The following is a 141,291-nucleotide window of genomic DNA, read 5'->3' as shown; positions in this document are numbered from 1 at the left end:
AAAGAAAACACTTGTTGCTCATATCAACTAAACCTAACTTCCAGGTGAGCTCTTAAAGCAATACTGCATTTCTGATATTAGCAATGCAGTATTGCTTTAAGAGCTCACCTGGAAGTTAGGTTTAGTTGATATGAGCAATAAGTGTTTTCTTTGTTAATTTAATAAAGCTTAAGTTAATTAAGTTATTTTCATATTTCTATAGAGGTGCATTTTGGGCTACATATAGTGTTATCGCTATTGCCGCCACAACAGGGTAAGCTGGGTGGTTTTGAGGACCATTGGATGTCAATTAAACAGACCACTATCCTTGCGGCTACAAGGCAGCTCACCTTTTAATGATGCTCTCCGCTGTTCGTCTAGCCTTGTCCACAGCCCTTGGGCCTCCCACAGGGCACACAGCAGTGGCCCTAAAGCCGTCCATGTATGTGGCACAGACCTAGAGGGGGAAAAAAGATAATTCTCTGGCACTGAAGCGCACTGAATTAGGAGGGGCTAGCAGACTGTGGGGGGGGTCACCTTGTAGTCACCAGACGGTGGCGTCCCTCTTGCACCGTTCACCTTCACTGCTCCTCCATCCACACCTTTGTGGACACAAAAATAAATACATTAATTAAAAGTAAACAAATAACCTACAAGTCATAAAAAATGTGTCCAAAATCTCTCAGATAATCCTACTACCAAGCCTGTCACGAGTTAAGGGGGATCACTGGGTCACTGAGGGTGGGTACCAAGCCTTGAAAAACATGAGGGAAATTAGGTCAGGGGGGCATTAGGACGGTGCATTTTTCAAATAAAGGGTTTTATATTTCGTCAATGGCTACCATTCACCAGCTGCCCTGAACATACTTACAGTATGGTGACAAGAATACTAGAGAAACAGAAAGCATTTGCAAGCGATGCCAGTGATATTGATATTGGCCTCTACTTGCCACTAGTTTGCTCATTCTAAGCCTCCACATCACACTGTGAGAGAAATACCACATGGTCAAGCCTCATACAGTGGTTAAGAACATCACTAGCTAGCTGACTGTGATATACACTGAGGAGGCTATTTTAAGTTCAGGGTCAGAGCTCAGTGCAGCAAAAGTTGAAGAAACATGCCTGTTTGAGTGCATCAACAAGGCAGGGTTCAGTTTCCGGTCACGAGAGATCCATCTGTCCCCTGTCATATTTTTGCACGTTTTTCCAGAAGTGAAATAAGGTCACTACTAACAGGCAGTTCAGGCCTTTTCAGTAGCATAGGGTTTACAGCCTCTATAAACCATGATTACATTCACACATTTATAGCAGTGAGCAATAAAGCCAACCATTTTCAGTGAATGTTTCAATGGAAAACCTGAACCTGAACCACTTTTTAAATGGACTTGTTAATAATTTACCATACAAACAATCTGCATAATAATAACAATGATCTCAACTTGAGCTGATAAAAAAAAAAAAATATATATTTTCCTATACCAGATTTTATCATGGTATATAAGTGCTATTTTCAATGAAAGCAATCTGGGAAGAGTGTAGGCTTTAGTGAAAAAGGAGGGAAGAAATGAGGGTAACCTGGGACTTCGGTGATGGTGACCTGAGAGAAATCGCACGTGACATCGGGAAGGAGGTAGCTCTGAGGGTCCCCGATCTCGTACACCAGCTGCTCCGCCACCGTTCCGAAGGACACCAGGCCTCCCGTCTTCGGTGGCTTGGAGAGTACGAACGACCCATCGGCAGAGCATTCCACCACTGGAAAGCCCATGTTGTCCCTGGGCACAGGGAAGGAAACACCAGTTACATTACACTGACCAATGGAAACAAAGCTACATGCGACCAATCACCTGTGAAGGACACGCAACCAATGATACAGCACAGTAGTATGGGAAGCGGGGTGACTTTTACAGAGACTGTGCCAATACAAATCCTTTGCACTATACAGAAAAATGACTGTGGTTCCAATAACCGATAACACAAACCAATCTGGAGCTTATGAAGCCTCGCTCTCTCATCACTAGACAGGGCCACCTACTGCATGACAAAATGGCCACAAGGGGGCAGCCTCAAGGGGGGAATTCCCAGCGAACACATCTGTCTCACCAGTCTGGGACCTTCTGCCAGTCTGTGAATATCCCTCCGGTGCACTGAGCGCCACACTCGATCAGGTGACCTGCAAGGCTGAGAGCCATAGAGGTTGTGAGACCACCCCTGCATCACCACTGTCACTGAGAGCACAGACCTTCATACGATGTTCAGCATATTGACAGCACATTACAAAAAAATTACAAAATGATTACAAATGTATTATTTTCAATACATATTACACCTTTTTTTGAGGGGGGGGGGGTGTTGGGGTGGTCTGGTAAAGCAAGCTGTATTGCTGAGTTATATATACATGAGTGCATTTAACATTTTAGTTTTACAGTAAATTCACAGAAGACATTTGCAGTTCACAAAAGACACAGGAAATTTATTCCTGCAAATCATGAGATATGTTTGCCTATGATAACTAATGGTCTGCTTGCACTGGTGTTATTTAATTTGGTTCCCGAGAATGACCTGGTGTTCAGTGTTAGTATTCTTACACTGAAAGTGGAGATTTGCACAATAGTGAATGAAAACAGCTTACAATTAGATAAATGAGAACTTGCTTCTGTCTAGCAAAGATCAGAAAGCATGTGTTATGGTGTGATCGCCATATTATAGTGGTTCTGAATTGAGTTTTACTTTTATAACCAGTAATGATGCAGCTTAATTCTAATTACTGTTATCACTATTAGGCTAATTCTGAAATGTTACGATACCCATTTCCATTTTGCTTCTCTCTCAACGCTCAAAGCTCTTTCAAAAAATGCATTCTCTTACATATTTTAGTTTCAGTTTGTTCATAGCTTAACTAATTTTGTTATTAGTAGTTGAACCCAGGTTTTCCACATTTAACTTCCAGTCCTGTTGAAGTAAAAACTTCACATGAACCCCACAAATACATATTGTCTACAGATTAGAAGCTATGTTTTTCAAGGCAATAAGAATTATTTGATGAATTAACTGTTTAATATTCTGAATATTTGCATATTTTTCTCCGCTAGTTTTCAAAACCGTTATTATTGGACCGAATGAACTACGCCTACCCCTCCGTGAACTTAAATATACCCCAAAATTGTTTTGGTGCTCCCGCATCTGAGGACACGGATGCAGTGTTTACCTTCCAGCAGCCAGCAAGTCATAGCTGGTCTGTTTCCACCCGAACTGCCAAAAAAATATCACAGGAATTAAAATCCAAAAGTGACTGCTTAATGGGACATTATCTCTTTGGCACGGCTGAGTTGTTAGCTTAAAAAGTAATGATAGCTGGGGGGGGAGGGGGGGGGGAGAGTCAAAAGGTTCAAGACGGACAACAACAGCATCTGCAAAATCTTTAAAATCTGTACAATCAACAATTGAAAAACAAATTCCACTGCTGTCATTTGGATGAATACAGCTAAGGTCTTTTTCAGGTTATCATCCACAGAACTGCTCATATTGTGGTCATGGGTACATCAGCATGATAAAATACTGTACCGAATGCATCAGAGGCCCCAGCACCACTCCACTGTCCACACAGCGGCCGGTCACTACTATATCTGCACCAAGGTCCAGACACCTCTTTATGGGTAAGGCACTGAAAAGGACAAAAAGAGTAACAAACAGAAGCACGTCAATAGAAGCGTGTGTTTAATTAATGCTTGACTTACTTGCTGCTGTTTACAAATCTGCTTTTTCAGGGCACCATAATGTTTGGGACATATTCATATTTATGCAAATTTATATTATGCTTGGTCACATATCCTTTGCATGAAATCACTGCTTGAAGTCTGTGACTCATAGACATCACCAGGTGCTGGATATCTTCCCTGTTCTGCCAGGCCTGTACTGCAGCCATCTTAAGCTTGATTTGGGGCAAGTTGCCTTAAGTTTTCTCTTCAGCTAAACTCCATTGTTGCGTTAGGAATATGATTGGGGTCACTGTCTTGCTGTAGGATGAAGGGCTGTCTAATGAGTTGGAAGGAATTTGCTTGAACGTGTGCAGGTGTTTCTGTACACTTCAGAATTCATTCTGCTGCTGCAGTAATATCAGCAGTAATATCATCAATGAAGACAAGTGAACCAGTACCTGTGGCAGCCATACATGCCCAAACCATAAGAGGTTCGCATCATGCTCTGTAGTTCTGTTGTGAAGTTTTCTGTGGACAGTAGTCACTGACACACCCACACCTGCCTCCTGATAAAGTACTTCAATAAGGTGTTTTAATAAAAGTGGAGAATCTGCACTTTGAAAAGGCCATTAGTATTAGACCAAAGTAGTTTCTCTTTCCACCTTTAGTGTAGCTTCTTTTTAACTTGCTTGTTTTAAACATAGCTTGTTCTGCTATGATAAATAACATTAGTAGAGTAATACAGTAACATATTACACAGAGGCATAATAAACTGACCACTCATCTATAGCTTGCATAACAAAGGGATATGAAACAAGAACTCATGTTTGAAAATGAGTATCAGCATGGCTAGCATGGCATGGCAGCATGGGGAGTTTCATAATTCTGAAGGCACAACTTGACTTGTGGCTTAACTTGGCACAGTGGCTTAAAAAGTCATAACTGCCAAAATTTTCTTTTCTGTTTTTTCCTTTTCTCACCAACTCTTTTTTAAAAGGATATAACAGAGAACAACTTGTCTGGGTGCTGCCCATATTGTAATTGGGAGGACTTCCTTATTACAGGTTTTACTGTTATAAATAATGCTAATCAAACAGGAAAGTCCATAGTTCCAAGCAGCTTAATCATTTTCAATTTGGATACTCATTTTAGGTATTTTACTCTGTGGCACATGCACCCACTTAGAAACACTAGAATCATAATGTGAAGCATGCACGTATTTTGTAAAAAAAAAAAAAAAATGTATGGCTAGCACACACGTGATGTGTCAACATTTTCAGCTTCGGGGGTTCTAGCTATAATGCCCTCAACAGCTCAACAAATTTTGTGCAGTTTTTCATGGCTGTTTCTGTCACGTTTGCACAGGTGACTGAATTTATAACCCAGTTAATTGAGGTTTAAAGTAAACCCAAAAACCGTTGAGCATATATGTCAATATAGACATTGTTGAGATAATCTGTCAGACAAATCTTCACTGTTGAAATGAAATGCGCTGAGCAGCAGCTAACATACAAGCAAAAAAGAGTTTAAGCTAAAGTTCCGTTGCGGCTAATGCAGAGGCATAAAAGTTTTAAGAGCATTATACAGGCTTACCCAAGATATGCATTCATGCTGTGAATGCCTTTGGGAAGGGGTTTTGAACTTTCATCATCAGCCATCCTAAATTCTGACAATGAGTCCTTCTGGAGAGCAAAATAAATCACCACCAACACCAATATCAGTGCATTTAAAACAAACAGAAAACGTATCATCTTTTGGCTCAACAGTCTTTGAAAAAAGCACTGATTGATCCTAACAGTGGCCAGTTTCTTTACCTGTGGCATAAGGTCATCCCCAGTTACCACGGCGACTTTAAGGTTGAGGTCAGCTTTCTGCACCACTTCCCGTAAGGCCGCTGCACACGCCAGGGGATTCACGCCCCCCGCGTTGCTGATCACACGGATCCCTGCAAGGACGCAAGTACAAGCACAGTCAAATACCCCGAGTTCTGCATATATACAACAGAGCACTGAATACATACAGTACAGTCTCAGAGGTCAGAAATACAAGGAATTATGTTCATGAATTATTATTTAGGCCCAAGGATTTGTGTGCAGGCTCATGACCAGCAAATCCAACCATGTTCCCACAATATTACTGGGAAGTACGGTCAACTTGGGTTTGTTATATGAACGCAGTAAATTTTGTTTTAGACCAGATAATTTTCCACCAAGCGGTCCTCGCCAACTTTAAATGGCTATTGAACAACCTCTAGTGGTTTTTTTGGAGAAATGCATTAGATTGAGGGTTGTCCTTGCTCAAGTGTCTGTACTGGACTTAAATTTCTGTTACTTTACCTTTTGAATAGATGTCCTTGATGTACGGAGCCATGGCAGCTTGCACAAAATCAGGGGCGTATCCCATAGTCTTTAAGAGAAAACAGTCACAAAAAATAAATATAATGTAATTTTATACACTCAATTTTGGCAGTTATAGTTACTAGCACTATTCGAAAGAAAAAACACTACTGTTTTTTTTTGGTTTGTTTTTTTGGTCTGTTTGTTTTTATGCATATACTGTACATTAGGTAGCATACTATAATTCAAAATTTTCATTAATCCATTCAGTAGCATTGAAAAAGAAAAGGAAATTGACACTTACAGGAACCTTAGCTTTGACAGCTGTGAGCAAGGACATGGTAATTTCTGAGAGATAATCGAATACCAAGAAATCCAGCTTCCCTCCATATATGAGTTGTGGGACTGTGATGTATACAAAAAAATATTTGCACCTCATAATCACTAACATACAGGTAAGTGATTACACTACAGCTAGCCAGCCCATTTGATATTGTGCACAATCTGAATAAAATGTTAACTTCAGCCAGCTGTGAAATCACTGTTAAATTATAAAACATTGCATAGTTACCTAGACAATTCACCTTGCTACAACAAATTGCATAGAGGTGACATTTGCTGTTTAGATGTCAAGCTTTTGTTAGCCTGCCTACAAGAGCACTGGAAATGCCTGCTATCTACCCAACAATTCCAGGTAAATAACAGGTACAAGTACTCTATATCGGATGGCTAACAAGCAGACGACTAAACTAGTTCGCTAGCCAAGAGTGACAGATTTAGAGAACGAAATATACGATGGTAGCTGGCTAGCAAGTCAATTATGCACATTCCAGCCACTAGATAACGTTAACTAGCTGGGTGTTTATAAACTTTTGCGTCATGACTAGTAAGACAATGTTAGTTACCAGAGGTTGCAGTGTCTCCCCAGAAACCCGATGCACATCCAATTCTAACAGTAGTCTTTGCAGATGAATAACATTTCTTGGCTTCATGACGATATGTCTTCAACTGTATGGAATTTCTGTAGGTCTTCTGAGCGTATGTCGATAGATCATTGATAACATTAGCACTGTCTGAATTCATCAATTTATTACCACAGCTGGACCTCAAGGACGAAACGGAATGACATCCTTTCAGCGTAATCCAACCTGGTCCTTGGACGCTACGACGTAAAACTAAGATCTTAAACATGATCTAACTTATATTTTTTCCTGAGTAAGTTTAATGTAATGTTAATGTTCAAGGTACAGATTTGCTGTGCTTCAAGAAATAAGACCCGTGCTGTCAAAATAGCAGTTCAATGGTTCCTGATTTTTCGCGTATGCTGGACTGAAACGCACACAAGGGGGCACTGCACACACACGCAATAAATAAGTAAACAATCCCAGCTGTAAAAAGGAAACCATGAGTAGGCCTAAGGAAGTTCAATTTAGTGTTGAAGTCATCGAGAAATTATTAGCAAGCCAAGATGGTTGCAGTAATGTTTGCACATAGATGGTGTTCTGTCTTAGGTTGTATAGATTGTTGAGAGCTATTACTGTGATAACGAAGTCACGTCCACATATTAGCAATAAATAAATAAATAAATAAATAAATAAATAAAAACCCATTGAAACAAATTCCTTAAAATACCATTCAGTCCAGTACTACTGGACTCCAAAGTGACTCAGTCAGTTCAGAACCTCACCCACAAGTGTAGGCTGCACCCCTTAGTACCAGGTTCAAGCACTGGCCATGTCATCAGCTGACTGTGACCTGGAGTCTACAGTAGACGCTACCGGAGCATCCGGGCACGGACGACCGGACTCACAAACAGTTTTTTCCCCTAGGCCATCAGGCTTCTCAACCAGCAACATTAATCTCAGGGATCACATTGATCACATGACCTCCTTTGTATGCTATGCACGTTCAATGTACATTATCACAATCTTATGCACATATTCATCAGCACTCCTGCACTTTATATGGTTAATATTTAAATATTTAATAATCCTATTCTCACTGTCCATATCCCCCATCTGTACAGGCTGGAACTGCTGCTAATATTTAATACTATGTTTAATATTGTGTATATTTTAGATATTTTTGATAATTTTGCTCTTGCTCCTACGTAGTTGCTGCCTGCCATGTCATAAGAATTTCTTTGCTCAGAATGACCTTGTGTTATACTGTGCACTTGACAAATAAAAACACTTTGACTTTAGCACTGTGTGGACCAAGGTATATCAAATATGTGCTGGCCTGCCATAAAGTGCACCTGATGGATGTATGTGCTTCACCTGCAGTGCTCCTGTTGTATGGTTGTAGTTGATGGCAAGTCAGTAACTGAAGATGAACAACTGACAATTCCAAATTTTGGGATTAAAGGGGGAAATGATGTCTTTAATTTATACAAAGGGTCACTCACACTTATGTCAACTATAGGCGATGCTTCTATGGCTCACGCTAACAGTCAGTGCTCTTTAACCTCTCAGTTTGAGGGTCAAAATGGGATCACGGGTATGTTCTTACCCCACCTGCCCAAAGAAACCTTTATCTCCCCATTCCACTGACAGCCCTGTGCAGATACATTTGGAGTCTTCAAGTGGAATAACTTCACTTTGTTGAGGACTGCCCAGGCATTATGGCTCCATTATTTTTTTATGCAGCCAGCCTCTTGCTTTTTCTTTCTCCATCATCATGGGCAGTAAGTGTGATTCATTTATTTGCCAGAGTGCATTTGATCAATATCCTCTCTGCTTTGCATTGCTTCATTGTTTGCTCTTTTTTCTCCCTTGACAGCAACCAATGTACCAACCTGAATCATGTATACCAAGTGATGAGTTTGTGAGTATGTTTATGTATAAACATTACCAGTTTGTGTGTGTGCGTGTGTGCGTGTGTGTGCGTGCGCATGCGTGCGCGTTTAATGGAGAATGTCTAAGATACAAACACTTCAGGAATAGGGATTGTTTAGAACTCTGTAATGTTACTTTGAAAGTGAAGTGGAAAACATGCCAATTTTACTTAAAATTATACATTTTTAATTATTTTAGCCCCTGCTTTTATACAAGCTCCCACTCTCAGTAATCTCATTAGAACATTAACTTGCCCATATTTATTGTGATGCTCCAAAGCTGAAAACCCCTGAAAAAAAAGTTGTAGTTGTAGTTGTAATTTTGTTTGTTTGTTTGTTTCTTTCTTTCTTTCTTTCTTTATTTATTTTTTATTTTATTTATTTATTTATTTATGTATGTATGTATGTATGTATGTATTGAGTGGAAAATGTTATTAGTTTCCATTTAATGTTCACCTTTTATGCATAAATCTCTGACTTTAATATCATGATGGTTCTACTGTATATATTTAAGTGTCATGATTGCCAGTATTAGTTGTTTAATTTAAATTTGTTCTCCTATAGGGTTCATATTGCCCCACAACATGTGGAGTTGCTGATTACCTGAACAGGTATAAGCCCAGTGTGGACAAAAACCTCAATGACTTAGAGGATTTACTGGAGAAAATAGGAAATCTAACCAAAGGTGCAGAGGAAAAGGTGGTTTACATGAAAGATTCTGCCTCACATGCCCAAAGGTCCACTCCACCAGGCAAGCTTGACTCTTATTTTGTATGGGTCAGTTTCATTCATTTCCATATATCAATATCATGTCATTTCTTTTTTCCTTGTGAAAATCCTTTGAGCAGATTTTTACATCAGAAGATCATCAGCTATGTTGGATGACATCCTGAGATTTGAAAAAAGCATTGTTGCTCAAGAGGCTCAAATATAGTGAGTGTTTTTCTGTTTCTTTTTTAAACTGGTTTAATCATTTTTGTAATGTAATGTATTCATGAAAACAAAATATTCTGCTAATTAAAAAAATGTAACTTGCATCTGTAAATTAATACTCAGAAGTATAACTGAAAATTTTGCTAGTCACAATTGTCTAACTTGGGGTAGAGCTCAGTTGTGCTAAAGTTGTGCACAACGTGTCTTTTTTAGTGAGCTTCATCACCTTTTGGATTCAAATGACAAGAGAATGCTCCAGGTCAGACACCTGTCTCTTCAGCTGGAGAGGGAATGTAAAGATTCATGCCAGGACACCATCCAAATTCACTCCACCACAGGAAAAGGTTAAATACAGATGCTTCGTTGTAATTGTTTAGGTGCACTTCCCTCAAGAAGAACAGTTTATGATCATATATTTCATGTATTCATAAAGATTTTTTGTGGAACCTTTCATTACCACAGCATAACAACTTTATAAATCACTAATTTGTGCTGGATTTAGATTTAAAGGCTGGCTTTAAGTCAAATACTTACAGGCTTACAATATTTTATGGGGTTTGTCTTCTTTCTTAAACCAATGGATTTGCTTACAATAATTCGTAAAGGCATGTTAACAAAGATCTCTTACCTTCTTCCTAAGGCTGTAGCTGATACAGTTTGTGTAAATTGGGAATCAGTTTATAATTTCAGAACTGCTCCTTGAACTTGAAATGAGGAGGATTGTGTAGTTATTTCTGTTATATCATAGTGTTTTTTTTTTCCTTTCTTGATACTAGACTGTCAGGATGTTGCCAACAAAGGTGCTAGGAGCAGTGGCTTATATTTCATTAAGCCCTTGAAGTCAAAAGAGCAGTTCTTGGTCTATTGTGAGATTGACAGCTTCGGAAGTGGCTGGACTGTGCTTCAAAGGGTAAGCTTTTTTGTCATATTGTGATTTTTTTTCCCCCTCTGTATCTTGAAAATGTCTAAAACTAGACAATCCTCTTTCCAGAGGCGGGATGGTAGCATTAGCTTCTCTAAGGACTGGATTCAGTACAGAGAGGGCTTTGGCTACCTGTCTCCAGACGACACCACTGAGTTCTGGCTGGGCAATGAGAAGATTCACCTGCTGTCCACTCAGTCCTCTATTCCATACGTGCTGCGGATCGAACTGACCGACTGGGAGGGCCAGAAAAAGTACAGTAAAGGAGTCGTCCATGGCAAAATTTACGACACCTTTTGATCTGATCAAAGACAGAACTCCTCATTTATGTTTTGTTTTAAGTAAAGAAGCAGCAACTGCTGTTTTCATGTCGAATTTAATGAAGAATGTCAACCTGTAATGATTCCACAAGTCACACAAACACAGCTCTCATGTTACTCTAGATCAAGGACCCATAACTCCAGGCCAGGAGGGATAGTGCTTTGGTTGGTTTTTGTCCCAACCGATTATTCTGACTTTAATTTACACCAGTGCACCACTGTTGGTCCTTTCCTCTACTGGGCCTAGAAACAAATAACAAATTAATATCAAGCGTATTTGGCCAATGAAATAATTAAAAGCTGTGGTTGGCATGGAATCCTGAAATGGATCAGCTCTTATTGCACATCCCTACAGTGAGTAATTATGATATCCACTATAATCATTTTGTCTCTGTCTTGTCCCCAGGCATGCAGATTACGCCATGTTCAGAGTGGCACCAGAGGCAGACCAGTACCGCCTGACGTACGCCTATTATTTCGGAGGGGACGCTGGCGATGCCTTCGATGGCTTTCACTTTGGGGACGACCCCAGCGACAAGTTCTTCACCTCCCACAACGGAATGCAGTTCAGCACCGGTGACAGGGACAACGACAAGTACCAGGGGAACTGTGCCCGACAGGACGGGTCTGGCTGGTGGATGAACCGCTGTCACGCAGCTCATCTCAATGGCAAATACTACCAAGGTATGTTCTGGCGTCCAGGCAACATTCTGAGTCTGAAACCACTTTTGGGGGTAGCAACACTGATTTGCATTGTACAGGCAAATCAGCGTTGCTACCCCCAATTAATCAAAGGACATACTCAGGACCATTGTTCTGGGCATGTTTAGCAGCTGCATGGTCAGAGGGTTTCATAGAGGGCACTGTGAATCATCCAGTTCATTCAATCCTATTTTAATCATTAAGTTATGTGAATTATTCAAGTTTATTTTGAAACACAGAACCATTTAAAGGCACAGTATCAAAATTATTTTTAATTTAATTATTTATTGCTTCCTTTCATTTAACAACATAATCAATGTATGAATAAAAACATGAAAATGTTAATGTACAAAATTCAAAATATTTTGACATTTAATTAATGAATGTAATTTAACTTGAAAGAGTGTTCTTTGCAGAACACTATTTCAAGGTAACTTTACAGACTGTCACAGTCTCTACTGCATCCTGGGGTTTTTAGAGTAAATCAAATAGTTACTGTTTGCCTTCACCCCCCCCCCCCCCCAGGTGGAAAGTATACTGCAAAGGATGCTGGTCAATATGAGTATGATAATGGCATCATTTGGGCGACATGGCATAGCCGCTGGTATTCCATGAAAGAGACCTCCATGAAGATTATTCCCATTAACAGGATGGCCATGGGTGGGGGGCAACAGACGGTAAAACAGTTTGGAGATCTGGGAGACATCTAAAGGACAAAGCTTTATGCTTCTGAGAACAGGACTTAAGCTATTACATGTATTGTACACCATGTTTGTTCCTGAATACCTCAATATTTGTCTCTCGTTTGTTTGTACTTGTGTATTTGTGAAATAAATGATTCTATGTTCAAAATGTGGTGTTTTAATTAAATTTGCTGTCTTGAAATTAAATACCAGCAATGATCAGTGACTGATTAATACACAAGAGTATTTTGATATTTTGTGAAAGCATTGGGAAAGTGACACAATTTTTGTTGCTTTAGCTCAGGATTCAGGATGGGTCCATCCCACATTTTTACTCATAGAGTATTAAATAATGTTTTCTGATTTAAAATAAACATAAACCAGATTAACTGCATCACTGTCCTGACATATACGGACTGTACATATGGAAGCGCAGGATATGTACGAAAGACAATACATACTGAATACTAAAAAGACACATATTACATAGCCGTTAACGTTTAACAACAAGACATGTTTCTCAACACTCGCAATGTCAGAAAGTTTATTATGCAGGTCATGTAATGTAACACCAATCTTCAGCTCAATGATCAGTTTATAAATACAAAAATGTAACAATACTTAATAGAGGTGAGAAAACATTTCTGATTCAGCTTCTTGTCAGCTTCTTAAACAAATATCAACATTTGATTCAGTGTGGTGAATATCAGATGCATCATAAAACAGTGTATTTCCCCATATTGTTTAGTAATGAAACTACCCTTCAAAAAGGAACTTGGGCATTGCATTTATTTAAGACTTGTGCATTGCATTTATATTTTTAATAAGAGAGCAAATTATTGATGTGTGTGTGTATGTGTGTGTGTGTGTGAGAGAGAGAGAGAGAGAGAGAGAGAGAGTGTGTGTACTAAAATTAATATAATACAACATTAATATTCAACCATGCATAAACAACCTGACATAACACAGTCAATATCAGACCTTCCTGGACCCACTCTGAATGACAGTGCCAGTAACTGTTTGTAATAGGTCTGCATAATGGACCAAGTAAACTTGTGCAGTAATGAAATGTTCTTGTCAGTGTTTTATTTAGTCACTTGCAGGAATGATTCCAATGCTGGCATACAAGCGTGGGTGTGGGCTGATGTACATCTGAAGGGTACATCGGTGTGTTTGATTTTTCGGGTAAAAAAACAAACAAGTTTACCCAATAGTAGCAGGTCATTTTCAAAATCAATATCTTCCCGACTCCCGCGTCAGCAGGTCCAAGGGTTCAGCCTGAGCAACTGAACTAAATGTCCATCCATCAATCATTCACAAACCTGGGGGTGGTGAACTCCCAAAGATAATAGAAGATAAACAATGACTAACCCCAAATTAGTCAGGAGAAAGATTCAAATTGGGCGCACAAGCAGGCAAGACTTGCATTTCCCTCATCTTCCAAGTGAAACAAGAAAAGATGGGACTCCTGTACCTCTCCTGCTGCTTCCTGGCGCTGGTCTTCTCAGTCCACGCGGTGAGTTGCCTCTTCTACCATTCTGCGTGGCTGACCATTTCATAACACAAGTCATTCAATAAAATAGACCTGAAGCGTCCTGAAATTTTTATTCAGAATAGCATTAAAGCGTTGTATCTGTTGTCTTGCATGTTAAACTTCAATGATCATCAAATAAGTGTTGAAATAAAAGGATTGCCTTGAAAAATGTGGCACCTTCATTTACTTGCAAAATGTACGAATGCCAATTTAATCTAGGGATAATTCCCATGTGATTGCAGCAAACAATCATGCCTATAATTGCTCATACAGAATTTCATGAATATGGTATTGTAAGGTGTAAGTTAAAATGATTTATTGAGGAAGAAACTGGATTGCTTGAAGAAGAAACCCTACTGGTATTAGCGAAACATGTTCCCTATGTGTTACCTTGCTGTTGCAGGTACTGCTGGATCCAAGGGGAGCTCGCCCTGTTGAGCATGGCTACAAAGCCTCAGAGTGTGCTACCGAAAAGGAATGGCCAGCTTGCACAGATGATGACTGGGTAAGACAGTGGGCATTTTCCAAAACCATTCAGTCGCTCCCTATAGTACAATTTGGACATTAATATACAATTCACCAAAATGATAGCATTCCCAGCCTTTGGCCATTCGTTTCAATTGTCTATTACATCTTTGTAAAGGAAATGAAAGTTAATGCTGCATAAATCAGAACTGTAATTTAACTCAGACACAACCTCAAGGCAACTTCATACAAAATGTTAGAAGATTTAAGATCAGATTTAAATAAAGAACAAAACAATGCATTTGTTTGTAACAGAAACATGACATCATATTTAACTAATAACACACTGAACATTTTGTAGTGTAGAGACCTATATGCTTTTGGGGGACACTGATGAGAAGACTCACGTTCTCTGGTCTGCTTCTGGGGTATTGGTATAATCCCTTACTTTATTGGTTGATTAATATTTAAAACAGCCTTTTCTGTATTTTTTTTTGTATTGGACACACAGGGTCCCAAATGTCCCTCTGGCTGCAGGATTCAGGGGCTTTTAGACCAGGCCGATCGGCATCTCGTTAACAAGATCGATAAGATCCGCAAGTTTCTGGAGGAGAACCGCAGACATTACCGCTCCACTGACCAAGTCACCAAGCAGACCTACGACTTTCTGCGAGACAGGCTGGTCACAGACTCAGGTGAGGCTGGTCATAGACTCAGGTGTGGCTGGCCACAGATTCAGGGCGTGGCTGGTCATAGACTCAGGCGAAAGTTCTCATAAACTCAGGTGAGACTGGCCATAGACTCAGGTGGGGCTGGTCGCAGGTCAGAGACCTGTGTGAGTCTGATCAAAGACTCAGTTGAGACCTGGGAAGTGTGTTTTCTGCTTTGGTTGCAGAGAAAGCGTGTTGTGTCTGAAAGCCATTGTACCCACAATTGCATTTGTTTCAAAACTGACAGTTGACTGGAAGAAACAATAAGGTCCATAATTGGAAAGGAAAATCAGTTACTGATTATTTAGATTTAATTCAGTAAATTTGAAGGTGAATGGATAGTGATTGTTCTACAGCAATTTCAGTTGCAAAAAATAGCAAGTCATGACAGAATTATGATTAATCAATGTCCTCAACACATCACTTTACTTTTACTTATAGGAATGGAATTCTATGTATTGTTTGTAATCTCCCTTTTCTCTTGTTTAAGTCTTTGTCTTGTGTACTATTTTATCTCAATAGGCAATGACAACAAATACATGGGTCTGGCTGAACAGCTACGGACCAGAATAGCCAGTATTAAAGTCAAGATTGAGGCCCAACTCAGACTTCTTCAGGCACTGAAGGGACGTGTTCTAAATCAAGTAAAGGAGATGAAGAGATTGGAGGTAATTCTGTGCTAGTTCAGTAAAATTGCCGTAACTGCTAGAACTACAATGCACTAGACAGGAACTGCAAAAAAAAAACAGTTTAAAGTTAAAGCAGAACAGCACAGAACAGAAGCTATATCCTTAGACTCAATGTTGATGTATCGCAGAGAATTATCAAACAGAAGGTACCCACAGGTGTAAAGGACAAATCTGTAATACAGTTCAGAAATGGTGAATTAGGCTGTCTTAGGCTATTAGGCTATATAACCTAAATAATTTACTTAGCTTGAATTGGTTGAGCTACTGAATGATTTACTTGGCTTGAATATACTGTCATACCTCATCCAAAGATGTGTTTCAAAAGCAAGATAAACTCAATTTAAGTAAAACTCAACCTTTTCTCCTCCTCAGGTGGATATCGACATCAAATTGCGTTCATGCAAGGGCTCCTGCGCCAGTTACACAGAGTACTCTGTCGACAGAGACAGCTATATCACCCTGGACAAACAGCTTGCCCAGTTGGAGGCCATGGCTATCCAGAGAGTTGAGACCGTGACCACCCTCCGGGTGATGAAGAGCACGATTTTGAAGGAAGTTTCTGTTCCCAGTATCTATAAGTCCGGCGCAGGTGAGGGGCAGGAGCAGAAACAAGACTTCTTCGCTGACGTTGACCAGCGTCAGTTATCCCTGGAGGGCATGGCAACCGGCTCGACATCGACCACAGTCAATAGCAGGGACCCAGGTACGGGGCACCTACCATCCACTGCAACAGGGTCGAGCACAAATGTACACAGCAGCACCCATACCATTTCATGCACTAAAACCATTAAAAAGGAAACACATACGAAAGACGGGTCTGTCGAAAAAGTGGAGGTTGTCGAGGAATCACCAGAATGCAAGGGTCTGGATGGTCACGGAAAAGATGGTACAGGGACCACCCTTTTTTCCCGGGAGTTTGGGTCTTTCTTTGAGGATCCAACTAATGGGAAATCAATCACAACCTTCAGCCAAGGTGGCGGTGATGATTTATTCAAGTTCACCAGCCATAGCTCCACCAGCACCAAATCCGTGAAGGGTGGGTCCCTCAAGGACGTATTCTCTGAATTTGGTGGTTTGACGGGTGGGGCAGTGGAAGAGGACCTTCCAGACATCCATGCCCGTAGTCTGAAGAGCCCCTCTGAAGCACGGCAGAGCGATTATGTTGGAAAAGGTACACCGGCGTAATCCTTCCAGAACCAGTTAGTCTGAATCTCAATTTTCAGACCAGTGAACCATGAACATTAAATAATCTAATGAGACTAAAAGGCAAAGTGTGCACCACAGATAATGTACCAGCGAGCTTCTCTCTCAGTTACCGTAATGCTTATTAGACCGATCAAACACGAACCTTGTTTTTTGGTGCTATTTCCTTTTTTTGCACCTATAATTTCTCTGTATCTTAAGAGTCGAGATATGACTCATTGAGTCCCCATTTACCCAGCAGGGAAAAAAAACTCGTTAAGGAAATGTTGCTATTTGGATCCTCCAAAGCCCATGCAGTTAAGCACTAATTTGCAGGTGTAATCTTGTTTCAGATTGCGTTGATATCCTCCAGAAGCATACATCAGGAGATAAAAGTGGCCTGTTCAAAATTAAGCCAGATGGCTCACAGGATGTAGTAGAGGTTTACTGTGACCATGACACAATGCTCGCTGGCTGGGTCCTGGTGCAGCAGAGAATGGATGGGTCCGTTAACTTCAACCGGACTTGGAAGGACTACAGGGATGGATTTGGCAGTGTAGACCAGCGAGGCCGGGGGGAGTTTTGGCTGGGAAATAAGTACCTGCATCTCCTCACTCAGGCAGAGAGCATGCTCAGGGTAGAACTGGAGGACTGGGAAGGCCAGGAATTTTATGCAGAGTACTTGGTTAGGATAGGAACAGAGGCAGAGGGGTATCCTATACATGTCTCTGGGTACCAGGGCAACGCTGGGGATGCACTTGTGAGTGGGCAACCCGATTTAGGTGCTTTCCTGTCTCACGCCAACATGAAGTTCAGCACATATGACAGAGACAACGATAAGTGGGAGGAGAACTGTGCCGAGATGTATGGGGGTGGCTGGTGGTACAACAACTGCCGGTCAGCTAATCTTAACGGCATATATTTCAAGGGGGGTCAGTACGATCCAGGTAGCAATGTTCCCTACGAGATTGAAAATGGTGTAGTCTGGCTGCCGTTGAAGCCAGCAGACTACTCACTGAAAACTGTTCGGATGAAAGTCAGGCCCATTGCCACTATGTGAGATCACGTCTGGAACTACATTTGTCTAGATCACAAAAAATTATCTGAATTTTAATATATAAAAAACCCACTGTAACTCCGAGAAGCTTTTCCAATAAAAAACATGTGTTCACTGAATATTTTGTATTGTGCTCATTTTTTTCCCCGATACTGCCTGTCTGCTGTTCTTGCACAAGCCAAGCACTTAAAGGGGTTTTATCTTTATTTTTTAGACCGTACATTCCCAGGGTGTCCCCCTTGAAAGAAAGGAAAGAAAAGCCCAGACCAAGAAAGTAAGAGATGCAGTGAATCCAGAGAGTCCATCTCAGTTTTCTAGAGCAGTGTTTCTCACACAGATCCAGGCCCCAAAACTACCTTTTATACTACCTCATTCTGTCATGAAATCAGAACTTACTTCAGTGAAAGCTAAATCACTTTAGCAGCAGTAACAGGAGAGAAGGATGATGAAAATGTCCACTGTGAATCAGATTACAAGAACAAATTCCATTTCAAGTGTAATTTCTGATGGCCAGTTTAGGGCACATCTACTTAGATCCACTCCTCAGAAAATCGAAAAGCCGTTCTGAGATGGACAGCTACAGTGATCTAAGGTACTACTAGGCTACAGCGATGTAGTCCACCTCGCTCAATGTTTAGAAAAAACACAGGTCAAAAAAAGCATTGTTACACCCAGTGTTGTACCTTGAGAGGCATTGATTTTCATGGTCCATTATGAATCCAGGCATAGGCTACATGCAAACATAGATACAAATGCAAATATAATTGCTACACAACTAAGGTTATAAGATAGTTGTAGTTGTAGCCTTTGGTGGCTTATTGTACTCTGTAGGCTTAGGTAACAGACGTTGGTTGTTATTAACTCTTCCATTTTGGAAAACAAAACTTAAAATGAGCACAAATAACCTCATTATATTTATACTGACAGTTATAGGAACACTGCTGAAGTGAACTGGTTATGTTTATTTTCCATAATTTATCCATGCATACATGTGGATAGTGGATCACTGGTGATGGGTCCCTGTCAAGTGTGATATCCCCGCCCCCTACTCACTCTTCATTTCGCTAAATCCTCTTAATATGCATGCCTGTGTAGAGGTATGTAAGTAATCCACACACCATTATATTTTAGAGCACATCTGCAGGAAAAAAGTGAAAAGTAAAGTTTAAAAAATAAACAGACGGGGGGAATTAAAAGCAGAATTATCAATGCTTACTGTGGGGGCATATGTGTGTGGGCGGACACACATGCACGCATACGCATACACATCTTAATACTTTTATTCATGTCCACATACTAAAGTAACATTAAAGGACATAAGCAACAGAGACACACAGTACATAATAACTACATGATAACTTGCAGGTTCGTGCACAAACATACACGCTGTTTTTATTTGTTTTTGTCCTGCAGTGTGTAGAGTCTGGAAACAGAACGTTCAGCCAGACCAAAGAGAAAGACGGGGATACCTCAGGGGACGGGGGTCACGGTGCCCCACCCATCCACAGCCACACCTGTGTACGGACGAGGACTGGGTGGGTCATACAACTCCATCATAATATATCATAATATAATGCATTATAAAAGCACTGACATTAATGACGTCTTGTTAATCTTATTCTTGCATTATTACCACTTTTGTCTTGGTTTGTTACACTCTCTTTTATCAGTTCTACCTGAGGCCAGATTGTTACAATTAGGGGATTATTTTAATAACAGTCTTATAATTAACAGGTATTTAATTTATTTAGGCGTGATAAATACAGCATGTAATTTATCTTTTGAGTCCTTATGGAACTGTTCAAACAATTTTGGACATGCGGGACAAGCCTATTTGTTCTGCACATGAACACTCAGAAAAACTGGCTAATCTTGTGCAATTTGTTGACAGGATGTCAAATGCCCCTCAGGCTGTAGACTGCAGGGTCATATTGATGCAACCGAACAAAGCCTGCTTGAACGTTTTGGCCAAATGTGTGACAGAGCAAAAGAAGACAGACATAAAGCAGAGAAGACAATGCTGTGGACCCAACAAATTCACAGAGCCAACAGGAAAATTATAGTGAAAAATTATGGTAACCAACAGCTATTACAACAATTCAAGTTCATGCGTGTGATGTTTACTTGTTGGCTTCATAATTCGATCCAGTATCTGTTATTGAAAGAACAAAAAATAGCTGTAGCTCAATTTAGCTGCAAAGCGTTTTGTCCGTCCATCTATGTAATGGATCTTAATCAAGTGCTAACATTTTCAAGGCAGTATAGCATTATTGTTTTGGGAGTCACTGAGAGTGGCGTTTGTAAAGCTGTACAAATGATAAATACATGTAATGAAGATAGAGCTTGATGATTAGATTGAATTTCACTGAAACTGCGTTCATGCCAAGCTTTATTATTTTTTAATAGGGGATAAGTGTAAACTTAATGAAGAGATCTTCATACATGGTATGAAGATGAAGGTGCATGCCTCTAACTTGGGTTTCAGCATGCTATTTTTGTTCCACAACAGTTGCTGAGGCTAAATATCTGGAGCTTATGGACAAACTGCAAAAGAACCTTACATCTGTGAAGAGACGTGCAACTGAACTCTCAGCGAAACTGAAGGGTCAATATGACAAAATACAGCAACAGATAGCAGCCATTTACCGAACAGAGGTAAGAGGAATGAAGAATCTGCAGCCAACACTAAGGAATAAGGGATTGTATACACATGCAAAGGTTTACTGTAAAGATATTTACATTTTTGAATTTTAGAGATCTAGGCAAAAAGCATGTTGGTTAATCAGTCGATTTGTATTTGGATCATGCTCTGTACCATTGTCATGGTTACATTGCAGCGCAGGCTCCATTTTGTGAGGGAATAAAAAGAAAAGAAAAAAATATATAAAGAAAACAAGCATGACCTTTGCATCGTATTCATGTTAGGAAATCTTGCCCAGTCAAGGACATTTGTGTTTGTTCAATGTTAAAATGTAATTGCCCGTCTGATAAATGATGTTTATTTTTCTAGGTGGACGTTGACATCAAAATCCGAGCATGTCAAGGGTCATGTAAAAATGCTGAGGTCTATAACATTGACAGAGAGAGCTACAGAACGCTGGAAAAAGAACTGCATGAATTCCGTCAGGTCTCTGAGCAGGTGGAGCAACCTGGCACTGGGGAACTGAAAAAGACACCGCTGAGCGACGATCCCCCAATATTGCGTTCGTTGAAAAAGCTTCCTTTCTCTGAACAAGAACTTCTGACGCATTTTGAAGATATCGAACAATATGAACTTGAAGTGGAAAACATGACAAGTGATTTTGACGATAGATAAAAAGGGAATTTAAATATTTAGATCGACAGCCAATGTAAAAACTGCCTGGTCACCTTGTCTCCCGAATTCTGACATTCAGTCAGTTGCTACTCTCTACCTACCTTCATTTGAGAATTCAGAACTTTGCGGTACCGTTGTTAGTTAAGCCATTGTTTTAGTTTTCTGTTGTGCTGGAGGCTGATTTTCTAGGTTAATATGACCATCACACTCCTGATCATTTAACATTCACGTCATTTCTCCATTTATGAACACTGCATTAAGGAGATGAGAGACTATTTATTTTACATGGCTGAAAAGTTTATGATATTTATGACCAGAGGTTATAAGAATGTTTGCATATAGTATGTGAAAGGCTTCAAACTTTCCTTATGTGATTTGCTGATAACCAAGGGATGTAAATAAATTAAATAAAACTCAATAATCCACCATAAGCAAATTTTCTTTTTACAGTTTAACTGTCTGTCATTGAAATAGGAAATTAAAAGATTATTAATAGATAATAGATAATATTAATAAAATACCAAATAACAATGTTTAGCGGGTTTTTCATAACTTGACCTTTTTTTTAATTACAGACCTCTACTGTATGGTTGAGACATCAGTTTGTGGTAGAAGATGCCATTCACAAACTATTATATTTCTGAACATTTCTCCTGAAATAAAATAGTTTTAACCTCTCATTAGAACCTTAAAACAGTGCATTGCTTTTTAACACTGCATCAACATGCCTTAGGCCTGAAAGAGTCCCATCATTTACTCAGGCTAGGTACACACATCTGTATAAATTGACATGTACTGTACTGCATCATGTCGCATTTCTGCTTCAGGCACTTTTTTGATTTTTTTTTTTATTAATAAAATTGTTTATATTTCACCTCAGACATTAACCTAGAAACACACATCTGTATACATTAAGTGAGCCTCAGAATTTTTGGTGCAAAGACATTTTTTTATTGATTTGGCTCTGTATTCCACTGTTTTAGATTTGTAATCAAATAGTTCTCACGTCGTTGCAGTGCACATTTCAGCTTTTATTTAAGGGTATTTTTTATGATTTGTGGTTTGACCATGTAGAAATTACAGCACTTTTGATACATAGTTCCCCATTTCATGGAACCATAATTTTTGGGTCAAATGGCTTCAAAAATGTTCCTGATAAGTCTGGAGTGTTCAATTGCTTCCTTAGTGCAGGTATAAGAGAGCTTTCAGTGTCTAGTCTTGATTCTAGGCTTTTTGGTTCTGTTATTGGAATTAAGCCACATGAGGACCACAGCTGTGCTAATGAAAGTCAAAGAAGTCATTATGAGTTTGAGAAATAAGAGAAAACAGTCAGAGACACTGGCCAAATCTTAAGTTCACCAAAATTAACTGTTTGGAACATCATTAAGACCAAAGAGATCACTGGTGAGCTCAGTAATCTCAAAGGGCCTGGTAGGCCAAGCAATATCTCTACAGTTGATGACCAAAATAAATAATATCCTCACCATGATAAAGATAAGCCCCTAAACACCTGTCTGGCAGATCAGTCACATTGAGAATGCTGGCATGGATATGTCGGTAACTACTTTCTGCATAGGACTTTATGAAGAGAACTACACCGCAAGATGCAAACTAGTTAGCTAGCACTAGTTAGCTGCAAAAAGGATGGCCAGGTTACAGTTTTCTAATAAGTACCTAAAAGAGCCTGCAGAGTTCTGGAAAAAATGGATGGTGGAGAGATGAGATCATGTATCACAGTGATGGCAAGAGCAAACCATTGAGGCAAAAAGGAGCTGCCCAAGATCCAAAGCACCTTCATCTGTAAAACATGGCAATGGGGGTGTTACGGTTTGCTATGACTGCCACAGGTATTGGTTCACTTGTCTTCATTGTAACTGATGTGACTGCTGATAGCAGCATAAAGAATTCTGAAGTGTACAGAAGCATCTTATCTGCATAAGTTCAAGCAAATGGGCGTTTTATCCTACAGCAAGACAATGGTCCCAAACATGCTGTTAAAGCAACAAAGTAGTTTTTCAAAACCGAAAACTGGAAAATTATTGATCGGCCAAGTCATTCACTTGGTCTGAATCCAAATGCAACAAGGAGCTGAAGATAGCAGTAGTATAGCACCTGGTGATGGCTATGGGTGACAAACTCATAATATACTTCTTCTTTTTTTTTTTTCAAAAACTGAAGAGACCCACAGGAAATGGGTTTAGTTTCTAGAGGTTCCATGGGCACTGCAATATTGCAATAATCCCAAGAGTTAATATACGTTGTGTTTATTTTTGTAAGGAGAACTTCACCAACTATCTACAAAAAAAATATGGCTTTGCTAAAATGCTAACTCTGGTACATGGTGCAGTGCCTTCCCCCTCTTAACCTCCCTCCCATCTGTTGCTGCAAGCCACACTCCCAGGTGTCGCAGAACAGACGTGTGATCGATCAGGAAGTAGGCCTGCCATTACAATAATTAAATAGCTTTCAAGTTTAGATATAGGACATCAAAGTCTTTCTTTATTTGGCTGTAATGTCCGGATTTGAGACTGCTGTCAAGTATAATATTACTTCACAGTAGCTCAGTGTTACAATGTTAGTACAGTATACGATGGTAAAGAATAGCTTATGTTGCTTTCTTTTGTGTTGTCTGGCAGTCTATTGTTAACCCTACATGGGACTGTTCTGGGGTGCTGCCCCCCACCCTGTCCTTGACTGAACAGGTCACAATAACCCAATAGTGTTTATATATATGACACAGAGGTTTACGCAAGGATTGTGCAAATTAAATCACACAAGTCTTGAAGATGCTCATCATCACATTTTATTGATGGACAGAAACCAAGAAACCACATCAACTCAGGCCATCCCATGTCTTTGTCTTTGCACAAACAAATCAAATGACCAGATAGCAGTTTTAGTGCCTGTCTTGTCTTCCTATACGTCCAGTTTGCAAAGTCGTGATCATGTAATATCTCTATGAAAATTCATCCCCAACAGGTATGATTTGAAGCTTTGGACTGTATAATTCTTTTGGTTTTTTTTCTGGTTCAATTTTTTTGATCAAGTTCTTTCATTTTTCAAATAACAAGAACCAACACTAGTTACCTGCATGTTGTACAGTACATACTTAGCTATCCATGTAGCTACAGTTGTTTCTCCTTCTCTAGCACATATAAACTTCTTTTTTATTTTTACATTCAAACGTCTTCCAAGTTAAAACACTGCCAACGGTATTTTAAGGTCTTTGAAATGTAACCAGCATTGCTGAGTGCTGTTGCCATTATTTAACACTTAGATGGAGGCCTGGGATAATGTGGTATGATGTCAGGCTGTCGGGTGATCTTGAGGGAGGTCTCCGGCCATCAGGGACGAGCATTACCGCGCGGCGAAGAACGGTCTGATCTTCATGCTGATGGCCTTCAGGGAATACCAGGACCCCTTCCAGTTCATCCAGACGATGCCGTCGTCTGTGCCGTGCTTGGCCATGTCTTTCGAGTACTGCCCACCCCAGTAGTACCTGCCGTTGGGGTTGGACGAGTGGCAGCGGTTGTACCACCAGCCTCCTCCGTCCTCCCGGGAACACTGCTTGGTCGGGTCTCCCGGAAGCCTAAGGGACACAGGCAAAGAGCGCCGTGAGACACCGCGGCCCAGAACCCCGCTGAGCCAGACCCGGCTAAACGAGGCCACCCAGAGCCCACCGCCGCCACCTTCGCCGCCGCACTCACCATTTGTCGTTGTCTCTGTCGTAGGTGCTGAACATCATGCCGTTGTGGATGGTCATGGTGCGGTTCTCGCCCGTCAGCTCAGTGGCCCCGTCCAGGAAGGAGTTGCCCGCCGTGCCCTGGTACTTGCCCACCGCCAGCACGTAGCCCGACATCTCGCCCTGGACGGTGAACTGCTGATACTGGGCCTTGACCTTGTCTCCTTTCCAGTCCTCCATTTCGATCAGAACCTCAGTCGGGCCCATTTTGGTCAGCTGGCTGATTTTGTCGTTGCCGAGCCAGTACTCCCCTAATACACGGGAAGAGCAGACTTAGCACACTGTGGCACTGCGGTCATGTAACTTCACTATGCAACATTCACAGAGAATAAAAGCGCGACCGCAAACACAGAGCATGTCAACGTGCATGAGCCACATTACCATTACGCAACTCCTGCGCATTTTCTTTTCCCAAATTTCTGAGGTGGAAAATCCAGGTTCATAAAATAAAAGTCCTCCCCAGTATTTTGTTCCAATTGCCAGGATTTGCTAATCAGCACAAATCTTCAGCTAGCAAGTAGAACTAATTAGTGAAATCAGCTGGCTGAGTTCATGGGTGGAAGAAACAGATGGTAGGACTTTTACTTACGGAAGGCATAACATGAGGGTGTGGGCAATGTCAGTGTCTGACGTGAATGGGTTTTTCCCGCTGCCTCACCTGGATTGCTGCAGAAACCCTTTCCGGAGTCGGATGCGATGTTGCCGAAACCGGCCCGGTAATCGTCCCACCTTCTGCCAAAGTCCACACTGCCATCCTGCCTGTTCTGGACCAGAGTCCAGCCTGAAAACAAGAACCCGCATAAACCCAACTGGGTAATGCACAGCAGCCATTTTCTGCCAGAATGTTCACCACACATCAGCTGAGCTGGAGAGGGAGAGAACAGTTTTTTGCCACTCACCTCCCTTCAGAGTGGTCATGTCACAGTAGACTTTGTATGGACTGAAGAAGGAGTCAGGCTGGATCAGGTACATCTCCGAGTTGTCCCCTCCCTTCCGGAAGATGTCCTCGCACTCTTTCCCAGAAACCACCGGGATGGGGCAGGAGGTGGTGCACGGCTTGTCGCACTTGGTCCTCTGGGCCATGATGGCCGTCTCCACCTTCTGGATTTTATCCCGCAGGCTCTCCAGGACCTTCTGGAGGATCCTGATGTTGGACGGGAATGTTGTGTCAATGGTGTCCTTCACGAAGGCGTGCTGTCCCTCCAGGTCATTGGTGTACTGCCCGACCACATTGGTGTTGTCTGTCACACAAGGAAAGGGTGTGAATAGCACAATGGAAGTGAGGCAGAGGGGAAACATGAAGAGAATTTGGCTAAACCCATCACTGTAAATGTTACATTATCAACTGTTGAATTATTGAATTATCAGTAGGTACTGAACTATATTCAGGAATAGTACAGGTCCCCGCTGGCTGGCCCTACTATGTTATATGCTATTCATGGTAACTGGAGTACAGTATGAAGTCTCGCGCAGGCAGCGGAATGAGGTGTTAGCTTACCTTCACTGACGCGCTGCCTCTCTCTGAGAGCATTCGAAAGGCCATCCACGTAACGGTAGATGGTGTTCGAGGATTTGGACAGGTCGTTCACATCTTCCTTCAGCTTAGTGACCGCGGCTTTGACGGACTTCTCTTGTTTCAAAATGACGGATTTCAGTTCACATCCAGTTGGACACATGACACCCTGTTAGGAAAGGGAATCATACAATTATTAGTGCATATAACATTGGGAACCATCATTCCATACAACAAGGTTTCTGCAGAGAACTGAGAGAAAGGGAAACTAATTTTTTAAATGATAAATGGAACATGATCAAAAACAAATTGCCTTGTCCTTTACTGTTAAAAATGGATTCAGACTGTTCCTTACTTTTCTTTATATTGACTTTTATTTTTATATTTTAATTATTATAATCATTGTACCGCATTTTGCCATACCATATCATATACCATAGTATTTGATAATTGATAAATATATTAATTCATTGTATCACTACCACAGCGTATGTCTGCTTTGACACATTCAGGATGGACAGACCAAGTTTTTGTACACTGAGGGCCATATTCACAAAGTGCCTCAGAGAACGAGAGGTGATCTAGGATCAGTTTCCCCTCGAACATAACCAAACCTTATTCATCCTGAGCTAAAAGACTAAACTGATCCCAGATTAGCAGTCATCGTCCAACATATTTCCTGAATACGGGCCTGAGTAACGGAGAGAGAAACAGAACCGATGACTCACCATTTTCTCCGAGAGGTGGGTGCAGCCCCCTGCGTCCGGCTGCTCCTCCTTCTGCTGCTCCTGGGTACTCCCGTCCGTGGTAGTTGTAGAGGGCCGGCCCCGGTACGTACTAGATCCGCTGACAGGTGGAGGAGCGGGATTATAGGTAGAGTAGTGGTCAGTGCCTCTCGACACAGGCCTGTGTCCCCTCGGGTCAAGCGTCTTGGGCTGAAGAGAAGAGAGTGCCTAAGTCAGTGCTCATTCACCACGTCAGTCATGTGACCAGGACAAGGATCTGCTTATAGGCTTCGCCTATCAAACAGTTCCTTGTGTTCTCACACCTCATAGTACTTTTCACAAATGTGTTACATAAATGAACACAATGGTTAAATCTTTATTAGAAATGTAGTCACCAAATTTTTATGTATTATTTTTTAATGGGATTATGCATTCTGGGATAACATGAGAAAAAGAAATCTTACCGTAGGATCTACGGTATCATCCTGCAAAAGATAAGACCATTAATTACTACAGGCAATGTTAAAATATTGAGATATGTTATTTAGTAAGACTGATATATTTACCACGACCAAATCCTTCTTAAAAGGAACTTACCAGGTCAGACTCATCATAGTCTGTGCTAGCACACTGCACAGCATACACAAAGAGACAAAGAAGCAGAAGCCGCTTCATGATGAAGAAAAATGTGTCTTGGTTTCTGTAATGGTGGTTTCTTTCTAATGCATGTTCCTCAGGGCAAAGCACAGTATTTATATATTCACGCAGACTCCTCCCCTCTCCACTTTAAGGTACTGTTTTTCAGTCGGTAGGATTGTATGACACATTGTCTAATATTCAACCCAAAATGTTCTGTCAACACTGACTAACATTGTTGGGAATTGATGTTGGAATGGCGCAATTTGTCAATCAAACCACAGCACAATGTTACTTTTCAGTGAAATGGTAATTCGGCTAGTATGCAGCACTAAATTAATATTGATTCATTTTATTTAATTGTCAATAGAAGACATGTAAAAACGTTTTCCAATGAAGTTGCTAAAGATACAGCTGTCAGTGTATTCAAATATTCATGTTTTATTGTATGTTGGTTCTGTTTTATTGCATGTTGGTTCTTTTTCTCATTTTTTCCATTCAACCCATCTTCAGAATATCTTACTGAAATATCATTGGTCAATTTGTATCATTGGACAAAATAATATCTGTATACAATGCATCATCTGTACATTTACAAATAGGTTTTCAGATTTGGATACATCCCTAACAATCCAATACAGATCCAATCCAACACAGGAAAAAGGATCATTGCAAGATAAACATTTCTACTCCAGTTATTATTATTATTAGTATTATTATTCCTAAGCAACCTATCCTTAGTAAAAGGTAAAAGGACCACAAAAAATAAAAATAAAAAAAATAAAAAAAACGGTATCTAACTGTAGGCCTGTTCTTGAGGGAAAATAAGAGATTATTTTTGCAAGAAAATTTGTTTGAACTACAAAAAGCTGGAATCAATGTACTTTGTTTGACAACCCTGTTTGACTGCCCTCCTTGCCCCAGGTTTGTTTGCTACAATGGCATGATTGGATGTGTGGGATGAACCTCAAACAGACACTTTGTACTGTTTCACTGAACTAAGAAAAACTCACTTAAGAATGCGAATTAAAAGTCATAAAGAGTAGTTAAATTAAAGCATTTAATATAAATCAAACTCTTATTTATTCGTTCATGTCTAAAGGATAATATTAAATTTAAAGAGAAATTGTCCATTGAGAAAAATATTTGTTACATGACTCATACTATTTACGCAATATTATTTCCAGAATCACAGAGCAACACAAAAACTGGATATTTTCCAACCCTCCTACACACTCAGAGCATATCACTTACTTGTTACGTTCTTACTTTTCCTAAATATAGTTTTTATGTCTTGACCATAGGACTTTCAATATGCATATCTATGGTCTTGACTCAGTTAGCCGGAAGTATAACCTATTTACCAAGGAAATATTTCCGCATGGGCGTGCGTGGTTTGATGCAGCCACGGAGGGAGGTGGCAGTTTGTTTATGAATTGCCTTTCCTTGTGTTATTATCGCGTTTTAATAAAAACATTTCACAATGGCAGAGGTATGTCATCGTCACACGTTTCACGTACCGTAGTCTGAAATGCAAATACAGCTTATGTAACGTGTTAGTTAGTATAACGAGTTAGCTATGCTGTATAACTCTTGCTCTTCCTTGGTAACGTCAATTACACTCATTTTGTTTTCGGACCTTTACATTAGGTATCGGGACGATCGTTGTTCATGTTCGTTCGTTTTGCTTGTATGTCCGCCTTTCCAGGACGTTCAGAAACACTCCGTGCACACGCTGGTGTTCAGGTCGCTCAAGAGAACGCATGACATGTTCGTGGCAGATCATGCCAAGCCGATAGCCATTGACGAGGAAAGGTTAGTGTCGACCCGCTGTGCGTTATTGCACTTAAATGCTCACGCTTTCTCTGCTTTCACTCTGTGGAGATTATCATATCAGAAAGAATTAATATTGGACCGGATTGTGGTTGTACTGCCTTAATTGTTCTCTTGACTGAATTGAGTTTTTTTTTTTTTTTTTGTTATGGGTTGTTTTAAAGTCATAAACTGAAGATGACAGTCAAGCTGCGTGAGGAGTATGGTGCTGTTCTGCACATGCCCGTTCTTAAAGAGGGGAAGGAGAAAGCCAAGCAACAGATGACTGACCCCTACAGCCAGCAGGGGTACCCAGCACACTCAGGCAGGTTCTTACAGTCCTGCCCAATGTATTAGGAATGCTTGTATTGAAATAATACCTCAGTCTGAAGTAATGGTATGTTGTGTGTTGGTGAGATCTACTGACTCCGATTGAATGATGATATATGAGGGTTCTGTTGAATCTGTCGTCATCCTGAAACAAGGTTTTGCTTCATTTTCAGATCTGGATCCAGAGTATCTCATCACTGGAACACATCATTATCCATCAGGCCCTGGTGAGATTCCTGCCATTTGCTGTTATTTTTTGTCATTTAAAACATCAGTAGTATCTGTGGCAGTTGTCATCAAAGCATTATGCGTTTTAACTCTCACTTGCAAGAATTGTTGTTTTTCTCTCTCACTAGGGGTAGCTCTGACGGCCGACACACAGATGCAGAAGATGCCCAGTGAAGGTGGAGTTCAGTCACTGGCGCTAGCACTGCCTCCATCACAAGCAAGGTACTACCCTTCCTTTTTGCGACAGTATCTGCATAATGTCATTCTGAACAATGAAAATGCCTTGTTCTGTAAGAGACCTCAAAGTTTTACCAGTGGCGGGCAAATTCTAACACTCCTCATTATCAGAATTAGTTTTAAAAATTGAGAAAATATGAGGTGAAAGGTTAGGACTGGTGTGAGCAAGAAGTAGGAGATATAGGTTATGGTAATTAGTGGTTGTCATCAAAGCAAAGTTTTAAAGTTTGCATCTGTATAAATTTTAGTGGCATAGTGTTTGATAAAGTAAGAAAAATCTGCTCTCTGCTGCCCTCTGCAGGCAGGATGCCACTCGCACTGCAGCCAGTGTAGCGGACATTCACAGACATGCTGGGAGTGCGGACAGGTCACAGCCTCCTCTCCATGCTATGGTGAGCACATCTGCCTCGGGTTCAGGGGCTGCATTATGGCTGCAGCAATAATGGATGTGGAGGCCTGTCATAACCAATTTTGATATCAAACAAAAATGTGTGGTATCGTAAAGTTGTGCCGCACTGGAGGCATTGAATGACGGAACCTCGCAAGTGCATATCATTCGTCCTTGACCGCTGTTCACAGTTTTCGCCTCTGCTTGTTGCCACTTGTTGTCTTTTCACTTTCCGTTTTGCGCTGTTCAGTCCCTCACGGAGGCAGGAGGGACTAAGAACGTGTCGCTGGTGAGGAAAGCTCCGACCATGCCCAAGCCACAGTGGCACCCGCCATGGAAACTGTACCGGGTAAGAGGGGTTCCTCCACAGTTCTCTGTCTCCAAAACCGTTTTGGCCTAACTGCTGCGGGTCGTAAAGCAATGTTGGCCCTAAAGCAGTGGTCTCCAACCCTGGTCCTGGAGAGCTACACGGTCTGCTGGTTTTTGTTTTCACCTTAAAATCAGCACCCAGTTGAGATCAAAGTCACCAGGTGAGTTAAGTTAACTGTGTAATCAACTGCTCTAATTGATTAATGAAGTGCAGAGTCACTATGAAAACCAGCAGACCCTGTAGCTCTCCAGGACCAGGGTTGGAGACCACTGCCCAAAGGCAATAGCACAGTGCCCTCTGGTGTCTCATTTAATAAGAGCATTGTGCAGCGCCTGGTTCAGACTGACTCAGTTTGGGATGGTTTTGAAAGACACAACCCCAGTTTGGGTTCCTGTTCAATCTGTGCCCAGTGCTTCTTCTGCCTTATGTACTTTGTCAGGGTCGTATATGTACCTCTTCCAGGTCATCAGTGGTCATTTAGGGTGGGTGAGATCCATCGCGGTAGAGCCGGGGAACCAGTGGTTTGTCACCGGGTCAGCCGACAGGACCATAAAGGCGAGTACCGTCACCTCCCCCCCCCCCCTCTGCAATGACAATAATGTCTCCTGTCTCTGTACACAAATGGTAAATGGGATGGGTGAGGATGTATGTGTTTTAGCTGTGCGTGTCTCTGTGGACAGATCTGGGACCTGGCGAGCGGGAAGCTCAAGCTCTCTCTCACGGGACACATCAGCACGGTGCGGGGCGTGGCCGTCAGCTCCCGCAGCCCCTACCTCTTCTCCTGCGGGGAGGACAAGCAGGTCAAGTGCTGGGACCTGGAGTACAACAAGGTACCTTCTCCTCCCTGTTCGTTTTATTTTCTCCCCTCCGCGAGACGGGGAGTTGGGGGGGGTCACTGCTCCCGAGGGCCCCCAGCCCGCTGATCGCCTCGCCCCCTCCTTCCAGGTGATCCGCCACTACCACGGCCACCTCAGCGCGGTGTACGACCTGGACCTGCACCCCACCATCGACGTCCTGGTGACCTGCAGCAGAGACTCCACCACCAGGGTGAGTCCCCCCCCGCGGGCTCCTCCCTGCACGGGTTTGGGAAACGGGGGTGGGGGGAGCTTCATGTAACCGTCTGCGTCTAGCAGGTGTCATAGCTTCAGGCGCGGTTTCATTCGGCGGGTTCTCTCGTTAAAAGCCGTGGTGTCGGCAGTTTGAGAAGCCGCAGGTGATCGGCTGTCGTCCATCTTGAGAGATGTTGGCAGAAAGTGCGTTTGTTGAATGAGTCCGTGTGCTGCTGCTGCAGGTTTGGGACATCCGGACCAAGGCTAACGTGCACACGCTGTCCGGACACACCAACACGGTGGCCACGGTCAAGTGCCAGGCCGCGGAACCTCAGGTCATCACAGGTACAGCCCCCTCCCTCTGTACCCACGGTAACCCCTTCCTCCTGCCGCACACATTCCACGGTTCTCGGTCAGAATTTAGATTCCTTTTGAAAACATCAAGGAGCTGCCTCCAGCTTATGGAAGCTGTTAATACAGAGTGCATTTGGACCGCTGGCCATACATCTCCAGGAACCATTTTTTGTATCGTCTGCTTCAATACGCTCAGCCTCATTCGTCCATCTTCCTTTCGCTTGAACAGGCAGCCACGATACCACCATCAGAATGTGGGATCTCGTCGCCGGGAAGACCAGAGCCACGCTGACCAATCACAAGAAGTCTGTCAGAGCCCTTGTTCTGCACCCCCGTCAGTGAGTACCACATTCTGCTAACATCACTTAATACGTATCTTGTAAAATCATGGGAAATATCCATCGTTTAACATGATTGTACTGAACAAGGGGAAGCTTTGGTGTAGTGTCCTTGTACGGGGCTTGTGGCCAAAAGGTTGTAGGTTCAATTCCCAGATTGGACTCTGCTGTTGTGCCCTTTAGCAAGGTGCTTAAGGCCTGCTAAATGCCCATAATGTAATGTAAGCTGACTGTCAACTACTGGGAGCTAAATGACTTAGAAATGCCTTTTCATAGAACGTAGAAACACAGCCCCATCATCACCAAGTTGTACCACTGCACAAGCAGCATGCCGGGGTAAGTACCCATTTACCCATTGGCTTTCCAGCGGCTGGTTGTGCCTCTTCAGATGTTAGCATCACAAGGCTAGCAGCTTGCATTTACTACAGGCGTGAAATACCTGGCGAGTTTGATCTTTCTTCCATCCAGATACACCTTTGCCTCCGGTTCCCCAGACAACATTAAGCAGTGGAAGTTCCCGGATGGAAGCTTCATCCAGAACCTTTCCGGCCACAACGCTATCATCAACACACTGGCAGTCAACTCAGACGGCGTTCTGGTATCGGGAGGTAAACTATGGCCTTGGTGGATATAAGAGAGGAGTCTTTCTCAAGTGCAGTAATTATGCCTATAAAACAAGGTGCAGCTTTTAACCCTCCTGTTCTGTTCATTTTTTAGGTACAGCAGAAATGTTCCCGGGTCAATCCCCATACAGGGGGGGTTTGCAAATACATGAAATGAACCATTTTCATTTAAAATGTTGATTACACTAATTAAGGCCAGTAGAAGAAGTTTCATACTGAAAAAATAATTTTAAGTATTTTTCCTAGATTTTCAAACTTTAAAAAGGGTCAATTTGACCCGCAACATAACAGGAGGGTTAAAATATCATCATTTAAAATTAATTCATTACAGACGTGAGGACTCTGGGAATGTGTAGTTTAGCTATTGTACTTTTGTAAGTTCTACTTTGGATCAATTTCTGACTAGTTTTCAGAGGGCAAATCCACAAAAGCACCTACATATGCAGTTTGTGATATCACCATTTTGTTTTTGAAAATATGTGGAAAAAAAGAGCAAATGGCCATTGGTTCTCTTATCTCTTTGAAGAGTGGGTGTTTTGGAATTTTCATTTTTTTTTCAAAATATTAAGTCAGTGTTCTAGAACTCCATTGCTTTCAATTACCTGTATTGATTGTGACACCAGGAATGGAATGTTCAGGTAAGAACATTCTAATCACATATTTGTGATCTTACACCTTAAAAGGTTAAAAGCAATGGCAATGGTATGCTCACTTAATATTTTGCCTGACTTAACTGCTGATTGGTAATCTGTGGGATGAAATTAGAGGGAATTGCGCAACTGCTGATCTGAGATGTGTCATTTCCGCCTCAGCCGACAACGGCACCATCCACATGTGGGACTGGAGGACCGGCTACAACTTCCAGCGGATCCACGCCGCGGTGCAGCCGGGCTCCCTGGACAGCGAGTCCGGCATCTTCGCCTGCCTTTTTGACCAATCGGAGAGCAGGCTGATCACCGCCGAGGCCGACAAGACCATCAAGGTGTACAGAGAGGACGACACTGCGGTAAAGACCTGCCTCGTTAATGTCCTCGTTATTTTAATCCCAGACATCTGTGGGCTCGGTGGGTGGTCTTGCACGTTTTGAACTGTAGTCAGTTCATTGGTTGTAAAAACCTCTTGAGTGAGAGATAGACGTCACAACCTTTGCCTCGCCACAACCTCATTTAAGATGAGAATGTGTTTCTAGTCCTAAGTGCTCTTTACCAATTAGTGCTGAGTGTCTTTTGGTTCTGTATTTAGCATTGAGTATATCCAAAGCCTTCTGAGGGTACATTTATTGAAGAACAAATGTCTAATTCTTTACAAATTGCCTCTGAACTCCTACCTTGCAAAAAAGGAAGAAACAAGTATTGTTCCATGACCAGCCTGGCAAACTTAAGTCGTTGGCATGCCCCTGTTGCCAGGAGACCCGGCATTCAAAAACCCTAAATGACATGACACTCAACAAGCCACAGAGTCTAGAACTGTTCTGCAATGTATGATGAAATGCGTCAATGAAGACGCTTGAGAGGATTGTACTTACTGACGCTACTAATGTTTTGACTGACTGCTCTGCTTTCAGACTGAAGAAACCCATCCAGTTAATTGGAAACCGGAGATTGTGAAGAGGAAGAGATTCTAAAGCTGAAGAGTCTGTTTTTGTTTTGTTGTCGACGTCATTGTTTTTACCTTTTTGGAAATTGTCCCTGCTTTTGTTTCGCTAAATATTCTGGATGCTTCCGCTGTACAGGTCCCCGAATAAACAATTTCCATTTCCTTCCCATGAAATATTTGAATGCTTATGTTATCTGTACTGGCCAATCTCCAACCCCCCCCCCCAAAAAAAAACCAACAAAAAAACGCATCGTAAATTGGTGAGCTGGTGTCACAGGTGCACAGTGACATTGTTCTGACCAGCTGAGACCCTCCAATCCTTGGCCAATGCTAGAACCATTTGTGCATCGCTCGGCTGGGCAGCCAACCACAGTTGGCACTGGTGCAGTCCAGATTCAGTGCCACACCGTGATGTCCTTCCATGCACTAGATCAGTGCCTTAGCAGATTCAGCCACCCAGCGAACAAATTGTACTTTAAATGAGACCATTCATTTAGGTAATTTATTCACTGTCTTATTAATGTTTAATTTAAAGATAATTTATGCATGCAATAAAAAGAGGTTTTTTTTTATTTATTTTTTTTGCTTCTATCAGTAAGTGGTTATATGTCAAAATGTGAACAATCACAAGCTTTCAAAGTATTGCCAAGAGATTGCAATAAAGACTGCTTTGAATCAAATGTATACAGCAGCAAAGGTAGATTTTTACTTCTGCATACACTGCATGACCAAAAGTATGTGGACACCTGACATCCAACATCTCATCCAAAAGTATGGACATTAATATAGAGTTGGTTCACCCTTTGCTGCTATAACAACCTCCACTCTTCTGGGAAGGCTTTATACTGGATGTTGGAGCATTACTGCTGGCATTTGCTTCCATTCAGCTAGTGAGGTCAGGGCCAGCTCTGTGCAGGCCAGTCAAGTTCTTCCACACGGCTCTCAACAAAACCATGTTTATATGGATCTCGCTGTGTGCCTGGAAAAATTGTCATTCTGAAACAGGAAAAGGCCTTCCCCAAACTGTTGGGGAAGCACTGAGTCATCTATAAGGTGATTGTATGCTGTAGCATTAAGATTTGCCTTCACTGGAACTAAGGGGCCTAGCTTAAACCATGAAAAACAGCCCCAAACCAAGGGGTGTCCAGATACTTTTGGTCACATCGTGTATCAATTGTCATAAGTGCTTTTCAGATGGAATCACTTTTTTCATAGTTTTATGATAGCCTTTCTTCTTGGCAGTGACAAGCATTTTCTGATGTGTAATATATTCCTCAAATGTGTTTAACCTTATGGAAATGGTTAGTGTACAGTACAATGAACGATTTGGTTTTGGAGTGTCTTTGATCCTCACACAATATTGACCTATGGCTTTGATTTCAGTTGCCAACCTTGATCCAATAAGCAAACGGAGATTAGTGTCCATAGCACAGGGTAACGTCCTCTTATCCCGCCTTTTTTTACTATAGACCAAAGCTGTTGGAGGAAGGAGCAGTCAATCACTTTTTGTTGCCCTCCCATTGCATGCTTGGATTCTTAGCACCCCAATTAGAAACACATGCTCCCTAAACCTCTCTAAGTGTGCTATTAGTCACAGCAAGCCTCCTGGGGTGGGATCATTGGCGATGTTGAGTTATGAGGAAATGTACACTTTGAATGTGTATCTTGTGTCCAAAGCAGTGTTCTGAACTATGAAGCACTAATCATATTTTAATGATGTGATGTTGATTTGAAAAGTGGTTTAGTTGGTGGGCTGTGTTGCATTGCTCTTTGTCCGTCCAACCGGAAACATATTTTTTTTATCTATTCAATGGTTTTTGGCAGCACGGTGGTGCAGTGGCTAGCACTGTTGGCAAGAAGGTACCCTGAATCCTGGCTGGGGCCTTTCTGTGAGTTTGCATGTTTCCTCTGGGTGCTCCGGTTTCCTCCCACAATCCAAAGACTTGGGGGTGTTAACAGGGCCTTGCTGTAAAAGAGTTTGTGTGCTCAGTCAACCTACCCCCCTGTATAAATAAAGGTTAATAAATAAGTTTACTGTGTTTAATTTGATTTTTAAAAGACTTGACGTGGCAGCTATTACTAAAATTCAGTTATCTCAAATAATTTTTGGACTTGCATGAACCTGATCTTAGGTTGCATTTAAAGCAATCTTATAACCCTGGTTGTGGGGTTTTTGCATATAAATTGCTTTTCATTTCAAACTTCACATTCGCTTTTAAAAAAAAAAGATAATTGTTGCAAAGACCAGCACAGATCATCGAAACCTGAAAAAGTTACTGATGACAGTTCTGGCACTATGAGAAAGCCGGTGTCGCTACAGATTAAGACTTGGACTTCAAATTCATAAACTTTTTATAATCCTGGGAGTGTTCAGAGAACTATGAGCTGTAAATTGAGCAGTAGCACTACGTGACCTGAAGATGGCGACACTAAGCTGCTGGCCTCATAATAACGTGTTCCGCACAGATCAGTGCTGCTGGGTCATTTTTCAAATGAAATCAATTTTATTTATATAGCACTTGTTACTGAGAACTGTCACAAAGACACTTTACAGAGTAGAAGTAAAAGAGCAAAAACCAGACCTGAACCTGTGAATAGTGAGGACATGCATTAAAAGAAAACTCCCCAGTGGGGAGAAAAACTCAAATGGTGGAAAAAAGAACTCCCCAATGGGAAGGAATCTCGGGGGAACCTGGCTATAGAGGGGGAGTTCATCCTCTGCTGGCTGCCCTGGTGTAAAATAGCAATAGAAGATGTAACCAAAATGTAATAAGGGATCTACCACAGCAAATAAAAAGGGTTGAGCAGGTTACAGTTGATGTTATAAACTAGCTGGAAAAGTAGAAGTCCAAATGAAATATAGTGTGCAGTTTAGAGGGGCAGAATGATCCATCTGGAGCTCCAGGCTCCATCAAGGTGTTGGCACGAACCAGAGGAGGAACAGGGCTACAGCGGTCCATGACCGCAGAGAGGGACGGGGTTGGCATGGTCCAACTTTTTATCTTCATTTTGGAATTCGTAGCCGCAAATTGGAGAAAACGTACTGGCTGACAGAAAAATGCATGCATTTATTGTGCGTATCTGTTTGCAGTCAGACTGAAAATACTATTTTCTTTTTGGGTAAATGCATTTTAACCAGAACTCTGTATTATCATTGATATTTGTTTTGTTCTTTCTCCTTTTTTGAGGGCAGTAGTTTTAGTTGAATTCCTTAGTTTAATAGCAATAACTATGACCCAATATCAATCTTTAAAATCTTCTCAACAGTTTGTTTCCCCCGATGCGTTTTTCTGTTAAATGATTTATGCAACTAAACCATGACGGTGCGTCCTGATATTCTTCAGCGATGATTTCTCCAAAAGTAGCAGTTAAGCTTTGTTATGGAACCTAATGGATGATCTGTAGTCCAGGCCATCCTGGCCCACAATTCCCTGCAGTCATCTGTCATCTTAAATACGCTTTCCCTTCCAGCGGTATGATCACAATCCACAGCACTCCTTTACGCACATGGATGTCTGCTTATCGTCAGGTGGAGAATTCTGTCGCTCTTTATTGAATGCTGACAGCACTATGATTTTGACTGGCAAATATTTGAACATTCACGCAGTGTTATTGGGGGAAGGGAACAGTAATTGGTTCAGCAGCATATACAAACAGCAATAAACATGGAAAACTACAGAAATGATCTACTACCCAGCCTCATTCAGAGTAGTTACATCGTAGACATTATCTGTAATTAATAGCAGTTTATGAAATACATTTTTGGTTTCAGTAAATGGTACAAGTTTTAATATTTACTTTTACTGTCCCCACCGGGATATTTGTGTGGAGCACAATGCTACTGCATAAATACAGCCTGTACAACCAGTGGGAGATACATAAAAGAAACATTTAATGTGCTACAGTACAATGCCGCCATCCTGTGTTTTCAGAGCTTGTTACCCGGGACTGATTCCCATTCCAAATATCAATTCACTGGATTGCTATCTGCCAGCAGAATAGTTTTGACAACCTCTCATTGTATATTCAGCATTTAAGAATACAAATAAATGGCGATTGTAGAATTGATTACACTGAATCTGTCATCTCAATCGGGAGAAGAGAAATAGATTTTCTCTATTTTGCTGAATGGTTCAGCATGTCTCCTGGTTGCCAATGGCTTGCATTGTAACTTTTGTTGGACAGAAAGGCATTTTGGGTGTTCATTTTCTAGTAATGACTCCACAGTGAGACTGGCCTTCAGCCCCGTAGCTGTCACAGTGGAGGGCACGTCCTTGTGTCTCTTGTCCCAGCACCACGACACACCACTTCCATGACACAGCTGCAAGTACTGAGCCGCGAATTAAAACGGGCGAATGCTCTCGGTTGGCGTTTGGATCCGAGCTCTGCTTGTACCTGACAGTGAAAAATGAAAGCCTTCTGTTTTGCGGTGGACCTGAAAGCCTGAAATGATATAAAACACATGGGAAGGCCTTTGGGGGGTGGGGGAAGGGAGGTTATTTTTGCGACGGCCTGGTTTAAAATATGTGTGACCTTGGCGAGGAGGGCTGCAGTATGAAGGAAGGGTCATCAAGCTGAATGTGTGTGTATGTGTGTGTGTGTGCGTGCGTGTGTGTGTGTATGTGTGTGTGTGTGGAGAGGGGAGGGGGGTCTGTGTTTATACACACATACAGTATGTATGCATTAACAGCATACCCAGCGAAGAAATGCCTCCATTAGGAGGACTTTGTGGTCCTGCTGTTGCACCATCTCAAAGGAAAGTCCTCTAAACGCAGGCACTGGTTAACATCAGTTACACTCGCTAGAATTAGTCACTGACAATGATGCGGGCCGCTGTGTGCCAAAGCTGACTAGACCAGCGCTGTAATGATTCTCACATGGTACTGGCAACCGGCCGGACTGAAACAGTGCAGATGGATTTCCATGCAAAAAAATCCCATCTGTCACCACTGCCACTTCAGCGCTGCATTGCACAGCATTCAAACACCCGCTCCAGCTTAGTCTTAGCCTCACACAGTAAACCATTTCAACACTAGCCTTAACCTCATACACTACACTACTGCAGAGCTAGCTAATTTAAGAATTTATTATTATAAAGCACAAATGAATTGAAATGTACCATTTCAGCACTAGCCTTACCTCACACACCGCATTACTGCAGTGCTATTTAATTTAAGAATTCTTCATCGTAAAGTACAAATACATTGAAATGTTCCATCTCAACACTAGCCTTGCCTCCCACATTACACTGCTACAATGCTATCTAATGTAAAAATTCATTGTTTTCAAGCACAAATAAACTGAAGTGTCTTTTTTCTGATACCGGAAAGTAAGACCTCTGTCTGCAGCTAGTGTGGAGGCAGCATTTAACATTTCAGACATTTAGTAGACATTCTTATCCAGAGCAGCATAGCCTGCTGACATTCTTTATACATGCTATTTATACATAGAGCTGGGTGTATTTTTTAGTGAAGAAAGACAGGTTAAGTGCCTTGCTCAAGAGTGCAACAAGCTCTACTTGGGAGTTCCAATAGCCTCAGATTTGCAAGCCCAGTTCCATACTACTACACTGTCACTTACATGCCACATATATTGGGGTTCACAAAGCCTCTTTGAGTCCACTTTGCTAGGTTCAGAGGTACTGTGGCTGACCAGTCCAGGATGAGAACCGAGTCTTTATTGGACTTGCACCTCTATAACACTATGCTGTTTTGATCTGTCTATATGAAATACATTTTAATGCATATTGTACAGTATTCAGTGAAAAGGAGAAGGCTCATTGCTGTTTAAAATAAAGAACGTTGTACTCCTTGTTTCATGGTCATGGCTCATGAACGTGATCGTGTAACACCGAAGAACCTGAAGCTGACCAAGTGAGTAGAGCTCTTTCAGTTAAAACTGGGTGTTCAGCATAAATGCACACTTAATCAAGCCCATTGACATGGACGTCACCTCGCCCAATTTCTAAACAAAAGGCCATTTTGTTCTACTGAACAAAACCTGATCAAATAGGCCCAAAATGGAGTCTGTCAGAAGTGTGTAAACTGGCAATGGCCCAACTACATTGTTTCATTAATAAGCGTTGTTCCCCAGGATCTACGAACACATCGTCTCATTTAGGGTCTTCTCCAGAAGTCCGGAACACAGGCTTGTGCATATCCATCCCAACATTCCAAACAGCTATCAGGAGTAATGCAAATTAACATAATTATTGTATTCCTCAGATCATTTTTCCAGAAAGAGTTTTTTCTTTCACATGTAATTTGTGCAGTCGGGCCTTTCTTGGCCTCCTGTACGGCTTTGTTTTCAGCCTGATTGAAACAGTTTGTTTGCGGCAGTTGGAGACGGTCGCTCTCTGCCAAGGCAGCTCTGGGATTTTTTGGAAGACACGCGGCCTCCGATAGGATCTGTGGGATGGACTAAGGGAGGCCTGCGCAAGTGGGACTGTGTCCTGATGCTATCCCAAGCCCAACAATAAAGATCTGGGCTCAACGTTAGCTTTCAAGTAAACATTTTGCATCAATCTTGGCTTCATCTGACTGTAAACAAGACTAAAAAGCCCGGTATACGATCATGGTAGAAGTCCTGAGAATATTTACACCATACCTTATAATTGCACATTTCAATGCCAGGATGCTTTACAAATATATGCTAATCTTATGTTCTGTCAAGGCAGTGATTCAGTGAAGAACATTAAAAAGTTCCCGTAAGACCCCCTCGATAACATATTTTGAGAAGGCGGGGTAGAAAATTTATGGGAATTATGACAGCTATTTGAATGACTCTGTAATTATTTTATCTGGTGGTTTGAACCAAACTGAGACACATAGACTAAGGCTGAAGCAGATCACTCCTGTACTGGAATAACACCTGCCAATCTGACCTATTCTCAGTTCTTTGTTGCACTCATGCAATAATTCATCACTCTTCTATTGCTCCTGTGAGTAAACACTGTTCTATAATCACCCATTAAAAATGGAAATACTTTTTTATTGATTCTATACTGCAATAAATGAAATTGTGGCATTATCTTAAACACTGAAGTTTGCTTTATCCTGAAATGAAAAACAGAATTAAAATCACAGAAAGTCCAATAATAACAATAATAACTTATACCATACTAAATGTTAGTATTATGCAACCATTGAACTTAAAAGAATGTATAAATTCCTTATGGGACTGTTTAAAAAGTAATTGAATGATGAAGTTGGCATGGGAGGTTGAGAATGCATAGTGATGAAGACTACATTATGCAACATCCAGCAGTGGCTGGTGCATTTGATACATTATTTGCTGTTGAAAGCCACATGTTTTTAAAGGTAATCACTTTGTTATTTTTTTTTTTTTAAATAACTTCTATACATTCATAATGAATTGTGGTGCTGATTAGATTGAGCATACTTTGAATTATCTATCTATATCTATATCATTGCCTATATATGACTAACATGGTAATTATAGAAAATGTGGCTCATAAAATTAAACCTTTTATTACAATGAAATTAACATACAGATGTAAACCAAATCAGAAGGAATATTCTAGTAACACTGAAAGATATGTCCCTGGTCATTTTCTCTTAATGAAGGCCTGATGTCTTTGTAAAATGATCTGATTATTAATGCTCGATATTAATACCAAATGCACTGCAAGCTTCACAGTCAGAAAGCTGGTTGTGAACAGTTTGATAAAGTGTTTTTTTTCCCCTTCAGGGGAATGGACTGAACACAAACGAGAGAGAAGTCATTTAAATTCACCAGTGAATTGTGAAACTATGTCACTCTCAAAATCGTGGTTTTATCAAGCGTTTTTTTCCGTAAACTTATTTCCCACATGACCTACCCGGGCAATTGGATGGTGGTTTCCTCTCATTTGGATGGTGGAAGGATGAACAATGGAAGACAAAGGATTGAATCAATTCAATATGATCCATGCAGCCGGAGGACTAAGAACCACGTTGCCAGATGTCGGACGATAGTGCAATAGAATGGGTCGGCTGTGGGGAGAATTCTCCCAATCATTATCCTTTAACCCTTTAAGATGTAAGATCACAACATGTGATCTTAACGGAACATTCTAATGCTGGTGCGACAATCACTACTGGTAATGGAAAGCAATGGAGTTCTAGAACACTGACCTAAAATTTTACAAGCTTTGGTTGTCACAACAATGATAAAACTGTTACACTTGTTACACTAGCTGAGCACTTGTCTGGTCATTTTAGCCATTACCTGTATTTTAAGTAATGCTTTCTTCTTAAGTGCAAGATTGACAACGAATTGTCAGTCATGCATTCATGGTGCTTTAAAGGATAATGCATTCATGCATTCATGATGCTCCCATTAGTAATAATGACTCAGCTCTCAGCAAGAATCGAGGACCACAATGACCCGTGTTGCTGTCACTCAGTATGCAGAATTTTATGTGCGGACGGTGTTTAAGCCAGAAGGCACATCTGTGGCACAAGCCACTTCCTAGACCCCTGGTGGCGAGCATTCTAGTCCCGCAAGATCACTTAAGTGTTCTCAATTTACATCGAGATTATTAGAACTTGGATCTCAGGCTTGTGCAAAAAGCCAAGGATATCCAGGTGTGGACACAGAGACTGTGAATGAAAGCTTGTGCATGTGTGTGTGTGTTAAGTTGTGTCAGGACTCTGATTTTGAAGGTCCGCTCTAACACCGTGTTTGGAAAATATAAGATTGGTGCTTCTATGGTACATTTTATGCAGTAAATGTGTTTATTTGAGGTAGAGATTACATCAGAATAGCTAAATACAACAATTATTCTATGTATGAAACTACTAGCATTGTGATACTGACCACCATTCAAGCAAACCCGGATTAATTAGGAATCTTATTTCTATCTCACAAAAATGTTGCTTCTCCATTTGGTCTGAAAAAGTCAATTGGGGTTTGATGGTATATACGATAGAATGTCCATTCTTTTGGTTGACATTTAAAGCACAGTAACTTTTAACTTTTAAGTGAGTCTGAACCGATATTCGAGAGGCAATAGCTGTACCGGTCAAGCAGCTGTACAAATGCGCCCAGACACTGAGGTCAGTTTATTTCCTTCAAAATCGCTGAAATGAATTTATAATTCATATCATCTGGTTCTTATTGCCCTTACTTATCTATCATGGCGGTGATTCAAAAATCTAAATGTTTTAGACCCAAAAGTAATAAAATATACAAGCAATTGGATTTGGTTCCAGCTGTTGGGTTTTATAAGATGCATTTTCTAAAAACATTCATGGAATGCATGCAAAATGTTAATCTGCCTTTTGACACACAGTGATTCTTTCTTTGGAACTCAGAAAATAATTTGATGTCTAATGTCTAAAACAAAGAATTAGCTTTACCGCTCCCTCATGATTCCAACAGCTACTTGGCCTGAAAAATAACCAGGCGAGAGCGATCCTTCATGTCACAAGATACTGTAAAGAGAGCACCTGTTTGTCAATGCTTGGGTCAAAGGTCTAAAGAGCATGGAATAGAATCTGTGTGTGTGTGTTAGTTGGTTCTTACCAGGTACCCGAAGAATATAACTGCCAATAATCCCGAACGGAAACAATCTTTCATTAATAGCTATTCAAAATTTGGAAAGATAAAGACAGGATAATATCATAATATAAAAACTGCATATTTTCTGAAATGTTAATGCCTCCATATGTTTATATGGTGACTGAACATATACAGTATGTATTAGTGCAGGCAATTTTGGTGCATGCATTCAAATTTGCATGCACTATCCATTATATGGTCCTCATGTTGACAAATGCCAATAACTCTAAAGGAAATAAAAAAATAAGAATCAAGAGTAGACACTGAAAGCCTGCTTATACCTGCACTAAGGAAGCAACTGTACCTGACTAATCAGTAACACCCATGAAGCCATTTATCCCAAACATTATTATGCCCTGAAATGGGGGGGGGGGGGGGGGTATGTATATAAAGAGCCCTGCAATTTCTACATGGTGAAACCAAAATGTAAAAGAATATCCTTTAAAAAACGGAGAGGCTGTGTAATTATTTGATTGCAAATCCAGAATTGTGGAGTACAGTGGCATATCAACTGCTCACTCATTTAATTTAATTTAAGCAATAGTCACTTCATTAGCCAATTTTTCAATTATTCATTTCACACAAATCTGTGCACTCATTTCTTTATTTTGAACTTCATTTTCTTTACTTGTAGCCTACATCATTATTATCAAGATAATATTTGCAGAAATACCATAGTGCTAGCTGGCTCATTTATATAGGGTAAGGTATTTAGCATCAATGACCTGAGTTCAATGGCACATTTTGATACAGTTCTTAAAATTGAATTTCACTTTCACAAACATTATGAAGGATTATAAATATAAATAGGCATTTGCAAAGTCTAGTTTGTCTTTGTGTGGAATCGTAGGCAGGCTTCGGTCAAATGGAATTTTGTTTCTCATGTCAGTTTCATAAATATAGCCACTCACAGACATGGCTATGCTTGGTAATCTTAAACAAGCACTTGACCATGCAATTGTCTTTGTTCTGTAATAATATAATGTTTTTTTTACAGGATATTTGCTGTTGATTGGGTTGTGTTCAGAATAGAACAGGGGCTCGTTTTCGTACTTCAGAGAGTGATTAACTGTGTACACATGGTAAACAATCCTTTAAAGAGTGTTGTTTCCTTTTCTTTTAGTGGAAATCCTAAACATTAATTGGATGGAAATCCCATATCCTTAACCACTAACTCCCGCTGAGTTCACATATTCTAGTCTTTCTTTTGTTATACATTATATTCTGGAAGCTTTGCATGGGAATCATTTTTGAAAAAAAAAAAAAAAAAACTTTTACATTTGATTTCCTTTGGTCATGAAAACTTTGAACAGATTTTTAGAAAGCACCATTCGCGAGCTTGGAATTTATAACCAAGCGAGCAATCTGCGAGCCGTCTTTCATCACTACTACAGAGCTGAAAATAAACCACATCTTCCCCCGTTATAAATCACAGCTTAACCCTCGCGCAACAGACCCTTAGCATATGGATACACAAGTCAGGCCCATTTCCTGAAGGAGAGAGTTCATAATGGTGTGGTGCTTTATAATTTCCTCCAGAATCTTTCAAATAAACACAAGATGGGTAAGACTGGGGGTTTATCATTTGTCAACCTGTATGGGTAAAATAAATGTCAGAATTTCACTGTGTAGCATATTATTTATGGGATTGTCTTGGACAACGAACTTTAAATTGGACGATTGAAATTGTGGGTATTCTTCTATCCTCAATCCCATTATAAAATTTCATTTAAAGTACTGTACTAATATTCATACTGAAATAAAAACCTAGATCACTTCTTCACTGCCATAAAAATACAAGGGCTCCAACAAAAAACAAATTTCAATTTATTATCTATTCACCATCATATGATTTTATATCTGTGCCGTAAAAACCCATTTCAGCAACAGTTTTACCTTAAACATTACAACAACAAGCATACGAACTGAGACAGAAAGCGTTAGCTAGCAGTGAAGCACAAAAGGAACAACGCCCAGAACCTGGAAATGAATTAACTGTCGCCAGTTTCCAACAGTAATGAATGAGGTAAAAGTACAAAGGCCGAGTGTGTTTGGAAGAACAGCTACTTCTAACATAAAAGCAAAAGGCTTGTCACTCCAGCCATTGCTTCCAAGTAAATCATGACTTATCGAAACCATGTACTGCATCTCCTTTACGTGACTCAGATGTGTGTCTTATGTGAAAACATGTGTGCCTGTCATTGCACTGGAACAAAGTAGCCCTACTGTCCAATAAAGGAGATAGAGTGGACTGCGGCATCTGTTTGGTCTTAGCCTGGCTGGTATATGTTAGTATTCAGTGTGACAAAGCGTTACCCTCTTATTCACTCTGTGCATTTCACTCTGTGAATTTCCTATGCAGGGAAATGAAAATGAACGAGTCGTATACTCAAATGCAACACTGCAAACCTCTGCAAACGTGGATATAATAGCATATATAACACATTGACATTGAATTCCTGGAAGTGTGTTTTTTTAAAAGAGCTCTGTTGGGCTCACGGCGTTTCGCGGTGCGGTCACTGGCCCGGGGGGGAGGGGGGTGTGGGGGGGCGCATTTGAGGGTGTTTGCCGCAGGGGGGCTCGTTCCCACAGGCCGGGGCTGCCCGGTCTCAGAACGCCGCAGCTGCGGTCGAACCACAACCGCGCTGCCAAGAGCCAGACGGCCTGTGTCAGCCTCCTAATTACACCGTGCGTGGCTTGGAACCCCTCGACACGGCTCTCCACAGGCGGGAGGACCAGAAGTGAGGCGTGCTGATGGATGACTGGGGCCGCTGAACACCGCTGGGACGCCTTTAATCCATTAACGTTCTCCCTGAACATTTTCTTTTACGCACACAAATAAACAGCTGTGAATGTTCTAAAGGGTTCTTGCATTGCTGTATTTTAATTGCTATATCTATAAGACTGAAAAAAAGATGTCACCTGTAGCGCAGGTTTCAGCTGAGCCGTGCATGACTTGGCCAGTTGTTTGTGTGGGACTTTGGTCAGGGAGTGGTTAACTGTATATCCATATAAGAAACACACGAATATGTGGCTGTTTTAAGGTTTAAAAGAGATTTATTTTTTTACACACAGGGAGAAGGTATTCATTCCCATCAGGTGCCTATTTTCACAATGTTTTTGAATAATGATGGCAGTGCTTGTGCTCTTTTGAGACTTTTCAAATCTTTCATTCAGAACAAATCTGACCTTTAGAAGTTATTTTTTATAATGCCAGAATCTACAATGTTTATTTATGCTTCTTTAATGACTACATACTGGCTGTCCATTTGCTAATTATTGAAATAAATCATACTTAATTAGCGAGTCCACCATTTTGTCTCAAACAGCATAAACAGGCCATTTCAATAAAAACAAAAATGGGCACAGGATTTTGAAGGGGACAAACTACCTTTGTCAGGAAAAATGTAACGCTGTGTAAGCAGTAATGTAAGCCTGGGGAGTCCTTGCGTGGTTGTGTTTGTTTTCATTTTGTCTGCCTTTTTTTCTTCTCTCAGAAGTGAAAACTGGGGCATGAGATCATTCCCGCAGATCATATGGATAACGCTTTGCTGTTCTGCACTAAAGGGCAGGGAGGCCCGCTCCATACGTTAATATGCCTTCTCCGAGCTCTGTGGCAAAGCCATGGCTAATGGATTGGGCGAGGCGTGCGTGAGCCTCTCAAAACGACGCGACGTTGGGAGTGCGGAGAGTTCCCGTGCTCGTGCCGCTGACCCCCGAGCGATACCCGACTGCTTTTCAAAGGCAGTTGGCGAGAGGGGGGTCCTGGGACCAGACGCACGGGGCCCCTGGCCCCTGGCCCCTGGCCCCTGGCCCGGTATCCGGTTATTCCCCCGGGAATCGGGGGTTGGCCGTCGCCGTGACCGATGGGCCCTGCCGGGGGCCCCTCCTGGCCTCGGTGTGGGGTACGGCTCCCAGCAGGAGGAGGGTCTGTCTGCACTGGAAAGGGTCGCGGGGCGACACGGGGAGCGCCGTGATTTACGCCGGGCCCCTCGTCTGCACCTCGCCGGCCCCGCGGAGCGAGACCACCGAATATGAAAGCAAACCGCAAGCCCCCCCTGTCTGGGAGCACCTGGGGGGGGGGGGGGGGGTTGCAGGGTCAGATTGGGTCACTGCTACACCGTCTACACTGAGACACCCCCTTCTTCAGCAGTGAACGAGAAATATACCTTCAGATCATACCAAAGTTGTAGCTATTACGTTCTCACTGTTCTACATTTGTACAAGCTTTGATACAGCCCAGTGACCAAAAGCCAGAATCAGAATCTAGATGTTTAGAGGGGTGGAAATATAGGTCGAGAGACGTTTGGTATAAATGGACTAGATTAACCCCAAATATAGCTTAGGTTTTACCCGAGCCTTGCTACCTCCTATTTGGCTAGAACACTTTTCAACCACATATAGCCAGGTTCCGCATACAGCCAGGTTTTCGCCGAGATGGCATCTCATTGACTATTCACCAAATTTTCATCACAAAAATGTTCACTGACAATGTGCTACTTGTACGAAACTGCTTCTCGGACCAGCATACATTTGGATGGCATAAAGCGGGGAGGTCCATTCTCTACCAAGAGCTCGTCAGCTGACCTAAGTTTTGGAAGGACACTGGGTTTGGCTGTGCTGTATAGTGCGTCATTGGCACACTGCATTCCAGGGGAAGCATACAAAAGGCCAAGTGCGGAATTCCGTCTGAGACGTGACCCTCGGTAACCCCGTGTCCCGCCGAATCGGACTGCATTTCGCTCCGGACCGGATTCTGCCTTCGCGGTGCCCGGCCAGCCGGCCCGTTGGCCTGCGAACCGGCCAAGAACCCCAGGTGCGGCTCTAATCCCAGAGCCTATGACCGGCAAAATGTTTTCAGTTAGCCAGGGCTAATGAGATTCAGGAGCCTGGAGTCTTTGATGGTCCTATTACCCCTTGCTTCACAGGGAGCTTTCAGAGTGAGGTATCAAACAATTAGGCCCCAGCCACAGATGTTGAGAGAACGCTGGGGCTTTCCTGTCCTGGTTTACACACTAATGGCTCCAATCTCCATGTGGCCCTCAGTTTCTCCGCTCAACATATCCACAGGCAGCAGATGCATATGGACTGCATTAATTGCTAATGTGAATATGATATATCCTGTCCTTTGAGGAGCCGATGGCCCATCGGATAAGGCTCCGCGGACTGAAAACGGTTTATTATTAAGGTGTAAGATTAGCGCGAGTGTCAGCAAGTTACGGCCCCCTTATCGCCACGGTCTTTTAAACAGGAGGGTGAGTTACAGGCACGCACTGTTTTTCAGACTTAAGTTTTCAGCGAAAGTTTTCTGCCAGAGAAGTTCTGTCAACATGTTGTTCATACAGCACACCAGGAAAATTATTATCAACTGCAAATATGGAATGTCAGCGTATACACATAACAACGTTTTTTTTGTTTAGATCGATGTTTCAGTTCTGACAGGCCTGAACTTGCTCAATGAGCTGTTTGTTGTTAAGATACAAAAAGATGTAGGTTTTAATCTACAGAACATAATTTTTGCATTTTTTTGCTCTTTTTTTGCTTCTTTTTTGTCTGGTGAGAGAGTGACCCTGTGATACCCAGACCTCTCCAGGAAGTCTCACATATGCATAACCACACTGGACCTTCTCTGGCCATTTGGCTCCCTGCCAAGCGGGCAGACACAGTGGGGGAGCGACCCCTACCCTCCCACCCCCCAGCAGTGAGCTGGGAGGAGCTGGAGGTCACTGTCTGCCTGTCAGTCAGAAACACATCGCCACCCCACCCCCGCCCCCCCAGACTTAATTTCCTATGACTTTACCCACTCTCACCCACATGCCCGTTCTCAGGGGGACACCAGCAGTAACGAGACCTTTACTGTCACTCAGTGTCAATCTCCCACCAGGCTTTGACAGGGAGCAGACTACTGTTTGTCCTGACGCTTCCCCTAACGTGAAGCTTTAATTCCACCAGACCTCTTCTGTCTCGGCCCAAGTACTATCCCATGTGGAACTACTGCCACTATCCTGTTGCCTCTGCTCACATACCACTTCAACTCATTCACAACATCAACGTCTGGCTTGCCGACCTCCCTTAACATTCTTATGCTTGACCTTTCCTCATCTCCCTCCACTGGCTTCCATTTTGCTAACGGTGCAGCACTCTGTATTAGTGCATCAGATACGAAAATAAATAAGATGGTGAATATCATAATTTCTGGCAGTTTTCTTAAGGCGATGCTTCACTCCTTTGTATTCAAAGAAGAAAAAAGTGGATTTACAGGTATAATATGTGCAGAAGCAGTTACAATCAACAAGTAGACCAAAAGGAACACAATGGGAAAGAGGGCTTTTTCTGGAATGTAAATTGATATATATCTCCAAACCATAAGGTTTTCTTCAGCCTATTCCAGTGAGTTAAACTAATGACTCATTGTCTTAGACAGCCTTAAAAGTAAATCTGACAGATTTAAAAGATCCATATGCATTCCAGTTGACCTACTTTGGAACTTTGCTGCTGCCAAAAATAAATAAATAAATAAATAAAAATAACTACAGCGGAAAGTAAAAAAAATAATAAAATGAAATCTGCATGGAATTAAATTGTTATTGTTTGTTTTTTTAAAATATAAAACCTATGATTATGTTTTTTCCATATGACTCAGATAAGAATTTCAGGTATTTACAGGATTTTGTGATGATGACAATATCATGTCACTGACCATTGCAGATATAGGTGAAAACTGCTCAATCTATGATCCAGTCAAGGTCAAAGTTCAAAGCAATTAAGCAATTTAATGTTCTTCTCAGGCACATAGTGATCAAATTGATCCTCTGTTATAGGCTCCCTATGTCTAATGATAGCATATGTACTTTGTTACCAAATTGAAAAATGGGTACACAAATCCTAAAAACAAAAAAGAATGGTTTGAGTTGATTTTCTGTATCTGATTTCATGTACTGTACTGACAGGGCTCTTCAGTTCATAATTCCATGATATCTAGCTCACCAGTGGGAAAGGGGTTTAGGTATAGCATGTACTGAAATGTAGTATATCAATTACTGAGGTTCATAAGGCTTTATTTAAATGAATTTGTCAGATCTACACATCAAATGGAGTCCTCTGTGTTTTACGTGGTCATAGTCTTTTTTCCATTGTAACAGCTGAAGGCTGTAGCTTGCTGTTTTTTTTTTTTTAATTGGGGGTGGGTGATGTCTGTTTTTCTGTATGTCACATCTAGCAATTCATCTGAGGTTTGTAAAAGCATTCCTGCCTTGGCAAAGAGTGCAACGGATGCCGTGTTATAGTTCAGCATGACATGTTCAGCACGGACTGGGTGTGGACTACATGGGTCATCCAGGGTCACTTCACAGCCCCCCCAGTCACCTTGGCCTAAATTGAGCACTTTCTTTCAAGCCTTGCCTTCCCGAATGCAGGGCCACTCGAGATCGTATTTCATAGCAGTTTTCATTGAATCAGATGGCTCGAGGCGACAGTATATGGCTACAGTCATTTCGGCAGACAGCTGGAGCCGTTGGTTCCACCGCACAGAAATGTTTGCTTGTGTCTTTCCATGGCATGCAATCATTTGTTCTACGAAATGAAACAATATTCAGCAAAAAAAACAAAAATGCTGAACTGAGTTGGTTATCAACAGCAACCAATCAAAAAAAAAATGAAACTAAAAAACAAGGAAAGCATGTTTTTCCTTCATACTTTGTAGTACTCTACCTATTTCAAGCACTCTGCCAAGAAAGCAAACTCCAGATCTCAGTGTTGATAATTTATCTATTGTATATGTGCAATGTTTCATTTTGGGATTATTTAGAGAGAGAAAAAAGTGCTGTAATATTGTTATCTTCTAAATTTTAAATAGAAAATATGCAGCAGGTTTCAAAAGTTTGAACATGATTCAGACTTCAGAGATATAAATAGCTAACAGCAAGGGAGAAATAGACATTGAAGATGGTATTCTGTACAATCTATTTACTGCAAACAGTCTGTATTTCCATAAATGTCAGTATTTAAGCAAACTTTTCTTCTGTTGTAATATTAAAGACTGACAATCCCCGGTGGCCAAGCTCCAGCCGGTACAATTTACCCCATTCATTTAGCATACACAAAGCCTTCTGCACCACACAGACATAGAGGCTCAGTCACTAGCACATGGTACAAAATGCTAAATTCACAAATCAATCCATAATTATAAATTTTTAATGAATTCATATTGGATGTCTATGCATTTACAAAAATACCTTTGAACTGACTGATTGGTGGGTATGATTATTGAATGATTGATTCATTGGCTCATTGACCGATTTTCCATAGAGCAAAGGGCAAAACAGAATTACAATGTATTCAACGTGGCCAGCTTGTCCCAGAAATACTTAACTTTGCTTTAATGAAGGCAGTCCATTCTGCAAATGCGTATGGGAGAATAGTCAAGTAGAATAGTTAAAACTAAAATAGGCAGAATCAGGCAACACAGTACAGATTGTGGCACCTGGAGCCACAGGAAACCTGGAAGCACTGAGTGTCTAACGTATACCGTTGGTTTGGTACTGTTTTGACTGACCAGTCAGTCGAGCTTTGCAGTTGTCATGTCTGAAGGCAACAAAGACACAGACCTATTTTTCTGCTTGTTAAAGAGAAAGGAAACGCTCATGCTTGGCAGCATTTATTTTGATGGAAAAACGCCACTGGCAAACAAAGAAATAATGGAAATTCAAAACAGATCATATCGCGGGTGGAAGTCACCCTAACCGCACAGCAACAACCAAAGGAAAAAAAAAAAGAATAAATAAATAAATAAACATAAGCAAGTATACCTATTTTGTTCTCAAGTTGTTTTCAACTTCAGAGTTCATGCAGCTGATTTTTAAATGCGCCAAGCCTGGTCCTGGTCTTACTGTATGCAATTTAAGAAAGAAAGCAATGCTTGTTTACAATGTGCGATTCAAAGTGAATGAGAAAGGGAGTTTTGTGGACCTTGGTCATGCTTGTCATTTGATAAGCTCTGTTCTAACCATAAAGCTGATCCAAGTGGACAAAACCAAAATAATGCATTATAGATGATCATGTGCAATTGGTTGGGACTTGAGAAACTGACAAGTAAATGCAAAAAAATAAATATAAAAAACCAATGCCACGCATATTGACATAAAGTAATAAATCACTGTTTGCCTCCTTACACTGCAGCGGTAGTCCAACAGGAACTCTAAACTTTGCCTAATTTATTGCTCTTTACTTGACTTTTGTCCCCGCATTTTATTGGGAATTTTAAAGTGATTTACGCAGAACGAGTTTGCCATGAGGCATGTTTTAAATGCGCAGGTTCTCTCTGCTGGAGGTGGATGAAGTGGACATGATTTGTGCATTGAGCTCACTCCAAATTAACCAAATGCCATTCTTGTTCCATTGCATGTTCATCATTGTGCGGCATAATTACCGAACGTCAAAGGGACAAACAGGAAGAGGAAGTGCAAGACTGCCGCACCACAAAGACACTGTGCACATCCACTGTCCTCTCTGTGAAGGGAAGCATCTTGTTAGGTCATTATTTTTTCTTCAACTTCTCAAGAAACAACTGGGAAGGAAAGGTCGCTGAAGGTGGGTATCACGGTGCAGACGATCTGGACATGATGATTGACAGGTGGTGATCGCGGTCTTCAGAAACAATGGGTGCATCCATGCGCATGCATGCGTGTGCTGGCCAGAATTGTCTCACTCCACCCCCCCCACCCCCACCCCCAATCATTGAGGCAGATATGCTATAAGAATGGAGGTATTTCATACATTAGGGTAATCTATTTGACTATCCTGAGCTTTAATTAGGCAAATAAGGTCTAGATGGCATGGGCGTCCATTGAAATGTCAGAGAGAGGACAGCAATCGATGTTAACGAGCTCATTAGGATCTGTATTTCTCTGTTCACTTCACTGTGTTTTTTCAACCATATGCCTCTGCTCTGCTGGGGCCCCCTGTGTCTCAAAGGCCTTCACGTCTTCAATAGTCAACTACTTTTTTATTATCTCATTCTGTTTAATCTTCTGCTTCTGACGGTAATTAGTTATTTAATTGACTAATACATTGTTAGCTGGCCTCAAGGGTGTACGCTCTGGGCTTCAAATTAAATTCAGGAGTCGTTTCTCTCTGCATCCAGCTGAAAACCTTTACAGATTTCAAAACAAAAATAAAACATAGAATGACGTGCAAATATTCAGACCTTCTGAATGGTTTGAGAAATTGGTCACGAACCAGCTGAACTGTCCCATAAGGCAAATTTGGAGTCATCCTAACATGACTGCTTTGTAGATCAGCATTGTTATGGATGGTTGTGAAAGAGATACATGTTGAACATAATTATGTACAAACACAAATAATTTCCCTAGCACTTGTTCCTTTCTGTATATAGATTATTAACTGCCACCATTATTAACTGGTACTGGTACTTAACTTCATCTTGACTATGTGTGTGGATCCCTAATGATAATTTAGCCCAGGTAATAATGTCTTTACTGATTTGATGAAATTTCATAAAATTGGTTCTATGGTTCATGCCTGCATTGTGTGGCCTACTTTGATGGTCAATGGAGAACAAAAAAACTATTATTCTTGACATGTGCATTACTGTAAATTACAGAGTGCATATGCATTTGTTAAAATGAGCTCTAAAGAACACACAAAAGTGGCTCTGAGCAGATGCAAACTGAATGTACCCCCAGTGTTCCCCCGTAGACTCCGGTTCTCTCACTGATTGATTGTGACATTGTCGCCAGCCCAGCTTCTCAACAAAGTGAAAAAGTCACTTGCCTGGAGTTGCAACCCCAGTCACACAATCTGCATGCTATTTTCACACATAAGCCTAATGGAAACCGGCTGCCCGTGTGACGATTGTGGAGAACCGTTTATAAACCACGCTTTGTGCGTCTGACAGTAGAATTATTTTTCAGCTTTTGTCAGTCGCGTAGCTTTGTGGTCCAGACAGCCATCATTCTTCGTTCGAAAAAAAAAAAAAAAAAACATTTTCTCTGAGACAGAGCGCTTGGTGACACAATATACCACAGGAAGGAGGCTGTTTAAAAGACACAGCACATAAGCAATCTTCTAGTGAGATGTTTGTTTCACCTTTGTTCAGCTGGTCATATGTTATAAGTTCAAGAGTATAACATGATAATGGTGAGATCTAAGCAGTTTCAATGTATTGGGAGGGGGGTGGGGGGGCAATGTAGTATAATTGTAAGGAGCAGTGTAGTACAGTGTAGTGTAATGGGTAAGGAGTTGGTCTGGTAACCTAGAGGTTTGATTCCCTAGTAGGACACTGTACCTTGAGCAAGGTACTTAACCAGGATTACTTCAGTGTATATCCAGCTGTATAACTGGATACAATGTGAATGTAAAAAAAAAAAAAAAAAAGTTGTGTGAGTCGCTCTGGATAAGTGTGTCTGCTAAATGCCTGTAATGTAATGTAATGGGCAATATTTTATCTACAAGAATGGACTGAATAGAAATTACCATAGAAAAAAAAACTGAAATCACCATTTGTAAACATATCCCTTTAATACATTGCTGATAGTGTGATCTGTAGTCATTCTTCCTCACTGGAGGGACTGGCAGCTGTATACACTTTGTGCACCAAGCAAGCACTTTTTAAAAACTGAGGTTCATTTTACTTTCAAACTAGGTCTAGCATTTTCACGTTTATGACTGAAAACATCAGGCACAAGATGGCCCCCTGTTCTTCACAATCAACTTTGCATATTTCTTATCTCTGAAATTTTGAGGTCCTCTAGCGATTCCTCAGTGTGAGTTCCTTGATGCTCAGTGCTGTTTCATTTACAAAAAAGAAAGATATTTGGTGTCTGTATGTAATATACTGTAGGTCCATCAAAGCTGAATAAACAGCAACAATATTCTATCTGCTTTGACTTTTTTACCCTCTGTATCTGCAGACTAACAAGGCTGCGGCTTGGCTAACATCTGCGGATTATCTGTCAGCATCCCGTCAACAGTCGCTTCCATTCAGTGGATAAGCTTGGCAACACTTACAACCGCAGCCCACACTAAAGGAAGGACCTCTTTCTTTGGTTTTGTGAGAGAGAATAATGTCTACATTAAACCCAATAGTTCCACTAAGCTTTTTTTCTGGCATGGGAGAAAGAGGCCAATTGGTGTCTCTGACAAGAAGCATTCGGCTGTTGCGGGCACTGGATTTCAACCAGCGTAATTAAACTGTGACACCCACGCTCGCAGCCAAAAGAAACTGCTGTTTATTCCATTCGATTCGACAGTGTGCATCACTCTCTTTTTGTCACTGGGGCTAAATTTCACCATATGGTTATTTCATCCTGAACAGCCACTGTTGAAAGACTCTACCCTAATTATGATAAATGAATTGAGTGAATGAGATCATTAATATGGCCATAAAAGAATCTTATATGTTAACGTAGTGCATCCTTGCAGACTGTGGTGAAATGTCCTTAGACTTGTAAAGGCTTTCTTTGTCTTATGTTTTGGTATTTTACACACAGGAAATCAACACATTTTTCAGTCATGGAAACCACAAGTGTCCTGTGATACTAATGATAAAATGAATTTAAGGAATTTGCACTGATGAGCACTTATGTGTATGTGTGTGTACACGTGCGTGTGTGTGTGTGCATGCGTGCGTGCGTGCATGGTATTATTTATATGTGAGAAGAAAGAGAACCACACATATCAAAAAATCATATTCTTTTTAAACTGCCCCAAGGAATGCAAGCAACATGTTAAGGCATTAACCAGGGTCAGAGGTGAACACATTAATGATGATTAAACACTCGCTGGTGATTCATACTCAATGACCTACATTACCTGCAGACAACAACAGCTCAGTTTTAATGGAAAAGAGGCAACAGCACTTTCTCCAGTGAGGTTTATTTATTCAGGTGTACTTGCAATCAGAATGTTTCCTTAAATATAGGCTAGTGGGTATCATATCTATACCACCATCATAAATTAACACCATGGTAAGAAAAACACTAGATACATAGCATGGTGTTTAAGAGGTAGACCCATGCAATTTCCCAAGGTGTTTTATTTGGCCCTTTACAGTTAAAGAAATAGATCTGATTTCTCAGCTCTGTGTTTTCCTCGTGCGAGTACCTCCCAAAGGATTTCTTCGACAAATGGGCCGTTCAGCCCCGGGAAACTATGCTCACAGGGCTGCTGGTTAAATTTGTTATTGGTATAAGCGTTGATTAATTTTTAAAAATCCGATTTGGAAATTTAAATAGGAAACCTGGTCTCGCGACAAAATGCAAACGTTGAAGAACATCAGCGCTATATTAAATGATTCCTGAATAGCCTGAAGTATTTACAACACTTCAAATATTTTCAAGATGTCTAAGGCATGCAATAAATGTAGGCATTATTGTGAACCTGGCAACACTAACGTGTAGGTATGCTACTGTTTAGTGGAAAGGAAAATAAACTTATTTTCACAGCCCTTTCAACATCCTATGTTTTATTATATATGATACACACTGTTATGTACAAATGAGAAATTCATATTTTGAAGTGTATTATATTTTATAAAGCTAGTTTAAAAGACGGAACAGTCACGATCAGTTAAAATATGGCACACTGTTTCTATAGAATCAAGATCACTTCATCAGCCAGAGAACCAGATTTACCCTCAGCGATGACTCGACATGGAAGAATTTGAAACTACACTGTTCCGTCTACCTGGGGAAATTTGGCGAAAGACCATAAATCTCTCATTAATTTAATTCCCAATTAAGCGTGAAACGCTGCGTGTTTACACGAATGAGCACATGCAGAGTTAACCACAGAGCTTTAGCTTTAATCCCATATGCATCGTGCTTAAACATGGAAATTGGCGATATTCTCTGATCATGCAAATAAGTAAAATTCAGAGTGTAAGGTGAAAGATATGATGAACAACAATTTAGATCTTTATTATTTTGTCACAGAGCAATGTCCTGTGTTAAATAAACTCTATAAGAGTACTGTGGATGAATCTAATCGGGACAATATGCACCCTGTAAGGGATCATTTAACACCGAACATACTGTATAGAATTATGTGGATTTTGAGGGCATCGTGCAAATGAAGACCAGTAGGAATTTCAGATTCTGAAACATAGGGACTTACCTGAGAGATAGACAAGTGGGCAAAAACTTATGTTTCTTAATATAACTTAATTGAAGCTCGAGTTATTCGTCGTGCTGGTCCATGTTTCCAACATATTGCATCATATGAATTCCGCATAGTTCATGTCACCATCAGTGCCTATTCGATTTTTAATTAATTATTTTAATTAATTTAATTAGTGTAGCCTAATCCGCTTGGATTGTCACATTATTTTACAGCATGTAAAACGTGCGTGATACACATTAGTTAATATATAAATAGCCGTACATTATTAAATCAAAACATTTATGAATGACATTAAACTGAATCATCTGGAAAATTCTGTTAGCCAGTTTTATGGGTCGTTTATTTATTTGTTTCTTATTTTATCAAGCGAAAACATTTTTAGAGACCGTGTGAGATTATTCACGAGTATGGTGCTCTGGCTCTTGGGGCTGGTGCGAAGTAGCCTACAGTACCTGATTTTGCCTGAGATGATCCAATTAAATTGGACCAATCAAACGTGGCCTCTGAGTGGAACTCCTCCCTACTTCATGTAGAGTAAAAGAGACGTTCGGACAGTCCGCATCCGTAGCTGTTCTCAACGTAAAGGAACGCTATTTATGAAGACGAAACTTTCTATGGATGCCGTCAAAATAACACTATAGATGGGTTGTTAGACTTGCGTAAAAAGTAAACTATCAGGACAATTGCCATTTTTGATTATCAACATTATTAGTATCTTCATTTAGGTGACTTGCAATGAAGCGTGCCACATTCATAATATTTGCACTGGCATTACCTGGATGCCTGGAAGCGATTCATGGGATATACTCATTTGGTCAGTCCGAGTTATTTTACAAAAAGAACAACTGCAAACCCATCCCTGCAACTCTTCTGCTCTGTCACGATATAGAGTACACTGAGATGAGACTCCCTAACCTTCTTGGACACGAGACAATGAAAGAAGTGCTCCAGCAAGCATCCTCGTGGATTCCTCTGGTCCAGAAACAGTGTCACCCCGACACCAGGAAGTTCCTGTGCTCCCTGTTTGCTCCAGTGTGCCTGGACGATTTGGACGAGCCCATTCAACCATGCAGGTCGCTGTGCCAGACGGTCAAGCAGAGCTGTGCCCCGGTGATGTCGGCTTTTGGCTTCCCGTGGCCGGACATGCTGGACTGTAATCGCTTCCCACTGGATAATGATCTGTGCATACCGCCAGCCAGCATCGATAATTTTGTGCCAGTTACCAGAGAAGGTAAAGTATTTGTTCCTCTCCGGAAAAGGCAAATATTGGTCCCATTATGCGATGCAATTAATAATCTGTGCTGTGTGCGAAAATAGTAATAAGCGTTATTTATAGGCCATGTCATAAACGTTGTTTATACGTCAGACTTGTTCATTTATTACTGTACCTCGCTCACCTGTTTGTCATTATATTTCCCATAACCAACGCATACAGCTAGACAGAAACATATAGTTATTTGCAAATAGCTTTGTTAATTATGCAGCAATTACTACTGTGTGTTTGGTATATTCGTTTTACTATGTTATATAAATTCTAAAAAGTATTCACAGTCAATATATTCGTTTACGTGCAACTCCATAACTAATAGAAATTGCTTTCTATTTCAGTGCCTAAGGTGTGTGACGCGTGCAGAGAGAAAGAGGAGAATGACAACGAAATTGTTGACAACCTTTGTAAAAATGACTTTGGTGAGATTTTATTTCTTGATAGTCAAAATTATTTTAATGACTCACTTTGCATGCATCATTTCGTGTCTCTTGGCAGACCTTTATCAATCTTTTGTACCTGTGGGGATGGAAAATGCTGTGGACTTCATATCATACAACCTAATAATGCAAAACAGATTTTCACTATGTTTTCCATTATGTACATATTTTAATATTCCTTAAGCCACCCAGTGGACCTATCCATAAAAATATATTCTTTTCATAAAGAAATGCCAGTTTGTAATGTATAGAATAGAGAAATGTATTAATAATCAACAAAGGTTACTTTCTAAATTTTAAGATCAAAGGCTATGTACAGTATATTGCTCTTCTGTATTGCCTGTGTAAACACTGAGCCCGACTTTCCACTGAGGTTATCTGGCATTTATTCTGTTACTAAATGACCAGGTCATTGAAGGTGACCTTGTTATTGATATTGTGTAAGGGGATGATTTGAACCAACTGCCTTTTGGTAGCCTGGCTTTGTGTTTCCTATCATTTGCACTGAGCTGGTTCACTGGCAGTGCCCCCACCTTCAGTGTCTGACCTTGTCTTCATTTTTAATGAGAAGCACAGCCCACGGATCTGAGACCATGTGGTGTCTCTGGCTTACACGTGTTGTTGACTCTGCAGCGCTGAAGATCAAGGTGAAGGAGATCTCCTACATGAACGGAGACACCAAGATCGTCCCGGAGACCAAGAGCAAGACCATCTACAAGCTGAACGGCGTGACGGAGCGGGACCTGAGGAAGACGGTGCTCTGGCTGAAGGACGGCCTGCAGTGCACCTGCGACGAGATGAACGACATCCACGCCGCCTACCTGGTGATGGGCCAGAAGATGGGGGGGAACCTGGTCATCACCTCCCTGAAGCGGTGGCAACGCGGGCAGAGGGAATTCAAGAGGATCTCGCGCAGCATCCGCAAGCTGCAGTGCTGATCGGGGTCCCTGGCCCGCCTACCGCCCGATGCGTATCGCTACCCAACCCCCCCCCCCCCCTTAGCACCGCAGGCCTTTCTACACCACGCACAACCCGCCAACAAAGTGCGTGACTCGAGAAGCCCGGCAGAAATTTTTTAAAAAAGGTTGAATTTCTGAAAGCTGCTTTTTATTCAGCGATGGAGGATAAAAGAGCTTTGGTTTTGTATCTTTAAGTTTCCATTCTGTCTGCAAAAGTGTCAGATTTCTCATATTAATGCAGCTATATTACTTTCTTGATAGAGCATGAATTAACCATGGTGCAATTGAGCCAGCAAAGATCTTTCACTCCAACTTTACGTACACAAAATCTATATTTTTTACATAAATATTTGCAAATATGAAATTCTTGTTTTTTTGTTGTTGATTTTCTGTCATAATACTGAATTTTTTATTGATGCAACACTTTTTATATGAACAACAGTAACTGTAAAAGCTATGCTTTGTATAAACATTTTAATAGCACTGATGATGTAATAAAAGGGTGAATCATTGGTTGTATTGTTGTGCACTGGCTTGTAGCTTAGCAATAGATTTTTGTACCAGTTAGCTCTTAACATGTGTGTTAAATCAGATTTAAATATATTTGAATGTTTAATATGAGATTACGTACCCTTGGTTTGCAGTCATTGATACATTGAGTAACAAATTCCATATAGTGCTACACTTTCATGTCTAAGAAACAAATTGGTTTAACACAATAAATGCCAGCATTTTGATTAAATGTATTACCACGCTTTCTTAAAACACATTACTCAAAGATCAAGAAAAAGCACATTTTTCCTGGAGAGTTTTTTTTCTTTCAATTTCCTGTTTCAATATATAATTCAACCTGTTATGCATTTATGAATCATTTGAAAATATGTCAGTTTGTAATATAATGCTTTATGTATTACTCTGTAAATATTCTGAAAAACATCTTAAATGTGTAAATACCTGTTCTAAACAATTTACATATGTAATTGTTTTAAGGATCCTATTGTTCCCACAGGAATTAATAACCTTGGACTGTGGCCATTAGGACCAAATGCTCCTTTTGTATTCTGGTTGAGGCTGTTGGCCTGTTTACTGCCAAAATAAGGCTCAAACTGAATATTTTGTCGTAACATTATGTAATTTTATACTTTGTAATTTTATATAATATCCATAAGTTTTCCCTTCCTTTCCTCTTCCTCGTTCTTTGTACAAGTATATGATACAATCTAAATAAATGTATGTGGATTAATGTGTCTTTAATGTACGTCTAAAATGAAAACATGTAACAGGATTCCTAATTCATAGTGTGTCATCTAGTGGTAAAACTGGGTAGTGCAAGCCAGGGACATTATGAAATGGTTCCATTTCATTTCACTATGTTTATATACAGTGTATATATATATATATATATATATATATATATATATATATATATATATATACGCACATATTTGCTACCATTTATTTTCATTTGAGGGGCTCAAGAGTTACAGAAATGTGAAATAATCCCCCACACACTGCAGCCTGTGAAGGGGCCGAGGGAAGATACAACAATTGTTTCAAGACACAGCAGGTGTGTGCACAAAATGAAATGATCAAAAAGTATGTGACTCACAATGTCAATGGAAACTGTAAGTGACAATGTAGAAAATTTAGCAAAAGCAACAGAACAGTAGCATTTCCCTTCTCAATTCCCTTTGGCTTATATCTAATCAATCAAATCAACAAACCCGCTCGGTTGAATTACAGTCAAGAAACATTATCTACACACCATGAAAGACTCAACAACAAGCAAAAGCAACAAGGGTCTCCTGTACCTCCCACACTCCTGCAGGCACAAGATCAAAATCAAAATGAACACACTCATACAACACTGGTGAAACTACATATACAAGTTGTTTCAGTTCACAATAGCAGAATATCTATTGCATTTTCTGATCACGATTTCAGTCAAATTTTTACATTTTGTAAAGGTCATGGCAAATAAAATAAAATCCTGCCTTTAATCTGTTATTTATGTGAATGTCATTCCTAGTCCCTATGTTGGCACTAAGCCAACCCCAAACTCTCTCCCTGGTGTGTAGTGTCATCCCCGATGTCCTGTCTCTGCCCCTTATGCTATAAGGATGACACTACACAGAGCATCTGTCTAATATATTGTGAGTGCAGCCTTTATTTGAAAATGTTTGTTAGCCAACCGCCAAAAAAACAAAAACTCAAAGAAGAATTTAAAGTTGAATTGAAATTAAAGGGGAGAATCCTGAAAACAGGATATGATTTGCATCCAGGATTCTTCAGCTTGAAGAAGTATAGGGTAGCCTACATGTTCTCCAAAATTAATTGGTGGTGGTGCAGGTTTCTGTAAATTCACAGTTTTTGTTTCCTGTGGATGTGATCAGCTGTTCGCTAATGTTGGTTTCCAATCGCTTTGAGGGAGGTGTAATGAACAGGGCAGTCAGCTGATGAAACTGAGATGATAGGATTTCCATGCATTCCGTGAAACAAGTTTACATACAAATGTACAGACACCATCCATGTTTTTGTACACACTAATCAAAACTTTCAGAAACGTGAGAGATAATGGGTTAAACGAGTGAAGAGGCAAGCAGTGCGATTTAAAGCAATTTTTGTGGACCTCAGCTTGACAAAGTAAAGTCAGCGTTCACGTGGGCATGCTTTACGGTAGTTACGTTAAACTCCTAACACAGCTCAGTAAAAAAGAATCCCATTACGTTTAGAGCGCCACGTACATTCGTGAATAGTAGTTTTCTTGAAGGATGAATCAGCTGGCCGGTGTACGTAGACTACTGGAAGAAGAGGCATGGCTGCAGGACAGGCTCAGGTAGCAAGCTAGCTAGCTACCTCTTACAAATTGTTATTGAGCAGGCATACAATAAGACAAGTGGGCGTTGATATATTGGTTGGTTTGCGTATTTAGTTATGTTTTTAGTGCATGCGTTGTAACGTCTGGTGTACGATCCTTAACCCTTGCCCTCTCTGCAAACGTGGCTTGCAGACAAGGGACTGTGTTAGCATGCATGGTACACAGCTAGCCAGTGTGGTATCGAAATAACTGCATGAAGAAAATACATATGGCTACGCACAAAGGCATGTCTCTGTTATGAAATAAACCGAGGGCTACTCAAACATTATACATCGACCGGAGAAGTCCGGGCGAATTTATGTAACCTTCCTCAGTTATGGTCAGGAATATTAACTAATGTTAGTGCTTTGAAACAGTCGTGACACATGTGTGGTTTTATTTTCGTGAAGTGTGGTTTGATTTCGTGAAGGGGTTGCTTAACATCTGCTGGTTGGTTGTTATAGGGGTTCGTTTGATTAAGATGGGCCCTAGTTAGGTTGCTCGATATCTGTAACTTAATTAAATAGCCGAGGTTTATTTGTGATTGCTTCATGCTTTTCAGTACTTGACAATCTTGAAAAAGATCTGAATTGTACTAGCTTTAGCGGTGTTTGCTAACTTGTCATTGAGTTACACATGAGACCTCCACAATCGCTGAATTCGAAAATGGGAGAAAAAAGTCAAATTCTTGTTTCGTACACGTGAACATCATTTTTTAATAATAGTCTTTAAAGTATGATCAGTTATGTCCTGGGAAATATGAAACTCAGAAATGCTGTATGCTACTAACGTCAGTCTATTATGTAATTGATTTTCTGGTCTCTCTCAAATGGTATGATTGGTTGTATGGAACAGCCATCGCTATTGATCATTGTATCGCTGGCCAACTGATATGCAATTCTTAAAGTTGAAAAAAAAAAAAACATTCCGTGGTTGATACAAATACTGTGCTGTCAGTGTTGATTTTAGGGGGCGTGGTATACTAAACTGTGTAGGTAGGCAGGGTAGACGTTTGTTAATTGTTTCTTGCATCTTGGAAATATTAAATTCGACTTTTTAATGCTTGCATAGTGTTTTTTTTTTCATTGGTCACTGCTCCAAGGTTACAAAGTTATGAGTGTGAAATATCAGAAACATCTGAGAGGTTAAGGTTAAAAATTGTCCAATTTCCCCAGAACAACCTGTCAGTTTTAATTTGTTGTGGAGCATGATCTGGGATGCCAAGGAACACACTGTGCCGGAATGCTGTGATTTCTGTACTTGTTCTTTCCTTGATTTTAGCTTTTCTTTTTCCTTCAGCAGGGTGATCTTTTGAATATGAACCACAGAGAAAACTGGAAGTAAGTACTGTATTTTATGAAGCATTCAGCTTTAGAAAATTCTGTCTTCTGTCTGGTCATATGCATTTGTTGTGTTATCAAAGTTTGTCATAAGGCTATCCACCAGAACATTTCTCATGCTAAATCATTCAATTATAACGTTCTGTCTTCATCCCATTGCTCACTCTGTTTGCTTTAAAATGTTCATTGCCCATTCCAGTTTCCAGTAACATAAATCTAAAGAAAAACACATTTTCAATATTCAAAAATGCCAAGATACTCATACACACAAAGCACTGTTCAGAAGTCATTCATTCAAACTTGCAAAATGTAGGCCTGCCATTAAAAGCATTGAAATCAAAATCAGGCCATGTTACAAGAAACAATATTGGCTGTCAAACTGTATTCCAAAACAGTGCTACCCAATGTTTCCTAAATGATTCAAAGTAACTTGGCCCAGGGGTTTAAAAAAAGAAATCTTATCATCTTAAGAGAACTTGTAACTTGGCACCATCCCAATAAGTATGTGTCTTTTTAACTTTTTTTTTTTATAGCTGTGAACATTAAAGTCCCCTGTTTATTGTATTTACCATAACCCTCCTGAGTTTCTCTCTGGCAAAATAGAATAAATATTTATGTCCGAGGAAGACAGGAAGCTTCAGAGTTTTTTTCCCCTCCATGATTCCAGTTGAAATTGTTGGTCCCAATATGAGCTCATTGATAAGGTGAGGAAAGGGCCACTCCTCTGTAGTCCTCCAGTGACTCCATTCTCCTTCCCAGGGTGCAGCATGAGAAGCTCCACGTTAAGCATCGCGGTCACGAGGCCATGCACGCGGAGATGGTCCTCATTCTCATCGCCACCCTGCTGGTGGCGCAGATCGTCCTGGTGCAGTGGAAGCAGAGGCACTGCAGGTCCTACAACGTAAGTATAGTGGAGCTGGACTTGGGTTCGATTCCCAGGCTGGCTGTGGTCCTGTTTTTTTCCTTTCAGCAAGGTGCTTAATCCATATTGGTATATGTGTGTTTGTACAAATGGGCAATCTGTTAATATATGAATAGGTCCATCTTGAGGAATGTAATATTGGTACTCATAGCGTCTAATTTTTTGAGTTACTCATTGTTTTCTGTGCAGACTTCACTTTACAGAATGTCAAAAATAATTTAATAGCTTGGCCTTGTCAGCATAAAGAAAGATGAGTGTCGATTGTTTTTACTGTAAGTGCCTCTCAAATCAAAACGTCTCCTTCTATTCCTCTGTATTATACAGTATTGCAGTGCATATCTGTTTGTTGGCTCAATTCCACTGTTATTCTGAATTTAGACTCCTGCCAGAATTCTGCCCTTCTATCCCAGCAGTCTTTGTGGCTAAATTAGTCTTGCTCTTCTGCAAGGAGACAAAGGTTTAGAATATATTGTTTTCTCACTATTGTTGCACTTATTGTGCAATTAAGGATCCATTGGTTTTTTCATGCAGTTCGTGCTTGTCTGGATTGCCCTGAACTGGCGAAGTTGGTAGACAACATTGCCGTGGCTAGACAGTATACAGTTTATGGAGCCACAGGTTTAGGTCTACCTTTTCATATTGCTTAGCCTACCGGGGCACAAATAGATTTGCATAATGTCAGATGTTTCAAGAATTCGAAAACATTGAAACATTAGCGTCGCATTTTCACTGATGCTGGAGTTTTTCTCCGTAATACTTCTTTCATTTTAGCTTTAAATTTGGGCAGAGGATGGTTGCTGATTGTGTCTCTAACATGCTCCTGTTCTTTGCTTTGGCAGCTGGTCACCCTGGTACAAATGTGGGTGGTCCCTCTGTATTTCACTATAAAGCTGTACTGGTGGCGCTTTCTCTCCACGTGGGGGATGTTCTCCGTCATAACCAGCTACGTCATCTTCAGGGCCACCCGTAAGCCCCTCTCTGGCAGGACCCCTCGGTAGGTACTCTGCAGAAATCCAAGTTACTCCTACCCCTACGTCTCTGAGGCATTAACACAGAACCCAGGGTGGATGGACATACCAAGTGGTTTCATTTCAACACTGTTTGGACCTGTATGCTAGATGTGTCCAACTAAACCTTTGGTTTAATTCAGATTCTGACTACAAATGACTTTGCATGATTGTTTTTACCAACATGAATCATATTATTAAATGACAGTCATTTTTGGCACATTTCAGAGAAATAACAAAGTCCAGATACATTTCCTATTTTTCAATCAATACCTGGTGTGAATAATCTCCTAGTACAGTAGTAGTGTACAGGGTTACGGGTTTGAACCCCATGTGGAAAGCTCAATGCGTACATGTTAAAGGTGTATTGCATATAATGCTAAATTCAAGCCCATATCCTGAACAAAAGGACATGTTGGACTGAATGGCAAAATCCTAGCTGCATGTTTTTTTATGTTGATGCCTTGTACACTTCCATTTCTTTTTCAGGATGGTATACAAGTGGTTCCTCCTCATATACAAACTGAGTTACGCAGTTGGTGTCGTTGGATACCTGGCAATTATGTTCACAATGTTTGGGTTCAATGTGTTCTTCAGGTAGGAAAATTTCTTCTTTAATGGAAACTGTGTTAAGTGCCATATTTCAGAGAATAAGGATATTAACCTAACCGTTGTTCTTCTGTTGTTACACGGAGATAAGATCAGTTACACGTAAGTACAATCTTAGTCATATAATAATGGGGGAAAAATGATAATGTTCTGCCTGTTTTTTTTAGTTTTAAGGATCACATGAGTTTCTGCTCTTCAGTCCATGCACTGCCTCCTCTCTGGTGGTTTCTCTTTAAGAGAGCAAGCCTTGTTTGCCCACAGGATTAAAGCAGAGGATTCAATGGATGTGGGCGTGATTATGCTGTTTTATGGCCTGTACTACGGGGTCATGGGCCGGGACTTTGCCGAGATATGCTCGGATTACATGGCCTCGACTATCGGTGTAAGTGACCCACTTGACCCCTGAATGTGTTACGTACCATAACCGCAAGAGGAAGGCCCGGTCGATGGTGAAATATTGCTTTTATTGTTTCAGTATTACAATGTCGGGGGCATGCCTTCTAGAAGCCTCCGCGATGACATATGTGCTGTGTGCGGGCAGAAGATCTTCGTGGATGTGGACGAGGAAGGGATTATTGAAGACACATATCAGCTATCTTGCAACCACATGTATCCTTCTACCCTTCTGTCTCTGTGTGGAAGTGACGAGATGTGCAAGATCATTCAATATGTGTTAGGGTGGAACAGTTGTATGCACGTCTTTATCATACTGTCCCATATAGTGTCTAAATATTTCTTTGATATATACAGTATGTAATATTGCATATATTTTTGTAGCTTTTCAGGTTTTGTGCATGTCATAATATTAAGGTATGGCTCTCTGTCTCTCTCACTCACATTCTCTCTCTCTCACACACACACACACACACACGAATGTAATGTACTGTACATGCTCACTTTAACACATTTTCTTGTATATTCCTACATATGTATTTTTCTTTTGTTCCTTCCAGGGAAGTTTGTACTAAAATACACCTTGCATAACTTCATTGTAGAACTGCAGATGGGTCAGAATTGGTCTCCTTTTGCCTCACGTTTGTCGTCTTTTAATTAAGTCCATTTCTATGGATCCAGTGACCTGAATTATACGATTATTAAACTTGCACACAGAGGAACTGCTTAGGTGATGAAAACACAGCTAAAAATAAAGAAGGAGACAATCTCTTCTGTAAGTGTGTCAGAAATTATCCATCTTAGGCAAGACAGTTATAAGTTGCGCCTTAACTCGTCTCATCAACAGATTTCATGAATTCTGTATCCGGGGCTGGTGCATTGTGGGAAAAAAGCAGACCTGCCCCTACTGCAATGAGAAGGTGGACCTGAAGAGAATGCTGAATAATCCGTATCCTTATGTTTTCAACTCATTCTCAACTCCTCTACAAGTAAAGATTCCTTGTTTGTGAATACACATGATTCATAGACATGTGAATCAGGATGGCACATGAGTCACATTTAATAGGGTGTATTTGTTTCCTGTTATGGAATCGTGGCCATTTTATATTTTTTGGAATAGATATTCAGGGTTGAGGGTAGCTTGTCTCTGAATATTCAGATAGTTCCAAAGTATTTATTCTAATTGCTGGCACATATTCACAGTTATCAGTAAATGGAAAGAGTAATTAAGAGACATTTTCCTCCTTAAATCAAGTTACTGCTTGAAAGGTTATGCAAGCTGTGAATTGATCATTAAAACTGAGCTAAGCCTTATTGTTTTGAAAATGGATTCAGTCATGCATTTCAGAAGTAAGTGCTACTTTGAATGTGAGCACCAATATTTGGAAAACTCACTCCGCAGCAGAAACTAATTTCTATGAATTTCCTTTACCATGGAAACCAGCTGGGAACGCACACATATGCTGTACGGACAGTTATTGGACTGGCTGCGATACCTTGTTGCTTGGCAGCCTATCATTATTGGCATTGTTCATGGTATTAATTTCTCTTTGGGACTTGAATAGTTTTGCAGCATTGCGTTTAGATTAATAATTTGCATGTATGTATTATTTGTAAATTCTGTATTTCATCATGTATAGGCAAAGGAAACTTTTATATGTTATAATTTATTGAAAGAAATGGTTTACAGCACTAAAAGCCTTGCAGTTTTGCACCTCACCATCTCCAACGTAAAAAAAAAAAAACTATCTGAACGTAAAACAGTAATTGCTTTGCTCTTTGTACATAAAGAACCCCCAATTTCACATCTAATGAGATAATTTATTCAATAAAAATCAATATATAGTAGCAGGAAGCAAAGTTACATAAAACTGGATGCTGTTCTATGGCATGCTTCTAGAAAAATTTTCAAGCAGTTGCATTATAAATGCATTCAATATTTTTTCAATTCAGTTTAATTTTAATTGTGCAGTGCATTTTACAGGGATGATGTCATATGCTTTGCTGGAAAATTGGGAAAGATGCCAGAATTCCATGAAAACTTGCGTGGTCATTACATTTAAAAGAACGTATTGTAATTTTGCTGTAATGTGATATAATGGACTAATGGAACATTCAGTGGACTGCGACTTAAAATTAAACAAAGATAATACTCTTGTTTGTCAGAATTGCAAGATAGATAGGGAAACATTTTCATTTACAAAATGAATTTAGTAGGAAGTTTCTTTTGCATTACAATTTTGGTTTTGACAACGGCAGTTGCCAAAGGTCAGTGTTTATTCAACTTCCTGAAATGTATTAACTCATTCATGAAGTTGTTTATCCAAGGACAATGTCAATAAAGTTTAGACCAAATAGAACCAAAAGCTAATAAATTAACGAGAATAAATGATCAATGCAGGTCAAGAATGTGTAAAATGTTCACTGATGTGAATTGCCTGTTGTTATTATAATGAGTAGCACATTTTTCCTCACAGCAAATCATTGCCAAACAGTAAGAATTTAACATAAGGTGCAAACAAAAATTTATATTTGTGTGCAAATTTTATATTTCTTTGCAAACTGTACATTTATGTGCATGTTTCTACTGGAAGATTATTTACAACGGTATTGATTTTTGCAGCCATTTAGCTTGAACTACTCATATTATGGTGTTAAGGAAATCTCATTTTTGATTAACTTACTCTAAATAAATACATTCATACAAATCACAATAAAGAAGTGTTTGAAAGCTAGTTTGAAATATGCATGAAAGGAGGAATACAGCATATACATAAACCTGAAAACCAAAAGGGAACTTGTTTTTAACATTCTAGAGCTAGATTTACGACATTATTCTGTGTATTTTATATTTGGTTGTTTAAAGGACACTTGCTTTATTGCTAATTTTTAACAAGTCTTTTTTACAAAACAGGATAACCCATTGGCCACAGGGCAGCCTGAGGGCTGCAATGGTTTATTTTTATAGTGTGGAGTCTTCTAGAAACAAAGATTCTCAAGGGCTCTTTGAGCTTACTTTAAGTGTTGAAGTTCCTGTCAGTATTGAATTATGGCCAGGAATCTAGAAATCCTCCAGTTGAGCTTCAGCTGTGTTTCGATGCCATTGGAAGAAATAAAATGTTTTTCTGATTTGTTTTTCATGTTGTCTCTTCAGTGCTCCTTGGGGTTCTTTTGCCAATTGTCTGCTGGTATTCAGCATAATGACAAACACAATTGCCAAATAAAAGGTTGTTGCAATATGTAAGAGTCTGTACAATAATACTATTATGTTTTAAAATTTCACCTCACCCATTGATATACCAACTGACTATTAACTGGGTATTTACATTGCACTCATTAGCATACCGACTTAATATGATTGAGTACTTGCCCAAAATAAGGCAAACACATACACATGACATACACATTTTGGATGTTCTTCCATGGATACAGTAATTTTAACAGCTGTTGACGCCTGTTTCAGGGAATGGTAAGAATCACCTGAATCCAGAATCATTATACAGGGCAGACAAGGTCAGAAGAAGTATCTGGAAAATGTCTCCGAACTTGGTTCAAATCTATTGTTACAGCTTGTTTTAGCAGCATGGGCGCCAGTACATGAATACTAGTGTTACTTGTACTCATACTGCTGTAATGGATTTCAGCAAGTGGACTGTGGAGAGAGCTAATGGAGGTATAACTTTAGTTAGCTTTCAGTCGTCTTCCACGTTCCTCTACAATAGTGTAAGTCTTTGCCCATATTAAGAGAGTAAACACATAAAATAGAATATAGGAAATATATAGGGCTGGAGGAAATTAATAATTATGAATAATGGATTTAAGTTTTAACTTCTAAGTGCAAAAATAAATGTTCAGGTTTTCAATCTCACACAAGTGTTAGCTTTGAAATGATGCCTTTTTTGCTGTTTAATTCTTCTTTATTTATTATGTAAAAATTGGTATCCTTTACAATGATATTTTTAATAGTCGTGTTCCACAGCCACATTTGATTCTAAAATGATTTCATTTTCTGTAGATATTCTCTCTTTCAGAGGGCAGTGAACCAATGAGGTGAATAATGGGATTTCCTCCAGAGGGAAATAAACAATCACAGTTAAATTGCACAGAAAGGCCACTATCAGCTCTGTGCACTTGCCTCAGAATCACCATGTGCAATCCTGATTCTAACCTCGCACAGAGGTGTCACTAGGGGGGTGCGGGGGGTGCGCACCGCACCGCACCGGGTGACTCCATCAGAGGGGGGTGACACCGAAATGACTGGCAATAAATTTTTTGTGCAGTGTTTTGTGTAGCGACGGGTTGAATCAGCTAATTTCTCTGATGCAGTTTACTGCTGGTTGATTTAATTAGCGGTATTAATGTGACGAGAAGAGAATGTGTCGTTTGAATGCATAACATGCAATTCCTTGCCCCCCCCCCCCCCACTGTCAACAACATTGGGTGACACCAACGGTTGACCGCACCGGGTGTCACCAACCCTAGTGACACCACTGACCTCACACACACAGTGTAAAGGTTTATGCTGATCCAGGATCAGGTCCTGTCTGTACACATCCAGTAATCACTATGGAAGTGTGTCCCCATCATGAACGTCCCCCCAGAGGTTCCTCTTCATTATGGTCACGACATCCACTCATTTACCCACTTATTGTGAGGTAAGAGGTACTGTGTGAGTCAGGGCTTTTATCTTTTGAACACGGGGACTATTAAAGGCCACATTTTAATGATTACAAACAACTCTATCCTGAAATCAGATGTCTCGCAGCAGTGTTGTATGGGGTATAGTATGTAAAGCGGAAACACACACTTAGAAAATCATGAAACAAATATGAACAAGACAACTCAAACTGGAATAGTGTACATTTAAAGATCCATTTGGAAATCTCCAAATCCAAGCCAAGCTGGGAAAACTGAAGGGAAACTTCTTCAATATTTGCTGCTGGGCATCCAACTGAATTTGCCTCAAATCTGCTACACACCCCAGTTTTCAGCGGACAGAAGACTTTGAGTTACCCTAATAATGACATGTCTAATTACATGTCTTGTGTACAGTTGTTTGTGAAAGTCCAATAAAATCATTCCTATTTTTGTCAATCCTGTTTTTACATTTGCATTTCCATTAATTGTACACAGATATCGCAACCTTTTTATAGAAGTACCTTTATTAATGTAGTAGGAATGAAATATTTTTATGAAAATTACAAAATAAAACAGGTTCACAATCAAGCAGAGGATATAACAGCAGCTATAGTAAACATCCACATCAATGCTATCTTTGGATTCATGAAGACAACTGCAACTTTAAAAATATTTAATATGATGCTAAAAAAGCTATTATTTGATCCAGTTAAAAGATACACACAATAAAAATCAGTACACACAGTATCAAATCATATATAGCATGTAGATCTAATGCAATTCAAGTCAATTATGCGGGACCCTATGAGACTGAAGGGGCACTGAGGATCAGACCATGGCACATACACCAGAACCCAGGATGGCTAGGATGAGCCACCTTACAGCCCCAACTAATGACACCTGTATGACCCGATAAATGCAAGTCTTTACATGCAAGTGTATTTCTCATTGTGTCAGTAAACATGCTATAGAATGCTATGCTATAAGACAGGAATCCAGAAGCAATAGAAGTGTGGGGAAATTAAGTATGAAAGTGATGTCAAAATACAAATAGATAGAAAATAAATAAAATAAAGGTTAGTCTTATGTTATAGCTCTAAACAACACTTCCTTTGTTGACTTTTTGAAAGACACAAGGCTTTTTCAGTGATGCTGCTAGCTTTGACCTCTTCTGAGAACTGATTTTATAGTAGCTATTTTATTTTTATCACCATTGGCTTTTCTTCATTGTGATATTTTGTGATACTGCTGTGACTTGTCCCTTTCTCTAAGATTCATAGCATAATAAGTTTTATGTCAGTGGAATGTGTGACTCACTTCAGTTTAATGCTTGAAATTTTGCATTAATAATTAAGAGCTTAATACAGACAAGGCCGATTTGTTTATGCCATTTCTGGTTACATACCTTATGTTGTTGACTGGTCAGTGCTTAACTGTGAAGTTCATATCTCTGAGGTTAAATATTACTTACACAAGTTAAATGAGTCATGTTAGCAAATAGAAAATAGCCATTGAGACTAGTACTTTCAAAGGCAAGTTAGTCGCCTCTCTTAATTGCTACTTTAAGATTGTGCCAGAATAGAGGTCTTTGCTCCTCATCTTCTGGCCACTCCAAATAGGTTCTTGAGTTCATAAATTTACGCAGCTTACAGAACCTCTTGGGAATGGTTTCCTTGGCGATGGGCTCCAGCAGAATCAGGACAGCAGTGTCGTTATTCTCATCAAACAGGCGAAAGTGGGAGAAATCAAGCTCATACTTGCACCATTCACTGCTGACAAAGTGCCGGGACAGGACAAAGAGAGTGGTGTGGCTTTTCTCCATAGCATTGATAATGTTGTCTACTATCCACTGCCCAGGAAGGAAGTCACGTTTGTGCAGGCAGAGCCGAAATGGCGGATGGGCTCCCTCCAGCTCTGGGACCAGGAACTCCTCAAGCCACTCAGAATCCCTCTCGCTGTAAGAAACAAAAGCATCATAGCAGATGTCGTTGTTTGCATTGACCTTTGGTTTCCTCTTAGCTTGAAGCCAAGCCCAGGTCATCTTTACGTACCAAACAACATGGAGCTTGTAGCAAAGGATCCCACAGATAAGCATTGCCAGAAAGACAATAGTGCACAGCCCAGACACAGCCACCATCATGTGACACTCAAAGATGGAGAGGTGTGCATCTGCAACCAGCTGTCCTCTTAGAGTGACTGGTGAGTCACACACATAGCTCTCAGGTCCATCACCAATCTTGACTAACTGACTGACCTTCTGCTGCATAAAAGCCAAGAATTCACACGAGCACACAAATTTGTTGTAGCCAGCTTCCAGATTCCGCAGGTTCTTATATTCCTTTAAATCATTTGCATCAAACATGTTGAGCACATTTTGTTGGATCAGCAGCAACTCCAGTCTTGGGAACCACCTTCCTGAGGGCAAACTTGTGAACTTGTTGCCTGAGATGTACAGCTCTTTGAGGTACGGTAGTTCTATGTCAAACACAGTCAGGTGATTGCCATTTAAATCTAAGACGTGCAAACTCTTTGGAAGACATTCTGTAATTTTCCCTAATTGGGTCAATGACAGATTTAAGTATTGCAGACTTGTAGGCCAAGTGCACTCTTCCGGCATGACAGAAAATAGGTTTTGACTTAAATCCAAGGACTCAAGCTTGTTGAGATTGCTGACTAATTGGTTCATAAGAGCAAGAGACTTGAGAGAGTTCTTGCTCACATTAAGAAATCTGAGCTTTAACAATGTACCTCGTCCACCACACATGGACTCTCTCATGGCAAGATCAGTGAGTAAGTTCCCAGTGAAGTCCAGATACTCCAGCTTTTTCAAGAGCTTAGAGGTCGGGCAGGGCATGAGGAAGACTTCGCTGTTAATGACAGAGATGTTTTTGGGGTACTTTAGGATATTAGCAAGGTAAGTTAGAGAACTAAAGGCATAGAAATCTTGAATTGCTAGATTTTTTATGTACAATGTTTCCAGCTTGTCATGACGTGTGGCATTTACCTTGTCCCAAAAGCCACGTCCAAGTAACAGTGAATCCTCAACTCCAAAAAACATCAATGGAGCATTATCCATTGCTTGCAAGAAGTGAATTATGGCTTCATCAGTTGCTGTCACATTCTTTAAAAGAATCTTCGTCACACCCTTCTTCATAGCTTGAACAAATGGCTGGATTGTGGGATTATTATTTAGCATCACATCAGCAATAATCAGAAAAGTCTCTGGGCTACAGATATCCCTCAAGATGATTGTCAGAAGACCCAGATCTTTCTGAAATAGATGGTCAAGGCAAAGTGTAAGAGAACCATTGAGTCGGATTTTACTGAGGCTGCCATCCTCATAATGTACCAGGTTGTTGCCTGATAGAACCATCTCATCCAGATCTCTCAAGCCCACCAGGTCATTCTTGCCCATGGAGTAAAACGAGGGATTCCCAAACAGCAAGCTTCTCATCCTCCCCAGCCGGGCAAAAAGGAATCCTGTCCCTAACGTTTGGTAGGTATTTCCTAATAGGTTTAGATGCTGCAGTGAGATAAGCCAGTCAAACCAAGATGAGGATAAACTGGTGAGGCGGTTGTAGGACAGGTCAAGTCTTTCCAGGTTCCCGAGAGAGGAAAAAGCACTTTCGTGAATATCTGCGATCCAGTTACTTTGCAGGTAGAGAGTTTTCAAATGGTTATAGTCATGAAAGTCATTATTGGTTATTTTTTCAATATGGTTGAAGGAAAGATTGAATCCCAGGGTGTCTTCAGGCACTTTGGGGACCTGAGGAAGGCTTTCATCAGAACAGTCACAAAAGAACTGCTTGTCACATCGCTGGCAATTTTGTCTTTCCAACTGTGTGCTCTGCCTTGTAAGAAGACACCCAAAGAGCAATGCAAATATCAGGGTTCCCATTCTGGAGGAGGAAAAAACCTGTAAAGAAGGCAGTTATGTTTTAGTACCCAGTGTTGCTTTTCTGTGGAATTTTTATACAAAGCTAAATGTTTATAATAATATGCATAATAATAATTACAGTATAATAGGTTAAAGCATATATTATGCAATAAAAAGTATGTGTACAGACTAGTTTTGCTAAAATTAGACTTTATAGCAAAGCTATATGTTTTGGCTTTAAAACCAGAAAAAAAAAATATATACAATATTTCATCAGCTTTCATGCAATATTATTAATTTATATATATATATATATATATATATAAATTAATAATATTGCATGAAAGCTGATGAAATATTGTATGTCAGAAGGAGATCTGGAATCCTTAGAAGGATCGTTCACTTTCTGGAGTTTTTAAAAATTTATTTCAGTTTTAGTGTATGTTTTCAAATGGCTGAGATAGTTTTGTGCACAATGAAGGATATTTTAGATATTTTGAGAGGTTTCTGATGGGCTAACTGCTTGACAATGGCAGGTATACTGTATATCAGTTGGGGGTTGGTGGTCTAAAGGCAGAGAATACACTTCAAGTAACTTCAACTCAGCTTGTACAACAGTGCTATATTTCCTGAGGCAGTGCGTAAGGTTGTGTGTTCATTTTAGAGTGCTTATTCAATGCTATAAATGCTATCAGTTTTATATCATGCTGATTTTCTTTCTTTGAGCATAACAATCTCATGTTACAAGCACAAAAGGAAATAGTTCCATCCAAAAATAATATTAAATGTAGTGTTTTGAAGAATTATTGGGAAACATACATGTGTACAACCTCTCTAAGCATAACATGGCTGTACATTGAAAAAGAAAAAGCATGTGATGGAAAGCTTTATCATGAAGTTAGTTTGGATAGAGTTAAATATGCTCAGATCACCAACGCAGTATGTAAAATATTAAAGGAAACTATTAGTGTAGTTGAAGATTATTCAAGCGAGAGCTATGCAAATGCAAAAGAGTCCTAAATACCTGCCAGAAATGTGGTTAAAAAAATCTGTGCCATATGTTAATGTAAACTTGCATTTGCAGAAGTGATTGTTCAATATTTTGGGGAACAGCTCATAAGCTTAAGAAATACATTATTCTATGCTGTGGGGTTAAATTCAAGCTCTATGAGATAGAAAATCAATAAACTGAACAATTCAGTAGTTCATCGCTATAAAATTAGTGGAAGAAGATTTTAATTTATTAGACAGTTTGAACAAACGTGTATGGAACAAGAATCCCAGTCTCCACTGAAAAAGGAAATTATTCTGTGGAGAACAACACATCACACAACAACCACAAGAAAAGAAGACAAAGACAGCATTTAGATACTTTCCCTAGAATTATGTTATAACTGTATATATACAAGCCAGCAGCATCTTAGAGGCACTTAAAAACACAAAAATTACACATAAGAAAAATGCAAAAAAGCACGGGAAAAGAGAGCAGAAAACAAAGGATGAACAGAAATCTGCTGTATAGAATTTGCACCGAGTTTAACGTGAACCATTACTTTGCCACATTTCAGTGAGGCGTCCACGCTTTTGATATGAGTGATATATACATCTCATACAAAAGGGCCACCTATTAAGTCAAAGGCACTTATACTTAGCGCAGTGATGTGGTCTAGCCTGTATGGAGTCAACCGTGCAATGATGTGGTGCACAGCCAAATTGAATCTAGAGTGCACCAATGCCAGCTGTGGACCTCACAGCCCAGGGTTTCACTTGGCAGACATGACACATTATTGTGCAACAGGAACTATGGCCGATGCATAACATGTTTAGTCTTGCTGTGAAATAGAGATAATAGTGAACATAAGTGCCAGTTGGCTGCACTTGAGCTGTCCTGAACTCATGTCGCAGTGATGAGATTAAGCTAACAGCTACGGTGTGGCACTCTGAATTAGAAGAATAAAGAAAATGGAATTGAAAAAGCACCCTAATCTGTACTCCTCATCTCCAAAATACTCTGGTTAGAGTGGTTTGAAGGCCCAGAACCTCCCCTCAGTAATAAAGGTCAGTGATTGATAAAGTCTTCTCAGATTTTGAAAAACAGAACTTCATTCCCCTCTACAGTAAAGCAAGAATTACACAACCATATAAATAACTGGTTGAGTAACATATATATGACTTTTTATGTAACAGATTATTAGGTTTATTATTAGGATTTAGGCTTGAAATACAGCAGGCAAATTTGGAAAAATGGAGTAAAATCTAGGCCATGTGAATTTGGCAATTGTGCAAAGTTCAAGTGTTGGCTACAGACATTTGCGTTACTCCTTAGTGAAAATCATTGAATACGCATTTCTCATCTTCAACCATAGGAATAGTTTAAAATTGTAGTTTGAGTTTTGTATATATGATTTTGGAAGTTCTTGGAAATTTAGTGAACTTGAATTTCTGTTTAAATACTTAAATGTATATTTTATAATACTGTCCAGTCACTGTAACCATGAAGAAAATGAGAAGTTTCAAGACTTGCAAATGAAAGCCATGTTTTTCGTTCCAAAATGTTCCGAAAATTAAGTTTCACCCTGGTTCTGAAGCCTCAATCTCTCACTGTGAAGACAACCACTACCAAAGCAAAGTACAACCACAGTAAAAACAACAAAAATAATTTTGTGCAATTTTTGTTTACCTTCAAGGAGCTCCTCTGTGCTGCTTACAGACTGCTTTGTTTCAGGGCTAATGAGGAAGTAAGTGATTGAAGGCAGCTCAGTTTCCGCAAGCAGGAACCTCTGCACTGAATTAAATTCCCCTAAGGGGATCCAATACCACCATCTTCTGCATTTGAACAAGGAACGCGACACTACTCACATTTTGTTAAAATGAACAGACCTCAAACGCATTTGGTTGAACTTAAATTAAATTCTGCCTCATAAACCCTTTGAAGAGTAGGTTTTATTGAATGTTTATTTTTCTTTTTAATTCTACATCAGTGTTCTGGAACTCTATTGCTTTCTATCACCAGTAGTGATTGTGACATCAGCATTAGAATGTTCAGTTCAGAACATTCTAATCCCATACAACGTGATCTTGTACCTTTGGTGCCCTCAACTAGATTAACACTTTATAATGATTTAATAGCTATTTAATTACTTCCACACCACTGTTGCCCACTCTAGCCTCTGAAAAACACTCATGAACTGTATAGGAAGGTTAGACATTTTTTAATTATTTCTTGCATCTTGGAAATATTAAACTTGAAATTTTTAAGCTTGCATGATAAATATATTCTTTTGGCAAGCTCATCAGCACATCCAGTGTTTCACCAAGGCCAGCTGGAAGCTCTCCAATAGTTTGTGCCAGTTTTCTTTTGCCAAAACACGTTTTACAGTGAACTGTCAGAAAACTCAAACTATGGTAACTGGCTGGAACAAAATCCAGGACCGGGACTGTGCACCCTCGTTTTAACGAGTCAATCACCCTTTGTAATCGTACCGAAAAATACTAAGATATCTCAGTCTGTAATTTTTTCTAATTTTAAAAAAAGTAGTTTTGATAATTCGATCATTAATTTTGATTTCTTAATTAATTCTTGCAACTAATAAAATATATGCAAATATATCCCATGTACAGCAAGCCTTTGTGATTACAATGAGAGCAAAATATTGTTTTTTTAATTTACTGTTGTCAGGGTGCAAATCTGAAGAAAGACACATTGTCAATGTTCCGAAATGCTAAAATACTCACACGTACACTACAAAGCACTGTCCAAAAGTCATTTATTCAAACTCTCAAAATTTAGGCCTATCATTAAAAGTGTTGATATCAAAATCAGGCCAAGTTACAAGAAATAATATTGGCTGTCAAACTGTATTCCAAAGCAATGCTACCCAATGTTTCCTAAATTATGTCATGTAACGGTCCTGGATTTTTTAAGATGTATCTTATCATTTGAAGAGAACCTGTATAACTTAGGGCCATCACAATAAGGTGTGGCTATACGTGTCTTTATTAACATTTTTAAAAAATAGCCATCATCAGTGCCATCAAGTTGTTTATTGCTGTAACACTCCTGAGTTTCTCTCTGGAAAAATAAGTATAAATAAATATTTTTATCCCAGGAAGACAGGTTTCCATATTACAATGTCGGGGGCATGCCTTCTAGAAGCCTCCGCGATGACATAAGTGCTGTGTGCGGGCAGAAGATCTTCGTGGACGTGGATGAGGAAGGGATTATTGAAGACACATATCAGCTTTTGTGCAATCACATGTATCCTTCTACCCTTCTGTCTCTGTGTGGACGAGATGTGCTTGATTATTCTATGTACAATAGGGAAGAACTGCTGTATGCTTGTCTTTTTTTTAATCATACTGTCCCATATGTTGTAACAACATTTTCTTTGATATATACAGTATGAAATATTGCATATATTTATGTAGCTTTTCAGGTTTTGTGCATGTCATAATATTAATGTATGGTTCTCTGTCTCTCTCACTCACATTCTCTCTCTCTCACACACACACACACACACACACAAACATATGTAATGTACTGTACATGCTCACTTTAACACATTTTCTTGTATATTCCTACATATTATGTATTTTTCTTTCGTTCCTTCCAGGGAAGTTTGTACTAAAATACACCTTGCATAACTTCATTGTAGAAATGCAGATGGGTCAGATTTGGTCTCCTTTTGCCTCACTTTTGTCCTCTTTTAATTGAGTCCATTCCCATGGATCCAGTGACCTGAATTATACGATTATTAAATTTGCTCACATGCACACAGAGGAACTGCTTAGGTGATGAAAACTCAGCTAAAAATAAAGTTGACAATCTCTCCTATAACTGTGTCAGAAATGATCCATCTTAGGCAAGACAGTTATAAGTTACCTGCCAGTTGCCCCTTAACTCGTCTCATTAACAGATTCCACAAATTCTGTATCCGGGGCTGGTGCATTGTGGGAAAAAAGCAGACCTGCCCCTACTGCAATGAGAAGGTGGACCTGAAGAGATTGCTGAATAATCCGTATCCTTATGTTTTCAATGGCACTACAAGTAAAGGAATGGGAGTATTTCTTGTTTGTGAATGCACATAATTCATAGACATGTACCATGAGACAGGACATCTGAACATAAAAGTCATTGTCCAAATGGGACCCCCAATTTCACATCTAAAAAGAGAACTTATTAAATAAATATCAATGCATTGTAGAAGGAATCAACGTTTCATGAGCCTGGATGCGGTTCTACGACATGCTTCTAGTAAATTCTTCAAGCAATTGCGTTAGAAATGCATTCAGAGTTTTTTTAATTCAATTTTAATTGTGTAGTGCTATTTACAGGGATGATGTCATATGCTTTACTGGAAATTTGGAAAATTGGGAAAGATGCCAGAATTCCCTGAAAACTTGCATTGTCATTACATTAAAAAGAATATATTGCAATTTTGCTGTAATGTGATATAATGGGCTAATGGAACATTCAGTGGACTGCGACTTAAAATTAAACAAAGATAATGCTTGTCATAATTGCAAGATAAATAGGAAGACATTTTCATTTGCAAAATACATTTAGTATACGTAGGAAGTTTCTTTTGCACTACAATTTTGGTTTTGACAGCAGCACTTGCAGTTAAGGTCAGTGTTTATTCAATGTCCTCTATTGAATAAACTCATTCATGATTTTTTTTATCCAAGGACAATGTCCATAAAGTTTAGACCAAATGGAACCCAAAGCTAATAAATTAAGGACAATAAATTATTTATGCGGGTCAAGAATGTCTAAAATGTTCAGTGATGTGAATGACCTGTTATGCCAGTCTCTGAGGATGATTACATTGAGTAGCACATTTTTCCTCAAAGCAAGTCATTTCCAAACAGTAAGAATTTAACCTAAGGTGCAAAACAAATTTATATTAGTGTGCAAATTTTATATTTCTGTGCATGTTACAACTGGAAAATAAATTACAACGGTATTGATTTTTGCAGACATTTAGCTTGAACTACTCGTATTATGGTTAAGAAAATCTTGTTTTTGGTTAACTTACGCTGAACGAATACATTCATACAAATCACAGTAAAGAATTGTTTGAAAGCTAGTGTGAAATATGCATGAAAGGAGGAATACAGCATATACATAAACCTGAAAACCAAAAGGGAACTTGTTTTTAACATTCTAGAGCTAGATTATTGACATTATTGTGTGTATTTTATATTTGGTTGTTTAAAGGACACTTGCTTTATTGCTAATTTTTAACAAGTCTTTTTTACAAAACAGGATAACCCATTGGCCACAGGGGAGCCTGAGGGCTGCAATGGCTTATTTTTCATATCGTGGAGTCTTCTAGAAACAAAGATTCTCAAGGGCTCTTTGAGCTTACTTTAACTGTTGAAGTTCCTGTCTGTATTGGATTATGGTCAGGAATCTGGAAATCCTCCAGTTGAGCTTCAGCTGTGTTTCGATGCCGTTGGAAGAAATAAAATGTTTTTTTGGTTTGTTTTTCATGTTATCTCTTCAGTGCTCCTTGGGGTTCTTTTGCCAATAGTCTGCTGGTATTCGACATAATGACAAAGATAATTGCCAAATAAAAGGTTGTTGCAAAATTTCACCTCACCCATTGATATACCAACTGACTATTAACTGGTTAATTACATTGCACTCATTAGCATACCGACTTAATATTAATTGGTTTGTTAAAGTAAACCCCTCTCAATGCCTTGCAATATCGTCCTGCTTGAATGATTTAAAAAATATACTGGTAATCAAACAATACTCAATAATGAAGCCATATAATAACAATGGTGAAATTACTGATTGAGTACTTGCCCAAAAAAGGCAAATCCCAGATATGTGTTAACATAGCATGTTGACAAACACAATTTGGATGTTCTTTCATGGATACAGTAATTCTAACAGGCCTTAAAACCTGATTCAGGGAATGGTAAGAATCATCTGAATCAAGAATCATTATACAGGGCAGACAAGGTCAGAAGAAGTATCTGGAAAAAGTTTCCAAACTTGGTTCTACTCTATTGTTACAGCATGTTTTAGCAGCATGGGTGCCAGTGCATGAATAGAAGTGTTGCTTATACTCATACTGCTGTAACAGATTTTAGCAAGTGGGCTATGGAGAGAGCTAATGGAGGTATAACTCCTTTTGTTAGTTATCAGTTGTCTTCCATTTTGCTCTTCAGTAGTGTGAGTCTTTGCCCATCTTAAAAGAGAAAAGCTACAGTCAACACATAAAATAGAATATAGACTGGAGGAAATGAATAATTATGAATAATGGATTTCAGTGCAAAAATGAATGTTCAAGTTTCTAATCTCACACAAGTGTCAACCTTGAAATAATAATAATAATATTTTGTTCTTCATTTGTTTATTATGTAAAAATTAGTATCCTTTTTTTGACACTTTTGATAGTCGTGTTCCAAGCCACGTCACTCATGCCACGTTTGATTTGAATATAATTTCATTTTCTGTAGTTGTCCTCTCTTTCAGAGGCCAGTGAACCGATGACGTGAGTGATGGGATTTCCTCCAGAGGGCAATAAGCAATCAGTTAAATTGCTCAGAAGGGCCACTATCAGCTCTGTGCGCTTGCCTCAGAATCACCATGTGCAATCCTGATTATAACCTCACGCACATAGTGTAAAGGTTCATGCTGATCCAGGATCAGGTCCTCTGTCTGTACACATCCTGTAATCCCTATGGGAACGTGTCCCCATCATGAACGTCCCCCCTGGAGGTTCCTCTTCATTATGGTCATGACGTCCACTCATTTACCCACTTATTGTGAGGTAACAGGTACTGTGTGAGTCAGGACTTGTATCTTTTGGCCAAGGGGACTACTAAAGGCTGCATTTGAATGATTAGAAACAACTCTATCCTGAAATCCAATGCCTGGCAGCAGTGTTGTATGGGGTATAATGTATAAAGCAAAATATACACTTCTGATTTATACATCATGAAACAAATATGAACAAGACAACTCAAGCTGGAATAACAAATTTTTGAAGATCAATTTGGAAGTCTCCAAATCCAAGCCAAACTGGGAAAACCAAAGGGAAACTTCTGCAATATTTGATTCTGGACATCAAACTGGGAAACATGGGAATTTGCCTCGAGTCAGCTACACCCCAGTTTTCAGCAGACAGAAGACTTTGATTGACCCGAATAATTACATGTCTATTACATGTCATGTTGTTTCTGAAAATCCAATACAATCAGTCCTATTTCCACCCATCCTGTTTTTTTCATTTGCATTCATTTTACACAGATATTGAAACCCTTTTACAGTGTTAAGTATCTTTATTAATGTAGTAGGAATTAAAAATGTTAATAAAAATTACAAAATAAAACAGGTTCACAATCAAGCAGAGGATGTAACAGCAGAAATAGTCAACATTCGTATCAATGTTATTTTTGGATTCTGGAAGACAACTGCAACTTTAAAAATATTTTATATGATGTTGAAAAGCTATTATTTGATCCAGTTAAAAGGTACAAATAATGGAAAATAGGGAGCATCAAATCATCTAATGCAATGCAAGTCAATTATGCAGGACCCTATTAGACTGAAGGGGCACTGAGGATTTGATACCAGACCATGGCACATGTCCATACACCAAAACCCAGGATGGCTAGGATGAGCCACCTTACAGCCCCAACTAATAACACCTGTATGACCTGATAAATGCAAGTCTTTTCATGCAAGTGAATTTCTCAATGTGTCAGTAAACATGCTATAGAATCTATAAGACAGGAATCCAGAAGCAATAGAAGTGTGGAGAAATTAAGTATGACAGTGATGTCAAAATACAAATAAATACAAAATAGATATGAAGGTTAGTCTCATGTTATAGCTTTAAACATTGGTATTTCTTTATTCACTTTTCTAAAGATAAGACATTTTCAGTGATGCTACTAGCTTTGACCACTTTTGAAAACTGCAAAAAAATTATGCTACCCCTTTTCTTTACATCACCATTGGCTTTTCTTCATTGTGATATTTTGTGATACTGCTGTGACTTCTCCCTTTCTCTAACATAGCATGTGAAGTTTTATGTCAGTGGAATGTGTGACTCACTTCAGTTTAATGCTTGACATTTTGCATTAATAATTAAGAGCTTAATACTGACAAGGCCTATTTGGTTATGCCATTTCTGGTTACATACCGTATGTTGTTGACTGGTCAATGCTTAACTGTAAAGTTCATATCTCTGAGGTTAAATTCTACTTACACAAGTTAAATGAGTCATGTTGACAAACAGAAAATAGCCATTGAGACTAGTACTTTCAAAGGCAAGTTAGTCGCCTCTCTTAATTGCTACTTTAAGATTGTGCCAGAATAGAGGTCTTTGCTCCTCATCTTCTGGCCACTCCAAATAGGTTCTTGAGTTCATAAATTTACGCAGCTTACAGAACCTCTTGGGAATGGTTTCCTTGGCGATGGGCTCCAGCAGAATCAGGACAGCAGTGTCGTTATTCTCATCAAACAGGCGAAAGCGGGAGAAATCAAGCTCATACTTGCACCATTCACTGCTGACAAAGTGTCGGGACAGGACAAAGAGAGTGGTGTGGCTTTTCTCCATAGCATTGATAATGTTGTCTACTATCCACTGCCCAGGAAGGAAGTTATGCTTGTGCAGGCAGAGCCGAAATGGCGAATGGGCTCCCTCCAGTTCTGGAACTAGGAACTCCTCAACCCACTCAGAATCCCTCTCGCTGTAAGAAACAAAAGCATCATAGCAGATGTTGTTTGCATTGACCTTTGGTTTCCTCTTAGCTTGAAGCCAAGCCCAGGTCATCTTTACGTACCAAACAACATGGAGCTTGTAGCAAAGGATCCCACAGATGAGCGTTGCCAAAAAGACAATACTGCACAGTCCAGACACAGCCACCATCATGTAACACTCAAAGATGGAGAGGTGTGCATCTGCAACCAGCTGTCCTCTTAGATTAACTGGTGAGTCACACACATAACTCTCAGGTCGATCGCCAATCCCGACTAACTGTCTGACCTTCTGCTGCATAAAAGCCAAGAATTCACACAAGCACACAAATTTGTTGTAGCCAGCTTCCAGATTTCGCAGGTTCTTGTACTCCATCAAATCGGTCGCATCAAACATGTTGAGCATGTTTCGCTGGATCAGCAGCAACTCCAGTCTTGGGAACAACCTTCCCGAAGGCAAACTTGTGAACTTGTTGCCTGAGATGTACAGCTCTTTGAGGTAAGGTAGTTCTATGTCAAACACAGTCAGGTGATTGCCATTTAAATCTAAGATGTGCAAACTCTTTGGAAGACATGCTGTAATTTTCCATAATTTGGTCAAGGACAGATTTAAGTATTGCAGACTTGTGGGCCAAGTGCACTCTTCTGGCATGACAGAAAATACATTTTGACTTAAATCCAAGGACTCAAGCTTGTTGAGGTTGCTGACTAATTGGCTCATAAGAGCAAGAGACTTGAGATTATTTTTGCTCACATTAAGAAATCTGAGTTTTAACAACGTACCTCGTCCACCACACATGGCCTCTCTCATGGCAAGATCAGTGAGCAAGTTCCCAGTGAAGTCCAGATACTCCAGCTTTTTCAAAAGCTTAGAGGTCGAGCAAGGCATGCGGAAGACTTCGCTGTTAATGACTGACATATTTTTAGGGTATTTAAGGATATTTTTAAGGTAACTAAGTAAACTAACGTCAAAGAAATCTTGAATTGCTAGATTTTTTATGTACAATGTTTCCAGCTTGTCATGGCGTGTGGCATTTACCTTGTCACAAAAGTCACGTCCAAGAAACAGTGAATCCTCAATCCCTAAAAACGTCAATGGAGCATTATTCATTGCTTGCAAGAAGTAAACTATGGCTTCGTCAATTGCTGTCACATTCTTTAAAAGAATCTTCGTCACACCCTTCTTCGTGGCTTCGACAAATGGCTGGATTGTGCGATTATTATTTAGCATCACCTCAGAAATAATCAGAAAAGTCTCTGGGCTGCAGATATCCCTCAAGATGATTGTCAGAAGACCCAGATCTCCCTGAAATAGACGGCGAAGGCAAAGTGTAAGAGAGCCATTTAGTCGGATTTCACTGAGACTGCCGACCTCATACTGTTTCAGGTGGTTGCCTGATAGAACCATCTCATCCAGATCTCTCAAGCCCCCCAGGTCATTCCTACCTATGGAGTAAAAACAGGGACCCCCGAACTGCAAGCTTCTCATCCTCCTCAGCTGGGCAAAAAGGAAACTTGTCCCTAACTTGTGGTAGGTATTGCCTAATAGGTTCAGATGTTGAAGTGAGATAAGCCAGTCAAACCAACATGAGGATAACCTGGTGAGGCGGTTGTAGGACAGGTCAAGTCTTTCCAGGTTCCCGAGAGAAGAAAAAGCATTTTCGTGAATATTTGCGATCCAGTTACTTTGCAGGTAGAGAGTTTTCAAGTGGTTATACTCATGAAAGTCATTTTCGGTTATGATTTCAATATGGTTGAAGGAAAGATTGAGTCCCAGGGTGTCTTCAGGCACTTTGGGGACCTGAGGAAGGCCTTCATCAGAACAGTCACAAAAGAACTGCTTGTCACATCGCTGGCAATTTTGTCTTTCCAGCTGTGAGCTCTGCCTTGTGAGAAAACACCCAATGAGCAATGTAAATATCAGGGTTTCCATTTGGAGGAGGAAAAAACCTGTAAAGAAGGCAGTTATGTATTAGTACCCAGTGTTGCTTTTCTGTGGAATTTTTATACAAAGCTAAATGTTTACAATAATTAAATGAATACTAATAATAGAGTAAGTCTAAGACTTAAGTTGTGCAAGAAAATTGTATAGTCTAGTTTAGCTAAAATAGACTTTATAGCAAAGCTATATGTTTTGGCTTCAACAAAAATATGAATTAATAATATTGCATAAAAGCTGATGAACTATTGAATGTCAGAAGGAGATCTGGAATCCTTAGAAGGATGGTTCACTTTCTGGATTTAAAAAAATATTATTTCAGTTTTAGCATATGTGTTCAACTGGCTGAGACAGTTTTATGCACAGTGAAGGATATTTTAGATATTTTTAGAAGTTTCTGATGGGCTAACTGCTTGACAATGGCAGGTATACTGTATATAAGTTGGGGATTGGTGGTCTAAAGCCAGAGAATACACTTCAAGTAACTTCAACTCAGCTTGTACAGCAGTGTTATATTGCCTGAGGCATTATTTACGGTTGTACGTTCATTTTAGAGCGCTTATTCAATATAAATGCAATCAGTTTTATGTCTTTCTGATTTTCTTTCTTTGAGCATAACAATCTCATGTTGCAACTACAAAAGGAAATAGTTCCATCCAAAAATAATATTAAATGTGGTGTTTTGAAGAATTAATTGGAAATATAGATGTGTACAACCTCTGGAAGCATAAAATGGCTATACATTGAGAAGCATGTGATGGAAAGCTTTATCATGAAGTTTGGATAGAGTTAAATATGCTCAGATCACCAAAAAAAGTATGTAAAATATTAAAGGAAACTATTAGTGTAGTTGAAGATTATTCAAACGAGAGCTATGCAAATGCAAAAGAGTCCGAAATACCTGCCAGAAAGGTGGTTAAAAAAATCTGTGCCATATGTTAATGTAAACTTGTATTTGCAGAAGTATTTTCAGTATTTTGGGAAACAGGTCATAAACTTAAGCAATATATTATTCTATGCTGTGGAGATAAATTCAAGCTCTATGAGACAGCAAATCAATAAACTGAACAATTCAGTAGTTCATCGCTATAATATTAGTGGAAGAAGATTTTAATTTATTAGGCAGCTTGAACAAACATGTATGGAACAAGAATCCCAGTCTCCACTTGAGAAAGAAAATATTCCAAGGAGAGCAACAGAATTCCACAAGAAAAGAAGTGTCATGGTTCTGTGGTTTGTCTGCGTTTCCTTTTTTGGGCCGCCAGATGGTGGCACTTTTTTTTAGTTCTGTTCATTTACCCTGTTTAACTGTATTATTGTTTTCTATTATTCAATTATTGTTTTTTGGTTGTCTCGTTTTCCCTCCCCTCTCTGTGGCCTGATTGTGCATTGTGCCCTCCTGTGTCTTTCTTCCCTGACTCGGGTGCTGGATCCTTTTGTGCTTTTCTGAGTGTGTTTCGGTATGTGCTCGCACGTGTACTTTTGACTCTGTGTTTTGTCCTGAGTGTTTTCTACCCTGCCTGTGTTCTGTTTTTAGCATTGTTTTGGATTTTTGGATTTTCTCTGTTTTTGCGTTTAAAGAACTTTGCTTTGTCCTTTTGAGATTTGCCCTGCGCGGCTTTGTTTTTGTTCTTGGTTTTTGTACTTATTAAAAGTAAAATTCTCGGTTTGTATTTACCCTTTTGGATTTCGAGTGTTTTTGACTCTGCGTTTGGGTCCTGGTCCCATGCTCACCTGACAAGAAGACAGCATATAGAGTCTTTCCCAAAAATGATCTCATAACTGTATAGACACAAGCCAGCAGCACCTTAGAGGAACTTAAAAAACACAAATTACACATAAGAAAAATGCAAAAAAGCACGAGAAAAGAGAACCGAAAGCAAAGGCTGACCAGAAATCTACTGTATGGAACTTGAACTGAGTTCCAAAAACATTTCAGCGAGACGTCCACGCTTTTGATATGAGCGGTATATAGATCTCATACAAAAGGGTCACCTATTACGTCAAAGGCACTTACCGCAGTGATGTGGTCTATAGTCTTTATGGAGTCAACTGTGCAGTCATGTGGTGCACAGCCAAATTGAATCTAGAGTGCACCAATGCCAGCTCTGGACTTCACAGCCCAGGGTTTCATTTGGCAGACATGACACATTATTGTGCGACAGGAACTAAGGCCAATGCATAAAATGTTTAGTCCTGCTATGAAATAGAGATAATAGTCAACATAAGTGCCAGTTGGCTGCACTTGAGCTGTCCTGAACTCATGTCGCAGTGATGAGACTAAGCTAACAGCTACGGTGTGGCACTCTGAATTAGAAGAATAAAGAAAATGGAGTTGAAAAAGCACCCTAATTTGTACTCCTCATCAAAATACTCCGGTTAGTGTGGTGTGAAGGTCCAGAACCTCCCCTCAGTAATAAAGGTCAGTGCTTGATAAAGTCTTCTCAGATTTTGAAAAACAGAACTTCATTCCCCTCTACAGTAAAGCAAGGATTACACAACCATATAAATAGTTGGTTGAGTAACATATATATGACTTTTTATGTAACATATTATTAGGTTTATTGTTAGGATTTAGGCTTGAAATACACCAGGCAAATTTGGAAAAATGGAGTAAAATCTAGGCCGTGTGAATTTGGCAATTGTGCAAAGTTCAAGTGTTGGCTACAGACATTTGGGTTACTCCTTAGTGAAAATCATTGAGTAAGCATTTCTCATCTTCAACCATAGGAATGGAGTAGGTAAATGGTAAAATGGTAAATGGACTGCATTTATATAGCGCTTTTATCCAAAGCGCTTTACAATTGATGCCTCTCATTCGCCAGAGCAGTTAGGAGTTAGGGGTTAGGTGTCTTGCTCAAGGACACTTCGACATGCCCAGGGCGGGGTTTGAACCGGCAACCCTCCGACTGCCAGACAATCGGTCTTACCTCCTGTGCCATGTCGCCCCTTTTAGGTAATGTGGGCAGTGCCAGTTGGCCAGTCATTTCATCCAGTCCACACTACAACTGAGTTGACACCTTAATTTTGATTGGTGCATTATACATGTGTGGCTTTTTTCGCTATCGTACACAGAAAAATAATGCCACATGACTTGCATTTGTGTGTGTCCACAGCTTGAGATTCATAGTTTAAAATTGTAGTTCGAGTTTTGTATATATGATTTTGGAAGTTCTTGGAAATTTAGTGAACTTGAATTTCTGTTTAAATACTTAAATATATATTTTATAATACTGTCCAGTCACTGTAACCATGAAGAAAATGAGAAGTTTCAAGACTTGCAAATGAAAGCCATGTTTTTCCTTCCAAAATGTTTCGAAAATTAAGTTTCACCCTGGTTCTGAAGCCTCAATCTCTTACTGTGAAGACAACCACTACCAAAGCAAAGTACAACCACAGTAAAAACAACAAAAATCATTTTGTGCAATTTTTGTTTACCTTCAAGGAGCTCCTCCGTGCTGCTTACAGACTGCTTTGTTTCAGGGCTAATGAGGAAGTAAGTGATTGAAGGCAGCTCAGTTTCCGCAAGCAGGAACCTCTGCACTGAATTAAATTCCCCTAAGGGGATCCATTACCACCATCTTCTGCATTTGAGCAAGGAACGTGACACTACTCACATTTTGTTAAAATGAACAGACCTCAAAATTGTCACAAAAAGCTTAAACTACAGCATTGCCAGCCAGTTCCAAATTTTGTATATTTGTGATGCGTTTAATGTCCCTGATCCTCATTCATATATACAGTACAGATCTTGCCTGGTGAAGGTTCATCCCTACCAAGATCAAGCTATAATTTGCTTCTCACCTTCCCATGGTCAATAGCATGGACTGCAAGCCAACTCATTTGGTTGAACTTAAATTAAATTCTGCCTCATAAACCCTTTGAAGAGTAGGTTTTATGGAATGTTTATTTTTCTTTTTAATTCTACATCAGTGTTCTGGAACTCTATTGCTTTCTATCACCAGTAGTGATTGTGACATCAGCATTAGAATGTTCAGTTCAGAACATTCTAATCCCATACAACGTGATCTTGTACCTTTGGTGCCCTCAACTAGATTAACACTTTACAATGATTTAATAGCTATTTAATTACTTCCACACCACTGTTGCCCACTCTAGATTCTGAAAAACACTCATGAAATCATTTTGTGATTGATGCACTGATCAGCTTCAATCTGGGAATAAAACGTTCTTAGTACCTGTAGCTTTATTTCAGCCTCAGATGCAAAACTGCATTTAGCAGAAGCCTGATATGAAACCAGCTGTGACCAAAGGGAAATGACTCAAAAAAAGACCACAACACTGGGTCAAAAACTGTGCAGTCAGTATTGATTTTAGGGGGTGTGGTATACTAAACTGTATAGGAAGGTTAGACATTTTTTAATTATTTCTTGCATCTGGGAAATATTAAACTTGAATTTTTTAAGCTTGCATGATAAATATATTCTTTTGGCAAGCTCGTCAGCACATCCAGTGTTTCACCAAGGCCAGCTGGAAGCTCTCCCATAGTTTGTGCCAGTTTTCTTTTGCCAAAACACGTTTTACAGTGAACTGTCAGAAAACTCAAACTATGGTAACCGGCTGGAACAAAATCCAGGACCGGGACTGTGCACCCTGTTTTAATGAGTCAATCACCCTTTGTAATCGTACCGGAAAAATACTAAGATATCTCAGTCTGTAATTTTTTCTAATTTTTAAAAAAGTAGTTTTGATAATTTGATCATTAATTTTGATTTCTTAATTAATTCTTGCAACTAATAAAATATATGCAAATATAGCCCATGTACAGCAAGCCTTTGTGATTACAATGAGAGCAAAATATAGTTTTTTTAATCATTTACTGTTGTCAGGGTGACGAAAGAGAAAAGCTACAGTCAACACATAAAAGAGAATATAGACTGGAGGAAATGAATAATTATGAATAATGGATTTCAGTGCAACAATTAATGTTCAAGTGTCTAATCTGACACAAGTGTCAACCTTGAAATAATGCCTTTTTTTGCTATTTGGTTCTTCATTTGTTTATGTAAAAATTAGTATCCTTTACAATGACATTTTTGATAGTCGTGTTCCAAGCCACGTCACTCATGCCACGTTTGATTTGAATATAATTTCATTTTCTGTAGCTGTCCTCTCTTTCAGAGGCCAGTGAACCGATGACGTGAGTGATGGGATTTCCTCCAGAGGGCAATAAGCAATCAGTTAAGTTGCTCAGAAGGGCCACTATCAGCTCTGTGCGCTTGCCTCAGAATCACCATGTGCAATCCTGATTATAACCTCACGCACATAGTGTAAAGGTTCATGCTGATCCAGGATCAGGTCCTCTGTCTGCACACATCCTGTAATCCCTATGGGAGTGTGTCCCCATCATGAACGTCCCCCCGGAGGTTCCTCTTCATTATGGTCATGACGTCCACTCATTTACCCACTTATTGTGAGGTAACAGGTACTGTGTGAGTCAGGACTTTTTTGGCCAAGGGGACTACTAAAGGCTGCATTTGAATGATTAGAAACCTATCCTGAAATCCAATGCCTGGCAGCAGTGTTGTATGGGGTATAATGTATAAAGCAAAATATACACTTCTGATTTATACATCATGAAACAAATATGAACAAGACAACTCAAGCTGGAATAACATACGTTTAATGATCAATTTGGAAGTCTCAAAATCCAAGCCAAACTGGGAAAACCAAAGGGAAACTTCTGCAATATTTGATTCTGGACATCAAACTGGGAAACATGGGAATTTGCCTCGAGGCAGCTACACCCCAGTTTTCAGCAGACAGAAGACTTTGAGTGACCCGAATAATTACATGTCTATTAAATTACCCATCCTGTTTTTTGCATTTGCATTAATTTTACACAGATATTGAAGTACCTTTATTAATGTAGTAGGAATTAAAAATTTTAATGAAAATTACAAAATAAAACAGGTTCACAATCAAGCAGAGGATATAACAGCAGATATACTAGACATCCACATCAATGCTATCTTTGAATTCATGAAATCAACTGTAACTTTAGAAATATTTTATATGATGTCGAAAGGCTATTATTTTATCCAGTTAGAAGGTACACATAATGGAAAATAGGGAGTATCAAATCATATAGCATGTAGATCTAATGCAATGCAAGTCAGTTATGCATGACCCTATTAGACTGAATGGGCACTGAGGATTTGATACCAGACCATGGCACATGTCCATACACCAGATCCCAGGATGGCTAGGATGAGCCACCTTACAGCCACAACTAATGACACCTGTATGACCCGATAAATGCTTTTCATGTCTTTTCATGCTAGTGAATTTCTCAATGTGTCAGTAAACATGCTATAGAATCTATAAGACAGGAATCCAGAAGCAATAGAATTGTGGAGAAATTAAGTATGACAGTGATGTCTAAATACAAATAAATACAAAATAGATATGAAGGTTAGTCCCATGTTATAGCTTTAAACATTGGTACTTCTTTATTCACTTTTTTAAAGACAAGACTTTTTCAGTGACGCTGCTGGCTTTGACCACATTTGAAAACTGCAAACTGAAAAAAAAAAAATATGCTACCCCTTTTCTTTACATCACCATTGGCTTTTCTTCATGGTGATAATTTGTGATACTGCTGTAAATTGTCCCCTTCTCTAACATTCATAGCATGTGAAGTTTTATGTCAGTGGAATGTGTGACTCACTTTAGTTTAATGCTTGACATTTTGCATTAATAATTAAGAGCTTAATACTGACAAGGCCTATTTGGTTATGCCATTTCTGGTTACATACCGTACGTTGTTGACTGGTCAGTGCTTAACTATAAAGTTCATATCTCTGAGGTAAAATTCTACTTACACAAGTTAAATGAGTCATGTTTACAAACAGAAAAAAGCCATTGAGACTAGTACTTTCTTTTTTTTCCAAAATATTTTTATTGAAAAGACTAGTACTAGTACTTTCAAAGGCAAGTTAGTTGCCTCTCTTAATTGCTACTTTAAGATTGTGCCAGAATAGAGGTCTTTGCTCCTCATCTTCTGGCCACTCCAAATAGGTTCTTGAGTTCATAAATTTACGCAGCTTACAGAACCTCTTTGGAATGGTCTCCTTGGCGATGGGCTCCAGCAGAATCAGGACAGCAGTGTCGTTATTCTCGTCAAACAGGCGAAATTGGGAGAAATCAAGCTCATACTTGCACCATTCACTGCTGACAAAGTGCCGGGACAGGACAAAGAGAGTGGTGTGGCTTTTCTCCATAGCATTGATAATGTTGTCTACTATCCACTGCCCAGGAAGGAAGTCATGTTTGTGCAGGCAGAGCCGAAATGACGGATGGGCTCCCTCCAGCTCTGGGACCAGGAACTTCTCAAGCCACTCAGAATCCCTCTCGCTGTAAGAAACAAAGGCATCATAGTAGATGTCGTTGTTTGCATTGACCTTTGGTTTCCTCTTAGCTTGAAGCCAAGCCCAGGTCATCTTTACGTACCAAACAACATGGAGCTTATAGCAAAGGATCCCACAAATGAGCGTTGCCAAAAAGACAATAGTGCACAATCCAGACACAGCCACCATCATGTAACACTCAAAGATGGAGAGGTGTGCATCTGCAACCAGCTGTCCACTCAGAGTAACTGGTGAGTCACACACATAACTCTCAGGTCGATCGCCAATCCCGACTAACTGTCTGACCTTCTGCTGCATAAAAGCCAAGAATTCACATGAGCACACAAATTTGTTGTAGCCAGCTTCCAGATTTCGCAGGTTCTTATACTCCTTCAAATCGGTTGCGTCAAACATGTTGAGCACATTTCGCTGGATCAGCAGCGACTCCAGTCTTGGGAACAACCTTCCCGAAGGCAAACTTGTGAACTTGTTGCCTGAGATGTACAGCTCTTTGAGGTAAGGTAGTTCTATGTCAAACACAGTCAGGTGATTGCCATTTAAATCTAAGATGTGCAAACTCTTTGGAAGACATTCTGTAATTCTCCATAATTGGGTCAAGGACAGATTTAAGTATTGCAGACTTGTGGGCCAAGTGCACTCTTCCGGCATGACAGAAAATACATTTTGACTTAAATCCAAGGACTCAAGCTTGTTGAGATTGCTGACTAATTGGTTCATAAGAGCAAGAGACTTGAGAGAGTTCTTGCTCACATTAAGAAATCTGAGCTTTAACAATGTACCTCGTCCACCACACATGGACTCTCTCATGGCAAGATCAGTGAGTAAGTTCCCAGTGAAGTCCAGATACTCCAGCTTTTTCAAGAGCTTAGAGGTCGGGCAGGGCATGAGGAAGACTTCGCTGTTAATGACTGACATATTTTTGGGGTATTTAAGGATATTTTTAAGATAACTAAGGAAACTGACGTCAAAGGAATCTTGAATATTTAGATTTTTTATGTACAATGTTTCCAGCTTGTCATGGCGTGTGGCATTTACCTTGTCACAAAAGTCACGTCCAAGAAACAGTGAATCCTCAATCCCTAAAAACGTCAATGGAGCGTTATCCATTGCTTGCAAGAAGTAAACTATGGCTTCATCAGTTGCTGTCATATTTTTTAAAAGAATCTTCGTCACACCCTTCTTCATAGCTTGAACAAATGGCTGGATTGTGCGATTATTATTTAGCATCACGTCAGCAATAATCAGAAAAGTCTCTGGGCTGCAGACATCCCTCAAGATGATTGTCAGAAGATCCAGATCTTTCTGAAATAGACGGTGAAGGCAAAGTGTAATAGTGCCATTGATTCTACTGAGACTGCCGACCTCATAATGTACCAGGCGGTTGCCTGATAGCGTCACCTCGTCCAGATCTTTCAAGCCCCTCAGATCATTCTTACCCATGGAGTAAAAGTTTGGACTCCCGAACTGCAAGCTTCTCAACCTCCCCAGCTGAGCAAAAACGAAACCTGTCCCTAACGTGTGGTAGGTATTGCCTAATAGGTTTAGATGCTGCAGTGAGATAAGCCAGTCAAACCAAGATGAGGATAAACTGGTGAGGCGGTTGTAGGACAGGTCAAGTCTTTCCAGGTTCCCGAGAGAAGAAAAAGCATTTTCGTGAATATTTGCGATCCAGTTAATTTGCAGGTAGAGAGTTTTCAAGTGGTTATACTCATGAAAGTCATTTTCGGTTATGATTTCAATATGGTTGAAGGAAAGATTGAGTCCCAGGGTGTCTTCAGGCACTTTGGGGACCTGAGGAAGGCCTTCATCAGAACAGTCACAAAAGAACTGCTTGTCACATCGCTGGCAATTTTGTCTTTCCAGCTGTGAGCTCTGCCTTGTGAGAAAACACCCAATGAGCAATGTAAATATCAGGGTTTCCATTCTGGAAGGGGAAAAAAACCTGTAAAGAAGGCCATTATATATTAGTACTCAGTGTTGCTTTTCTATGGAATTTTTATACAAAGCTAAATGTTTACAATAATTAAATGAATACTAATAATAGAGTAAGTCTAAGCTTAGACTTAAGTTGTGCAAGAAAAGTGTGTAGTCTAGCTAAAATAGACTTTATAGCAAAGCTATATGTTTAGGCTTTAAAAAAAATAAGAATTGATAATATTGCATGAAAGCTGATGAAATATTGAATATCAGAAGGAGATCTGGAATCCTTAGAAGGATGGTTCACTTTCTGGAGTTTAAAAAATATTATTTCAGTTTTAGTGTATGTGTTCAACTGGCTGAGACAGTTTAGTGCACAGTGACGGATATTTTAAATATTTTGAGAAGTTTCCGATGGGCTAACTGCTTGACAATGGCAGGTATATGTCAGTTGGTGGTTTGTGGTCTAAAGCCAGAAAATACACTTTACGTAACTCCAACTCAGCTTATACAGCAATTTTATTTTTCCCGAGGCATTGCATAAGGTTGTATGTTCATTTTAGAGCGCTTATTCAATACTATAAATGCAATCAGTTTTATGTCTTTCTGATTATCTTTCTTTGAGCATAACAATCACGTTGCAACTACAAAAGGAAATAGTTCCATACAAAAATGATGTTAAATGTGGTGTTTTGAAGAATTAATGGGAAATATACATGTGTACAACCTCTGGAAGCATAAAATGGCTGTACATTGAGAAGCATGTGATGGAAAGCTTTATCATGAAGTTAGTTTGGATAGAGTTAAATATGCTCAGATCACCAAAGCAGTATGTAAAATATTAAAGGAAACTATTAGTGTGGTTGAAGATTATTCAAGCGAGAGCTAAAGAAAGAAAATATTCCATGGAGAACAACAGAATTCCAGAAGAAAAGAAGACAGCATGTAGAGTCTTTCCCAAAAATTTTCTTATAACTGTATAGGCACAAGCCAGCAGTGAATTAGAGGAACTTAAAAAACACAAAAATGGCACATAAGAAAAATGCAAAAAAGCACGAGAAAAGAGAACCGAAAGCAAAGGCTGACCAGAAATCTACTGTATGGAACTTGAACTGAGTTCCAAAAATTTGCCACATTTCAGCAAGACGTCCACGCTTTTGATATGAGCGGTATATAGATCTCATACAAAAGGGCCACCTATTACATCAAAGGCACTTATACTTAGCGCAGTGATGTGGTCTATAGCCTGTATGGAGTCTACCGTGCAGTGATGTGCTGCACAGCCAAATTGAATCTAGAGTGCACCAATGCCAGCTGTGGACCTCACAGCCCAGGGTTTCACTTGGCAGACATGACACATTATTGTGCAACAGGAACTAAGGCCGATGCATAAAATGTTTAGTCCTGCTGTGAAATAGAGATAATAGTGAACATAAGTGCCAGTTGGCTGCACTTGAGCTGTCCTGAACTCATGTCGCAGTGATGAGATTAAGCTAACAGCTACGGTGTGGCACTCTGAATTAGAAGAATAAATAAAATGGAGTTGAAAAAGCACCCTAATCTGTACTCCTCATCTCCAAAATACTCTGGTTAGAGTGGTGTAAAGGCCCAGAACCTCCCCTCAGTAATAAAGGTCAGTGACTGATAAAGTTTTCTCAGATTTTGAAAAACAGAACTTCATTCCCCTCTACAGGAAAGCAAGGATTACACAACCATATGAATGGTTGGTTGCGTAACACATATATGACTTTTTATGTAACAGATGATTAGGTTTAATGTTAGGATTTAGGCTTGAAATACACCAAGCAAATTTGGAATAATGGAGTAAAATCTAGCTCGTGTGAATCTGGCAATTGTGCAAAGTTCAAGTGTTGGCTACAGGCATTTGCGTTACTCCTTAGTGAAAATCATTGAATAAGCATTTCTCATCTTCCAGCATAGGACTGGAGTAAGTAATGTGGGCAGTGCCAGTTGGCCAGTCATTTCATTTAGTCCACACTGCAACTGAGTTGACACCTTAATTTTGATTGGTGCATACACGTGTGGCTTTTTTCCCTATCGTACACAGAAAAATGATGCCAAAAGTATTTGTATTTTTGTGTGTCCACAGCTTGAGATTCGTAGTTTAAAATTGTAGTTCGAATTTTGTACATATGATTTTGGAAGTTCTTGGAAATTTTATGAATTTGAATTTCTGTTTAAATACTTAAATATATATTTTATAATACTGCCCAGTCACTGTAACCATGAAGAAAATGAGAAGTTTCAAGACTTGCAAATGAAAGCCATGTTTTCCGTTCCAAAATGTTCCGAAAATTAAGTTTCACCCTGGTTCTGAAACCTCAATCTCTCACTGTGAAGACAACCACTACCAAAGCAAAGTACAACCACAGTAAAAACAACAAAAATAATTTTGCGCAATTTTTGTTTACCTTCAAGGAGCTCCTCCGTGCTGCTTACAGACTGCTTTGTTTCAGGGCTAATGAGGAAGTAAGTGATTGAAGGCAGCTCAGTTTCCGCAAGCAGGAACCTCTGCACTGAATTAAATTGCATTTAAAGCAATCATTTTGTTAAAATGAACAGACCTCAAAGTTGTCACCCAAAGCTTAAACTACAGCATTGCTAGCCAGTTCCAAATTTTGTATATTTGTAGTGTGTTTAATGTTCCTGCTCCTCATTCATATATACAGTACAGATATTGCCTGATGAAGGTTCACCCCTACCAAGATCAAGCTACAACTTGCTTCTCACCTTCCCATGGTCAATAGCATGGACTGAGAGCCAAAATTCTACAGCATGCATTTTTTCCCATTCTCATCCTTTGAATAACCTTAAAGGGCATGCCAGTTTACATACAAAAAGTATTCCTCAGGATAGACCCAGAATTTACTCCATAATAACAAGGATCTTGCTGGTATTCAAAACTTTTTGAGATAGATTTTAATATATGAGAAATTGACAAAAGTACTGTAGATTGTGTCATTTCATGAAAGGCACAGAGTACAAAAAATGGAAAAAAAAAGTCAAGACTTAAATCTTAAGTCTTGTTATACTTCCTATTTATCCTGCCTGCAATGCCTTAGTGAATTTCTGCTGACCCACTGAAGAATACTGCAGGATGTAGAGCCAGCCTACCCAATAAGGACCATTTTGAACACTGAAATGTTCTTCATTTTCATACTTATGTAAAAATACACAATTTTTAAGAATTTTACTTAAGAACGATCCTTAACTGATTGTAATCATACCACACTTATAGCCTCATATAAAAATGGTTACTCTTACTTCTTAGCTGTAAACATTTACATCAATAACCAATATTCAAACTAGCAGAAATAAAGTTTTCGTTACAAATCATTTTTTAAATATCTGCTTTCAGAATAATAAAACTTGTTTTTAGTGACCTGGTATCGATGTTATTTGCACTTATTTTATTTTAAACACTCTTGATTTCCCTCTCACATTATTTAGCAACAGTGCAAACTCACACCCCTGTCCACCCGCTTTTCCATTAGTGATAAGGAGCTTGATATGACGAAATCCGATGTGTCAGACACCATTGCATCTCATTTGGTTGACCAGTCACTCTGTAACAGTTCATATCCCCTCAACTGTAATGCCGTTTTATTCGACTTGATCTCTCCAGTCTCCAACAATCGACTAACGACACTTATTAAACAGTTCAGACAGACGATGAAAAACCAACATCCTCAAGTACAAAACCATTTATTTTTCCTATAGTTAAATCTGTAAAACATCTATAAAAATATACAATAATGCTCCAACTTTGCACAACATTGAACTTTGGGGGAGGAGACGGGAAGAATAAAAAATAAAACATTCACATTTATTTCCTTTTATTGATAAAAGCACATTCTCGTTTACATATCGGCACAGTATCCGGAGTCGCTGGAGAGCTGGGAGTTTGAACTGCGGTTCGAGGAGGAGTTCCAAATGTCTAAGTTCATGTGGGGGCCGAAGGGGTTGAAGGTGGAGTACTGCTTTGGCCTGTGGGTGCCCCCCGGCTGCCTGCTGACGGAGGCCTGCGGGGGCGGGGGTACGGCGTGGTCCGGCTGGAGGTGGCTCTGGTACGGCTCGCTCTGTGGGGTCCAGATAGAGCCGAACAAGCCGGACATTGGAGACAGGCTTCTGGTGCCAAAGAAGGGCTGGAGGGGGAAGACAAACGCAAGGGAAATCTCCCTTTAATCCAGTCCCACTTAAACTAAATTCTGCCTCATAAACCCTTTGAAGAGTAGGTTTTATGGAATGTTTTTTTTTTTTCCTTTTTAATTCAACATCAGTGTTCTGGAACTCTTTTGCTTTCTATCTCCAGTAGTGATTGTGACATCAGCATTAGAATGTTCAGTTCAGAACATTCTAATCCCATACAACGTGATCTTGTACCTTTGGTGTCCTCAACTTGCTTAACATGTTACAATGATTTAATAGCTATTTAATTACTTCCACACCACCGTTGCCGACTCTAGCCTCTGAAAAACACTCGTGAAATCATTTTGTGATTGATGCACTGATCAGCTTCAATCTGGGAATAAAACGTTCTTAGTACCTGTAGCTTTATTTCAGCCTCAGATGCAAAACTGCATTTAGCAGAAGCCAGACAACATGTGAAACCAGCTGTGACCAAAGGGAAATGACTCAAAAAAAAGAGACCTCAACACTGCACTTCTTATTTCCACACTCATTGTGGGACAGAAAATAGGTCTTAACCTTTCTACCACAGTGTCCATGCATCCTGCCTCACACAAACATTTGTGCTAAAATGTGGAAGACAGAGAAGAAAAAAGGAAAACTGAAAATGTTCCAGCGTTTCAGTCTACGTGCGATGACTGAAGGCGAATCGTGCTCCTCTGTATGGAACAGAAACAACCAAAAACAACATGGACAAATCTACTGTAGTAGGGTTAGTCACAGCTGCATGGTGCAATATTTGCAGATATCTTAGATATGTTCTTCAGTTGCACAACTGGCCATTCATCTGAAGGATTTTACAGCAAATGGTTTTTCTATCCTAAAGCGGACGACTCCAAGTGAACTTTGAAGATTCTTACTTTTTACTTTATAGCCGCACTTTGGATTTTCAACTTATGTCTGAGACATCTTATTTGCAAGTAGACCTGCTCTGAGCTCACCTTGGTGCCCATGGTACCAGTGCTGTCCCACACGGAGGGCATTTCTTGGGCACGATCTTCACTCCAGCAGGACTTGGGGCTGTATGACACATTTGGGTTTTCTTGGCACAGGAAACCATTCTGGAAATCTGAATGTGCTTTGTTCAAAAAAAAAAAAGAAAAGAAAAGGTTCAATTTCATTAAGTACAGAAATGATCACTTATTACATTACGTTATTTATTTGGCTGACGCTTTTATCTAAAGCAATGTACAATAAGTTCATACCGAAGGTCACTGGAAGAATTACAAACACAAGTCAAATGAAGTACCATTCAGTCTTGAAGTAGCAGCTATCCATAGGCACGAACAAACAGTAAAGCCTGGCCTATGTCTTAAGGCTAAGTCAGTAAAGATATGGCTTAGCAAATATAAGACGAAGTCTTAAACCTAGTCTTAAGTCTGATCACACGTATGATGACACATTCCCGAATGGATTTCTGCCTTACCTCCCAACATGTAGCTGCTTGGCTCACAGTAAGGGTAGGCACTGGTGCACTTGCTGTTAACACTGTTCCAGGGAAAGCTTCAACGACACAAATGAGAGAAAATAATGAAAAAAGGCAAAACAAAGTTTTGATTCCAATTTTTAAAAGAAAGGAACCACTCAAATAAGCGTCCTGAAACGCAGTGCCTGGTGGAGCAGAATGGGATGCTGGGAGATGTAGTGTACCTGTGGTAGAAACCTGAGGGGGATCCCGGAGGTAGGAGCGGTAGAGTCTGGGCTGCGTTGTGCCTGAGGTCAGTGTTCAGCGGCACGGAGGGGGGGGCCCACGTCTCTTCTGTCACACACGGCACGCCTGAAAGGAAAACAGGCAAAAAAATCAATTAAAAAATTTAAAGGGATGTCACGCAGTGTACCTGAGGATCCGGAAGCAAGATGGCTGCCCTCACCGAGCGGTCTCTCTCTGCAGGCGGCCATGGCGGCGAAGCTCGGCGCGGAGCCGGGTTCCGGGGCGGGGTCCGGGACTTGGTAGGGGTCCTTCTGGTACAGGTTTTGCATGCTGTGGGAACAGGCGGACAGGCGGTACGGTTACCAAGCGAGGCGCCACCGGAGGGCGCTTTGTGCCAAACGCCGGAGCGGAGCGCTCTCTCCGTCTCCGGGCCGGTAAGCTCACCTCTGGGCCCTGCCGCTACAGGTGGGCGCCAGGTCTCTTTCGATGGGGTACACGATTTGTTGAACACTTTCCCCTGTTGAAAGACAGAAGGAGCTGTTAAGTCTCCGACGCACAGTTTGGAGAGTCAGCTATTGTCTGCAAAGCAACTCCTATGCACTATAAGGAGATTAATGCGGTATGTTTCCTCTATCACAGTTTCCCCACATGACAGCATGAGTTCAACATGAGTTCAGCTCATATGAGGAGGGGTCATGTTCAATCACTATCTCACAGTCGAGCAGACTCTCTTTGAGTTTACATTTAACCCAGTGAAGAATAGGTTTTCTGTAATGTTTTTTTCAAAATTCTAAGTCAGTCTTCTAGAACTTCATTGCTTTCAATCGCCAGTGATCTTAATATCAGCATTAGAACGTTCAGTTAAGAACATTCTAATCACTTTAAACCTTAAAGGTTATTTACCACTACTGGTAATTTAAAGCAGTTCTAGAGTTCTAGATCACAGACTTGGAATTTCGAGAAACCAAAAAAAACCTACTCTTCAAAGGGTTAAAGCAGGAAAAAAAAAGTCTATTTTGTGAGATGCTGCACAGCAGAGGGGCCTACTTTTATTGGGCGGGGCCGAGGTAGCGCAGGGGGCCCTGGCGCCGTGGTCCTTCTCGCCCTCCAGGCTGCTGGCGCTGCTCCAGCTGCCCCAGCTGCCCCGGCTGCCCCGCCCGGCGGGCGCGCTCCCGGAGGAGCTGCCCGAGTCGGAGCCCGACTCCCACTGCGGCCTGCGCTCGGCGCCCCTCCTCCGCGGCCGGCCCGGGCACGCGCCTGGAGGGAGGGAGGGGGGGGGGGAGGGCGGGGGACAGGCGCTTAGCGCAGGCGTGGCCGACGACGCCGTTCCCCCACCTTCGCCCCGCTCAGCTTCGCCTTCCTCGTCTCTCAGCCACCTGACTCTGTTTGCACGATAGCTTAGCGCCCCGTGGACTTACCGCACAGCACGGCTAACACTTACCGCGTACACCGCCAGGCTCAGCGCTTTTGTACACAGTTCACATGCGGTCTACCCACACAAGGCGTTATGCAGCAGTGCACAAACTTTAGCGCATTAAAACCGCTCTCAAACTTCAAGAAACGGCACAGAAAATATATTTTCAATATATTGAAAAGCACACAGTTTTAGAAAGGTTTTTTTTTTTCGAGGCGTGTGCTAATAATGCCGCATGTCTGCGTGAATCTTTCCACTCGTTCTCCCAGGCGTTTAAAGAGCGGAGAGCCGACAGGGTTCACCCACCGTTCTGAAGCTGTGCGGGAGAGCAGTCCTGGTTAGCGCCCATCGCTAACTTGGGCCCGTCGGCCTTCCTGCTGGAGCAGCGGTTTCGGGATCGGTTGGGGTTCCTGCTCTCCCTCCACTCCAGCGCCCGGTTCTTCTCCGGTAACATTACCACGGTGTGCTCGGGGACACTGGGAAAACCAAGGAAAAGCCATTCTTCTCATACCGATGATTTAATAGAGATTCGTTGCTAGTTTACCATGCTAATTTACCAATATATTACCTACACGGATGTCATTTTAGATTAAATGAAATGCTTTTCAATTGTTCCTTTAGATGGCAGTGAGATTTGCAAATCCTTTTGCAGAGAATTAAGGGGTTGAATACATTTTGATTTGTACACTCTGATGCATCCAACGCATTCAATTATGTCTGCCGTGATCTTTGTAGTTTTAATAAAGTTATTATGAACCTCAGGACTTCTTGGAATGGAATAGATGGTGCTACTGTACAAAAGTCAGTGCAGCCACAGACACTGATTACGAGAAATTCTTTACCAAGCCATTCAAATGTACTCATTCACCTCTTACTGTGAATGTTTCCCTGAGAATAAGAAAGTTACTTCCATACACTTCTAGACAGGGCTGCCCAACCCTTTTCCTTGAAATCTATTGTCCTGTCCAGGTTTTCACTCCAACCCAAACATTACATTTACATTACATTACATTCATTTGGCAGACGCTTTTATCCAAAGCGACGTACAAGAAGTGCATTTTCATGATCGTAGACAACTGCTGAACACGGGTTCAGTAAGGTACAATTACTTATTTTGTACAGCCATTTCTAGCTGAGAACAATGAACACTATCCTGGTCTAACATCTGCAGAGCCAAACTAGGCAGAAGATTAAGCTAGAGTATTAGGACAAATACAATTTACCAAGAAGTGCAGGGATGGGGCAACATGTAACAAGTGACAAGGAAAAAGGGTTTTTTTTTTTTTTTTTTTTTTTTTTTTTTAATATATATATATACACAGCATGGTGGTGGTTCAAACAAAGCACACCTCATTCAACAGCTAGAGATCTCATTGAGATAATTAGTGGAGTCAGGCGTGCCAAATTAGGGTGACCAGGAGAACAGTAGCTCTGCAGGAACAGGGCAGGGCTGACCCGCTTTAAGGTGTGAAACCTACCCAGCCACGCCCTCTTCTGGCTTCCTGCGGTTTTTGTTGCCGTTCTTCTTTCCCTTGTTGTTAGGGGCGGAGTCTCCCAGCTCCACTCTGCCCACGGGCCTCCTCTGAGCTTCGGAGTCCTCTCTCACCTGAGAGCAGACGAGCGCAAACGAGTTAGACCACACCCTTCAGAACGACTGACACAAACGAGGGGGCGGAGTCACGGGCGGCACTGACCTCTGACACGGGTCCTTCCCTCTTTTCCGGAAGCTTCCTTTCTGGGAGGCGGGAGAGGGGGCTTCGCAGCCAGGGCGCGGGGGCGTCCTCGCCAGCCGGCCCCGCGGCCCGACCGCACGTCACCGGGCCGGCGTCCGGGACCGCCGCCGCCGTCTCTTTGGGGAGCGCCGGGCGCGTTTCCACGGGAAACATAACCGCCGGCGGCTCCCCGGCGGACGCGCGGGCCTCTTCTTCGAAACGGACCTCCTTGTCGGGCGGGGTGGGGGGCTCGGCTGCGGCGGGGGGGCCGCCGTCGCCCCCGCTCCCGCAGGGGGCGGGCTCTTCCCTTTCCTCCTCGGCGGCAGCGGCGGCGGCGGCGGCGGCGGGGCTGGCCTTGTACTTGCCGTAGTAAACCGACACCTTGTGCTTCTTCTGAGGCTGCGCGGGGGCGGAGGGGCCCTTCTTCGACGACGCCGACGACGGCGGGGTTCGGGCGGGGCCCCCGGCGACGCTCGGAGACCCCTTTCCCTTGCCTTTGTCCGAGGCGTTGCAGGTGTCGGCGAAGGCTTTGCAGCTGCCTTTCGTTTTGCTGAAACGAAATGAACGAACGAACGAACGAACGTGAGGCGAACACGTCGCTAACCCGGGGACACGCCCGCACGGAAACACCGGCGATATCCACAGCCTCACGTCACGCGCGCCGTGATTAAAATGAAACTAGAATGAACACCCTGCGCTGGGCACTGAAAGCAGCGCCTCACCTCGCGGTGTTGGGGCTGATGGTGTCCACGGAGCCGTTGTCCCGGTGCAGCGGGGGGCTGTGATTGGCTCTGGGGCTCGGGGTGCTGAAGTCCGCCAGGATGTACTGGGCCTGGCGGAAGGCCAGCAAGCAGACGCCGCTCAGGGAGAGACTGTTGGAATAGACCACAGTGGGAGGGGCTTGAAAACAGAAGTCACGCCTTTCTTAAAGGGCCATGCGCATCACCGGGAAATGCAGCAATATGCAGAAAGCAGCGAGTATAAAAAGTGGTAAAAATCTGCCTAACTGTCAATGCATAACTGTTGTACTTGTTAGTATGTAGAGGTGCGCTCTCGATTGCAGACAGCTCAATATCTGATAGAGTCCGGAAACCTTGATTAACATTTCTACCATAAGATTCTTGCAATCTGATTGGGTCAACAGATATCTGAGAAAGGACCTGATTGGCTGGAACAGTTTTTAATTTCCCATGAAGTGTACTTCCTTACTAATTTTTTTCCACTTGGCACCCCTAACATCGGTGGTTGACAATAACCACTGCTTTGCCAATATGGAAATTTGTATTTACTGCATCCCTGTTTTGAAGCCATGGCAACACCTTTGTTTGAATTTAGAGGCCTTGTCTGCCTGCCAACAGAATAGTTTGTTTTGTTATTGAAGAATCCTCAAGCTATGCCAATAGAATAACATGCCCATATCAGTTTGGTTGTACGCCCTTTGATCTGTAACACAAAGCAGTGTACAGGAGTCAAAATACAGATGCAAACTGGACATACGGTATAATTCAGAATTTTAAGCTCACAGTCCATCCATCATCTATACCCGCTTGTCCAATTCAGGGTCGGGGGTCGGGGGGGGGGGGGGGGGGGGGGGGCTGGAGCCTATCCCAGCATGCACTGGGTGCAAGGCAGGAACAATCCATTGCAGGGTGGACAAGCAATCACGCCTTAGGCCAATTTAGCGTCTCCAGGTATCCTAACCTGAGTGCCTTCGGACTGTGGAAGGAAAGCGGACTACCCAGAGGAATTAAGCACAGTCAAAGCTAACAAACGTAAAATAAAAAATTTGAGAATCCTCCAGCGTCTTAAACGCTGTATGACGACACCGCGGTCTTCTTATTCGTCGCGAGAACGGAAACGGGCGCCTGGGGAGGTAGGGGGGGGTGGGCGGGGACTTACCAGGTGAAGACGAGGGTGAAGAGCCAGAAGGCCTCCTCCCAGCTGGGCCCGGGCACCACCTGGGCGCAGAGGGGCAGCATGTGGTGGGGCAGGGTCACGTTGAGGGTGAAGGAGAAGGAGGAGCCGCGTCCAGTCACCAGCGTCAGGTCCCGGATCACCCAGGACGAGGTGAAGTCTGGCGTAAAGCTGGAGACAGGCAGCAGGGGGCAGCACCGAAACGGTCAGCTGACTGCATGTCCGTTAAAGAGTCACCAAGGTATACCGTATCGCACATTTACTTTCCGATGGACCATTTCCATTTTCCACTTTACATTTTTAACCGTTTGAAGAGTAGGTTTTTTTTTTAGAATGTTTTTTCTTCTTCAAAATTCTAAGTCACTGTCCTAGAATTCCATTGCTTTCAATTACCAGTCATCATTGTTACATCAGCATTAGAATGTTCAGTTAAGAACACACTATCACATTTTTGTAATCTTACACCTAAAAGGGTAAAAAAGTTTTTCCCCTTTATGATCACTCCCATTTCACAATTGGCTATTGTACAGTAATCTCCAGTTAGCACTACGCTACTTGCTCTCACAGGAAGCACTGCGTTCTGGTGTTCAGAAACTATTTCCTCACCACAAGCCCTACGTGGCGGTTCATTCATTGGACCATTCATCAAGTTTGGTCGGAATCACTCATTCAAAAGGACTCCATTTGCTTATCGTGAGCTGGTAAATACAGCCATAGTCCCTTTTGCTCAGCACGCAACTAGGAGCCCAACCAGACGAACCACTTCTGTGGAATGATTATTTAACTCCTCTCACTGACAAGTTGAATAATATGTTGACTAGGCAACACGTTGATAATGTAATCGCATCTTGTTCACTGAAGTGTTGTAATTCATTTCATTCATTTGCCGCATTATATTAGCACATGAAAGTAATTCACTTGTCCTGATGCATTCATTTTGCAGGAATAATTATACTCTTTAGTGCGCTTGCTGGCTGACACAGGCTCACCCTACCCTGGCAGGGGAAAGCCAGTCGTGTTCCTCCATTCACAGGTGTCCAATCACAAAGCTCAGACTTGAACGTGGTCCAACAATGCACCAGCCTGTATTTGGTGCCTTTACATTAACACCCAACTAAACACCTCCAGTGCGGTTTTCTGTGAAATGCTTATTAACATTGTCCAGCAAGCTCCAATTAGGCTAATGCATTTTATAATAAAGACAGCAACGACAAATCCCTTCAACAACTGCAGACTGATAGGTAGAAAGATTCTGAAAAGCCCACATACGCGATGTTGATTTCTGAAGAGGAGTTGTAGTCCAGCTGGAAGGATCCGCACTCCAGCACCTCGAACCCGAAGCCCTGGCACTTGTAGCCGTTGATATTCATGGATACGATGGTCAGCGGGAGCTCTCCCGCATTCTCCAGTTTAAAACTCTTTGTGATGGCAAACAGGGGCTTTGCGGGTCTGAGCCCTAAGAAAAGCAATGAGTCAGAGATTTCAGTTCTCCTTAACTTGCCAGGAAGTCTCAACCGTACTGGACACTTTTAAGGAAGGAAAGAAAGGAAGTGTAGGGCCACAGTTGCAGTAAAACAAAAAACAAAAGCCTGTTATAAACATTAATGAATACTCTGTGTTTGTGTTACAAACATTAACAAGCACTCTCAGGGTTTGTGTGTTACAAACATGAATGACCACTCTCAGTGTTTGTGTGTTATAAACATGAATGACCACTCTCAGTGTTTGTGTGTTATAAACATTAACAAGCACTCTCAGTGTTTATGTGTTACAAACATTAACAAGCACTCTCAGTGTTTGAGCGTTATAAAGTTACGATAACTACTCTCAGTGTTTGTGTGTTATAAACATGAATGACCACTCTCAGTGTTTGTGTTACAAACATTAGCAAGCACTCTCAGTGTTTGTATGGAATGAACAGGAGAGAGTGCTCTTAGCATGTGGTCTGTGAAATAAAAGAGCGTGATACGGAAAAGCAAACTCTTGGACCTTCTCTCTCACCGTCTCTGCAGTCCATGAGCGTGGACTGGGGCACGCTGAAGCGGAGGGAGGCTCCGCCCCCGGGCAGCTTCCCGCCCACGCGCAGCATCTCCCTGGCCCCGTGGCCCTTCACCGTCACCATGTCCAACACGGTCAGGTTGTTCCTGAAACAGCCGGGGGGGTGCCACACTCAACCATCGACCGCAACGCGAACGCACCGCTTCAGGGAACACATACCAGTCACCTTTCTAAACTTAGCTAACAACCGCAAACCAGCGAGTACACACAAAACAGGAAAACAAAACATTCTACCTTTCAACGAATATGAACATATGAATTCAGTAATTATTGTATTTACAAATACAGGCCACACATCTCATAATTATAGCAGGTTCTAAGCTATCTGTGTCCATTAAGTTCTCATCGGTCATTACCGAGTACATTTTCTTCATAGGAGACTATTCTGCTACTCATATACTCATCAAAGGGCCTACTTTTTGATTATATATTAATGTCATAACCAGTTAAGACGACTTCCTCAAAAAAAATCCAGATTTGGTAAACACGGTTCCCCTTTCCAAATCTGTGTAATCCCCCATGCCTTTTTCATACAACTCTTCTGACATTGTTTAATGTTTCATGGGATGATTGCCTAACCAACAGCTACATTTACCAGACTAAGGCTAATGGAATTGACACATTTACCTGATAATGGTAATAGATGTGCCACAGTTAACAAACAAGGGTAATGGATGTGACAGGTTAACCCATTAATGACAATATATGTGGCACATTTACCTGACAAGAGTAAGGGATGTGGCAGTTTTACCTGATAATGATGCACCAGATTTACCAGACAAGGGTAATGGATGTGACAGATTTACCTGGTAATGTAACAGACACGCTACATTTACCAGACAAGGGTAATGGATGTGGCAGATTTACCTGATAATGTAACAGACACGCTACATTTACCAGACAAGGGTAATGGATGTGGCAGATTTACCTGATAATGTAACAGACAAGCTACATTTACCAGACAAGGGTAATGGATGTGACAGATTTACCTGATAATGTAACAGATACGCTACATTTACCAGACAAGGGTAATGGATGTGGCAGATTTACCTGATAATGTAACAGACACGCTACATTTACCAGACAAGGGTAATGGATGTGGCAGATTTACCTGATAATGTAACAGACACACTACATTTACCAGACAAGGGTAATGGATGCGGCAGATTTATCTGATAATGATAATAGACGCGCCACATCTGCCAGACAAGGGTAATGGATGTGGCAGATTTATCTGATAATGATAATAGACGCGCCACATCTGCCAGACAAGAGTAATGGATGTGGCAGGCTCACCTGATGAGGATGAGGGATGTGACGGGCTTGTGCTCGGCCGGGGTGAACAGCACTCTGATCTCCCTGCTCTCCCACGGCCCGAGATGCACCCTCACGGATCCCGGTCCCCTCGCCTTGGCCCCCCTCCGCCCCTCCTGCATTTCAGAAGTGAAAGATTGAGCGCACGGGAGGCTCAAACAGTCTGCACGCCACCGGAGAAACGAGTCACCTCAAACAGACAACGAAACGAGCAGACATTACATTACATTACAGGCATTTAGCAGACGCTCTTATCCAGAGCGACTTACACAACTTTTTTACATAGCATTTTACATTGTATCCATTTATACAGCTGGATATATACTGAAGCAATTCCGGTTAAGTACCTTGCTCAAGGGTACAACGGCAGTGTCCTTACCCGGGAATCGAACCTGCGACCTTTCGGTTACAAGCCCAGTTCCTTACCCACTGTTCTACGCTCCGCTTTCAAAAGAACGATAGCTTGCCGTGACCACGACTAAGCATTATAAAGATGATACATTGTTGACTTGGAGGAAGACCATACACCTGTAGTTTAACATTTGAGACATTTTTTTCCCCCCAAAAAAGCAGAGCATGAGGCTGTTGGTGGTGTGTCCAGTTAATGCACTAGCCCGTGAGGCAGTGATGTGCTCAGGGTTAGGCATCTGTGACAAAGAGCCTTGTGGAGCTTTAACACTAGCCTTGCACAGGAAGGGAGGGTTTCCATTCTCTGAATGTAAGGTAGCTTGTGAACTCACCTGAGGCTTTACGGTCTGAAGAGTGAACTCTGCTGTAGAGACATTGACGGAGCGTGGGTTCATCTTAAACCTGTAGCAGAGAGAGGACACGTTTATTACGCATGACGTGTGAACCTAAATGGAGGAGATGTATGAATGAAGCTGTGGCACGTCTTGACTGTTCGGATGCTCCCGTACCATTTGGTCAGCAGGTCCAGAGCCTCCAGGGGGGCGGAGTAAGACGAGAGTGGCAGCAGCTCCACGGAAACGGGGGAGGCAGACGGGTTCTTCAGAGTGAAGTACTTTAACTGCGAACAGGACGGACGATAGAACAGCGATGTCACCTTCAGTCGTCATAGTTATAATTAGCCAGATCACAGTATCTGGCCAGGCACATCATAACCCACTCTACCAGGGGTGTGAAGATGACATGATCTCTATCTATATCTGTATCTGTTCAACCAGCAATATTGCCTGCACCAGTAGTCGTGTAACTGAGGGTAAACCAGATTCAGAGTCATAGAAGCAGCACTGATGTCAGTCAGAGTGCACAAAGCCAACAGCAGCGATGACATCCTGCCTGCTCACCTTACTCTCGTTGACAGGAGTCGCACCGAAGTCCAGAGGAGAGCCGGGATCTGCAGAGAGTCGCGGCCACCTGCAGGGACGGAACAGCTGTGAGCAGAGCGGCCTGGCACATTTGTGTGTGTGTGTGTGTGTGTGCCTGTGTGTGTGTCTGTATGTGTGAGTGTGTGTGTGTGTGTGTGTGCCTGTGTGTGTGTCTGTATGTGTGAGTGTGTTTGAGTGTCTGCGTCTGTGTGCGTATGTCTTACATGCAGGTGTGCTGGTCCTTGCTTTTCCTCCAGTGTGAGTAGAGCTCAGAAGCCAGAGTGCTGTCCACCCTCCAGGCGTCGTCATCCCTGCCTTCCAAGAGGCGGGACTCCTGCCACTGCACACGACCTGCTAGATCCACAACCACAACCACAGCCACGGTTAGCCATGCAGTATGCAGAACCACTGTCTTCCCCCTTTACTTTTCCCAGCCACAACACCAAGATAGAGCTGCGCGGCATCGCCCGAAGGACATGCCAGAGATAGCCTTTAGCTAGCAGCATTAGCTAGCTAGATAGCCTAGCTCTTGCTTTACATTACATTACATTACAGGCATTTAGCAGACGCTCTTATCCAGAGCGACGTACAACAAGTGCATTAGTTCAAGGCGCAGAGGTGCAAAAGAAACACACTGGAGTGAAGTAAAGATCGTAGTGCCAGAAGTGACCACATAGATCAGGACTCCAACCCTGTAGAGTAACCTGTTCAGCAAACAAACAAACAATCCTGCCAAGTACATACTAGCACTGAAATCACATTTGCCTAATCAGAATCAGACAAAAACAATCCTGCCAAATAAAAACTAACGTGATCGTATTAGCCTAACTAGGTACATTGAGCTAAACTATAGGCTAGGGAGGGGTGGGGAGAGGTGCAGCCTGAAGAGATGAGTCTTTAGTCTGCGTTTGAAGGTAGTCAGATTCTCTGCTGTTCTGACCGCCACGGGGAGGTCATTCCACCAGCGAGGGGCCAGGACAGACAGCAGAGAGGAGCGGGAAGTACAGACACGAAGGGGGGGAGGTGCCAAGCGTCCAGAGGTGGCAGAACGGAGAGGTCTGGCTGGTGTGCAGGGTCTGATGATCCTCTGGATGTATCCTGGTGCTGACCCCTTAGCTGCCTGGTATGCAAGCACCAAGGTCTTAAATTTGATGCGAGCCATAACAGGCAGCCAGTGGAGGTCAGTGAGCAGGGGGGGTGACATGGGAATGTCTGGGGAGGTTGTCTGGGGAGGCTTTAGCCGCCACTACATGTATTTCAGAGCCCACTGTGTCCTGCCCTGACTGCAAATGGGCAGTTTAGTTGTGCGTGCGTGCGTGTGTGAATGCACGAACGCGTGAGTGTGCGCGTACGGTCATGTGACTCACCTGTGTCGGACAGTCTGAGCTGACAGGGACTTCCGCATTCCCCGCGAGCCTCAAAGGGCAGGTCACCCTGCAGGAGAGAGAACAGCAGACACACTACAGCATCCACAGGGTAGAGAGAGGAGGAAGTACATATACACAAGAGCATCCACGGGGTAGAGAGAAGCAGGCAAGTAGCTCTGACACAGTGTGAATGTTGATACAGTAACAGAGGGGGGACTGGGCCTTTGAGATAAGAGTATGCTGTACTGTGCAGACACAAGAGACTACTGCATTTAATATTTATTTCAACACGTGCCTTGAAAATGTAAATGAATATCCGTCATGCCGATATATCCAAATGCGCTGAGCTGAACTGAACCGAGGTTAGGCCTGAACGTGTGGTTGAGAACGTGCTGTACCTTTGAGACAGAGGAGTGTACGTGCAGAGGAATCTCCAGCGGCACGCCCAGGTCGGTCAGCAGGACCGCGGTGGTGAGCGCGTTCGCGGGCGCCTTCCCGCCGGCGAGGTGCAGGGAGAGGAGCCTCCAGCAGCCCGAGGGCACGGTCGCCGGGCCGCTGAAATTCACAACCTGGAACAGCCGGGGTGACAACGCGTCGGTCAGTCGCCATCGCCCCATTAACACATGCTGTAGACTGCGTTACAGCGTTTAGCATTACCAAAGACAGCGTGAACGTGTGCACACTGGACACATACTGAACAGGGACAGTTCACATTTTCACAAAGGGCTCCGTGAACTTTTTTTTAACCCACCCATCCATCCATCCATCCATCCATCCATCTACCCATCCATCCATTATCTAATCCACTTATTTCTGGCCGGAGTCACAGGAGAGGCTGGAGTCTATCCCAGCATGCACTGGGCAAGAGGCAGGAATACACCCTGGACATGTTGCCAATCCACCGCAGGGCCCATACACCATTCACGCACACACTCATACCTAGGGGCAATTTAGACTTTCCTTATTAGCCTGATCTGCGTCTCTTTAGACTGTAGGAGGAAACTGGAGTACCTGGAGGAAAACCACGCAGACTCAAGGAGAACATGCAAACTCCACACAGACAGACTGTCGACCGGGATTCAAACTTGGTACCTTTCAGTGCTACCCACTGCACCCAATTTAGCTCCCCCCCCCCACAAATTTGAAAGACCCCTCCCACCTCTTAATTCAGGAGGGCACACACAATACAACCTGAGGCATGTTCACCTTTAACAGACCGTCCATGTCTGGAGAAACCGTAGCGTGATTCACAGTGAAGGCGAAGTCAAAGCCGCTGGTCAGCCACAGATCTGCATAGTTTCCTCCGCTCTGCCTTCGCGTCACGTGGAACGACAAGGGAGGGCTCTTTCCAAATCGCCTGCGAGACCGGAAGAATCAAAACGACATCGTTTAATTACCTTTCAGCAGCCTCGGATTTCTGAGAGATGCAAAACAACATGCCGATTCGGCTGTGCTCACTTAAAATACGCAAATTAAAGGAAAGCGGTCCTGTTTGATAGGACAATTCGCATTTTAATATGAATATCCTGAACAGAGATCAATATCGATTATGCACGGACACACAGTCAGAGCACACATGCATAAGAACACACGCGCATTTGTCAATTATTTTATTATACTTATTTCAGGTGAAATGACCTGAGCGAACAGAACACATGCCTGTGTGTTAAGTCGAAGGCGGGGTAGGTCTTTAAGGTCGATCTGTCCAATACGTGCGCGCTGATGCGACTGGAGAACTCCGTCTTACGCTCGGGTAACGATCCTGAAACAAACGGGCAAAAACATCCTTCTTATTGGGGGGGGGGGGGGGGACTTTAAAAGTCAGAACCTTCTTCAAACATTCAAACATCTCCTCTGGTACACATTGCTTTGTAGCCTGTGTGTGTGCGTGTCAGTGTCTGTGTGTGTGTGTGTGTGTGAGAGTATGTGTGTGCATGTGTGTCTGTGTGCGTGTGTGTGCGTGTGTGTGCCTGTGTGTGTGTGTAAGTGTCAGTGTCTGTGAGTGAGAGAGTGTGTGTGTGTGCGTGCGTGAGAGTGTGTGCGTGCCTGTGTGTGTGTGTGCGTGTGTGTCGTTGTCTGTGGGCGTGTGCAAGTGCGTGTGTGTGTGTGTGTGTGTGCCTGCGTGCGCGTCTGTGTGTGCGTGTGCGTGTGCGTGTGCGTCTGTGTGTGTGTGTGTGTGTGTGCATGCGTGCGTGTGTGCGTCTGTGTGTGTGCGTGCGCGTGTGTGTCTGTGTGTGTGTGTGTGTGTGTGCATGCGTGCGTGTGTGCGTCTGTGTGTGTGTGTGTGTGTGTGTGTGTGTGTGTGCGCCTGTGTGATCAGATGCATTTGGCTGCAGCTCCTCATTTCCTTCATTTTGTTTCTCGGGTCACGCCGCGCGCGGCGGGATTTGGGCTCCAGCGCGCACTCACCCCTGCACACCAGCGATGCCACCTGCGTGAAGTTGGACGCCGAGGTGCTCAGCGGGGCTTGGCGAAATTCCACGCTGCCCTCCATTTCTGAAAGCACCTGAACGTCCTGAAATATAACGACAGATTAAAACGACTGCAGAGGGACTTGGTGGAGTTAGGTTTTGAGGCTTCTGGTATTTTCACAAAAACAATCCTTACCTTCACGTATAATTTTTTCCCTCCTGAATTCAACATGTATATATTCATCTTGGGCTCCCCTAAAAACAAACAGAAAGTTACGTGAATTTTGTATTTTTTTTTAAATGTACAATGAGATGTAGCAGTGTTATCCCAACTCATGTTGTGTGTGACCTGGATTAAAATACAGACAATTGCCCCTGCTCAACTGAAGCCTTGCACCTTTGTCAGTGAAATTCCCCAGCGCTGCACAATGCAATATTTTCCAACAAAAGAGAACTCGCAAAATCTTTAGTTATAACTAACCGTTTGTCAAATGTAACCCAATATCACGATGACAAGCAACTGGAATGCCCCAAGCAGGATATCAATATCGAACGATTTTCTTTTGAAAAGAACTTTACCTTACCTTGTTTATAATGCATTAATGAATTCTACACTTGATTCCTTTCCCTGGGTAACATACTCACTGAGTCCTAGGACTCCCCTGTCATAACATCAAAGTCTCTCAATTCCTCTGGCATTCAGCGCCTGCCTCTGTAATCCCCTGTCCTTTCTCCGTTTTGGCAATTTGAACTGTGGAACGCTATAGAACCGGTTACACTAGATTTGCTGAGCAATTACCTGCATTCATGAACATTTTAATGAATCGGTCGTATCAGATTCGCAGACGCTGATTGCATTTGACGTATAAATAGTCAACCTGTCATCTCTCCGTGAATTTCACCCATCGGACACTCGATTCAGAATTATCAACTGTTGCGCTACTTCACACAGCCTGCAGATGGCAGACAATCAACTATGACTTCCAGTCAATGGCAATGATTGTAGGCCTATACATGCATAAACTAAAAAATAAAAAGAAACAAATAAAGTAATTAATGAATTACGCGAGCATACAGACGCATAGCTCTGCAGTCTTTCAATTAGGAATGCACGGATATGAAGATTTTCCAGTACTGATTCCGATTATTTGGGGGAAACATCGGCCGATGCTGATAGTTTGGGTGGTTCTGCTTCCATAAGTTTTATGAACAATTTAAAATCTTGCCATTCTAATAAACGCTATTTTACTTACGCAACTTTAAAGTAATGCAACAAAGTTAAACATTTATATTTTATGACATTTCTTCACATTCTTCCAACTGAAAGCGCATTTCTGAAATATCAGTGTTTCCCCTAAAATTTTATTTCAGGCCTGGTGGTACTCATTGAAAAACCCCGAAACAGACCTATGCCAGGTGGCATTTTGACACGGTCGGAGGGTGCAGCAGGCAGCCTGCAATTTATATTTGCTTCCAAAATTCTGTTTGCTCTGTATATTCAAGGCTTAACTTGATCACAAGGAAAGAATAACTCGATTCACTGTGTTTATTGCATAGAAATAAGCTGTGTAACCTCAGCGACATTACAGTTAAGACTCCACAATTGCATCCTAAAGTTTGCATCCTAAAATTTCTTCTTACCATGAAAAGTGCCTGACCCGCAAGGGTAAAAAATGTGTTACCATGGCGACACAATTACATCCAGACATCCCAGTTTATATGCTGTCAGTGCATTTAGATCAAACCTTCCGGTGTTGCTTGTGTCAAAAGTGCCACGATGGGCAACAGTATTGGATTCGCTAGCAGTCACATCTGTCCAGAATGTGAACAAGTCAGGGATTCTTCATAGTAAGAAGACATTTTAAAACATTTAACAAAACCGACACAACGCGATAACACTGGGCTGACAGCGCAAACTAACATTCACTTTGCTCAGCAGGAATAAGTAAAGCAAAGTAAAGCAAAGTAAAGGGACTGACCACAGTTCAGTGGGACAGCAGCACAGAACACAATGAACTTCATAAGAACACGTTTCTATGCAGTTCACTGATAGAACACTCCGGTGACACTCTTATTACGTCACGTTTCCCAGGCAACAACACAGCAGAGGTTGACTCATATTTTGGAACAGCGCCCCGCAGAGGCTCCCAAACCAAATGAGTCATTTTCAAATGAGTGCATATTTCGCGTTATTTTCGGCATTTTAAAAAAGCGTTTTGTTGCCTGGCAGCCCACCAGGTCTGCATAATTATAGGGGAAACACTGAATATGGAAAACAAAGTGCAATTATTTTGTATCTGACAGGCAAATGAAAGCCACCTCTTGAATTACACACAAACAACAGACAATTTTGACTGACAGGACATAACTGGAGCTGACCATCGGTTGCTTTCAAACTATTGGCCATGCAATATTATCGGCCAACAACGATCAATGGCTGATCTATTGGAGCATCCCTACTGTCAATATACTGAGACTTGGTTTCACAGATGTGTCGAATTATTCCAACTGCATTGAATGGTTTTCAAATTCTCAGACAGAGAGGGTATTTCAGTTTATAAAGAGGCCAACCCTGTTCCGAAGCGTATTTTCAGGTGCGACCATATGCTCAGAGGAAAATGCTAAAGCTACTAGTAACCTTTAGCAAAGAAGTGTGTAGGTACAAATGTTGGAAGGTACGCTGCTCTATATCTCAACCTGGGCATCATCAGTCAATATCCACCAGAACTGGATGAAACGGAACAGGTAGCTGCAGTGCACGGTCGAGTCCTTGTGGGAGACGGTGCGTGTGCAGAGCCTGTCGCGCGATGTGCTGTTCGGCACGTCGGCCTGCCCGCGCTCGCACGCGGTATCGCAAAAAGGTGTCACCCGTGCAGTCTGACACAAGCCAGCCCCTGCAGAAGCGACGTGTGGTTAAGCAAGAGGTGCACTCACAAACTCACTTAACTCATTCACAGCAGGAGACAGTATTACATCTACTGAACTAAAAAAAAAAACTCATCATATCATAAATACAAAACTACCAAAATGCATTGAAATATATTTAACATATTTAAACCTGCGTTTCAATTACAGAAACACCTATGTACAATAAAACAACGAATTGTAGCGACTAGAACTCAGAATCCGCTAAACAACAACTTAAATATCAACCAGAACCTCCTCAGATTCAACTGAACTACAACTTAAATAACTGAAAGCCTTGACAGGGACGTAGGGCAGGGTACAGTCTCTGCAGGGAACCAACACTCTGCTTCAACGCTGAGGCTGTAAGCGCAGCGAGATTCATACCAGGCCTTAGCGTGCGCGTTCCAGCCCGCTCATGTCCCTGTTGACTAAGACCGGCGAAGGCGGAGCGCGGTACACTCGACGCCTGCAGCTGTGCTCCACCCTCCGTCAGAGGCCACCCGTACCTGTCCAAACTTGGTATGCAGCGTGGCCCCGCCCTCCCCGGGACCCGGCGTGCTGACAGAGACGCGCCGGCGCGGCCTACTGACGAGGCCTGCTGAAGTCATGACCGACCCCAATCCCCCGAGAACTCGGTCAGCGCGCGCGACTCTCCAGGCTGTTTCTGCACGATGGAATTTAACTGAGCGCGTTGCACTCCGATCATTATCATCAGCCTTTGTAATAGAGGATTGTTTAATGAAGAGAGAGAGAGAGGGAGAGAGGGAGAGAAAGATAAATAGAGAGAGGGAGGGAGAAAGAGAGAGGGAGGGAGAGAAATATAAAGAGAGAGGGAGGGAGGGAGAAAGAGAGAGAGAGGGAGGGAGGGAGAGAGAGGGAAGGAGGGAAAGAGAGAGAGAGGGAGAAAGGGAGGGAGGGAGGAAGGGAAAGACAGAGAGAGAAAAGGAGGGAAAGACAGAGAGAGACAGATTTTTTTCTTTGTTCCACTAAACTACCATGGTTATTGTTGTGGCCTGGTGTATGCAATTTTAATTCACAGATCAAACACTGTGCAAAAGAACTGCCACAATATATTTCTACACCAACCTCACACAGACAAAGGGGAACTGGCCTCCAAGACTAAGATATGTTTCATCTTTTACTTTCACAATGATGCAAGCCTTTATTAAATTAAAGCTCACATCAACTTCAGACAGGCCCTCTGCACACAGAACAGACTTAAAAAAAGGTTGAAAAACTTTTCTTGAAAATCTCTCTCAAGAGTTTAAAAATTCCCAAATTATAATTTTTCTTATTTCAAAAATTTTCACAGGAAACACAAGGACTTGCCCAGTACAACCGTTTAAAAAGAATTTTGGCAATTTGTAGAAAGGTCATTTGTAACCCTCAAACGAGAAAGTTATTATCTTTTAAATGATTTATGATGTCACGTCTTCTGGCGAATGGCAACGAAGGGAGCACAGAGCGTCCACTTACATAACCTGCTCCTTCCTGATGTTATCTCGAACAGCACCACGATATTCTCGATTACATAAGGCTTGAACCTCTCCAGGCCGGTGTGCTTCTCTCCTCTCTCCGACAGGCTGATCTTCACCACCAGCTTCTCGTCCGTCAGGAGGCAGGAGGAGCCCTGGGAAATAACAGGAAGCCATTCCAGTCATGCGCAAAAAAGAAGCCGCCCAGAAGCACGGAGCTCCATTAGAGCCGGAATGACTGCCGACTATTCAGCGACTACAGCTGGACACGAAATCCATCTGCTTTTTGGTAAACCCTGCCATGGGAGTTGCTCCTCCAGTCTTTGAAGAGGCTGCGTTACTAGGGCAGGGATACTCGAGTTAGACTGGGCAGTCCATCAGTACACCCAACTAGAAAAGACCAACAAAAAAAAAGGCTTTTGTCCAAAATAGCACAGACGCATTTGACAAGATGGATGCTTTTAACCAAGGGTGTGTGTGTGTGTGACTGTGTGTGTGGGCAGGGGGGTTGGCACAGGGTTAGCTGGAGTTCACTTGGGTCTTCTAGTTGTAAAGCTGTTCCTAATTGAAACAGGAGTCCAACGCATTATGACTGAGGGCAAAACTAACCGCTCGGAGCTTCTCCAAACAAGACCATATGGTTTCTGACCACTGCACGCTTGACAAGCGTTCATGTGCTGTGATGACAAGAGCCACAGCAGCGTTTTCCACTGAGGTTGTCTGAGGTCAGACATGAGTGTAGCATGGAAACGGCCCATTGCAAATGAAGCACCAAAGCAGTGTCTCTGTTAGACACCGTGAGGATCTCAAACCATGATGCTGCAACAAAAACAATAGTCCTCTTCCACACCTTACAATGCACAATTCTTTTGTGGCATTTAGCATTTAACTGCATTAACATTTTATATTTACGTTCCTGTTGGCTAAACGATGTCCAAACCCGTACCTGAGGATGCCCAAAGCTGGTTTTAGGTAGACTACATTCCAGCTGCAGCCCCAGAATAGTCATGTTCGAGGCCTCGTCCTGAAAAAAGAAAGGAAAAAAAAAAAAAAAACTGTGGATGAGATTTGTGACTGAAAACCTGCACACATAATCTTAAATAAATTGTCTGAATCAATAATCAAATAAAAATATTTAAAAATGTTAATAAAACATTCATCTGTCAAGGACAGAAGATTCACATTTCACAGAAAGGACTGGATTAATGCAGTGCTTTCAGAAATAAACTTGACTCGTATTTGAATGTCAAATCGGTTAGCGTTGCACAACAATATACACTCAATCAGGAACAAGCAAAGACAGAACATCTGAACAGCATTTAAAGAAACTGGAGCTGGACTTATCAGTCTGTACTTGAACAGTGTTCCCAAAACTGAGAAAAGTAAACTGAGATCCACATGCTTTTAAAAGAGAAATGACCTCATCAGAAAAATGTCATGAGAAGTTATCGGCTGGAATCACATTTCTAAAGCTTTGGCAATAAGTAAGTAAGTAACCTCAGGAATTCAGAAGAACAGTGGATGGTTAGACAAGAAAAAAAAAAGTCTCATAGTTCATAAACCAACAGAAGTTAGAATCGTAAGCCCTAATATTTATTTATCAGGTTTTATAGCAGTTTCACAGCTAAATAAACATTCCAACTTGATGCTGACAAATTATGTCAGAAAACCATACAGAACATTTGCCCTAGGTCGCATCTCTGATATAGCTATTTATAGAATTAAAGCCCCACTGTCTTCCTGTAGACAACCTCAGACAAATGACTCATTTATTTTCACTCCTTTGCCTCTGTGAGAGACAGAGAAACCAAGAAAAGAAGAAAATATGAGAAAAGGAAAGGAGGCAGAAAGTAAAAGACGGAGATGCTGTTTGATATCTGGCAGGGGATAGGAGTTATATGTTGGTGGTGGCAATGAGATACTAGGCCACAAAGAGAAAGATCTGTACTGTAGATTACCCTATAGGCCAGGCAAAAAAATAAATAAAACTGGGATACCTGAGTTTGTGTCAGTTTGATACTCTGTATATGAGGAAATATTAGCTGACTGTGTTTTATCTGTAGGTCCTTGTAGGGTCCATGGTGAACCCCAACTCCAAAAACCTGAAAAATAAAACAAAACTGCTGAGTGAAGTTATTTAAAGAGCTTTGTACTCTCATTAAATATTTTTAAAAAATATATATATATAAAATAGGCACTTCGCAGCTGGTATTTTATAGCACAAAAACTCCTTAAAGTACAATAAAGGAGAATATTAATATTGAACAAAATAAAAGGACATGCATACAAATCTAAAAGCAAAAAGTGATTGTTGTACATATTTATCGTTTAAATAAAAATCTTATTTACAGTTATGTAACGAGCATAGTATCCTGGACCAGCATAAATAATTATCTCTGTGAGATACGTCCACCTATTCACCTGGCTTTCTGAGGTGAAGTCAGAACTGATAATGTTGGAAATGCATTACTGACCTGGTATGAGAGAACGCCATGGGATGATGTATTTATAAATAACGTGTTTTCTACGTTTCCCTCTTCGGTGGGAAGGAATATGAGTTTAAACGAGGCCTTTCCCCGAGGTGGGATAACCTGGACCGAGAAGAGAAGCAGTCAGAGAACCAGAAAAAAAAAAAACATCCACCCATCAACCCTCCATTTACAAAGACAAATTCACTCCTAAGCCAACAAGAGACAGCAGTTCCACAGGAACTAATTCTGTTCATATTCAGAAAGAAACACATCTGTGACAGCAGCATGTAGAGCTGAACCAATTTCTTTGCATGATGGCATTGGCTTTGAATTATATGATATGTAATAGGGCACAGTTATGGCATTGTCCTGGACTCCACTGAACTTGGGTAGCTTTTTAGAAAATTTCTAATTTGTCGTTAATACTCTTAAAAACCATGGTGATGTTATCATGTTCTACGGTGGTACATCTAATTTAATGTAATATATAGATAGCCTACATACATAATTATGTGGTAAGCTGTGCGTCAACACTTCAGAAAAAATATGCCGTTTCTCATTTGCATGTGAATATTTTAGGCTTAAAAGCACCACATCCTGTGCTTATTTCCAGCAGTTCATTAAAAGAACCCACGTGGTTATGGTTTTGTGCCGTTTTCATTTTGAAAGTAAACTCAACTGAAACGGAAACTAAATGCTAAACGGCAAATGGAAACCAACTGAAAAAAAAACAGAACGCTTACTCCTCCAAAATAAATTCTGACATTTAAACACTTGGCACATTCTCCCATTCCACCGAAAGTCTCACACGATGTTCTACAATTGGTTAACGTATAAAAAGTGTCATTCGAGTCATTCAAATGACAGGAACCTGCCCGGATGGCTGAGGGCAATCAGAGTGCATCGTGGTTGGGGACTGAACCTGAGACCCTCACAGCCAGCCAAACCCAAAGCACGCAGCGACAGCACCGTGCAGGTACATGGTACTCACCCTTCTGTGAAACGAAGGTATGTGAAAATGCCCGCTGCTCGTGAATATAGACAGCAGCGTGACCGGCTGGTCTTGGCTGGGGTTGTTTATGTATATGGTTTCGGCTCGCGGCAGTCCCAGGGGCCTAAGGACAGAAAAGGCCAGGTCTTTAAGAAGCCGCATCCAAAAAGGGAAAAATATGTGAGCATTCTGTATTATAGCAGAAAACAGAGCAGAGTTTATTAGTAGCGCTCAGTCTTGGTTACGTAGTACGGTTACACAGTAGATGCCCTCAAATACACACAACATAAATGCGTATTTGCTCAGATGCGTATAAACACACAGAACAGTACAGACAAGGTTTTTTTTGCATTTTTACTTCTTCAGACAAAACCACGCTTTCAAGTTCTTTCTTCCACTGGATACGAGGCTTTTATGAACATATCCAAACCTTCCAACAACCCACCCTTCAAGACATCAAGAAGCCTCAAAATTCACTCGGGCAGCATGATGAACATCTGCTAAAAGCTGTAAAAATGGGGCAACGGATACAATGAAAGGGAGGGGGGAAATGTAATCCACATGTACTGTGTGCAGACTGCATTCAAGGACACTGGAACCCTGAGCCCTGAACGCAGAAGCAAAGAGGTAGCAGAGCAGCCCAGTACCTCACAGTGATGTCACTGCACTGACAAAAAGAAGCAACTAACCACACTTCTGGCGATGTGTTAGGCCAATGGCAACTTTGGTTTGCGTTAGACCAGATACCAAAAAAAATATCACTGTTTATTTTAGGGAGCCGTATTCAACAGACTCCATCAAAAAAAAAAGGATATTAACACTCAGCGCAATTCATTACCTGCGTAAACAAGAAGGAGAATATTGGCCTGGGGTGTGGTTGTTTGGTCAGAGGACTTCTAACTGGATGGCTGTGGGTATGACTCACACCTGAGCAGATATAATCTGACCCAAATTGCTTCTGAAGATGTCCGGCTGTGCACATGAACGACACTAAAACGTCACTTTGGATGCACATGAACTACTACTACTAAAAAACCACTACAGTACCCCTTCCCTCACCAGCATTAACAAACCCAAATTTGACTCGGTGTTCCGTATTGCAGAGTAACCCGCTTAATGTACCAGACGGATTTAAGGCTTAGGCTCCAGCCAAACATGGATAATTCACCTTTCAGAGTCGCCATACTCCGGCTGATGAGGGGGAAAAGGAGCTCTGGCCATATTTGGCGAAAACCCCGCATCTGCAACGGGCAGCACTCCGTGGCCCTGGTACGCGGAGAGGCGTTTCTTTGTCCCAGCGCCTCGGGACTTCGTTTGTTATCCTTTCTCAATGGAAATTGTTTTCAGAAGCCGGAGCGTACTGCACGCGCTCAGCGCAAGGAACCCGATCTGTTCCAAACAAAGCTGTCCTCCCTAGGTCAGCGGCCCTGAACTACAACAGACGACGTCCACCTGCGTTTTTCCCCCGCCATCGTAAACACAGCAGAACGGGGGGAAAAAAATCCCATCGCAAATGGGATTGGCTGTCGAACCACATCACTTGTATTTAATCATGCCCACAGAACAGACAAAGTACTGGAATTAAACTGCCTGCCCACATACTGTAAGAACCACACAATCCCATTACACCTTTAGTCTTCTCCTACACACGTCTTTTGAGAACACCTTTTCATTATCTGCTCCCAAACCGCTGTACCATTCAAACCTCTTAAGGTTTTAGCATGACTCATATTTGCTAAGTCACTGAGGATCATTCCTCTAAAATTCCAAGTTATTGTCAGCTTTACGCCTAGTCTTGTTTGATGCAGACCGCGACAACATATATCCCTCCTCCAGGAATGATGAAGCTTGTTAAAATATTGTCGATCCTACAGTAATTATATAGTGAGCCCCATTATGTTTAGGGCAACTGGGAGATATTTCCTTCTTGATTTGGCTCTGTGATCCACAATCTTAGATTTGTAATCAAACAATTCACATGTGGTTAAAGTGCACATTCTCAGCTTTTATCATAGGGTATTTTTATATAGTCAGTATCTGTGGCAGCCATACATGCCCCAGCCAAAATACCCCCACCACCATGTTTCACAGATGAAGGCGTGAGGAAGGTGCTTTGGATCTGCGGTGGTTTCTTTTGGCCTCCATGCTTTGCACTTGCCATCACTCTGACACAAGTTAATCTTGGTCTCATAGGTCCACAATACCTTTTCCATAACTCTGCAGGCACTTTTAATATTTCATAGCAAAATGTAACCTGGCCATCCTGTTTTTACACCTAACTAGTGGTTTGCATCTTGCAGTGTAGCCTCTGCATTTCTGTTTGTGAAGTCCAGAGCCGATTGGGCATTATCCTGTGGAGCTGCAGGTCGGTTGGCACTTGCATGGACCAGATTGGACACTGAACTGTGGGGCCTTGGACTGGAAAAGCGTCTTAACAGAAAGAGTAGTTTTGAAGAGCAGTTTTTTTTGGAATTCTGAAGTCAGTGTTCTAGAACACCAATGCTTTCAAATTACCAGTAGTGATTGTTACATCAGCATTACAATGTTAAGTTAAGAACAGTTTAATCACGTTTCTGATGTTAAGCAGAAACCCCTATTTGTTCGTTTAAAAGGTAATTATAATTTCTTAAGGGAATATATTATTCCAGACTGTGCTGTTACTGAGATTGGCATGGTGAATGGTTGAGGGGAAAAGCGGAGCTGCATTTACTGGATGACAACCGGTAATGAAATCATCATGGTCATTGTTAGCGGTAATGACAGCTGGAACAAAGAGGACATCGTAGGCTGCACTCACTGCGTCCCGAACTCCAGAACGGACGGCTGAAAGCGAAGGGCCCTCCCACTCTCCTGCACATAGAAGGAGCTGAGAAAGAGGAGGGAAGACAATTACCGTCGCGCTTCACACGCAGAACTTCAACTCAAAACTCAAGAGTTCCCCCCAATGGCTTAGCGCTAATGCGCCTTATGTTGTTTAGCAAATAATTACCGCCAGTTAGCCACAGTTGACATTTTCAAAATAAAAGAAAAACTATTTTACATTTCACATTTTATTTCATTTTTTGTCCTGTTGTACCAAAAAAGTCCCGAAACCCACAAGTCAAAACCGAGGAATTGTTTTTTCACAGCCATTGTTTTTGCACAGCCAATATTTTTGCGTACCATCACACCCTAGTGGTTGTTGACAAAGAGAAACAGAAGGACAGGAAAGCCAGCGCTTGCCTGGACAATCTCGGAAGGCTAGGCCGGGCCTACTTATTGTGAATGGACCTTTTGTGTGCGCACACTGCACGTCCAGTGACTCGCTATTGCCGATGAAACGGCAGGCCAGGGCGAGCGTTAAAGGCAGTCGCGTCTGCCTCTCTCTCTCTGCGGGCTACCCAAGGCGCGGCACGACCGCCGTTGGCTCTCCGGCCCCGAGGTCGGTCCACGGTGCCAGCCGCGCTGCCTTGGCCACTGCCGCGGCGGTGCCTCAGCTGGCCGCGCCCGGGCCCCGCCCACCTATCTCCAGACAGGCCGGGCCCAGATTATACACCCCGACGGGAGAGCGGCGGATGCCCAGTGGCGGATGGCCAGCGGCGGCGGGGGAGGGCGTGGCCCCTTTGTGCCCGTTGCCTTCGCGGGCCTGGAGCCGGCGACGAAGAGCACCGGCCCAAGGCGCGCCACGAGCCGCTCCTTTGCACGGCAACCGCCAAAGTGGCGGCAAATTACCGGTACGAGACTGACTGGCCGCCACAGGAAGGGAGGTACGAAAAATACCGGAGCGGGCGGTGCTGGGATCACGTTCTAGGTCAATGTTTCCTTCTTCGGCGCTATTATTTGCCGTGAAGGAGACGGCAAATGGGGGGGGTTGGCTCAGCTGGGGCTTGACATCGTATGCTGAATCAGAATGCCTCCACGAAAGCCATTAATCACACGCAAGTCATCAGGCCCCACTGGTCCAATCACAGACACGAGTGGGACATTTGCATACACAGAGCACTTTCCAGATTGCCCCTACAATTTCTGCGATGACGTCACTCCCCGTTATGTAAATAAGGCTTTCTGGCACTTTCCATGAGTAATATGATATGGGCCTGCAGGCGAGTTCGATGTTTTTATACAGCGTTTTCACTCAAAGCACAGAAACTTTAAATTTTTCACAAACCTGCATTGTGCAGGCAGAGGAAGGAACAGTCCTAATCAACACAACTGGGCTAACTAAAGAGGACACGTGTAAATGGACACATCAATGAGCTCTCATAAGGCCTACCAAAAGATCATCCAAAACTGTCATTAATTTGCTCGGAATTCATCTGTACTACGCAGTTTGCTTTGCCGCGCTTCGCCAAGCAGACTCGGTGGCTTGAGGCGGTCGAGCCAACGGATCGGCAAACATCTCCATCGATCCAAAACAAAGACGCTTCGCGCCAAAAACCTCTGCGGTGATGCAATAGCTGAGAGAAGATGAAACGCTCGCACATGTTGCCTGCCATTTCCCATAACAGCATGGGAATGCTCTCGCTGCCACAAAAATTAGCAAGGCACTCTGCAGGCAGCGTTTTTCCTCCGAAAACCTAGGCCTGCTCCAGACATTCACCACGACACCAAACCATGCAAATAACACACAAAGGCAAATAGCACAATTAGATTACACAGCAATATTACAACCGGCTAGCAACTGGCTAGCATACATTTTGGCCAACATGCATTAACAAAAGAGAAGGAAATAAGTACAGCAGTTAACTCAGGGATGCCAATATAAACACAGTAAAGAGGAATCTAATGTCATTGATGTAAAACGTGAAATCCAAATGCAAGATCTTGTCTAGTCACATATGCCTGAACATCATAAAAAGGTGATCGTGCCGTCTGGGTAGTGTAGAGGTATAATAACTCGCCTACCACTGCATTGACCCGGGTTCAATCCCCGGCAGCAGTACTTCCGGCTTGTGTCAGACGTTCCTACGAACACAATTGGCAGTGCTCGCGGGTGGGAAGCCGGTGAGGAAATGAATCCTGATTGTTGCATTAGCGACTCCTACTGGTTGGCCGGGGCGCCTGTTCAGCAGGGAGGGGATCTGGGGGAGACTCCACATGTATCGGAGGAGGCATGTGGTAGTCTACACCCTCCCCAGACCGACAGAGGATAGCGCATTGACCAGGACTGTGATAAACACGGGGAAATGGTATAACGACTAAATTGGGGAGAAAATGGGAGAAAATAGCAAAAAAAATTATTAAATAAATAAAAATAAATAAATAAGTACATACATAAATAAAAAGGTGACCGCTGGGATTATTCAGATTGCTTAATGTTGGCTTTACCACAACTTCTGTCGCAGGCTTAGCTCACGTAACGCAACAGCCAACGTGTGGGAAACATTTTCCAAGTCAAATGTAAGCTGGGCACAGTTGGAAGGGAACTCCCACTTGCACCATGAATGCAAAGCTATCCCAGCAGTTCACACTGACTGAACGCTTTTACTTCCAGCTCTGGGAGACTGTATAAAACAGGTAGCTAGCTAAAGCTAATCTGAATACCACTAGGGCTATGCACCAGATTTGCATTCCCTATCTGGCCCAATCCAGTTTCTTATATCATATGTTCTCCGGTGATGTAGAACAACACAAGGCAGGAATGCCTTAGAACAGCCTGCGGGTAAAAGAAGTTGGTCATAACAAAAGTTGAGTGCGTGTTTACTTTTGGTCTTTCAAAACTAGAAATATGTATGGAATGGCACAGTAAGATAGGGCAAACAGACTGCAACCAAACAAAACTGAACTGCCCTCCCCCTGGAAAAAACCTTTTGCCGCAATAGTGGCGCAACTTAGGGGAAATTCAACCTCCAGACGGCCGAGTTGCCGACGCAAGAACCTGGCTTTAGGACACGACTGTAAAAGCAGCGCAGTTGTGATCGGGGATTCGTGCGTGCGGATTCACGAACGAGCGTCAGTGGAGCACTGGAGATGCAGAGATACATAAAGAGCGGGCACGATTCGCGCTTGTGGCTAGGCATTTCCCCGCGCTGTCCCGCTTGAGTGAAAAGCAAAGCTCTCTCTGTTCCTGGCGATCAGAACAACAGAGCGCGGAGGGAGGGGCGCAGCAATGGGGAGGGGAGGGGAGGGCGGCTGGAATTAGGATGATTCGAAGCGCCCTGACGGAAAGGAGTCCTCCAAAAAACTGCTGGAGTTGTGCAGGGACAGGGTGGCCTGGGGTTGTGGGGCCCAGTGCGAGATCTTTCCGTAGGGCCCAAAAAATCCCTGGTGGAGGCCCTGTACGGAGCTGCCTTTTGAGGCCTTGATGTCGATGGTTGTGAGGCTGAGGTGGAACAGGGCCACGGGAGGAGATAGCCTCAAGCTCACCAAGCACTGGAATCCCATGGATTCAGCAGGCACGAGAAAACGCGTACGGTTAAGTGCAAAAGTTCTGCCACAGTGGCACAATTGTTTGTTGTTTTATTCTCAAGTATAGCTAATTTGTCCCATTACTTTCACTCCCCCCAAAATGGCGGGATTCCAATATGGGTAGAAACACCCTCAAATAAAAGCTGACAGTCTGTACTTTAACCTCATATTCACTTTTTTTTTTTTTTTTTTTTTTTAATCCTGTGTGCTGGAATACAGAGCCAAAACAACAAAAACGGTGTCACTCCCCCAATACTTCTACATTTAACTGTATAAGTGGACACAGCCATTGGACTTGAAATGTCCCTTGGTGTTTGATCATGATTTCAGTTTAAGGCTGTGATCCGGGAGCTTCCAGAAATTCTATCCGCCATTCATAACGCCAACAGGTCAATGGGGTTGCCCAAATAAAACGCTATGTGCAGTATGTTTTAGTATTTTCCCAAGCCTTTTTTTTCCCCCACCCATAAGCCAAGTGGTCTGGCACCTTCTTGGTCGACCTTTGAATATTTCCATTTGGACTGTATTGAATGAGTGCCCCGGAATAAAACACGCATGCAGCAGTTTAACGCGAGGGCCAGGTGCATATTGAGCAGCAGCATTCCTGATTTATGGAGTGGCAAGCCGCCGGTGTGGCTCAACGGCACGAGAAACGCTGCCGTCCTCTTTTTCGCGCGGCGCTTCCTAAACGCACGTTTTCCGGAACATTCTCAACTTCGCGGCTCGTGAAAAAGAACAGCCTCTCCCCTTCTTGCGCTCAAATATCACACAAGTCTTTCTTCTAGTGCCTTCTATTTTCCCGAAACTCTTAACTCCGAAGTGCCGTGCCACTTTGTACCGTTAAAATGAGCTGGTTGGATACTGGAGGTGATTAGTCCCGGTTGGGGGGGGGGGGTGGGGGGGGGGGGGGGCGGTGTTGCGCGCGTCTCAACTTGCACTGATAGTTCTGACTCAGCCACCACATTAGAAATTCATCCCACCAGCTTGCAGCGGTGAAAGCAAATCCTTCCTTCTCCCCTGGCTTTCACAGGCCCACATCTTGTCCCAGTGTGCTTTTGCCAGATTAACCCATTGAATTTTTTTAATTTTAAAAAAATGTTTTTTCTAAATTCAAAGCCAGTGTTCTAGAACTCTACTGCTTTTCATCACCAGTGATTGTGACATCAGCAAAAGAATGTTCAGTTAAGAACATTCTAATCAAATATTAGCGATATTACACCTTATAGGGTTAAGTCCTGGGTGTTCTCCCACACCTACATGGGCACATCTTTGGCCAAAGTCATCCACAATAAAAGGCCTGCCAGAGGCATGTGGTACACCTGTACTCGAAGCATGCCATCTGCTAAACACCTGGGGGGCTCTGGCCAGTGGAGACAAGCTTATCACTCATCTCAATCTTAATATCATCAAGGCAACGAGCTCTGAATCTGTCCATTAAAGCTACAGCAGTATGCTACTGCGTTCTGGATTGTTCCGAGGAACAGAAACGTTGCTCGACAGCTACGCAGGAATAACAATGAACTGTCATGGGATTACACCCACAACATTAGACAGTGCTGTAATTTGAATGACTGTCAAATAGTGGTGCTACGTGCTTGCATGCACTCAACCACAGAATGATATAATAAATAAGCATTTAAACATGGCCAAAGCGGCAGACTGAAACTCGTTTTGCTACCTCGCTAGCCAGTTGTATTTAGCCACATTATGCGCCTGCAGGCAAAGTATGGAAATGGAACTAAAGCATGGGAAAGGCACCTTAAAAAAAGACCATTTTGTTTCTGTTAAACGTGTATGAATGTGGCTTCAGTGGTGCCGTTGTAAAATTTACATCTCATGCTGTATTGCGGTTCGCTCCAACGTCACCTGCACATCAAAGAAAACCAACTCATTAAAGATGGTGAAACCTTGCGACAAGATAAACGCTTTCAAAGATTCCTGTAGAGGCCTTTCGACCGATCGTACGCACAATATCGTCCTTATAGCCTCACAGCCGGTCCTACTGAATCACGATTTGTTTATCTCCAGCCGTCGACAGGCACATTCACCTCATCTTAGGGCCTGTCCCAGCCCTGCAGTCCGCCGATAACCTCCTCCCGTGAGGAGGGCGTAGGAGGCTCCGCTCCTCTCTCCGCGAGATCTGAACTACCTCACAGCCCGAGCCCGTTCGGCGCTGCGCTTCTGCTGGGGCGAGATAAGCGTCCGGCAGCGTTCTTTGCCCCGACGCAACCCCGCCGCGCTCCGCCGCGCCGGCTCGCGGGCTGAGGGCGGCCTCCCGGACGAACCCGGAACGTTCTGTTACACCGCAGTTCCGGCCCGCCTCATTCGGGCCCTTCCGATGTTCAGAGGGCCACGTGTAAAGGGCAGACTCAGCTGCTGCACAGCTGGGATCAAGAGCGGGAAACACTGAAGTTGCACCAATGCTTCCTCAGACCACCGGGTGCAATGCCAAACCACTAGGAGAAAGACCGGTGCAACGTGCATATTATTCATTATGCACATAAAGGAAGAACGCTGTATCATAATTAAGCATCATAATTGCCAACATTGTGACGTTTAACACACTGGACAGTTCCCATGTGCCAAATGAGAAAAATCAGAAGCGCACGTAATAGCAGTCTATCGAGTGCATAAGAAGTATTTGTACGCAGCTATGAGGCGTGTAACCCCAGCATAAGCGAGTGTTCATGTTCGCCGGTAGGTAGTCGCACATCACCAAAAAAAAAAAAAAAATCAGAAAAAAAAGTCTGTAAAAGACCGACCAACAATTACCATTCTGAAAGAATGTGCAAATTTTCAGTACAGTAAACACCACGCCCCGAAGAAGTCTCAAGGGTCTACACATTTTCTGAGTTGTCCTAAACTTAGCAGGCAGGAATGCAAGGCTGTGCAATGAACGAGTCCTCGGCGAGTGACGTCAAAAGCAAAAAAATTTTTTACGTCGTTCGACTCTCCCGTTTTTCGACTTTCGGCGAGTGACGGCTTACCTCCCTTCTTGCGAAAAGCCTTCTCTGTGCCGCTCTTCTTCAGACTGAGAAAAACAAGACCGAACGGCACATTAGGTTCAGCAGGAGGATAACGGTCTTGGTTCGCTAATATTACAATACATTATTTATTTGCCCGGCGGTTAGAATGCAGACCGCCAAAGCTTTGCGTTACGCATCTTATTTGCTTACACAGCTGGATACGTTACTGAAGCAATCTGGGATAATTGCGTTGATCAGAGGCACTGCGGCACTGTTCTGCCCGGAATCACATTCCTGAAATTCTATGAATGCGTGCACAATGTTGTTTACTTGAACAATGCTCGCTTAAGTACTTGGAGACACCTGTTAAATACTATATGTGCCACCGTTCTAGTTTTTTTGTGTTCATACACAGCTTTTTAATAAAGGAGCGCATGCTGACGTAGGACTACACAGGCGTTTTTTTTTAAACTGTGGTATCAAGTTAGGTATCAAGAATCTTGGAATTTCACTGCTACTGGTATCGACTAATAAAATGATGGCATTGTGACATTGCTAGATTTGACTGTCCAGCTCAGTTTGCTTATCGCTATTGTGTGATGCCACCTGCTAACACCTGAATCATACACACAGGCCATAGTGAGAGACTGAACTGCTTGATGTGAGGGGGCATCAGTAAAACTGTGGATCACATCTACATCTCACAGTGGAAACTTGTTCCTCAAAGTGTGTACGTGTGTGTGTGGGGGGGGTGTGTCTGTAGGGAAGGATTCTCTTCTCTGTTAAAGGGACTAAAAACCTGGATCACCTGCTTTGATGAATCACCTCGACTTTTCAACAAAGTGTATAACATATAGGCCACACACAGACCTTCTCGGAAGATCCCGCCCCCCCCCAGTGCAAGAACCATTCGGAAGCAACAGATAAACCCAACAGGATGAGGGTAGCATTCTAACTAGCAAATAGATAGCATTATCTAGCCACCAGGTCACAAGCTTGCTGGCTCTGGTGACGAAAGGGCAGACTAGTTCATCTACAGGCCCTATGGGCACCACCCACACAAATGAGCTTGCTCTCTGACTGAACTGACTCTCCATGATTGGATCAACCTCATCCTCCTGTACGAAGATCCACATTACAAACCCCGCATCTGGAAGCAAGGTTTCAGTTTGTTTCATCTTTATAAATAAAGCATGGTATGCACACCTGTATGGGTGGGGTGGGGGAGGTACCACCTTTTGTGCAGGAAACTACTTTTACAGAACCTTTCTTGCCAAGGTTGAAATGTTTAAACCGATTGTTTGGTTCATAGCTTACTACCTCTCAACCCCACATGTGAATTTGTCTTTCTAATAGGTAATCTTCACAGATAAAGCTATGGCCTAGTTCTGGTCATTCTCCCATTCAAAAACATTGCTATGCTGATTGATGGAAGACCATTTAAAATCATACTTTTCTTTCTTGTTTATTAAAAATCAATCATGTGATCCCCCATTATCTGTGCACAGATAGTCTGCTTTCCTGTTCCAGTGAAAGGACAGGTTTAATATGGAACGATCCCTCTGCCAATCTCTACAACACACACACACACACACACACCGCCAACAGCAGGAATCCCAAACTGAGAACCTGCCAGTCAGGTAGAGCGCAGAACGAGACAGGGGGCAGTACAGGGTCCGCTAAAACTGCTGCATATGTTCAAGTGAGAACTGTTCATTTACAGGCCGCAACAAATATTCAAATTGGATCTTTGTTCTGGTCTCAGCCTTTCATTATTAAAATCATATGCAAAATATATACCCTGCAATGTTCAGGGAAAAAAAAATCAAAAATAGGTTTTCATTTTCATAATTGGGCTTCGAAGAGAGAGATTATATCCCCGTACTTCAAGGGTTTTCAAACTTGATCCGGGGGACCCACTGACTGCGTATTCTGATTTCTTGTTCTACCCACAATGGCAACTTCTGTATTGTAAAGAGCTATTAAATGAGCGTATTCATAGACTTAATATCTATTAAAGTAATGAGCAAAACCTAGTTCCACTGTGCAGGAAAAAGTGAAAGTCAAAAAAATTATTCTGAAATAAAAATTACTTGATCTAAAGGATCACAACATGCCTACAATTTTTGAAGTTAATTTCTGAGGAAACAATCTTTAACTTACTTAAATTATGATTAATTATGTTTATATGTTTGTATTTTATTGCATGAATGCTTGTATCAGCGATTGTGGATCATTTTTAGATGCAACTAACAACACACACCTGACAGTTAAACCGACACAAAAATATGCAAATTTACGATGTGAAAACGTCTTTGGTTAAAACGTCTATTGCGTGTATCTGGAAGATCAATTCATCCAACAAGCTGCATACATTCCTTCAGTACAAATAAAATATCTGGTATTCTCACAAAAACATCACACATAAAATGGAAAGCAAACCGATAGTTTAAATAAGACATGTCACAGCAAAGGCTCAGCTGGTGCTAAATACAACTCTTACGCAATCAGAAGGCGGCTCAACAACACGAACGTTTTCATACGACATAGGTAAGTTGACGACCTACAAACTGGATACCGTAGCCATCACGCCCTAACAATCCCCTTGGTGAGTAAAATATTCAAATACCAGGAAAATGAAATACACTATGTGCATTGAAATTCCAAAAAAATTGTAGTCACCCCAAACTTCATGATGAGGTGACAGTTATTGACTAGATGGTTACCACGGATAAACTGGAGTTGGTCAGCAATGAATATAGCTATAGTTATTCATTAATATACACGTAGTTACTGATTTTAGATAACGTTATCATACCTGAGTGGGGAAAATGACGTCAGCTTCTTCAGCCTGCCAAACCTCCACCACGCTGGACATCTGAGCTAGAGCTTCGTTAACAACACAAGAAACAAGAGAAGGTCGCTTGGGTTAGGTCATAAAGTGCAGCAGATGGATAGTAAACACAGCTACCTAAGTAACGTCAAGTTAACGACAAACGGAACTTGATTAAAGAGCGACAGGAGCTAACAAATGCCAACTACTTTCATATAAAGAACCAGGCAGCAAGCTAGCATGCTAGCTACATTACTTTCAAATGTGTCTGTGTTCAAAATTGATAATATTAGCAAGCCAGCTAAGTCCAAACAAATTAAATTTAGCAAGATATTGTCAGGTTTATCATGTTACTAATCGAACTTTGTAAGTTAGCAAGCTAACTGCTGCACCCTTCACATGCTGAAGCTAGCTAACTAACCTGCCTCGTATGACAACAGTGCCTGTTTTTTGGTAAATAAATAGTGAGCCAACAACTAGCTGACCAAATCTCAGCTGAAATAGAGCTGAATCGACATGCATTGGCTACGTAACTGAAAAGGTTTCTCACATTTAGGGAGCAATTAAAAAAATAACGTTAACATTAGACCGATGTGCAAATAAGTAGCTACGATAGTTCTTTAGGAAGGTTAAATGGACCTGACCGTACTTCAGCTAACGTTAGCTAGCCAGCACATCAAAGTGACCTGACTGACAAGTAGCTAGCTATTTAGAAATATATATATATATTTAAAATAACACAGTTAGCTAGACAACTACATGGATACTTTTCCTGGCAGCTATTAGCTAGTTTGTTAGCAACAAGCTAATATAAATATTCCAAGACTGCAGTTAGCTACCTAGCTACGTCAACGTTCCAATAATCGCGGCTACGACTTGTCTTCACTTCAGCCTGTCAGGCAAAACATTACAATATTTAGCTAGCAACACAGTTGCTTTCCCGCATATGTGTTCCTACTAACCTTGTGACTGTGCCCTTCCTTGACGGACGCAGGGCAAAAGAAGGTGCAAAATTCCAAATAGAAGATTTATCCATGTTTTCCTGTGGCGGTGGCTGCCTTGTTGGGTGTCCCTCAGCCCCGCCATGCTGCTCTGCTCCGCTTGCTTGTTATGCTGTGCGATCTGTCGTTCTTCCCCCTCCCTCTCTCTTACACGCCCTCCTCGCCCTCAGCAGTGTCGACAGCGTGACAACAGGCAAGTAGTTTACCCGCTATTGGCACGTGCATGTACAGTTGTCAAGAATACAGTATATCATCATTGAAGAATGAATGATTATGAGTAATGAATAATGAATTAATTAATTAAATGCAAAGGGACTCTCTCGTGCGATCCACCTATTCTGTGCCCCATTTACTTGAAATGTCATGAAACAGCTGACACAATTTCACAGTTTGGGCCAACCATTCTGTTTGCTTCTATAAAACTGAAATTTTCCAAATAAATAAATAAATTCAATGCTGTGTATTATTATTATTATTATTATTATTATTATTATTATTATTATTATTATTATTATTATTATTACAATAAACTGGGAGGCATATGTACACAGTCCTAGAAAACAGCATTGAGGTCACTTTCTGTCATCAGTGTTCCAGAGCTTGATGTGTGCAACAGGTACATACCCTGAGCAGAGGGGGGGGGGGGGGGGGGGGGGGGGGGGGGGTGGTTGCAGTATTTGGGAATTCCTTTGTGTTTTTCTCATGAGCTCTTGCCTTACACAACCATATGACTTTTGCTTTTCTGAAACAAACCACCATTTACAGGCACTTTGGAGATTCGAGCACTCTGCTAATGAGAGCAAATTTGCTTTCTGAAAAGATAATTGTCTCACATCTTTATAATGCCATGGTTAATGTACTAGACAACACTAATCTAGCAATCCGATGCCTCTCATAATCCTTTAGTCAAGAACAGCTACAAGTGCATACACCCAGTTGGTAAACCCAGAAAATTAGAGTCTTGCATTGTCTTTTCCTTCTGCGTACAGTATTCGTAATGTACATCAAGCACATTTCCACTATGAACCACATACAGCAACAAGTAAAACAGGAACAGCAACTAATATACTGAGCAGTCTTAAGCTACAGAGCAATGGCATTTGCTGAAACTCGCAGTTTCCCATAGATCAAACCTGTCCTCTTAAAGGGAAAAAACAGGGGCTTCATTAGGGATTGATCTTTTTTTTTTTTTGCAATAAATAATACAACTGAGCAGATCTTGTTCCCAGTCACATGCAATGAAGACGGTTTGGTACGAGTTAATTACAATACTCTGAGCAACTGCAAAATATTGATTTACAATGTGTGTTTTCGTAATTGTGCTTTAAGGCAACGACACAGCTACTTCAGCTGACAAGAAAACATTTCCATACAACGGACACTAGTACATATTCAATATGTGATGTTATCTGTATTACGGAAAATCAATGTTCTTCCACACATCCTGACCTTTTTGTTTGTAAGTGGTGGTGAATTGATTTTCAGTAATTGTTTCTTCTTCCAGCGGTGTACATTTTGTAATGTGACCAACAGAGACAGTGTGTGCGCAGATTGCCCTTTCTGATACTTGTGTATACATATGCGAAAAATAAAACACTCTTACATTATACTCGCGAGGTTACTTCCCTATGAATATTATTAAACTGCAGATGGGAAATATGAATGTGAAATTGAAGTTTCACACACCCACAGCCAAAGCAATGCAGTTGTGACTAGTGGCTCACTGGTTGCCATGTAGAGGCTGGTTTCTATTCATTCATGTACAGTACAGGACTGCATGTAGTGCTTTTACAAACTGGAATGTTTGCCTTGGGCCTGTTATGAGCAGTGCAATGGCAACAAGACTCATTGAGACATTTGATTACATAAGGATCATTTGCACACAAGTACTATACCTTATGGTGGGTTGGCAATCGGTCTCCTTCCACAAACACCAAAACAAGTACACCCATGGATGAAATGTCTTGTCAAAAGTCAATGGCTTTTAATTTTTAATATGTTCTGTTCCTGCAATCTGATGAAAACTCAGAAAACAATAGTGGCTCCTATGGTGGATCAAGCACCTGTACGGTTTCCGGTTTCCCAGTCGTGCTGCAACTTTGGTTAATCATGGTGCACAATAACACCACCCTGTAGCATTCTCCTGTCAAAGACCTGAGGGTAATTGGCTTTGAACCTAGTCAGCATTTGGATGGAAGACCTTGGAAAGGTCAGGTTTCAGGTGGCCAGTGGGGTGGCACTCCATCTTCTGAACCAAGTAAGTCCAATGCGCCAGAACAAGGACAGAGGGGCTGTGCCATCCTTTGGATAAGCTGTTAAACCAAGGCCCTGACATTAACGATCCTGAGGTGCTTTAGTGTGGTATTGAACCTTGTATTCTTTTCAAATTCTAAAATGAATAATTTCTGTTTTGTGACAGAATTTCTTAAAGCAAGTAGGGTGAACTGGATAGTTTCATTTCTCATTTCTTCATAAAGGAAGACTCAAAGTGGAAGCCCCCTTATTAAGTAAATGAGTAACAGATTACAAATACCTATCTTAAAGGGATAGTAATAGACTTTATCAAACTCCAAAAGCCACACAGTACTCTGGCTAAAAT

General features: G+C 41.6%; 11 protein-coding genes across 27 annotated transcripts in view; 6 read left to right on the top strand and 5 right to left on the bottom strand.

The window, feature by feature from the left end:
- The window catches only part of LOC118232486, a 17,380-nt gene extending 10,044 nt beyond the window's left edge, over positions 1–7,336 (bottom strand). Inside the window, exons 1-11 of the mRNA XM_035427524.1 lie at positions 6,916–7,336; positions 6,315–6,415; positions 6,011–6,080; positions 5,489–5,619; positions 5,268–5,356; positions 3,541–3,640; positions 3,185–3,228; positions 2,080–2,157; positions 1,555–1,751; positions 517–581; positions 330–436 (exon numbers count right to left, since the gene is read on the bottom strand). Coding sequence (XP_035283415.1) covers positions 330–436; positions 517–581; positions 1,555–1,751; positions 2,080–2,157; positions 3,185–3,228; positions 3,541–3,640; positions 5,268–5,356; positions 5,489–5,619; positions 6,011–6,080; positions 6,315–6,415; positions 6,916–7,201 — 1,268 coding nt within the window. The 5' untranslated portion in view covers positions 7,202–7,336. The remainder of the gene's footprint in view (positions 1–329; positions 437–516; positions 582–1,554; positions 1,752–2,079; positions 2,158–3,184; positions 3,229–3,540; positions 3,641–5,267; positions 5,357–5,488; positions 5,620–6,010; positions 6,081–6,314; positions 6,416–6,915) is intronic.
- A 1,218-nt stretch (positions 7,337–8,554) lies between these two features.
- LOC118231496 (fibrinogen gamma chain-like) lies at positions 8,555–12,563 on the top strand. Its single transcript, XM_035425323.1, has 9 exons — positions 8,555–8,696; positions 8,792–8,836; positions 9,411–9,597; positions 9,695–9,779; positions 9,993–10,123; positions 10,556–10,689; positions 10,771–10,955; positions 11,428–11,705; positions 12,249–12,563. The coding sequence occupies exons 1-9, from the start codon at positions 8,634–8,636 to the stop codon at positions 12,431–12,433; spliced, it is 1,293 nt and encodes a 430-aa protein (XP_035281214.1). The 5' UTR covers positions 8,555–8,633; the 3' UTR covers positions 12,434–12,563.
- Positions 12,564–13,766: 1,203 nt separating this feature from the next.
- On the top strand, positions 13,767–18,162 carry fga (fibrinogen alpha chain). Its single transcript, XM_035426099.1, has 6 exons — positions 13,767–13,922; positions 14,344–14,445; positions 14,917–15,100; positions 15,638–15,783; positions 16,177–16,975; positions 17,340–18,162. The coding sequence occupies exons 1-6, from the start codon at positions 13,866–13,868 to the stop codon at positions 18,044–18,046; spliced, it is 1,995 nt and encodes a 664-aa protein (XP_035281990.1). The 5' UTR covers positions 13,767–13,865; the 3' UTR covers positions 18,047–18,162.
- A 41-nt stretch (positions 18,163–18,203) lies between these two features.
- LOC118231818 (fibrinogen alpha chain) lies at positions 18,204–21,799 on the top strand. Its single transcript, XM_035426098.1, has 5 exons — positions 18,204–18,317; positions 19,457–19,578; positions 19,935–20,118; positions 20,553–20,698; positions 21,054–21,799. Coding segments are annotated over exons 1-5 (759 nt in total). The 5' UTR covers positions 18,204–18,316; the 3' UTR covers positions 21,360–21,799.
- Positions 21,800–24,146: 2,347 nt separating this feature from the next.
- On the bottom strand, positions 24,147–28,086 carry fgb (fibrinogen beta chain). Its single transcript, XM_035426097.1, has 8 exons — positions 27,937–28,086; positions 27,804–27,824; positions 27,343–27,549; positions 26,600–26,783; positions 26,001–26,342; positions 25,760–25,882; positions 25,067–25,352; positions 24,147–24,948 (listed from the first exon to the last, which is right to left on the bottom strand). The coding sequence occupies exons 1-8, from the start codon at positions 28,012–28,014 to the stop codon at positions 24,717–24,719; spliced, it is 1,473 nt and encodes a 490-aa protein (XP_035281988.1). The 5' UTR covers positions 28,015–28,086; the 3' UTR covers positions 24,147–24,716.
- A 1,237-nt stretch (positions 28,087–29,323) lies between these two features.
- LOC118231044 (pleiotropic regulator 1-like) lies at positions 29,324–35,474 on the top strand. Of its 2 annotated transcripts, XM_035424472.1 has the most exons (15): positions 29,324–29,467; positions 29,684–29,790; positions 29,973–30,112; positions 30,291–30,344; positions 30,474–30,567; positions 30,884–30,974; positions 31,221–31,319; positions 31,803–31,895; positions 32,021–32,170; positions 32,286–32,387; positions 32,632–32,734; positions 32,973–33,081; positions 33,550–33,689; positions 34,517–34,710; positions 35,269–35,474. In XM_035424472.1, exons 1-15 carry the CDS (start codon positions 29,459–29,461, stop codon positions 35,326–35,328), a joined length of 1,545 nt encoding a protein of 514 aa, XP_035280363.1. In that variant the 5' UTR covers positions 29,324–29,458; the 3' UTR covers positions 35,329–35,474. The 2 variants fall into 2 exon arrangements, 1 of the variants encoding a protein (XP_035280363.1); XR_004765993.1 differs by lacking the exons at positions 34,517–34,710; positions 35,269–35,474 and adding an exon at positions 34,001–34,500 and having other exon boundaries at positions 33,550–33,769.
- A 24,065-nt stretch (positions 35,475–59,539) lies between these two features.
- Positions 59,540–62,917, top strand: LOC118231387 (secreted frizzled-related protein 2-like). The gene is made up of 3 exons (XM_035425142.1): positions 59,540–60,234; positions 60,612–60,692; positions 61,344–62,917. Exons 1-3 carry the CDS (start codon positions 59,739–59,741, stop codon positions 61,646–61,648), a joined length of 882 nt encoding a protein of 293 aa, XP_035281033.1. The 5' UTR covers positions 59,540–59,738; the 3' UTR covers positions 61,649–62,917.
- A 1,448-nt stretch (positions 62,918–64,365) lies between these two features.
- Positions 64,366–71,937, top strand: rnf175 (ring finger protein 175). Of its 5 annotated transcripts, none has more exons than XM_035426331.1 (9): positions 64,366–64,505; positions 65,826–65,866; positions 66,626–66,767; positions 67,628–67,782; positions 68,285–68,392; positions 68,666–68,786; positions 68,880–69,013; positions 69,645–69,746; positions 70,242–71,937. In XM_035426331.1, exons 1-9 carry the CDS (start codon positions 64,485–64,487, stop codon positions 70,360–70,362), a joined length of 945 nt encoding a protein of 314 aa, XP_035282222.1. In that variant the 5' UTR covers positions 64,366–64,484; the 3' UTR covers positions 70,363–71,937. The 5 variants fall into 5 exon arrangements, with proteins under 5 accessions (XP_035282222.1, XP_035282223.1, XP_035282227.1 ...); XM_035426332.1 differs by having other exon boundaries at positions 64,425–64,505; positions 65,829–65,866; XM_035426336.1 differs by lacking the exon at positions 64,366–64,505 and adding an exon at positions 64,560–64,583 and having other exon boundaries at positions 65,829–65,866.
- A 2,002-nt stretch (positions 71,938–73,939) lies between these two features.
- LOC118231933 (toll-like receptor 2 type-2) lies at positions 73,940–92,478 on the bottom strand. 6 transcript variants are annotated; one of them, XM_035426330.1, is made up of 3 exons: positions 92,414–92,478; positions 75,487–77,351; positions 73,940–75,390 (listed from the first exon to the last, which is right to left on the bottom strand). In XM_035426330.1, exons 2-3 carry the CDS (start codon positions 77,331–77,333, stop codon positions 74,973–74,975), a joined length of 2,265 nt encoding a protein of 754 aa, XP_035282221.1. In that variant the 5' UTR covers positions 77,334–77,351; positions 92,414–92,478; the 3' UTR covers positions 73,940–74,972. The 6 variants fall into 6 exon arrangements, with proteins under 6 accessions (XP_035282221.1, XP_035282217.1, XP_035282218.1 ...); XM_035426325.1 differs by lacking the exons at positions 73,940–75,390; positions 75,487–77,351 and adding exons at positions 85,594–88,986; positions 90,710–90,792 and having other exon boundaries at positions 92,414–92,458; XM_035426328.1 differs by lacking the exons at positions 73,940–75,390; positions 75,487–77,351 and adding exons at positions 85,594–88,986; positions 90,654–90,709 and having other exon boundaries at positions 92,414–92,457.
- LOC118231932 (toll-like receptor 2 type-2) lies at positions 73,941–100,836 on the bottom strand. 3 transcript variants are annotated; one of them, XM_035426323.1, is made up of 3 exons: positions 100,714–100,836; positions 95,943–98,307; positions 73,941–74,980 (listed from the first exon to the last, which is right to left on the bottom strand). In XM_035426323.1, the coding sequence occupies exons 1-3, from the start codon at positions 100,834–100,836 to the stop codon at positions 74,973–74,975; spliced, it is 2,496 nt and encodes an 831-aa protein (XP_035282214.1). In that variant the 3' UTR covers positions 73,941–74,972. The 3 variants fall into 3 exon arrangements, with proteins under 3 accessions (XP_035282214.1, XP_035282213.1, XP_035282215.1); XM_035426322.1 differs by lacking the exon at positions 73,941–74,980 and adding an exon at positions 85,594–86,619; XM_035426324.1 differs by lacking the exon at positions 73,941–74,980 and having other exon boundaries at positions 94,604–98,308; positions 100,716–100,836.
- A 1,157-nt stretch (positions 100,837–101,993) lies between these two features.
- LOC118231931 (transmembrane protein 131-like) lies at positions 101,994–138,815 on the bottom strand. 5 transcript variants are annotated; one of them, XM_035426316.1, is made up of 34 exons: positions 138,654–138,815; positions 137,677–137,747; positions 134,880–134,923; positions 128,303–128,371; positions 125,506–125,629; positions 124,518–124,634; positions 124,041–124,145; positions 122,990–123,067; positions 122,045–122,198; positions 117,858–117,916; positions 117,660–117,765; positions 116,910–117,012; positions 116,457–116,607; positions 115,649–115,819; positions 115,251–115,317; positions 114,108–114,237; positions 113,863–113,932; positions 113,473–113,582; positions 113,296–113,365; positions 112,538–112,671; positions 111,173–111,327; positions 110,453–110,639; positions 109,169–109,354; positions 107,992–108,141; positions 107,252–107,819; positions 107,036–107,163; positions 105,864–106,033; positions 105,191–105,400; positions 104,588–104,660; positions 104,364–104,473; positions 104,143–104,269; positions 103,919–103,995; positions 103,434–103,570; positions 101,994–102,449 (listed from the first exon to the last, which is right to left on the bottom strand). In XM_035426316.1, exons 1-34 carry the CDS (start codon positions 138,775–138,777, stop codon positions 102,165–102,167), a joined length of 4,620 nt encoding a protein of 1,539 aa, XP_035282207.1. In that variant the 5' UTR covers positions 138,778–138,815; the 3' UTR covers positions 101,994–102,164. The 5 variants fall into 5 exon arrangements, with proteins under 5 accessions (XP_035282207.1, XP_035282208.1, XP_035282210.1 ...); XM_035426317.1 differs by having other exon boundaries at positions 114,108–114,234; XM_035426319.1 differs by having other exon boundaries at positions 111,185–111,327; positions 114,108–114,234.
- Positions 138,816–141,291: the final 2,476 nt, after the last annotated feature.

Source organism: Anguilla anguilla, chromosome 7, assembly GCF_013347855.1.
Source record: "Anguilla anguilla isolate fAngAng1 chromosome 7, fAngAng1.pri, whole genome shotgun sequence".
NCBI classification, from domain to species: domain Eukaryota; kingdom Metazoa; phylum Chordata; class Actinopteri; order Anguilliformes; family Anguillidae; genus Anguilla; species Anguilla anguilla.
The sequence above is the reverse complement of the archived record's forward strand: the minus strand, read 5'-3'. Positions and strand labels throughout refer to the sequence as shown.

Bases quoted from the DNA above. Each gene is read 5' to 3' on its own strand.
- LOC118231818 (XM_035426098.1), top strand. The intron at 19,579-19,934 runs GTGGGTCATACA...ATTTGTTGACAG, and splicing joins TGTGTACGGACGAGGACTGG to GATGTCAAATGCCCCTCAGG. The intron at 20,119-20,552 runs GTAACCAACAGC...GTTCCACAACAG, and splicing joins AATTATAGTGAAAAATTATG to TTGCTGAGGCTAAATATCTG.
- LOC118231496 (XM_035425323.1), top strand. From the start codon at position 8,634: ATGGCTCCATTATTTTTTTATGCAGCCAGCCTCTTGCTTTTTCTTTCT. The intron at 9,598-9,694 runs GCAAGCTTGACT...TCCTTTGAGCAG, and splicing joins CCAAAGGTCCACTCCACCAG to ATTTTTACATCAGAAGATCA. The intron at 11,706-12,248 runs GTATGTTCTGGC...CCCCCCCCCCAG, and splicing joins CAATGGCAAATACTACCAAG to GTGGAAAGTATACTGCAAAG.
- LOC118231044 (XM_035424472.1), top strand. The intron at 29,791-29,972 runs GTTAGTGTCGAC...GTTGTTTTAAAG, and splicing joins ATAGCCATTGACGAGGAAAG to TCATAAACTGAAGATGACAG. The intron at 30,975-31,220 runs GTGAGCACATCT...TGCGCTGTTCAG, and splicing joins AGCCTCCTCTCCATGCTATG to TCCCTCACGGAGGCAGGAGG.
- LOC118231387 (XM_035425142.1), top strand. From the start codon at position 59,739: ATGAAGCGTGCCACATTCATAATATTTGCACTGGCATTACCTGGATGC. The intron at 60,235-60,611 runs GTAAAGTATTTG...TTTCTATTTCAG, and splicing joins TGTGCCAGTTACCAGAGAAG to TGCCTAAGGTGTGTGACGCG. The intron at 60,693-61,343 runs GTGAGATTTTAT...TTGACTCTGCAG, and splicing joins CCTTTGTAAAAATGACTTTG to CGCTGAAGATCAAGGTGAAG.
- fga (XM_035426099.1), top strand. From the start codon at position 13,866: ATGGGACTCCTGTACCTCTCCTGCTGCTTCCTGGCGCTGGTCTTCTCA. The intron at 13,923-14,343 runs GTGAGTTGCCTC...TTGCTGTTGCAG, and splicing joins TGGTCTTCTCAGTCCACGCG to GTACTGCTGGATCCAAGGGG. The intron at 14,446-14,916 runs GTAAGACAGTGG...TTGGACACACAG, and splicing joins CTTGCACAGATGATGACTGG to GGTCCCAAATGTCCCTCTGG.
- fgb (XM_035426097.1), bottom strand. From the start codon at position 28,014: ATGAAGCGGCTTCTGCTTCTTTGTCTCTTTGTGTATGCTGTGCAGTGT. The intron at 26,784-27,342 runs GTGAGTCATCGG...CTTTCCTAACAG, and splicing joins CCCACCTCTCGGAGAAAATG to GGTGTCATGTGTCCAACTGG. The intron at 25,883-26,000 runs GTGAGTGGCAAA...TCTTGTTTTCAG, and splicing joins CATGACCACTCTGAAGGGAG to GCTGGACTCTGGTCCAGAAC.
- LOC118231931 (XM_035426316.1), bottom strand. From the start codon at position 138,777: ATGGCGGGGCTGAGGGACACCCAACAAGGCAGCCACCGCCACAGGAAA. The intron at 103,571-103,918 runs GTAAGGCAGAAA...TTTTGAACAAAG, and splicing joins AAGCAGCTACATGTTGGGAG to CACATTCAGATTTCCAGAAT. The intron at 102,450-103,433 runs GTGAGCTCAGAG...TTCCCCCTCCAG, and splicing joins CTGGTACCATGGGCACCAAG to CCCTTCTTTGGCACCAGAAG.
- rnf175 (XM_035426331.1), top strand. From the start codon at position 64,485: ATGGCTGCAGGACAGGCTCAG. The intron at 64,506-65,825 runs GTAGCAAGCTAG...TTTTTCCTTCAG, and splicing joins TGGCTGCAGGACAGGCTCAG to CAGGGTGATCTTTTGAATAT. The intron at 68,787-68,879 runs GTAAGTGACCCA...TTATTGTTTCAG, and splicing joins ACATGGCCTCGACTATCGGT to TATTACAATGTCGGGGGCAT.
- LOC118231933 (XM_035426325.1), bottom strand. From the start codon at position 90,755: ATGAGATCATTTTTGGGAAAGACTCTATATGCTGTCTTCTTGTCAG. The intron at 88,987-90,709 runs GTGAGCATGGGA...CCTTCTTTACAG, and splicing joins ATATGCTGTCTTCTTGTCAG to GTTTTTTCCTCCTCCAAATG.
- LOC118231932 (XM_035426323.1), bottom strand. From the start codon at position 100,836: ATGCAATTTAATTCAGTGCAGAGGTTCCTGCTTGCGGAAACTGAGCTG. The intron at 98,308-100,713 runs AAACAAAAATTG...CTTCTTTACAGG, and splicing joins CGGAGGAGCTCCTTGAAGGT to TTTTTTTCCCCTTCCAGAAT.